General features: G+C 39.2%; 4 protein-coding genes across 7 annotated transcripts; 2 read left to right on the plus strand and 2 right to left on the minus strand.

The window, feature by feature from the left end:
- Nucleotides 1–4,218: 4,218 nt before the first annotated feature.
- Nucleotides 4,219–59,152, minus strand: tbcd (tubulin folding cofactor D). 2 transcript variants are annotated; one of them, XM_079619413.1, is made up of 39 exons: nt 58,623–59,128; nt 57,567–57,617; nt 57,377–57,474; nt 57,185–57,286; nt 54,535–54,681; nt 54,385–54,440; nt 52,738–52,870; nt 50,705–50,750; nt 50,473–50,605; nt 50,220–50,362; nt 50,063–50,123; nt 49,827–49,901; nt 49,646–49,740; nt 44,485–44,641; nt 35,476–35,533; nt 35,187–35,216; nt 34,972–35,057; nt 31,961–32,041; nt 31,809–31,882; nt 28,847–28,964; nt 28,710–28,770; nt 28,595–28,617; nt 28,458–28,489; nt 26,331–26,393; nt 26,109–26,185; nt 25,947–26,028; nt 24,220–24,338; nt 24,041–24,132; nt 23,719–23,859; nt 21,787–21,870; nt 21,534–21,692; nt 18,766–18,904; nt 12,779–12,900; nt 12,434–12,511; nt 12,108–12,197; nt 6,219–6,306; nt 6,017–6,129; nt 5,851–5,935; nt 4,219–5,174 (listed from the first exon to the last, which is right to left on the minus strand). In XM_079619413.1, the coding sequence occupies exons 1-39, from the start codon at nt 58,789–58,791 to the stop codon at nt 5,160–5,162; spliced, it is 3,576 nt and encodes a 1,191-aa protein (XP_079475539.1). In that variant the 5' UTR covers nt 58,792–59,128; the 3' UTR covers nt 4,219–5,159. The 2 variants fall into 2 exon arrangements, with proteins under 2 accessions (XP_079475539.1, XP_079475540.1); XM_079619414.1 differs by lacking the exon at nt 28,595–28,617 and having other exon boundaries at nt 28,690–28,770; nt 58,623–59,152.
- znf750 (zinc finger protein 750) lies at nt 45,620–49,593 on the plus strand. 2 transcript variants are annotated; one of them, XM_079619433.1, is made up of 3 exons: nt 45,620–46,015; nt 47,049–48,322; nt 48,436–49,593. In XM_079619433.1, exons 2-3 carry the CDS (start codon nt 47,097–47,099, stop codon nt 49,052–49,054), a joined length of 1,845 nt encoding a protein of 614 aa, XP_079475559.1. In that variant the 5' UTR covers nt 45,620–46,015; nt 47,049–47,096; the 3' UTR covers nt 49,055–49,593. The 2 variants fall into 2 exon arrangements, with proteins under 2 accessions (XP_079475559.1, XP_079475558.1); XM_079619432.1 differs by having other exon boundaries at nt 45,665–46,015; nt 47,046–48,322.
- A 2,461-nt stretch (nt 59,153–61,613) lies between the features above and the next one.
- Nucleotides 61,614–90,727, minus strand: fn3krp (fructosamine 3 kinase related protein). Of its 2 annotated transcripts, none has more exons than XM_079607478.1 (6): nt 90,688–90,727; nt 65,509–65,660; nt 65,289–65,380; nt 65,116–65,198; nt 64,897–65,019; nt 61,614–62,249 (listed from the first exon to the last, which is right to left on the minus strand). In XM_079607478.1, the coding sequence occupies exons 2-6, from the start codon at nt 65,649–65,651 to the stop codon at nt 61,911–61,913; spliced, it is 780 nt and encodes a 259-aa protein (XP_079463604.1). In that variant the 5' UTR covers nt 65,652–65,660; nt 90,688–90,727; the 3' UTR covers nt 61,614–61,910. The 2 variants fall into 2 exon arrangements, with proteins under 2 accessions (XP_079463604.1, XP_079463603.1); XM_079607477.1 differs by lacking the exon at nt 90,688–90,727 and adding an exon at nt 68,152–68,408.
- Nucleotides 89,689–103,047, plus strand: LOC306995648 (cytochrome P450 2K1-like). Its single transcript, XM_079607435.1, has 9 exons — nt 89,689–89,982; nt 90,065–90,227; nt 90,713–90,862; nt 90,950–91,110; nt 91,261–91,440; nt 91,632–91,773; nt 91,862–92,046; nt 92,126–92,267; nt 102,372–103,047. The coding sequence occupies exons 1-9, from the start codon at nt 89,779–89,781 to the stop codon at nt 102,557–102,559; spliced, it is 1,515 nt and encodes a 504-aa protein (XP_079463561.1). The 5' UTR covers nt 89,689–89,778; the 3' UTR covers nt 102,560–103,047.
- Nucleotides 103,048–113,177: the final 10,130 nt, after the last annotated feature.

Here is a 113,177-nt window from a genome sequence, read left to right on the forward strand (position 1 = left end):
TCATCAGCGTCTTACGTCAGCAGCGTCACTGCGGAGTCCTGAACGCAGATTGACAACAGAGCCGGGAGAGAATACAATGCTGAATAAAGTCTTATTTTGTGTTATTTTTGGACCAAAAAGTATTTTCGATGCTTCAAAAACTTCTAACTAACCCACTGATGTCACATGGACTACTTTGATGATGTTTATATTACCTTTATGGACATGGCCAGTATACTGTATATACAGCTTCAATGGAGGGACAGAAATCTCTCGGACTAAATCTAAAATATCTTAAACTGTGTTCCGAAGATGAACGGAGGTCTTACGGGCTTAGAACGACATGAGGGTGAGTCATTAATGACATTATTTTCATTTTTGGGTGAACTAACCCTTTAAGAATACATGATATGAGCGAGTCGCTCGAATGGTGGGCAGCCATGTTGTGCCTCCACCTTGAAAATACATTAGCCAAAGAGGGACATACCTGGAAATTCAAGCTTCGGCTTTCGCGCTTTTACACTCAGTGACACCGTGACGAATGCGAGGGGGAGATTACTCGCGACTGCCGGCAGATTTGAAAGCCTGTTGAAGATTGAGGATCACGCCTGGACATGTAACAGAGTCACCAAGGAAGCGAAAGAGAGAATTAAAACGACAAAGCGACAGGCAAATCAACAAGACCAAAGTTAAAATTGGAGTGGCTTTTCCAAGATGGAAAGAGCTCATGAGGAGCAAGGATTTTAAAAGGGCCTGCTTTTAAGTTGCCTGCTTTCTTCTCGACTGGTAATTCAGCCTATTTGTGTAAATTCTAAGTATTATAGTTGCTTGGCTAACTATAGCATGGTTGTGCATAATGCTAGAACGACGTCTAGGATACTTTTCCTCGTGTCAATGATACGACCACCGTAGAAGTTAAAACGCTCTCGGAATGGGAGGGGCTAGAAAGTAATATTCAGTTGATAGTCATATACAAGTTCACCGCTAGATGGGATAAAATCTCACACAGTGTAGTTTTAAATGTAGTCTTAACCAGCTTCAGCTGAGTCAGATGTCAGAACATTCACAAATTAGCTGGAGAGCTGTTTTATAGTTGAAATTTATGTCATAATTATTACAAAAAATTCTGATTCCTGAATTTGAAAAACTGCGACAGAGGCAATTTTTCCTGTTTATTATTGTTGTGAAATAATGTTACTAAAGTTTGGCAATAGTAACATTAGGCATAATGGTTGCTATTCATATCAGATAATGGTGGAAACTATATTATAGCAAGGCTAAGCTGGTTGGCTGGTCTTAGCTGAATGTATCTGGTCTCCAAGCTTGGCCAAGCTGGTGTTCAGCTGGTTTTAGCTGGTTGGTCAGTTGGTCTCCCAGCCTGACCATCTAAAAAAGTGGCTAAAACCAGCGCCTATCCCAGACAGCAACAGCCCAGATCCGAAACATGTGGATTCAAAGCGTACAGTACAAGATGTGGGCCGGATCTGGGCCGACATTATGTTGCTGTCTGGGATGTCAACAGTCTATTGTCTTGGCAGGGCGGGGAAAACTGTCACTCACATGATAAAAGTTATTTTCACTACACTGTCTCTCTATCATATAGAATGTAATAGATTTAATTTAAATGGAGACACTCATTAAGGACACGATGTAATTGTGTTCTTGGTCTCCACCCAGACAATTTAAGCTCAATTGTTAAGCCCAATTTTAAGAGGACAGACTGGTTTAGTTACTTCTGTGGAGACTATGACTATGGAGACTCCCTGTGCATAGGGGACACTTAACTGGTTATATTTATAAAGCTATTTCTAAAATGTCTTCATATAGCCTATGACATTAGTGCATGAAAACTCAATCTGCCATTTTTAATCGGAAAATGCCCAGTGGTTTTTAGCACACTTTGGGCCACTTAGTACTCTTTGGGCCCCTGAGTAATGTTGCTGACCATGTCCATCCCTTTATGATGGCTACATCCAGCAGGATAATGATCCAAGTCACAAAATCTCAAACTGGCTTTACTATACTCAATGGCGACCTCAGTCACCAGATCTCAGTCCAATAGAGCACTTTAGGGATGAGGTGGAATGGGAGATTCACATCAAGGATGTGCAGCCGACAACTGTGTGGTGCGATCATGTCAATATGGACCAAAATCTCTGAGGAATGTTTCCAGCACATTGTTGAATCTATGCCATGAATAATTAAAGCTACACTGTGTAATTTTTTTAAGTCGATTCTTAGCCAAAAATACTTTCTTTCAAAATTATAAGTGCTCATTAATGTACAATTACTTCTACCAACTAATCAAGTATTCTCGTAAGCGTATAATCTGCCATTAAGAATACATACGAGCCAGTACGCTCGAATGGCGGAAGTCATGTTGCGCCTCCATCTTGAAAATACATTAGCCAAAGAGGGACCATAGACAGTATATAAAATGGACACAGCGCCCCCATAGGTTTCAACGGAGAAAAGTGAAGTCAATTAGAAGCACTCATTTCCTGATGGCTGGGCGAACTGCGCAGGCTCAAACTGAGCTTGACGACGTATCGATGTGACGTAAGCAACCTGTCTGACAGCTGTAGGTCTTCTATTAGCTGTGCCGAGAGAAATCTGAATCATTCCCTTCCGAATCTCGCAGAGACGGAGAGCGTGAGTATTAGCTGTCCATGAGCTAGCAGCAGGAGCAACTTTATGACTCTCTGTGGGCTTCTCCCTTGACTTTATCGGACTTTATGCCTCCACGTCCCCCCGATTGCTTGCGAGCTTCTCCGTCTGTCTATACGGTAATTTCTCGACTTGTGCGACAGAGTCGCGTGGTTATGACGCAATCGTTAGCCTATTTTTACAAAAACTGCTTCTAAGGGGGCATAACGTAAGATACAAGGTAATGGATCCTTTTATACATTTTCGTGTTTCTTTAGAAATAAACCATGGACAAATGGAGTCTTTGGACGCCTCAGATGTAAAGTTATTCGCTGTCACAGCAGGTGGGGGTCCGCTAATCAATGGCGGCGCCCGTGGAAGCTTCAGTTTCCGGCGGATGGATTACCCCCTTGAGGGGGGCATATCTGAAAATTCAAGCTTCGCCTTTCGCGTTTTTACACTCAGTGGCACCGTGACAAATGCGAGGGGGAGATTACTCGCGACTGCCGGCAGATTTAAAAATAATACGGCCACCGTAGGAGTTTAAACGCCCTCGGAATGGGAGGGGCTAGAAAGTAATATTCAGTTGGTAGTTATATTTAATTTCACCGCTAGATAAGAGAAAATCCTACACAATGTAGCTTTAAGGCAGTTCTGAAGGCAAAACCCAGTACTAGCAAGGTGTACATAATAAAGTGACCGGTACTTCTTTTGTCTTCTTCAGTATAAATCATCTATTTTCATTGTATGGAAAAGAGCAACTTGGACATTCTTGCCAACATCTAATTTTGTGTAATGTAAAAAAAAAAAAAAAAAAGGAAAAAAGTCAGTTGAGTAAATGATGGCAAAATATTTCTTTTGGAGATCATTATTCCTTCAAGTAAAAAAAAAAAAAAAAACTATTGAAAGTTCAGGGGGAAGGCAAGGCCATAATTAAGCCCAAATCCTGATTACCCAACAGGCAGTAATCGAAATCGAACTACTTCATCTACTGTGCCTCTCTAAAAGAATGAGACCCCTTCCATCTAAGGGCTCCAACTCAACAATCAGACCTTTGTTTTAGCCAGGAGTGCTGTTGTGTATTTTGAGACCATGTGGGTTCTTCTCTAAGCTCCAGTAAAGCCTGTGCCCGTAGCGAGAGGCCGAGTTGGGTTGGGCTGCGTGTGAGAGAGCGCCAGGCTTCCTCGTCCGGCCCACAGTCAGACATCAGCCACACGGATAGGAAGCCAGGACTGGAGTGAGCTTGCCAAGCTGCATCTGTCCACTGCCAGGGCTTCCTCTCCTGTAAATGTTAACACTTTCCCTGGAGTATAATGAGGTGGATTAGATTGAGTTTCATTGCTATAATGCTTGTCTGGAAAGCTGTTGTGTTGGCTGTGACGGAAGAGAATGAAGAGGGGGAACTAATTGTTTGAGGGTGTGAGAGAAGGAAGTAATCTACCTTCAGGTCCCAGTGCACCCATGTTCCCTCAAAACCCAATTATCAATTTGAAAGTTGGTAAAAAAAAGAAAGAAAGAAAGAAGGGCCAAAATGCACCAGCGTTATTATTAGAGAAACAAACACCACAGACTGGGCATAAAGACATAGTTGTGCCAACACATTTTTACTCACCCTCGTGTCATCATTTAAAATCAAGTCACCTTCATTTTTATAGCTCTTTATACAATACAGATTGTTCCAAAGCCGCTTTACAGAGATCAATAGGTAAATAATGATTCAATGAAGCAACATAGTTCAATTCGACTGTAAAGCCGCTCTACAAATATTTATTCAGCTGAAGTCAGTTAAGTGTTGATTCAGTTCCGTTGTAAATATAGTCAATTATTAAATTATTTCATTTCAAACCCACATGACTTCTGTGGAACACAAATATTTCAAATAATCTTGATGCAGCTCTTTCCATACCACAGCTGCTATTAAGTTCCAAATAGGAAAACAATATATACCATTAAAGTATCAGAAAGCTTTCAAACGATCACCTTAAAAGCAGTACAAATGAACCAAGTCAGTAACACTAAATAATTAGAGAATGAATCAGATTTGTGAACAGTTTCAAATGGTTTATTGAAAAGCATAGCCTAAAAAAAACACCTGATCTGTTCACTGATTTGGTTTTGGAATCATGAAAGTGCGTCAATTATGAAATAAGTTTCATTTTTGGGTGAACGGTTTCTTGAATTTGTGTTGGAACAAGTCAAATATGGAAATGGATCCTCCACCTCATATGCCTCTGAATGAAATGCTATGAATAATTTGAATTACAATTTTTTTTTTTTTTAAATACACTAAAAGAGAAAACTGGATTGTGTAGTAAGGTAAGCTTAACTTTGTAAACTGGGAAATCATAAAAAAAAGTAGGCACTGAGGTGAAAGGCATTTTCCTTAAGATTTTAATGATGACAGGTCATACTATTAGATGGACAACTTTATCAGACAGCAGGGAAGACATAAGGACACTGTCCCTGATGTCCAGACAGAACGCAGTGCAGAGAGGCCGACAGGTGAGTTTCTGTCCAGGTGAGACTGAACCGATCTATTGAAGTGAAGTCTGAAAAAAACAAAAAACAGACGAGATGACAAATGCACTAAAACCAATATAAACCAATTTTTTTCAGAGGTACAGTAGTTGATGTGGACATATATTCCCAATAAAATTGGTTATTTTGGTAACACTTTACAATAAAGTTACTTACTGACCTCACACGTTGACGGTTCACACACACATTATATATACACATGCGTACCATTTTATTATTACTAACAGTTATTCCATTGAGTGACAGCTTATCTATTTCATTGTAGCAATGGGCAGTATTGTGCAGACACAAGTCTTCATATTGATGGAGAAAGGCATATTCATCTCAAATTAAATGTGACATATTATGCCCCTTTTCACAATATATAATATAAATCTACAGAGTCCACAGAATGTGTGTGTGAAAATTCAGCTCAAAATACCCCCCAGATAATGGAGTGCAAATAAAGTCAGATTTTCATGATATGTCCCCTTTAATTCCAAATGTTCTTGTAACTGAAACCTAAAGGTCTCTGTGTCCGATTAGGAGAACTGAACACCCACTAGCGCATAAAAACACCTTGTTCTCCCAACAGTCGATGCGTAACACTGAAAACAGCATCTGGATGTCAGATGCCGTATGACGCAACATCCCCCACAATGCAAAATGTTCCCCCATAAAACCTCTTTAGATGCCTAAATGTGTCACCTTGGCTACAAGAGTCGGCCTTTGCACTCCCAACCAATCGCAGAGCTGATTCCTGTGGGTTCGCACAGTAGCGATGTCACTTTCCCTGAGACAGGAAACAAGAAACGAGCATTAAATCTGAAGTTCTTCCTCGTAATCCTCCAATAAGCCCCGTGTCAACACTCACCAATTAGTGTCACTAAGCGAGGCCATGACATCAGCCAGCACTTGATCATCGTCAATGACATCATCGTAGGTCAAGAGCATCTCGTACACCTGGCTGGCAGTCGTCTTCCTGATCTACAGACCCAAGAGAGACAATGGAGTCAGGATTACATCAGAAGTGCCTAGACTAAGTCTGGGCTGAAGTGGTCTGCTAATGGTCTCACCACAGGGAAGGGGTGACAGAGCAACATCAACAGCTGCACTAAGACATTCTTCCTCACATCCCCCTGGAACTGCACCATTCCACAGAACCTGCGGTGAAAGAGTGGAGTCAATCAGAAGCCTATTTTAATACATGATCGACAGATTGGCCGATGCCAATATCTTGGGGAGGAGTGATATAAAGCCGATTGGCTATGAATAATCTGAAGCTTACAATTCAGATTTTTTCTCAGATGAGATTTTTTTTGTACAGCTGTTCACATTTTGTTGCTTTAGGCCCTGTTCACACGGAGACGCATTTAGCTGTATACGTACAAATTCTGTGTCGTATTGGCTTTTCGTCCAGACGGATCCGGCGTTTTGAGAGACTGAAACCGCTATTTTTTGAATCCGGGTCCCAGAGTGGATAAATCTGAAAACGACACGATTGCGTTTTCGTGTGTACAGCCAATCCGTACATTTTGTCAAACGATGATGTCATCACCCCACGTGTCGACTAGTCAGACACTGCTTATAAGCAGTATAAGTCACTGCTATAGTCACGTAACGGCAACTGCCGACTACATGCTTGTATAATAATATGATATAATGCTGCAGAAGCTACTGAGCCTTTTTTATTCCTTTATTTATATTTTTCTTATGCTATGGTGCTGGTCTGTTGTCTGATTAAGACATTTCGTATTTTGTAGGGATGGGCATTTCAAGCAAAAATAATATTCGACGATCGCTTAGAATTATTTGCTTATTAGCCTATTCAAAAAACGCACCCCTGCCCCACATGCTCACCGGCAAAACAACGTTCGCTCAAATTCCACTCCGACCTTACATTTATCAGTAAGCCTGTTGTAGCCATTAAAGAAAATGTATTTAATTTCATATTTATGTTTAAATAATATGTTATTTTTTTTATTTAATCTATGTTGATTTATGAAAGTGAACAGCATGAGTAGTCGTAAGATGCACAATATATCGGGAGACATAATTTTGACCACATTAAGTTTTGTTTTGTATAAAGCCTTTCTTTAAAGTGAATTTCGTTTTGTATAAATTGTATCTTAATTTCATCAACCGATTGCCTGGATTTAATAAATAAGAAGCAAATATAGCTGACAATATAATCAGGACATGGACGCGCCGGCGCAATATAACTTGCATTGCTCGTAAACTAGAACTCGTCTCATAAATGAACCGAAACTCAGAAATATATCTATAGAATGCTTGAAATGTCTACTTTTAAACAATTGAAATGTCTCCTTGCTATATTTGACACATTCATTACTTTTGCCGTTTTTTTGTGGCAAGCTTTATGAGTCCGCTAACTAATAGAATATCGTGACATCCCTATTTTGTACCAGGCCATTTATGGTTGTTCATACACTGTAAAACCCAACAAGTTAAGCTAACTCATTTAATTTGAGGAAACTTATTACCTCAATTTAATTAAGTTAACAAAAAACAATAGTTATGAGTACTCTGAACTTATTTTAATCGAGTCCACTAAACAATGATATTTTTTAATACGCAATTAAACTTTACACTGCATTTAAATACTTTATATAGCTGAAACCTCACTATATTGAGTAAAAAAATTGAAAAGACTAACTTTAAATGAACTCAGAGCACTTGCAGTTCCTGCTAGCTCGCAATATCATATACAAACTCAAATCCAATGAGTTAAGCTAACTCATTACATTTGAGGAAACTTATTACCTCAATTTAATTAAGTTTATAAAAAACAATAGTTATGAGTACTCTGAACTTATCTCAGTTGAGTTAAATAAAAGTATACATTGCAGTCAAGAAATTAAGTGATTAATTAATTGATGAATTAAGCGATTAGTGAGCATTAATTATGAACACCTGCTGTTAACAAGCAGAATCACTGAAGGAAAAAGAAACACAATAACTACAACTGACTTCCAACCACAGCCTTAGATGAAATCAACTTAAGATCAAATATGTTTAAATCTCTCAAGTTCTCAGCAGAAGAGGATTATGACCCATGATTATCCAATTAAATCTGTGGGCAAAGAGACACTTTACGTGGCTTTTCAGTCTGGAAATTCATGTTCAGTCTGTCCAACGTAACGAGGTCACCTGTCAAACCACTACACAAACAACATTAGCAGCTTCACTAATTACTAACCAGTTTTACTTTTGTCATGCATCTACAGAAGTTGTTATTGAGAATGAACAGAGGTTTAGATTATGATGATTTATTGAGTTTCATTTAAAGACACCATGATAGTGGTCAGTGTTTGCTTTAGTTGGGCTCTTGACCCTTGACTTTATAACACCAGATTTTCTTCTGGCTGCTGTAACTGAGTGTTTATATAACACATTTGTTATGGCACATAAGCCAAAAGAAAATAAAAACATGTTATTGCGTTTAGATGATGCAAATCAACATTTAATAACTTGATTTTCTGATCTTTTCCAGAGCCTAATCTCTGTGTAAACAGGTGATATGTTACTTGTATTGTTTGTTATAACAGAACTCTGATTTTACTGTAAGGTCCATTGAAGTGACAATATGATTTTTAAAACCTCTATGGTTTCATACTGACTTACACAGACATCAAGAATGAGCATATGAATCTCAACAACGGTGACCAATAAAAAAATATTCATGCCGCAATGTGTGCTGGGAGCAATGGATACATTTTGTATTATGCTAGTACCCAGCATGCATTGCAACATGAATAGTTTTTAATGGTCACCATTGTTGAGGTTCATATGCTGAATCTTGATGTCTGTGTGAGTCTTTGAAATACAATACATTTTTTGTGAAACTTTTTGTGCACATTCATTTTGTAATATTATTCATATTGTCTGATGAACATAGAATTGCTGGCGCTTATGCTGTTGAAACACAGTTTTGAAAAAAAAAATGATTAATATGTTGCCCTTTTTATCAGGGATTAGACTCTGAATAAGATCAGTGAATCAAGTCACAAAATGATCTATTGTCATCATCAGTCCTCAACCATTTATACACAATCAACAATTTTCCATGACTTTTGTACCATTATAAATGTGTTATATAAACACACAATATAGCAGCCAAAGAAAACCTTATGTGGAAAAAGTCAAGGGTCAAGAGCCCAACTAAAGCAAACGCTGATCTCCATCATGGTGACCTTAAACGAAACAAATCATCAACATCTAAACCTCTGTTAATTATAATAATAACTGTATAATAATAATAATTCAAACTGGTTAATAATAAGTGAAGCTGGTAATGCTGTTTGTGTACTGGTGTAATCCTCCTCTTTTATCTTCAGTTGATTTCATCTAAGGATGTGGCTGGAAGTCAGTTGTAGTTCTTGTGTTTCTCTTTCCTTCAGTGATTCGGCTTGTTAACAGCAGGTGTTTATCACTAATCCTCAATCATCACTTAATTATACAATTATTATTCAATTATCATTCTGGGATATAGAAATGTTCTATAACTCATTCAGTTTGAGTTCAATTTCAGTCATTCAAGTTTCAATAATATTTGAGTGCAGTGAACTCAATTTGATTTAGTACATATTACTGTTAGGTTTTACAGTGTATCGTTTAATAAAGTTCTTGGTAAAAAAGAAAGAAGAATATACTGTGCCTAATATTATTGTATACCGCGCGCAAGGTTTATGCGCATGCTCAAAGTCTTCTTCTCCATTATTATTGTATCTCTATGGCAGAATTACAGCGCCACATACTGGTATGGGATGTATACTACATCGTTTTGAGTCGGTTTCAGTGGTTTCGTGTGTATGCAGATATTTCTTGAGACGACACCGTGTTTACGGAATTCTTTTTTAGAACGAGGCAAAAAAAAAAACACCGGATAGGGAAAGCTCTGGTTTCGTGTGGATGTGGCCTGCCGTGGAAGCTAGGACATTTATGCGCAGGCAATATAAAAATACAAAGACAAGGAAACGAAAATATCATATATAGAGATGTCACTGCAATAATTGTGAGTTCAGACACATTACTGTCCTTCACTGACTGCCTTTCGCAACTGTCTTGATAACGTAGAGTATGTAAAACCATTAAAGTGACTCCAATGAGCGCAGCATTGTGATGAATGTTGATCTAGATTGACGTACAAGTCGCATGGATTCTGATATGACTATTCAGACTGCGGTCGCATTGCAAAACATCTGACCTGTATCGGATTTAGGACCACATATGGAAGTGGCCCAAATCAGAATTGAAAGGAAAAGATTCCATGTGTTGTGAAATTCAAGTGTTGAAAATGCAACTGCACTGTAGTTAGTGCTGTTCACACTGTCATGAGAAAAACAGATCCGAGTCGCATATGAGCAAAACAAATCAGATTTGCGCCACATTTGCCTGCAGTCTGAACGTAGCCTATGTGTGATATTACACAATACATTTTTAAGATGGTAAATAACACATGCATAACAATTACAGCTATAAAGTTTGTTTTACATAATTAAAAAGTTTCAAATAATTAATTGGAAAATATATCAATATGCAAAAAAGTATTTGAACTCCATAAAAATGCATTTGTTAAAACAAACAGTCTACTTTGTTCCAAAGTTCAGATATAAACTTCATCTTACAGTATTTTTTTCACAGGAAATAGTTAAAAACTGGAATAAAAAGGGGAAAACACTGTAACAAACAGTGCACTGGTAAGTCTGTGCTCACTGGGAATTATATTATATATATTAATTATATTTTCTAATATTCTGTCATTTTATTAACTTAATCTAGTGAAGGGGAATGGGAGTTCCTGTACATCCGTGCACTGTTCTCAGTGCTGTCAAAATAAGAGTCTCTGCACTGTCAGAAAAAAAATTATAGGCCGACGTCAATAATTTACATAATAATATCTTTCCAACCTGGCAACCATGTGTATGCGCTTTTTCTGCTCTGAGAGCACACATCTAAAGTTCAAGATTAAAGTTGAAGACCCAAATGAAAATGTAGTTCTTTCACACTGTCAGTTTGCTGCAGCTAAATCTACGAACAAACCTCAGTGATGAACTGTAATAAATCCAAACATGAATCTAGCATTTGTTTGAGATTGTGGTTGATTGTTGCTAAATAAATAAATAAATGCAACTTCTGTGCCACAATACAAATTCAAAGACGAAACTCAATAAGCACGTTATCTTGCTTTCTGAGGCAGATGCCTGCTGTATTTTAGGCATCAGGCATTTTAGAACAACCAAAACAGCTTTTCAGATGCTGTACAAAAAGATCGGCCCACTGGTTAATCCAGTTATTCAGTGACATTGATGGACATCAAGGAATTTATCCGGCAAATGTGTTTCCGTCGTAGATCATGCACATGTTTTCTTATTGGAGAAATTTTTTTACCCAACTCAAAGGAGCGCATATTTTTAGAATTTATGCAGATTTTGGTGTTTCCATCCAGCAGTTTTTTTTAATGTAATATCCCTGGACCAATCAGAGAGAGCGAGCGTGCTCAGCAACAATGACCAATCACAAGAGAGATCACACTAAATCCAGAAGTCACAACTGAAATGGCACAAATTTCATTTTTTAGAGTCATTAAATCAAAATTTTCATTGAAAACAGTATAAACGTTTGTCAAAAGATAACATATCAAGATTTTGGAATATTGGAGCTACATTCCAAGAACTAGATTTCTCAATTTCCACATCCTTAAGGCAAATTCACACTGCACCGACAGACGGCAACAGACACTTTGTCGTGTTTTGTTGGTTCAGTGTTACCACCGTTGGAGTCTGTCAGAGCTTGCTTTTGCTGAATCGCAATTAGAATGTCTGAAAAGTGGCTTGCTGTAATCTGGTGACTATCGGTGTTGATCTGCATCTGTCAGTCCAGTGTGAATTGGCCTTTATTTGCCACATGTATCCACGGAGTGTTGGAAATGCAACAGCACTTACACAGCTATACATGAAAACAACTTCTGGACATCCTTGGACTTCTTGATTTCCTCCTTACAGAGGGACAGCAGCTCTACGCAAAAAGGATGACTGAAAACGAAACAAAAAAGAAAAATGTACAGATTAAAACAAACCAACACACACATTCGCCCTCTGCCTCCAAATGTGTTTCAACATATGACTTGGCCGGGCTCATCTTAAGTTTCCCTGTGTGGGTTCTTTCTGTGTATTTCTGTCATGATATCATTTCTCCTGCCGAGATCTGGATGGTTTGTGTATCTGAGCCAGGGGAGGCAGTAATGTACGCTGGGCTTTCCCACGCTCACCTCTCCTCGCTGGTGAAGAGTTCAAAACAGCCGTTAGCGAGAAGTTGGTCCACCATCTTCAGCAAAGGTACAGAAACCCTGTGGGCAGATCAAAATATATAGAATAAATACAAAATAAAATCTTACCATTTGGTTCACCGCCACCAAGTTCCAAAAAAAAAAAAAAGGTGAAATAAAGCATTTTTGTTGTTGTTGATGAACTTTCAAGCACACCATTACTATGACGTCAAATTACTGATACTAAGATTTAAGATTTTGGCCATACTGCCCACATCTTCCTCACTGCATCTGTATAACATATGCAGCGGTTTTGTGGCTATGTTGTGTTTTGCAGTGCAGTTGTACCTGTCAACGCGCAGGTTATCTCTGAAGATCCGCAACAAAGTGTCTCCAAACTGCTGAAGCGCTGCAACTTCCTGCTGAATGCCCTTCAAGTACTCGAATAAAGACTGAGAGGAAAAACGCACCTGCAAACACGCAAAAAAATTATAATTCACTTGTGAGAGACTGATATATTAATGGTTAAAATGATATTTGGCAGTTATTATTTTGTAATTATTCATATAATATATTAACTATATTTATTTATTTTCCATACAATCATTTTTTTTTTATCACTGGCTGTCTAGTACAGTTAACGTTTTGCTTGCTTTTGGATAATTACAATAATTAGGTCAGAATTTCAATCCACGTCACGATTGTATTCTTCAAAACTATTTTGAGTAAAATAAAAGTGTATTTAATTAAAAAAGCTAAACTAGTTGGTCTTGCATTTATAGAACTTCTAAGGGTCAGTTTCACAAACCGGGCTTAGATTAAGCCAAGGTTCGGCCTTAGTTCAGTTAGGACATTTGAGTAGCTTTTATAAATGTGCCTTAGAAAAAACATTATTTGTGTGGATCTTGAGACAAAACAATGGCACTGACATATTTTTAAGACGTATTGCTTTCAGTTACAACGGCTCAAACATGCATTTTAGTCTGGGAGTAGCTTAAGCCTTGTCTGTGAAACCGGGGGTAAGTGTTTTAAATTACTTAAGGCACCAAATGAGTCAGGACTGCCACTAGTGCCCCCTCAAAAAAACACTTGTTGCTTTTTAACATTTATTATGATCTCATGCACAGTGTTGTGGCATTTAGCACACAAAGGGAAGAACATTGGTTGCTTTCTTTCTTTAAGATATTGTAAAATAACAAGATTTTCAGCCTTTTTGTCCTTGGCTGTTACACTTATCTGAAGGTCTTACTGAAACTGTGTAATTGTGTAAACTCACATTTTGGCAGTGTATATGGGGCTGCATATGTGCTTTCCTCTACGTGCCATTTTTACGGTGTTAACACACCACACAACATTTATATGTATAGGTAAAGTTGATAATACTTTAGTTTAGGGTCTAATTCTCACTATTAACTAGTTGCTTATTAGCATTCATATTATGGATATTGGCTGTTTATTAGTATTTTATCAATGCCTTATTCTGCATGACCATATTCTACATCCCTTAACTAATACCTAAACTTAACAACTATCTTACTAACTATTAATAAGCAGTAATTAGGGGTTTATTGAGGTAAAAGTCATAGTTAATAGTGAGAATTGGACCGTGTGACCCTAAAGTTTTGTCTTGCATATGCTTTGAGAAATACAAGTGTTAATTCATGAGATTAAATAGAATAAGTATTAAATACACATTTGTAATAGCCGAAGAGTGTAATGTTTTGTTTTGTTTTATTTCTATTAATACACACTCATGAAATAGTTTTTCACTTAGTTTATTTTTATTTTTGTGGATTGATCCATACAATTAAGATGAATTGTGATCACATTACAGTTTGAAGCCAAATAATAAATTGTGAAAGAGACATGCAGGGTGGAATTTAAAGTCGTAATGAAACAGAAGTTAAGGCCGATCTTCTCTTCCATATTGTGTTGTACATCCAAATGCATCCTCCGCCTCAAATGTCAAGCCCAAGGACTGCTGGATGACTGTCTGATGCATAAGGCACACAAAATGGGAAAAGAGTTTTAAAGTCGTCAACTCAAATTCTACAGGATTTCGCGTTCTTTAAAGGTCTGCCTGGAAACAAAGCCGTTGTGATGCCAAAACCTCTGATGGAAAAAGAAAGCTGTGGTGTTTACTACTGTGACAATGAGTGCTTATCAGGATTAACTAAACGCTGGATTCAAGTATGTAAAGTTCACGGCGTCATTGCTGCAGTAAACTTGGCACAGCATTCTTGAATGAATAATTTATTAGATGCACGCCGGTCTGTTATTGTAGGGGCATCGACGTTATATTTTCACGCCCCTACACGCAATACAGAACAAAACGAACTGTAGCCGCGTTTCCATTCCCGATTTGCGCAAAACTTTTGCGATTTATTCTAAATATCGATACAAAACTATTGCGAAATGACGCCGTTTCCATTAACCGATGTTATGCGACTAAAACGTCATTTTGTTCCTCTCGCGATAAGTCATTTAAAAAATCATGGCAACGGACTAAGTCAGGTGACTGTAAATGCGCAAAAACTGTTTCCATTGCAGTTTTGCGAAATATTTCTTTTTCGATTGCCTGAAAAACCAACTCATGCGAGCGTAAACAATTTTTTTGCAATAGGTGGGAGTTTTTGCGAAATTTACGTGTTTCCATTGAGCGCATTTTCACTTCGCAATTTCAATTTGCACAATTTGAAGGGTAATTGAAACACGGCTTGTGATTGGTTGCTTTGCATGTCGGTCAGTCTTCATCTTAGCTAATGAAAGCTGCGATGGAGACCAGGCCATTCTGCCAGACTAAAGGTCTGGCTACCCGAGACTAATCCAAGATTAACAGATTAAAAAGAAAAAAACTTGGATTTATGTATCGATTGCTGATTGAATTTTGAGTTGTGGTTACTGCACACAAAAGTGGGCTGGTTTAACCTCCAATCATTTAAATGGGTTTAAATTTAAATTAAAGGCAGAAAAATTTGGAAAATGATTGGAGATTGGAGAAGACCGGCATTCACCACCAGAGAGAAGTCTGTAATTTTCACCGGAAGGCCCTGTTTTTATATTATGATTAAGGTCAAAGCATTCTTAAAAAAACTAAACATGCACAGAATGAATCATTCACAATAAGATCAATAACATGCATTTAGAAAATAGATTTATGAATAGATAGAAAATAGATTTGAATTGCATTTCAACTGTAATCCAGGCAGTCCAATTCAGTGCAAGTCATATGAAGTAATGGTATGAGACAGAATGTTCATATTTATATACAGAAAACATGAAATAATCAGCAAGGAAAGCAGCACTTTCACTCCACATCTTGAACATTTACCCACTACATTCACACTGAATGCAAACTTCTCCCATACAGCAGTGTACTAATGTGTGTGAGGGGTCAGATGGTGCATGATTATGTAAGGTATCAGTACTGACTCAGCTGTCCAGAGGGAGCTTCAGAGAGAAGCTTGATCATTCAGTGTTGAGTCTGTGAGAACCGCTCATTTATCCAGCAGTTTTGGCTTAGAGAGATCACCCAGTTCCAGGCTGAAGGTGAGAGCGTAACCTCTACAGTGACTCTAATCAAAGAAGAGGGGGAGGACAACTTCTAATGGGGGACTCATTTATAGGCCCAGTTGGCAGATGAGTTGACGTTTACTATGCTCAAAGCTCCCGTTAAAGGCCTTTACATTATTTTTTCTTCATCAACAAACACCGGTGGCTATAAATAACAAAAGGGCTAAAAATCAAGCTGATGTCCCAACAGCCACTGGAGCGGAGGCACTGCGCCTAAAACACTAAGAAAGTGGGATGGAGAAAGAATAATGTATCTACCAGACTTTAGAACTAAGAATTTAAGCCTGAACTAACCTTGCCATTTTTTTTTTATTAGATAACTATCTGCATGTTTTGACATGTTAGTCGCACTACATGACTTCATATGTACAGTTGTAATCGAAATTATACAACCCTAATTGCAAATCAGGTTTATTGGCAAAACTTTCAGACGTTCAGCTGTTTGCAATGAACAAATCATGCAAAAGTCATTTAAATGGCTCAACACAATAAATGATTCAAGTGGTTTCCCCAAATTCAACTGACAATGACTTCTGCAGTCTCTATTGGCAAAATCTGTACATTTTGCCAATAAGCCTGATTTGCCATGGGGGTTGACTAATTTCAAATTACAACTATGTTTGAATTGCATTTTCATTGTTCATTTTCAAATGTTAAATCAAATTACTAATGTTCAATCTCTAATCCCAAAATGAACAAGAATAACAGTGATGTTCTTTAGAAAAACATATATACTACCATTCAAAAATCTGCTTTCAATAAGATTTTTTTTTGTTCAGTTTCCACAAAAATATGAAGCGGCAATGTTTAATGTTCGTGATAATAATAAGAAATGTTTCTTAAGCATTAAATCATCATAGAAAGATTTCTGAAGGAACATGTGACGAGTAAAATTTTTAAAATTCAGTCTTTGTATCATAGACAAATACGTATAGAAAGTAAGAATAGGAAGAAAGAAAAGCAGCATTTTAAAGAAAAGGAGAAAGGAAAAGATTAAGTGTATGAGAGCTGATGAGCTGAAGATCCCTCCAGGGGCCCTAAGTCACCACCGAAAGCATGAGTGCAAATGCTAAGGGACGTGGTGCCAATCCCACTTGCTCCGTTCCAGCTAAATTTGTTTTGAACGAATCCTGGCCCAGTGGAGGAGCTGTGGTCTCGCCTCTAAGCCGTTTACACCCGGTGCACTTTGAGGCCAGGACGGGCACAGACTTGCATTTGTGGCAAAATTTCTGTTTATTTAAGCACATGTCAGAAATTGTCTTAAAACGCCGAAGCGTTTCAACACCAGCTTATTTTTGCAAACCCAAAATAACGGACCACTTTTGTGTGGCAATTCTTGCAAATCAGAAATGAAGCAACGCTAAGTAAAACTACATGGTCTAATAGTCTCAATTTCCCTGAAACTATTCACAGTCCTGGCCGTGATCACCATAGACAGACCCTCTGGAGAACAGAGTGTCGACGGCTCCCTCTGTTGGTCGCTTTTGTGTCTTTTCTCACCAAGGAATTTATTCTAACTGAACCGTACCCATAGTGTTTTTCCTCACATGCTTATTCCGATGGCTGTGGTCTGGTTATTTGGTCGATTTATTTTTAATCAAGGTTATCAATCAGGGGTCCATGGGGTCAGAGGAGTAGTTCGAGGGAGATTTTTTATATTTAATATAATTTATTAAAATATTATATTTATTATCATATTCAGTAAGGATGCATTAAATTGATCAAATTTGACAGTAAATACATTCAAACTGTTACAAAGATTATATTTCAAATAAATGCTGATCTTTTACATTTAACAAACAATCCTGAAAAAAAGTAATCATGGTTTCCACAAAAATATTAAGCAGCATAACTGTTTTCAACTTTGATAATGATCAGAAATGTTTCTTGAGCATCAAATCAGCAAATGATAATGATTTCTGAAGGATCATGTGACACTGAAGACTGAAGTAATTATGCTGAAAATTCAGCTTTACATCACAGGATTAAATTAGTTATTTTAGATTGTAATATTTCACAATATTACTGGTTTTACTGTATTACTGATCAAATAAATGCAGCCTTGATAAGCATAAGAGACTTTCAAAAATATTAAAAATCTTACCAACTTACACACAAATCTTACCAACTTCCATTTCCACTTTTTAGACCTAACAAATAGTTATTTATTAACTTATTATTTGTTAAGCATAATGCAATATAGTAATGTTGGTTATCGTTCAAAATACTGGTCAATTGATACATTTTTATTTGAATTAACTAACATAGTTAAGTATTAATGGTAACACTTTACAATAAGGTTCCATTTTTTACTATTAGATAATGCATTAACTAACGTGAACTAACAATGAGCAACACATTTTTACTGCATTTATTAACCTTTGTTACTGTTAGTTAATGAAATGTTCATGTTAGTTTACAGTGCATTAACTATACAACTGTGTTGTGTTAACTATATAACATATACATATTTTGATCTTAAAAATGCGTTAGTACATGTTAAGATTTATATTTAACAAGAATAATAAATGTCTAATGTAGTTAACTAATGTTAACAAATAAAATCTCATTGAAATCTCTTAATCTACAGAACTAAATTGGTGTTTAAAAGTATGACTCAAAAAAAAAATGTACACTGTGTGTTTCCTTTAGAAAGGTTAAAATCCCGTTTTTAACAAATGATACTCAGCCGCCTCTCAAGGGAAAAAGAGGCGGCTGAGGGTGAATTGTGTTTTAATGGTTGTGTTTATGTGGTGACCTACTGTAGATTCGGTCAGGCCACCCACAGACACGGAGAGGCCCAGGAGTGTGTGGTACTGGTACTGAGGCAGACGCAGCAGCTGCGTGATGTGAGGAAAGGCCTGTGCCGCGGCGTTCCAGTTGAGGGAGTTTCCCGCCTCTCTAGGGTGCATGTATAAAGAAAAAAAAAGAAAAAGAAAAAAACAGAGGTCAGAGATAAACATGAATGAAGCATTTGGGATGGGACTTTTTATTGAGCTTCAGATAAAATTGTAAGCACTGAAAATAAAAAGGATGTTCTTTCCAGAAACTTCAATTCAAAAGTGCACCTCCCAAATTTAATGACATAATGTAAGCCGTGTTAATGCCTGACGCATCAGTTGCATGCAAATCAGAGGTACAAAGAGGTGTGGGGAGAAAACTAAGACACCCAAGCCAGTATCGAGGCCAAATTGTTTTTTTTGTTTTTTTTTGCTCAATGCCACGTAAACTAGAACAGCTCTTAATAATTGAACGCATGTCTAGCAATATCTGAAGGCAGACCAGTTTTGGGAGTTTTCTACAATCAGAGAGAACACAATAATGAAAACCGACAGTTTGAGCCAAAGTCATGGAGAACCAAGATTTAAAGGTCTTAATTCTACTTTAAACTAGCATAATTTTTTCCATAGTTCAATGTAGTGTTTGTAATAATAAGACCATAAACACTAAACCCGCAAATTGTTGTATATACAAATCTTAATTGCACATAAGGCAGTTTTAATACCAACTTTTTAAATGATTTGTTGTTGAAACCAACATTTAAACGGTGGTTGTAATAAAAACTTGTTTATAAAACGGATAATTCCAGTGATTGATTCTGCCGCGTTTGAAGCCGTTGTCAATTACTCAACGAACATACACCTGTGACCGCATTGCATTAGTGTTACTGCGCAACTGCTGTTTGTGATTCTTTGTTGCTGCATGTGTTGCTTAGCAACCTATTTGGAACTACATTGCTTGGCGGAGGAATAAATCGTTATAAAGTTTGAATATATTGAATAATAAAATGAATATTTTTAAGAAGGACCCGTTTTATGAAAGCAATAATCCCCTTGAAGCCGTGTTTTACAGTGGATTTAGAAAAGCTAAGGGGGTTTTAGGCACTCCGGCTCCGCGTCGTGACGAACAACGCCCCTTAGCTGTTCTAAATCCACTGTAAAACACGGCTTCAAGGGGATTATTGCTTTATTTCATGACAGATTTATTCAAACATACATTAAATAATGAAGACGAGGTTAAATACAAGTGTTGAATATGTATAGTGCATATGATCAGCAAAAAGCTCCTCTTTAATAAAAAAAAAAATTCTGACTTTTGAATTTATGGAAATCGAATGGCTTTCCTGAGGTAAATGTCACTACAGTACATTGTTCACAAGCTGTTTTATTGACATCTTTCCACAATTGAAACACTGATAGAGTGATCACATGAGACGTGACATTTCAGTAAGTTGTACCAGCATCTTTCAACATACCTTTTGATGTTCATTCATGTTTATTTGGTGCTATAACTAGTAGTAAAGTAGAAGAGATGATCGGTTCACGTGCCGCTTGAACTGAGGCACTACAGCAATCCGGCAAACCAAATTATAGACTGTCAAAATGACATTATTGCTTGAATTTTGTAATAAAATTGACAGAATTTTAAAGTACAAAACTTGTTGCAATTATTGAATGGTAGGAGTGCTACAAATAATGTTTTAACGGAAAAAAGTATAGGCTAAAAGATCTTGGTTCATCATTGAAAAGATTGGTTGATTGAAGAAGATTGATTTAAAAAAAATTACAAATCGATAGTCAACCCAGCCCTAACGTCCACACAGTTGACATTTTTGACTTACCTTATTAAAACTACCTGTGTGCTTATTCACATGATGTGTACACAAAATAGTTAATAGACCATCTCAAAATGCGTCATAGTTTGTAAAATGTCATAGTTTCATAAATTATCTCGGCCTGATTCAGTCTAATCTGAAAATGTTCAACCAAAAAAAATTCCGCTGCCAAAATTTCAGTGCATCACAACTCAGTCAAGTTTTTCCAATGCAACTGATATGCAATAGCAAACAATTTAGGCTAAAAACATTACCTGCGATTGCCTGCCGCAGAAAGTGTTTGGTATTTTCCTCATATCATCCAATTGAAACGCTGGTAATAAAGCGGCCTGTGCAAAACTGCACGGAGCAGTGATTGAGAATTGCAATGTCACTTTTTTTTGTGATTTTGTGCTTTTGTGGATGCATCAAGTGTAAACCATGTTTTGATCAGATCGGTTTAATTTGTTTGCTACATTCCGAAAAGTAGGTTTTGACCAAAATCCAATATGGTGGAAAAAATTTAACGATGGAAATGAAATCGGAGATATTCATTTTGTTTGTCTTGGCCAAGGATTCCAATGACATAAGACACTTGAGATGAACGGTCTAGGAGTTGTGTATTTAGCATTTTTCATCACTGTAGCGCCCCCTATGGGCCGATCAGGGTGACTCTTTGCACCCGAGTAGCGGGCAATAGTACTACCGTTTGGCCAAGTTTCACATCTCTAGACCTTACGGTTTTGTCTGCAAGATCAGCTTAGCGAATACAAATTATATTAATAATAATAAATATAGCTGCAAGCAGCAATTATCAGGGTTCAAGTGCTTTCATACGCATTTTTCGCACAACACAAATATGGCGATTTGTGAGCAAGCAGTAGGTCTGTTTGTAAAACGAGTATATTGACGTTCCCGAGCATGTGTGGCACTCACGGAGGGAAGATGCTCAGTAGCTCCTCCCGGTGGGGAATGTGTGGTACTGCGGGGTCCGTGCTATGGAGCAGCCGCAGGAAAACGGTGCCAGCATGGGCTCGGTAGCGGTCGATCTTCTCTGCTGCCTGCTGGGCCAGGCAACACATCATACGCCGAACACTACAGAAAATGAGAAAAATATCTGTGAGCAGTCTGAAATGTGCACTTGGTTAGCCATGATGACTGAAGTTAAGGGAGACTGATAGTGCCTCACAGGTCAGAGGAGAGGAGCTCTGGAGCAGACGCCACCACCAGCAGGGTCACTTCCATGAGACTGCTCATAGCTGCCGCCCTCACCCTGAAACAGAACGAGAGAAGAATCTGAGCTACACTGTGACTGTCAGAGAACCGCAACCACACACGAGATGCTTCAAATATTTGTTGATGCTTTGTAAATCATGAAGGCATTATGACAATTGCACATGTTGATTGTTGACATTTTGCTATCCCTGGAGGCACATGTGGGGATTTTGAAGAATGTAGGCCGAGGACAGCGGAGCATCATACATATGTTATATTTTTAGACAATATAGTGTAGAATTGCAACAGCTCCCACTTTAAGTTTAACTTCAGGTCAAATTCAGCAAAAATTATAAATTTGCCAAATTAAGTGAAAGCTAAAAATGTTTTATTTAAAAGCTAAATTAATTAAATTAATATACCAGGGCTATGCGCAATTATTTACATTAAAAATAAAGAGTCAAATAAAGCATTTACAAAAAAAAAAAAATTGAATTCAAATGGTCTAATTGCTTAAGTTTCATTGCATTATTTTATTCAAACTAAATGACTACATTAAACTGATTCAACTTATCATTGTTATATAATGAGGATATAAGGAAAAACTCACCCAAGACAATTTTTTTAAACTTGTTTTATATTAATTGTTCTTTTTTGTTGTATCAAATTCTAAAAATAAAACACACAAATAGCGTAGCAATACAATACTGCTGTACTGTAAAATAAAATATTTTAATAAATAATAATACATGTTATTATTATTAGAATATTTTTATTTCACTAAATAATAATTAAACACACCAATACATAAATGTATTACTAGATTAATACTATTGTACTGTAAAATAAAGTTTTTTTAATACTTTGTTTTAATAAGCTAATACGCTTTAACACGCTTTGTTTTAAGACTTAGTCTCCTCAGAAGACTGAACTGCCTGGGTGTCAGTGCTCAGATTATTGAGCTAGTGTCTATCACACACATTGAAAGTGTTTTAACTTTTCATCTCTCTGTTTGGTTTGGCCATTTAAACGGCAAGCTTAAGAAAAAGCTTAACGGGATAGTGTCAACGGCTAGTAAAATAGTAGGAAAACACAAAAACACCTGACCCAAATATACATTGACAGAACGAGGAAGAAAGCTAGGAAAATCACTGTATGTAGTACTCACCCCCTCTCTAGCGAGTTTGAACTTTTGAAGTCTGGGAGGCGCTTCAGAGCGCCTCTGGCTAAAAGTACTTTAAAAAAATATTTTATTCCAAATGCCATTAGCATCCTTAATCAAATCAAGTGACAACAACAAATGAGCTGTTATCTTAATGTATTTAAGTATATTTATTCTCATTATGATATTTTACATTGTATATTTTTTATATTTATCCAGAAATATTTCCTTATTATGTTTGAGACGTTGTTTGTATGTTTATTTGTCTGGTACGTTTGGTGAGCCAAAGAAAAATTTCCACCCAGGTGGACAATAAATAATTATTCTATTCTATTCTATTCTATTCTATTCTATTCTATTCTATTCTATTCTATTCTATAATAATAATACTACAAGTTGTTACTATCATTAAAATATTTGTATTTCACCAAATTATAATAATAATGTAATACTATAGTAATACTATTGTACTGTAAAATCAAAAGTAGAATTTAAATAAATAATACATTTATTTTATAGAGCAACAGTAAAATAACAAGACTAATAGCTTACAATAGCTGTCTAAATGTATTTGCTTATAAACGTTGAACCATATAACTTTTATATTTGGCAGAAAACCGCAGGGAGATGCAGCAGATGTAGTTCATGTGGAGGAGCATTTACTGTGACCCAAGGCAGTACCTTTATTTTGAGGTTTGAGGTTTACATGTATACTGTGAAACACTAGAAGGCATGTGAACTCACCAGGCCCCTACGTCCCCTCTGCTGTCCGTGCTGTAGTCGTTCATACAGCCCAGCAAGGCTTCATACACAGGCCTTATGTTGCCCTCACACAGGACGCGGCCCGGGCTTCCTTGTGCACACACTCCTACAGCTATACACACCCTGAGAAGACAAGAAAGCACAGGACACATGGACATGCAATGCAAGACGGGACAAAGCAGTGAAACTAGACATGAATTTCAGGTCCTGCAGGAAGGAGCAGGCGTTGACCAAGCTGGCTCACGCTAAGCTCTGGCAGACTGGTTCTTCAAGCACAGAGGAGACAGGAGAAGCTGTTACTCACTGAGACATGGCTGTGGCCGCATCCCTCCTGGCTTCAGTTCGACTCTCCTGTTTCTGAGCAACTCTGCAGGCAGCCTGGAGCCCAGGCAAGATCTAGGGAACACGCGAGAGTATGCATACTCAGCCTAATGGCTCAGATTCACACTTGAGCTGAAAACAAGAGGCGTTATGAGGTGCGACCTGCTGTAGTTTGTCATGGATCATGAACGGAGGCAGTGAGCCCAAGGCGAGAGCGAAGCCACAGCGTGTCAGAACCTCGGGACTCTCCAGGGCCGACAGGTATTGACTAACCAACTGATCTGTGTGGCAACAAATGGATGTAAACAAACAATAAATGGACAAAAGTATGTGGACACCAAATAACCTCACCCATAAGTACTCGTTCAACATTAACTCTTTCCCCGCAATTTAATGAGATTTTCCGTCATTTATGACAAAAAATGGCTTTCCCGCCATTCACACGTTTTTCCGGCAATCTGTATTTTCACTGTTATACGATAGGGGTAGTAATGGGCGATATAAACGATATGCGATATAAACGATACAAAATTGGCCTACGACAGAGATTTTAATTCTATTGCACTATCGCGATAATGCATGTTGATGACGCAATCTACCCGCGAAATTTAGAGCCACGAGCTGCAACCGGCTGAAACGCATCATATTCGTCGTCATCTTGAGTAAACATGGCTGAAAGCGAAACGGAGGAGCTGGTGAAAAAGATCGGTGCAACATCCATTAGTTGGACTTGGTTCAGATTTAAGCCGTCCGACGAGCAGCAGCAAACTATACAGAGTGCGTGGGGCAACAGTTCGGTAACACACACGACTAATCTGTTCTACCACCTCAAAACTAAACATGTCACTGAATACCAGCGCGTATTCACAAAATAGTGGTGTAAACACAAAATCTCTGTGTGCCCGATTTCAAGATTCGTTGTTGTGTTGCTTTTTAACTGAGAAGACATCAGTTTTTCTGCTCTTTGCATCTTTTGTGTCCTTTAAAAAAATAGCCAAACTAAAACTACATTTGATTTCGAGTGCCTTCTGCACTGGTTCTGCACGTTTTACTGTCTATGGCATGGGACTACTGTAAATACACTTTTATACTTGAAACATTTTCTTTAGTTGACGTATAACAGGAGAAACTCGAAAAATTAGAATATCATGCAAAAGTGAAACTAATATATTATATAGACTCCTTACATGCAAAGTGAGATATTACAAGCCTTTATTTTTTTTATAATTTTGATGATTATGGCTTACAGCTTTATGAAAACCTTTTGTTTCACAATATTCTAATTTTGAATTTGGGGTTTCATAAGCTTCTAGCCACAATATAAACATTAGGGCTACTTAAAGTCTAGTGTACTTGCATTTTATTTATCTGCAACATTATGTTGTATAATTACAGTTTTGCACAATAAATGTTCTCAAAACTACATACACTGTTTCTTTCTTTCTTAAAAAAAAAAAAAACATTAGCAGTTGTTTGGCTTTCCTTAGGGTCTGTGTAACCTGTTCTGAAATGGTTTTATTATAATTTATATATCGTGATATATATCGTTATCGCAAGAGGCTGCAATGTATGTCGCAATATGGATTTTAGGCCATATCGCCCATCCCTAGATAGGGGGCGCTGTTATAGATCTTCAGAAATAGTAAAGCATCTCCGGATCCAAAAACAAGGGACGAAGATGATCTGCGTACACCAGGAGGAGTGGAGAGAAGCATTGCTTACGCACAAGTAAGCTAACGTGATCACCAAACATTCGACAGGATGTAATTCAAAACTGCCTAACGTTACCGAATGAAATGTCGACCCAGGAAAAGGTATAGGATATTGGTGGGGAAAGAGTTAATATCATAATAATAACCACAACCTGCTATTTTCCTAGTTTCCTGTACCTTGCATTTTCAGGTCGGCTACCCCAGGTTCAACTTGATAACACTGCCGACACAACGCTGCCAATGCTGAGACCGCGGCATCCTACAGAAAACACATATTCTCATAGCGACCATATTCGGTACAGTTGTAAGGCCTTCTGGGTGTTGAGGTGAGGCCTGTACCTGTATATCCCGTCTGGCACCGCCGGAGAACAGGTGAAGGTTCTTCAAGCTGTCGTCTATTAGCCATTGCCAACCAGCTGAAAGAAATCAGAATACACATGAACTTACAATCACAAACAAGTCGACAACATTACAAATCCATCAAACAATCACTCCGCCGTGAGACATTTGTGGTCAAACATATTTAAATAATGCAATTGTAAAGAGGTGTGGTTGACTCACTGATAACTGGGTCATCTTTAAAAGGCATCTCGGAGAGAGAGAGCTTTTCAATGAGGCCACAGACTGAAAGAAAAAAAAGACAAAGGAAAAGTAACTGGGCCATCTGCAATGTCTTAAACGTCTATTTCCTGAACTATTAATCACTGATTCTTAAGATATGGGACAAAACACGTCCCTCAACTTTATGTGCCATACGTTGCTAGCTAGGGATGCACCGATAACCGATATATTGGCCGATAAATCAAAATTTTCTATATTTTTTAGATAGTCTCACCATTAAATCCATGTCCCAAGCACACAATTAGTATAATGCTGTTCTCATTATAATTTGATGTAGCCTATATGACAGACTCAAGGCGAACAGTGTGTATCTGAAGTGTCTCAGCTGAAGGAAAAAATCCATTATTTATTTATCTATATTTTCCGGCCGGTAACGACAACATTAAAAAAGGAAAATTTACATTTACATTTAGTCATTTAGCAGACGCTTTTATCCAAAACGACTTACAATTTATCGGCCAATACCAATATGGTGGCCGACATATCGTGCATCCCTAGTGCTTGCCCATGCAAAAAAAAAAAAAGTACAACTTTCTTGAATCCAAATTGGTAAGATGTTTAATGAATTTATTATCAGGTAGCATAATAAGAACACTAGGTGCATTTAATCCATATTACTAGGGATGTGCATAGGTATACTGAAGTTACACCATTGGTCTCGGTTGTAAAAAAATATGCATTAAGAGACTTTTTTCTGAATTGGAAATTCTGTAATAACTACACTCTATTAAATTAATGTAACAGAACACTCCATCTTGAGACATAATAAAGCAATAAGCCCCAAGAAGCCGTGTTTTACAGTGAATTCAGATTTGTATTCAGTTTACAGTGCCTAAAAGCCCCTTTAGCTGTACTAAATTCACTAAATTATTGCTTTTATAAAACAGTTTTTCCACATACCCGTCAAGATTTCATAAAATAAACACGCAGACACAAAAATGTAATGCTATTGATAAAAAAATATTATTCTCCCGCCAAGCAATGTAGTTCTTCAGAAGCTGAATCATTGCCAAGCAACACACAGACGCTGCAACACATAAGCTGTGTTCGAAACCGTCCTCTATACCCTCATTCACTATTCCCTACATTACTCCACTTTCATAGTCCACTTGAAGGAGTGAATGAAAACGAGCGCAGGAAAGGCTGCCGCTTTTGCATGGTTGGTGCTTCTTGTTTAATAATCATTTGAAACTTAGCAAACTGGCAGCTCCAGTAGTAAGATGAAAAGATAAACTGGCATGTATAAACCTTAATTAAACTGCAATAATCGTCCATACAACGTCCACTATGGTTTTGGACACCACTACAAATGGCTGTCCTCTCAAATAGAGCAATATTTAAGGGTATATGGGGCGATTTTGGACACAGCCCACAGATGCGCAGTAATACTGATGTTATGCGGTCGGTCACAGGTGTATGTTTGTAGAGTCATTTACAACAGCTTCGAAAACAGCTCAACCAATCATAATCAAGGACTGGAACTATCCATTTTATAATAACTATTTAAAACATGCAGCACTTAATAAAAAGAGAATCCAAGTGCTAAACACCTGTCAAGCCTGTCATAATTGAAAATCAGTTTGTGCTTTTTATGATTATTATGATTATCTGTAGGTGGCGCATTAAAGATTAAAGATGATCTTTAAGGTGTTTTTTATTGAGTTGATCAGAGTCTTCGTCAAAACCACCATATAATCGGATAACACGGACATCTGTAATTTTCTTCTTAAGAAAATGTTCTGGTGGTTTGCTAGGGGATTTTTGTACTAGCCCAAGTCAAAAGAGCCCACCCTAATTCTTATTGATATTCTGGCTCCCATTTGGCTTGGGTCCCGCCTTCAAGTGATTTCTGCACCCTGTTCATGGTCTGCCAGAGCAAAATTATAAGTGGTACACACCTCTCCTTAATTTGAGGTATTATTCATGTCTGTATCAGAAAGCTAAAGATTTGTTCCAACCACTAACCATTAGTATGAGCTATAGCGGTAATGAGGCTTGCTTTATGTCACACACACTAAATTTCAACACGTGAAGCACAATCAATTCTGCTAAAAAAGTTTTTCTTACCAGCTGGTCTCATTAGCTCTCCACCAAATCCCCTAGGGTAAAAACAAAACAAAACATCAGTTACAAGCTATAGAAAAATAAGTGCCCCTGAAAAGCTTTGATGTCAATTATTGCCAGGTTATGAAGCAAGTGCTTACCTGTACTGCTTTCTGTCAGAGAGCTAAAGTGAACAAACATATGGAGGATCAGTTGCAATAAACGGCTTTTTGTTTTTTATTTCACAAAATAACACAAGAGACTAATTCTGCAGACCTTTTGATGAATGTCTTTAAGGCCTTCAATGGTGTCAGAGGACAGGAAGTCAGACACTGACCTATAAGGAAACAAATGCGTTAAATTAAATTAAGTTATGGTTAGACGAAGCTTTAATAAAGAAAAGCAGGTGTAACCTATTGTTCTGGGTGGCCAGCTCATAGAGAGCGTGAGTGATCTCAGCGCAGGCCAGGATAGCGCCGTGACGGCGGTGTAAATCCATCCCTGTCGCCATGGGCAGCAGCTGGGGTAAAACTGAAATCAAAAATAAAGGTAAGATCTGTGTAGAGGTAAAAATGATGCGTTGAAGGATTGGGTTTGCTGTATGTGTACAGACGAAAACTAAGGCGAAAAATGTTCATCAAGAAGCTAGGGTTAGGGCTAACCTAACCCTAACCCAAGACGATGGCGGAAGATTTGGTTTCAAAGCTAAAAAAAACAAAAAAACTATTTGGCAATATTTTGGATTAAACCCAATGCTAATAGGGAACCTGCAAAGGGTTAGCTGTGTTTTTCATTGTGTTATGTTGCGGGTCAATTTGACCCGTTTCGATTTTCTAGTTGTTGGAAATACTGGTTAACCTATGTTTTTTTTCTTGATATTTTGTGAATTTTTCTCATTTATCATCATGAACATGCATGCAAAGTTTCAACATGCTGATGTGTTTTGACAAATACAAACAAAATTACTATTACGATCGTGATGTTCGCGGGTCAATTTGACCCACATATTTTAACGCTCTAAGGCAACTGTACCGACCCAAAATAATAACTTTTATTGGTTATATTTTGTTATTGTGGCTTTTTACTACCTTAGGAAGCTAAAAAATGAGCTTTCCATACTTATGGAACCACACCTACGATGACGCATTATTTTTATCTCTCTTTCACGCAGGTCATGTTTTGAAAGACTATATCCTGTAGCTTAGGCTACTAATGTAGCTCTCCAAGCTACTATGCTCTCCACAGAACATAAAATATTAATTTTATTTTATTTTTTGTGTTCGCATTTATGAGGAAAAAACAATGTTATGGACGTGACAGTTCTCGGACTGCTTTAAAACTTTCACAGAGACCTCAAACAGAAAGCACAAAGCCTTTCTTTAAAGTGAATTTCGTTTTGTATTAATTGTATCTTAATTTTAATCAATGTTTCATCAACCAATTGCCTGGATTTAATAAATAATAAGTAAAGCAGATTAGATATCACGACACGGAGCCGCCGGCGCTGGAGCTCGTCTCATAAATGAACCGAAACTCAGCAACAGCATAGCCTACTTGCCTCACAGACCTGAGAAATAAATATATTATCTACAGAACGCTTGAAATCATACTTTTAAACAGAACAATTCAAAACAAAAGAAAACTATGTAATCCGAAATGTGCATTTCTCTGGCGCAAATGGCGCGTTCACTACTGCGAATATCGCGAGTCAGCATCGTCAACTTCATCTTTGCAGTCGACACAGAAAACACTAGTTTATTAATAAACAATTAAAATGTCCCCTTGCTATATTTGACATATTCACAATCATTACTTTTACCGGTTCTTTGACAGCTTTTAGGTGCTTTATTGGCAGCGCCACCCTTACAACATAAACGCGTCACCACTGCATCAGCACCGAAAACATGGAGATTTTTTTTTTTTATCCAAAAAAAAAAAAAATCGTGATACGAACCGAATCGTGGGTCAAAAATCGTGATACGAACCGAATCGTGGGTTTGGTGTATCGTTACAGCCCTAGTACAGACACAAAATAAAAACATTTATTTTATGTATGGCAGGGTACTTGTGATGTGAGGTGTGCCCATCCAAGTGCGAGAGCAAAACCAGCACCGTGTGTGAAGTGCAAGAAATTCATATGCAGAAAACACACACTTGCTGTGTGCTCATCATGTCAGAAGTCACTTCTTGACTTTATGAAATGAGTCTACAAAACAAAAGTTGAGCCCACTTAGGAAAAGTAAACAATATTTTCATTATACAGCTAAATTTAATTGTTCAGTTATGATGTTATAAGCATAAAATGTAAAAAAAAAAAAAACAGTATACTGTTAATCAATAATAATCAAATTTTGTCAAAACAAAACTGTTTTAAAAAATTTTTTTACAACATTTTCATAAATCATATGTTCATATATATATATATATATATTTTTTTTTTGTAATGTTTGACAAATGTTGATATTAAAAGTTGACAATATGTACCAGAATCTTTGTTGTTTTTCATAGTGTGATTTTTGAGGAATTGTATTGAATCCAATTAGGGTCAATTTGACCCGTTCCATAAAGGGTGTACACAGAAATCGAACAGTGCAAAAGGGTTAAGAATAATAATGAACCCGCCAATTAAGCAATTGCCTTGCCACTAATTCGAAAAGTAAAATGATTGACGGCCGCACAGGCATTCATAACGGTGCGTGTCCACTGGTGCGGAGCAGAGTGAGCATTATCACTTCATTACTAAGAAAGCTGAGCTTCACGCTGGCTCAACTTCCATAGGGATTAATTGAAAACGCTCTGTGATGTTTGCTGCGACTAAATCTACGGTCAGACTTTCTCAGGGATGAACTGTAATAAATCCAAACATGGATCTCGCATATGTTGTTTGCGATTGTGGTTGCTGAATTTTCTGTTGTTTCAATATAAAAAACATGAAAGTAATTTGGAATTACTATTAGAAATTTCGCTGTTTTAATTTTTGAGAGACGTTTCGTGTTTTTACCAGTTTTCATAATGTAGAGAGTGTGTTAATTTATATGATGAATAGCCTATAATAAATCAGAAACTAAAATGAGGAAAAATAAACCATGACATTCTCTTGATTTGTGCTTATAGGGGAAATAATTCTGATGACATGTAAAAATACTTTTCACAAATGACAACAATCGTTGTGATTATGATCTTGGGCAAACTAATCGTTATTATCAGTTTAACTATTATGCAGCATGGCGAAAATTTGCACAGTATTCATTGACTAAAAACTTGGCTGAAATCCCTAGACATTTAGTCAACTAAAACTTGACTAAACAAAAACAGGACAATGTTGACTGAAAGTACATAAGACTAAACAGCTGACAAAATGAGCACTATTCTCACCTGTGTTGGCCATGTATTCAGGAGCCTGGGCAGTTAGATTGTGCAGTGCTTTCGTGGCCAGCTCTCTGATCACCCTAATAAATGCGAATACAGCTTTAGTTGGAATAAAAAAAAAAAAATGTTTTAACAAATGAAACAGGACAATTACTTACCCGTCCCAGTGATTGATTTTCATAGCCACCAAGTGGTCAATTAAGGGTTTTGTGTATTCCTCAAAACCAGCGATGTAGACACTGAAAAAAAATCGTACATTAGTTTTACACAGCCATTTCTGACTGTTAGTATTCAAGAGGCGGACTTTGCTACTGTACTTAAGGCCGCATATGTAAATGACAAGGATTATGATTTGTTCATATGCATGCGTGTATGCATGCAGGCGGTCATATGTTAGGGAATTTGGAGGCTCAAATTAGGTTGTGCTGAGAAATCAACCCGACCAAATGGTCTCGACGAAGCCTCGATTCCCTCTCTATCTATTTATCAGTTTGAGGAAGAATCATATCTTATTTGCATTTGTATATGTGTGTGTGCAATGATGGCTACTCCACAAAACAAACTTGTCAATCCATCTTGATGAATGAAGCGATGTAGAACAAACAGGTGTGTTGAGAGGTCAGTTTTACTCGCATGTGAGTTGCATAAACACATTTTGGAATGTTTTAAAAAGGTGCATTGTGAAAGTGAATCGAACCAAGAAAATAAGTCCCCAAAAAAAAAATCTTTACAGTAGGTCTGAAAATACCTTTAGCATGCTTATTGTTAAGATGTCAACAGTTTCTGAAAGGCTTAGTTTTACTGTTTTAAAGCATGTTTACTAAAAAGGTTTGTCCAGACTGCTAGGGGACCACGAAAATCCTGTTTTTCCATATGTCACCTTTAAGGGTTACAGTTCACACTTGTAGTTTGGTTCTCTTGATTCCTTTGGTCCAGACCATAAAAAGAAAATACATTTAGTTCTGGTTCGCTTTGCGTTCATCGGATTTTTACCGATACTGATAACTAGGTTTGACCGTACGTGCCGATAACCGATTAATCAACCGATATTTTTTAAAAACAAACAAAACACTCACAAGTAAAACACTAAGTAAAACAGTGCTGAACTGAAATGTGCTAAATTAAATAAATATATAAATATGAATATATTAAAATGAGAAGTTCTACAGAACGAATTCTACATAAAATAATTTAAACATTTAAATATTACAGGTTTATTTAGCTATAACCTACAAACACACGTACATTTATTAGGTAACACTTTGTAAGTCCCATTTGTTAACAAGGATGTATTAGCTAGCTTTCACGTTATATGCATTATGCAATATACATTTTTTACAGCATGTATTAAAATTTGAGCAATACAAATGTACCTTGATCATTCATGTTAGCTCATAGTACATTAAAAGATCAAATAAAAATGTAAACTCAATTTAAAATGTATTGGTAAATGTTGAAATTAACAAACTAACAATAAACAATACTACAACATGTATTAACCTTAGTTAATGCTAAAAATGTAATCTTATTGTAAAGTGTTACCCCTTCATATAAATCCAAAGAGTCTGCTATAATGCTTAAAGATGGCCATCTTTAAATATCAGCAAAGGCCAGAGCATTAAAATGACATAAAAGTAGGCCTATATTACCCATAGTCTCTCACTTTATTTGCTCCTATATTAGAACACTTGATGATTAGCCTATCTAATCAAAATAACAATGTATAGCAGTGATAAAAAAAAAGAATTGAATCAAATGCGTTTCTGATTTGTTTATGTTTCTGTCGGCTACGTGAACATATCAATGTCGAATGTTGAGAATCACGTCACTAGCTTTAAATATGAAATTCGCCGGCTAATGAATGCGCAAAAGTGACCAGCTGGATATAAACTAATGCAAATAGATAGTAACAATTGCGACATTAAACATTTGGGTCAGGTTTGCGTGTGTTTTTGTCACATTGTTTTAATCACTTGAGGTACTTGAGTCCTCACAGCCTCGACGGCAAACATACTTCTGTACTTTCTCTGCTAATGCAGCATCTAGTCAACAAATTAATTACTTTATAATTATATGGCAATATGTACTTTAGTGTTCTGTATTCATACCGGTTCGCTGTCAGTGTTTTAAATGCGCATCTGAAGTGTCAGCGCTCTCCATCCAGCCTCACGTGTTCAAATAAACAACTCAGCCAGTGACAGTTTGTTATTTGTCCTTTAGAGGCCTCTGTATAATGCCAGCAGTCTCTTCAGAGCTCTCGTACTGTGTAATGACAGCGCACTCTTCTCAGCCGCTCCAGCAAGGGACGCAACCCGGGAAAACTATCGGTATGGATTTTTGCCATAGTTCCACCACTCAACTGTCGGAACCGATATATCGGCAAACCCGATGAACCGGTCGACCTCTAGTTCACACTGTCCTTTTTAACACAGAACCTTAAGATACAAAGCAAAAAAAGGCTTTCATGATGTATATTTTGCGACAGAACTTGTCGAACATTGGAAACAATGCTCATTGTGTGTGCATAGCCTAAATATGATGTTTTTTGATGGAGCTGACAACTCGAGAAGAGCTTATAAAATGTGTAAAGGAGTCAAAACAGCAGCAGGAATCCCTCGGTCACACACAAATGCAGATCTGCTGCGAGGACACGTAGTTCGGATGCCTGTTACCCAACGGTGATGGGAAACATCACGACTATGACGAGAAAAAACAGGTACGCTTGAGAATTCTGTCCTTTTTAAGGTTGTATCTCGTGACATCGTGTCTTGTTTTTGTTGCGTTCATATTTCAGTGGAACTGCACCAGAGTTCGTTGGAAAGCGGACCCATCTTTTCAGCGGTTAGACTCGAATATGGCTCTTTGCTCCCTAAGGCTAGCATTTTTCACATTGCTTGTACACTACATTGAGATGACACAGTCAAATGGTGTCATTTTTCAGAAGGGTGGGACACGAGAAAGGGACAAGACAGACACGACAGCGTAACCACTGCTTCACTCATAGATGCATTCAAAACATACCGTGATTGTGCTTTGATTTGTCTGATTGTTATGAGAAATGGGGTGTATGATTGATCTACCTGAGGCATGTACACTGAGGAACAATGGAGCTCAATTAAGCACACCAAAACAGCTCTTAGTCACACATTGTCACCTCCTTAGTCCTTACCTAATAGTCAAGTAGCAGTTATTCAGGTTACCGACCGTGAAGTAGTCGGCCGCTGTGACAATGTCTATGCCATGGGGGAAAGTGCCCTGTGGAGACAGGATATCTCAGGGGATCAGATTAGACACACAGACTTCACAGTTGCACTACAAATCAGTGCAAGTGTTAATAATGGATCTGAATAGTCTTAATGCAAGTGTATTTTCTTTCCGTCGTACCTGTCTGCCCACATTCTCTTGGAAAGCAGCCTAAAAGAAAAGGAAGCAAACATTATATTTTCTAAAATGTCTTATTGTATGCAAAAGTGTGTATTCCCCCCACCCCGTTGTCAAATACGCTAATGCTTTGAAATACTTCAGAAACATTTCCAGTAACAAAAAAAGGGAATGCATATTATAATTGAATATAACCCTTTATGTTCATCTCTAATCAGTATTATCTTTTTTTTATTATTATTGTGGAATTGTTTTTAAAAAGACTTTAAAAAGACTTTCAGGATAAACTTACAGACGCGGCCTTTCTGCAGGTGATGTTCCTGTCAAACACAGTTGCGATGACCAGCGCACTGTAAAGGTAGAAACAAATGAAAGATCATAGATAGAATGACATCCATCTATCTATCTATATAAACTAGGACAACTGTTATTATATATCATGCATCTTCTTGATTTTGTTAGTTTGGCAGCCTGAGGTAACGCACATTTACCACTTTCACTCAAACATATACAGCTCTAAACCTTCACATCTTTCACACCCAGTGATGAGGCATATTATTAAAAAACAAGTGTGTAGTTCTCATCTCAAAACTCATCTATCATTTCAGTGCCCCCATAAACCTGTTGCACTCTTTTCCCTTTATTCCACCACTCCTCCTCCTCAACCAAGCTGTGTGAACGTGCCCGCGAGGTATTCCCACCGTCACTCACAGCCTGGGAGAATGAAGTACACAAACATACACAGTACACACACACAAGCCTGCAGGCTTAACACAGCCGCGCTGGTTTCGATGATCAACTGATAGTGGCCTGGAGCAGCATAAAACGGACAGGGACTGAACATGCAAGCCGAGCTAGATCAGTCAGTTATTGTTTTATAATAACGCCTTACGGAAACCATTGAAAACTTCTGCTTGTGCAATGTGCAGTGTAGTTGACTTTAGCAGATAGTTCTTCCTTACTTTCTTCCAAAAAACACAAAAGGAAGAAGAATTGTGCTGGTCACACTACAAAAATGCAATTACAGTGAACGGAGACTGATTGCTTTTAAGATTCAAACAGGACTTAAAAGTATCATTAATGTGCTTCATACAACTTTTGAGCTATATTCCAAATCTTTCGAAGTCATACAATATGTTTTTGTGGAGGAAAAAAAACCAGAGCGACCAGTACAACTTCTCCAAATGTCTCCTTTTGTTCCCCTGAAGGAAGTCATATATATTTGGAACAAGATTTAGTTTGAGTAAATAAAGATAGACTTATTTTATCTGAGTGAACTTTTCCTTTAAATTAAGTGTCCCAAAAAAAGAAAATGTGAATGCTGTGAAAAAAGGAGACCATAGATGATTTATTATTCTTAAGAATTGGTTTGTTTTTTACTTTTGTATATACAATACTGTTCAAAAGTTTGCAGTAGGCAATATTTAAAAACGTTTTGTTTTTTCAAAAAAAGGTTTTTGATACATTTTTAAAAAAGTAAAAAAACTAAACAAAAGAAAAACTGTAAAAAACTTAACATTGTGGAATATTATTACAATTGAACAGTTTTCTAATTTAAAATATTTAAAAAATGCAATTTATTCCTGTGATGATAAAGCTGTATTTTCAGCATCATTACTCCAGTCTTCAGTGTCACATGATCCTTCAGAAATCATTCTAATGTGATAATTTGATGCTCAAGAAACTAATTATTATTACTACTATTATCAATGTTGAAAACAGTTCGATCATATTTTTGTGAAAACTGTGATTCAATTTTTTTTTCACGCATCTTTGAAAGTTCAAAAGATCAGCATTTGTAACTTAAACATATTTACTGTCACTTTTGATAAATTGAATGCATCCTTGCTAAATGAAAAAAACAATTTATTTATTTATTTATTTATTTTTTTTATCGGACCGCAAACTTTTGTATGGTAATGTACATATTATATATATATATTTAAAAAAAGGAATTGAGAACAAAATAACAATAGTGTAGTTTCATGCAATGACACGGTTTCTGAAAGCGTCAGACGTCAGTAAGATCATAGAAACAGCCTATGACTGCTGATGAAATTAGTACAGGACTCGACAGGCCTTCAGACTGGGTGCCAAATGGTGACCGAAACCCACGACAACAGACGAAACCTGGCAGCACCGTGGGGGTAGGGAGGAGGGAAGTTGCGGGGAGGGCCAACGAACCGAAGGAGCAATGAAAAAGCACAGTCAGTTACACGCAGGCCCGCACTTGTCCTAAACAGTGAGAGGGGGAGTAAGCGGAGCATCTCTCAGCTGTCGTTCTCGTAATATCATTATGTTTTTATGGTGACTGAAAGGCTTACTGTTGAACCTTGGGAGGGAAAAAGAAAAAAAGCTTTCTGCTGATGAAACCGTTTCGCTGAGCTGATTCACCACTACATCACCACACAAACCGAACATGGCAGAATTGCTAGAAGAATGAAAGAATACAGTTACACGGCAAACCCCTAACCATAAGTCTGAGTAATAATAGCAAGCAGAACAGTTAAAGTAAATACACAACGTCCTTGTGGGACACCGAAGAAAATAAGCTTTACCTTAGCCATCTGAAAAAGATCCATGAAATAATACTCGCTGTTAGGGCTGTCACAATACCTCATTAAAATGAAATACCCAGAAATGGCGCATTTCAAGGATGAGAATCTATAAACCGCATTATTACTGTTTTATACGGCTGCAACAACTAGCCTAATCGATAAAACGATAATAATCAATAATGAAAATCATCGACAGTGAATGTCATTATCGATTAGTTAAAGGGTTAGTTCACCCAAAAATGAAAATAATGTCATTAATGACTCACCCTCATGTCGTTCTAAGCCCGTAAGACCTCCGTTCATCTTCGGAACACAGTTTAAGATATTTTAGATTTAGTCCGAGAGCTTTCTGTCTCTCCATTGAAGCTGTATATACAGTATACGGTCCATGTCCATAAAGGTAATAAAGACATCATCAAAGTAGTCCATGTGACATCAGTGGGTTAGTTAGAAGTTTTTGAAGCATCGAAAATACTTTTTGGTCCAAAAATAACACAAAATAAGACTTTATTCAGCATTGTATTCTCTCCCGGGTCTGTTGTCAATCCTTCACAGTTACGCTGATGGCGTAAGACGCTGATGACGTGTTATCTGGTGCGCCCGAGCTTCATTTATAGACTGAGGGAAACGCACGCTGTAAAAGTCTCATCCGCGACATGCACATTTACGCACCATTAAAAAAATGATATCCACACAAACAATGTAGAATAGCTTGAATACAGCGTGCGTCTCCCTCAGACTGTAAACGAAGCTCGGGCGCACCAGATAACACGTCATCAGCGTCTTACGCCATCAGCGTAACTGTGAAGGATTGACAACAGACCCGGGAGAGAATACAATGCTGAATAAAGTCTTATTTTGTGTTATTTTTGGACCAAAAAGTATTTTCGATGCTTCAAAAACTTCTAACTAACCCACTGATGTCACATGGACTACTTTGATGATGTTTATATTACCTTTATGGACATGGACAGTATACTGTATATACAGCTTCAATGGACGGACAGAAAGCTCTCGGACTAAATCTAAAATATCTTAAACTGTGTTCCGAAGATGAACGGAGGTCTTACGGGCTTAGAACGACATGAGGGTGAGTCATTAATGACATTATTTTCATTTTTGGGTTAGGGTTAACCCTTTAATGCACAATGCAAAAAACTTCCGCCAGCCGTGTACAGCACTGAATAACATTTATGTGGACAAAATGCGGAGTAAAAATAAATAGCGGAGGAAAAGGAGTGAGCTGTTGTGGGATAGGTGCGTGATTCAAGCCGTCCAAAACATGTGAATTCTTAATTTTAAGCATCAAGCGAATGCATAAGCGTGATATTTAACGTTGTTTCCCCTGTCAAGTGCTTTGACAGATTGTGCCGTTTAATGTGTGAGATACGCATTTTACGGTTATATCCTTATCTGTAAATGTTACAAACTGTTACAAATCAGAACGGCTCGTCCTGACAGTCTGCGTTAAACTTCAGACTTTACCGAATGAGCGCCGGGACATTAAAAGAGGAGACAATTAATATACAGCGCAAAAATATGAGTTTTGCTGAAATATGTGTTGTTGGACGTTAAATATAGGTTTAAAAGTCTACATGTAATTCAAGTAGTTTATGAGAGTAGTAACTGTAAAGGAATAACAGCGTGCAATTGGATATGAATGTAAGACGTTTCTTACATTTACAGGATAAAGAAAGGACAGTAACAGTAACTGTGTCCAGAGTAGGGCAGTCACATTTGAGAAAAATCAAATTCGAACGGATATCAAATACCAAGCTATGTATTCGAATATATTCTGACTATAACATACAGCCTGTAACACGCTTTCAAAATAACACGCTTTTTTAAAATAAAAAACAAACGATCTGTAAAAAATGCGCTAGACATGGCACTTTAAAAACCGGATAGTATATTTGTAGTTCGATTACGGATATTTCACGTCATGTTCGAATGCATATTCGAATATTGAATAAAAAGTGACAGCCCTAGTCCAGAGTGAACGCGTGTATTCCTGCAGAACATTACTCTAATCTGTTAACACTGAGTTTGTGTTTATATTTTTTATATTATCTTAATTTTGAATGCAGAGATTTAAACGGTCCCTTTGTTTTATAACTTATATAATGTATAGCATGGATATATAGTGAATATATCTATAAGTTTTCATAGCATTCAGTTCAGGCACATTTGTTTGAAGGCCTGCATTGGGTAGGATGTGGAATAGTGTATTTTGTTAAAAAACTAAACAAAAAACTAAAACAAAAAACAACCTGGACTTTTTATCCGATTATTCGAAGTAATAATCTACCAACTAATCGATTATCAAAATATTTGTGTACACATATGTACATGAATACACACACACACACATATATATATATATATATATATATATATATATATATATATATATATATATACATATACATACGTTTTGTGTTTCATAGCAAAGTGTTGCACTGTTATTTTTTATTGCCACAATTATTATTTTTTTGATTACTCACTTAAAGGTGAACTATGCAGGTTTTTTACCTTAACTGAACAGCTTCGGAGTCATTGGAATGGTTATATAACTTTTTGGGGGTTGAATGGTGGTCGTCTCGCACCCCCCATCGCCTGTGAGCGGAAAAAAAACCAATGCAACTTTGGGTTGACGGGCCGCCGGCCGCAGCGTCAGGAAGTATCGCGTGATATCAGGTCTCGCGATGTAACGAATTGCTTTACGGCAAAAAAAATAAAAAAAGACCTCACGCTGTTCGAACCCGAATGAAGACGACGTTGTAAAGAATGTCCCGTCTGCTTTGATGTCGTTGATCTACTAGCCTCTGGTATCTGAGAGTCGCAACAAGTTTTTCGACAGTGTTGTAAAATATCTATTCCGAAGCTGTAGGGGGAGCTCTATAGAGAAACCTGCGAGCAAAAAGCGAGAATACAGCGAAGAAATTCCCGAAACTGCATAGCCTTGCTTTAATCGTCAAATTTTTTTTTTTTACAGATTATTCGATTACCATAATAGTTGTTAGTGACAGATCTCTTGTTTCTTTCGGTCCAAAACCAAAAATGAAACATTTAGTCCTGGTTGCTTAGATGTCATTTTTAACACCAAACCTAAAGCTACAAAACAAAAAGCATAAACATGAGGTCACAATTGAATTTGTTTTCTAAGAAAGATCTGAACTTGGTCCAAAAACCATGACATTTCACGTCAGCAATAAGCATACATTGATCAATTACATCTAATGCTATAGTGAAATATGAGAGAACACCACAAATACATTTTCTTTCATACGTCAACCACATGGAATCTGTGCAGATTTCCAAAGAATCAACTCGATCTACACAGCCTCCACCCCTTGCTTGTTATTTTATCCAGTATTTAAGCTTTATATAATTTGATAATGCTTTCAGATACCAATAACACTCTCAGCATTGGTTAACACATTTTACCATTATTAAATGAATTCTGCAGATTTTCTCTTAAAATCAGTGTAAAAAAAAATCTCATCAGTCATGTTTATCAAAGCATTACTCATTTTTTTTTTTAAGAATCTTTAAGCAGGTGTTCAACTGTAAGTCCACAAAAACTTGTAGTCCATTAAAGAGCTTTGGCAGAAGTGAAGACTGTCAAGTAATTATTTTGGTTTAATTGTCATACAAAACAACCATATGACTTCCGAAGACGTTTTTGCTGTTGTTGTTATTTTTGGAGCTCAAACTGTAAAAAAAAAAAAAAAAAAAAAAAAAAGAGCCATATAAAGATTCTTAAAATTTTTGGGAACTTTGTGTTCTTTTGGTTTTTACAAATCAAAGGGAGTGGTTCTCATTGATTAATGGTTCTCATTTCAGGGTGAAATATTCCTGTAATTTCCTGTCTAAATGATCAACTTCTTTTGTCAGGTTTATACACATTTTTTCCTAAACATTTTCATCGCTTATCCATGACTTTTGAGGCAAATATTTATGATCTAAATGTTCCATTAAAAGTCTATGTACAATACATATGTCAAATAAGAACACAAATCCATGTTAAAATGTATCATAGCACATCTTAACTAAAATGAATGAATGAAGGAATGTGAGTGTGCCAGACGTTCCGCCATGCGGAGAACATAACGTCACACGACTGAATGCTAAGCATTGTAATTTGTTTAACCAACATTATCAATTAAACTTAAAAAAAAAAAAAAAGATCATATATAGTAATCGTAGCACAAATGAATAGGACAGAATAAAGAAACAAATGAAAGTTGTATTCAGGTACAGAAATACTACATTGAAAAAACTAAATTAAAAAGATGAATCCTTAAAATTAAAATTACAAATGTTATTCAGTCAGTTATTTAGTTTGATTAACATTAATGACACAGACGGCAGCAGAATTATTAGGCTGCTGTCACTTTAAGATCGAATGCATGAATCCAATATACTGTTACACGTTTTCTTTCTCAACTGTTTACGTTCACTTAAGGCGGGCGTACACGGTGCGAGTTCGGACACTCGGGAGGTCGTGAGATATTGCACACATTACGAGTCAGTTAAACTGATAATCGCGTCAAAGCAGCTGGTACACGGCACGACTGTCCTGCACAAATTTTATCCCGAGCCGGCGGCAATCACGTGAGCATTCGCGCTAAACACAGAGACCTAGAGCTTTCAATGTTGCAGGCAATAGCTTCAGATAGAAAAATGACAGAAATGTGCGTGCAAATGATCTGTTGAAAAGCAGATAACAGTAGCCATTCCGTTCAACATAAAAAACAAGAGAGAGAGAGAGTGTGTGTGTGTGTGTGTGTGTGTGTGTGTGTGTGTGTGTGTGTGTGTGACAGTGTGTGCGCACGCTGTGTGATTGCTGCCACTATAGCCCCATCGATCTAGCCAGTGACGTGGTTGTGTATGATTTGGCAATAGGGGATAGCCTATACGCTGATGAAAATCGGGCCGACTCCCCGAATTTTTTAAACATGTTTAAAAATGATCGGGAGGTCGAGAGGTGCTCGTAACGTGCTCGGCTCGGCTCGTAATTCCTCTCACACGCTGCGAGCCGCGACCATGCGAGCATCACCGATTTCCACTCGATTTGTCCCGAGTGAAGAAATCATCTGCGAGCTCGTAAAAACAGCAAAAATCGCACCGTGTACGCCCGCCTTTACCCGACAGTGTTTATGAGGATACTTGCCAAGACGGGCATTCTGACTTAACTTTTGTGTGTATTTGGCCGTTTAAATGCAATGAGCCGCACTTACTATAAGCCTTACAATATACGGGAAACAAACTGTAATAGATCTATATCTAACCTTACATTCCAAGATTACTTTAATTTGACAGTAAAAAAACTGTTGAATAGTTGTTGGAAATAAAAAGGAACAAATCATCTGATAATTTACAGTGAAAAGCCATAAACAGACATTTCCTGTATGACACTTTTGATTACAATTGATGGTTTTTCATTTTAATATTTAAATTTTTTCTTAGTTTTTTTGTTATCAGTTGTTATTCAATTATTGTTGATTGCATTATTTTTGTGTATTTTTGTATGACACTGTGCACACCTTCTATATATTAGTATTTACTTCAGCATGCGAAAAAAGCCAATTATTATGGTGTTTGTCAGTATATTTGAAAGGTACAAAACAGATATAAGTAGCAGAATGGCCTTGCTAAAACATTTTTTATATCATAATTGGAGCTGAAAAAGCTAATTGTACATTTCATTGTTGTTGCTCCTCATACGGAGTACTTTTAATGTTCTAGCAGATGCATAGACCAACCGACTGAACTGTACTTCCTCAGTAGGGAGAGGTTTTGAGCTATAAGAGGTGTATAAACTGGTTTTAAGGCGGTAAATAACTAAAGCCAGGAGAACAGGTATGAGAGGAGGCTCTTATAATCATTGTCCTTAAAATCTCACTAAAACGTTCTCTATATATGTCCATTAAGTGAGAAAAAAAAACTGGATGCCTAAAATAGAATTATATAAATCCGTAATCTTCCTTCAAATATAAGTTGCTGTGACAGAATTTTCTGAAAATAATTACCAGGTAGTGAGCCAAAGTGAGGTGAAAAAAAAAAGCCCATTAATCTTCAACACACTGTAGGGCTTGCTGACTAAAGAACAAATAGCCCTCAGTATGTGTGCTGCAGATCTGCTGCCCAGCCTCACTAATCAAATTCCACAGCCTAACCTCACTTACAAAAAAACTATTTTCATTGGACAGAAAGTGTAACCGTATTGTCAACAGAGCCACCCAAGTTGAGCTGTCATTTTCACCCGTCACTGACATCAGATCAGCTCTCACCACAGTTGGTTGTGGTGCAAAGAGCTTTCATACTGGAGAACATCCAAAAACACCTTCACAGAGATCTAAGAAAGGTCACGTCAAATGCTTGTATAAATAGTGGGCGACCAAGGAGTCAGTTTGCTATCCAGAGTTGAGAAATAATTTATTTTCATTTTCATATTTAAGATGAATTAATCTGATCCATACGCCTGGGAAATCTGTTGAGTTGGATTATTTAAAAGAATAAATAACAGTAAAGTTAGCTCTGTGAATTGAGAGCCTTGAGTATTATATAAAATCTTGTTTGTTTTGTGTGTGTGTGTGTGGGGGGGGGGGGGTTGAGTATGGTATGGGATGAGATATTAACCAAAGTTTGATACCTAAGGTTGGTAACTTAATTAGCAAATTTGCCATAAATAATATGCATAATGTCTCAGTCAGTGGTGGTGTTGGGATCGTACATACCTGGCAATCTGGTTGACATAAGGCTTTAGTTCGCTTGGCTCATAGGCACGGGCGAAAGCCCAGCACACGTAGCAGGCTGCATCACGTACATTTGATCCCAAACTGCATGCTCCCCTTTTTTCGTCATATATCAGAGCTTTGAGAACCAGAGGCACCACTGTAGGATTCAGAGACAAAACATTAGTATGCAAAAATCATTATTTTAAATATTTAAATTCATTTACATATACGTTCATGCATATACAGAAGTCAACATTTGAAGGGGATCAAAACCTTGCATCAAAGTTATACATGAATTTTGAACAATAACCGGTCTTGTCTTAAGACAACTTTGATTAACTTTTTTTATCCACATCAAAATGTTGACTACTGTACATATACATATGTACACACATACAGACACAGACACACAGGGCTACATATACATACATACATATAGATATACATAGGCCTACATATATTTATTATATATGTTTGTGTATGTATATATATAACATAATAAATGTTTTCTGTGAAGCTGAATTTTCAGCATCATTACTCTGTACTTTAAACTTTTTGTGAAAACAAACTTTTTTCAAGTTTTTTTTAGATAAATAGAAAGATTTTGTAACATTACAAATGTCTTTACAGTAACTTTTGATTCGTTTAATGCATCCTTGCTGAACAAAAGTATTACATTCTTAAAAATAATCTTACTGACTATAAACTTTTTTTATATAATTATATAACTAGAATATAACATAATATTATAATGTGTGTGGTGCATAAATATACACAGACACACACCAACAAAGAAGAGAGTATTGATAGTTGACTTATCGAAGGTCCCTTCTTACAAGGAACTCTCTTCCCAAAACTTAGGTGGGGTCATAATTTGAAGTATTAAGAGTTTATAATTCATGCTATATGTGCAAATTAATGATAAATACATTTCAAAATAAAACTTTACCATTAAATGTATACAAACTGAAATCCAGCGTAAATAAAATAACTGCTCAGAACAAAAATTTTCATAATCATGGAGACACATCAGGTGCAGCACACATTTGGCTCCATGCAAATCTCACTGGTTGTCCTTAATATCTCCACACCCCTCTGACAACATCCTCAAACCTGCTTTACACCTAACTCTACCACTCCTGGGCTAATTCAACCATTTAGGCGAACAAAAGCCAAAAACAGTCTTGTCTGGCTTCTAGTCCATGTGGACGCTCACTAACAGTTGAGACAGAAGGCAAACTTGCAATGTATCGTGGCTTGGGGCTTGCCTAATATTAGGCACATTGATGCTGCCTCAGGGCTCTACTGCTTGGGCATAGACTCCACCCCACAGAGTCAACACCTCAGAAAGCAAGAGACTCATCAGACTCATCAGAAACGTGACAGAACACCTAAAGAGCAGACACCTGCGTTCAAGGACAATCATATCAGCCAAACTTTTCTACTGTGGGACTGTCATAAACTTCAGGAGGTCCGCGGTGGACATAATCCATTGACTATACTTCTATCATCACGTGGAATCTGAAAACAGGTAAGGCTGTAAAAGCTAAATCACTAAGATGTTTAATGGCAACTGTTATTATTGCTGTTTGTATGTACTTCTAGCATTTGTTAAGGCTGATGTACTTTGTAGCAGGTGTTTCAGGGGTAGATCTAAATTGCTGACTACAGATGCACCTGTTAGAGCACATCTGGCAGAAAATTGCTCTTTTGTATAAGCCATGTGGTTGTACACATACAGAGTCTAAACAGTCAAAAATGTACAACAATTCTCGTTTTATGCTAATATTACAAGATTTCGGTGTACCCATAGAAGAGTGATTTGAAACAAGAAAACAACGCATAATTCAGCAAAGTGAAATTTCACAATACAGAAACGTTCTTTTAATTTGTGCCTTAAGGAGGGAGCGGCTTGATATGAAACATGGGAGACAAAACCTGAGCCACCACTTCTTGCGACAGCTTGTGACAAACAGGTTCCTTAAGGCGGAGTCATTTTCTGCATAACTTGCCTGACAATCTCTTTCTTCAATATTCCTGCTTCCCAATACAAACCTTCAGGCCTCAAAATCTTTGCACACTTACCAGACCATTATGTATCCTCATTGTAGTGAAGAATTGTAGAAGCCAATTATTTCAATCACGGAAGCAGTCCAATTGATTACTAATGTTATAACAGATTAAATTTCATTCTAATACCTCTGGTAGCTTCTCTACATTTACCCTGTGAGTAAGTTCAACTTTTAAATGTCTGGAGTTTGTATCTTGCAAGTAAGGTCATGCGAAACAGGTGTATGTGGTTTCCCACGCCATCAGGTTTTGATGAAGGGAAGCATGTTTCTACAGGCCTACCCTGGCTTCACTAGAGCATATAGAGCATGCCATGCTAACACGCAGGCCAGCGAACAATACAGAACTGCTACAAATTAGTTGAAAAGCTTAAGGGACTGTGAACACACAAACTCCCTTTATATAAACCTAAAGTAGAGACCCAACAAACAGCAGATGCTCTGGTCCAGTGTGTGGCAGAACTGTTAATTATATTTTTTTTCTTCTGTTAGCAGATAAGGCTGACAAACCGCACAGTGTTGGATTGGAACAACTGCACAAGTATGGACATTCTCCAGGGGAGAAAACCGAAGAAACCCCATTACATTCCACGCCCTCCTGGCAAACCATTCAAATATCAGTGCTTCCAATGTCCCTTCACCTGCAACATCAAGTCTCATCTCTTCAACCACATGAAGTACAACCTTTGCAAGAACTCCATCTCTCTGGTATCTCAGCGCATGGAACAGACAGGAAAAACAACCAGAACTTCCCAGAATAATCTTCCTTTCAACCACAACAGTAAAGAGCCACTCCTGGAAGCTGAAGCCAGCAAACCTATAGAAAGTGTCAGTGACAAGGTTGAACAAGAGGAGATGGTTAAAGAAACAAGACAAAAGCCTGAAAGTCCCATCAAGGAGGTCAGCAAGCAAATCCCAGATGCAGTCCGTGATATTAGGGACAAAAGTGCAGACATAAACATTGCACAGAACAAATTATATTCTGCTTTCTCACCAGTTGCGCGAACAGGTGAAAGTGAAACTCTGTCTCCACGCAGAGACGATCAAACATCTTCATCCATTCCTCAGTTCTACAATCAAATGGCACCTTGGGCCCCACCTGCTTCCACAGCACCTCTTCTTCCTCTAATACAAGACTATCCTTCATACATGGTACCTGAGAGGCCACTGCACTCCCTCTACACGCCTTACCCACACAACCAAGCAAACACCTCTGCCTACCAAGTCACACCCCGGGAGACCCAGAGACCTCTGGTGCCATCACCTTTGGTCCCGCCTAATCCTTCTCTTCTCCACCCTTATCACTATAGATATGCTCATTCTATTATACCCGGTCCACCTCTACCCTACAGCGTCTACCAACACCCTGAACTATCCATGTCCTTACAAAGAACTAGGTATCTTCCTCTGGATGTATACAGCAACAGATTTTATCCTCGAGAGTACGGAGGACACCTGGTCCCTATATCTCATTCGGATTCTTACAGCAGACTTTCTGAGGACAGGGCTGTCCAAAAGCACAGCCCAGGAGACAAAGGTACTCGCCAGAGTCCTTTAGCAGGATGTGCCGCCTCTGGGTCGCCAGACAGGCCCAGTACCGCAGATGTCATCCAGCGTATCCCTGTTACAATTAGGCTCGCTTCCAATGGGGAGTCCCTCCCAGTCAGTCAATCACAGCATGTCTTACAAGGGGCAACTACAGCAACCGACAACTTAACTAAGAAAACACATGGACAACCTCAAGAGAACGTGTTACAAAAGAGCGAGAGGTAGGTAAACTATGCGAGACATAAAGGCCCCAGACACTTTGTAAGACAGTCAAATAAAGCAAGTTAATGGTTTCCCTAATCTTAACATTTGTATCTTGTTTTCTCTTTTTTAGGAATGACCCACAAACCACAGATTCTGCAAAAGGCAGTGAGATTTCATCAGAAAAGGAAGAGGATCAAGAAAATGAGGAGGAGCCAGGCCCTCTTAACCTTTCAAAGAGGGACCAGGCCGTATCCAGTCACATGACACACCAATACTCTGACCGAGAGCTCCATTATGATTCAGAAAGTAGTCAAGAGGCACCGCTCAACCTCTGCCTCAGGGGACAGTCCAACAACCAAGCCTTGCCCAACACCACAGGCTCTGAAACTCCAGAAAGACAAACCATCATAAACGTTGAGGAATCCATAATTGCTTCACCCAGAAAACAAGAGCTAGACCCATGTGACCAGAGGCACTCAGCAGCCTTTGCTCTGTGTCAGCTAGCTAGCTCAAGGAACATTTTCAAGGACTCCTCTATTGATCAACAAGAAATGGCCGAGGGCCAGAACAGCCATCACCTTCCTCCCCCAGACAACTGCCCAATAAAAGACACTCCAGACATACCCAAACGGAACACACGGGTGCTGGGACAAAAACGGGCAAACAACAGACCTCTGAGGCACAATACCAAAAGAGCAAAGGTAAAAGAACCGTCCCGAACTCAAAGAAAGAGGTCACAAAACTGCTGATGCAGAGATTTCAAAGAATGGACCGCTGCAATTCAAATATTTTCTAGAAAGGCGTTCCAGTGAAAAGATCAATACTCAAGAGACTTTACAGGAAGAGATGGTCAACATCTTTCAGCCTTCATGGGATCAATTCAAAGACTATGCATAATTGGTCAAATTTATACATTTAATCCAATGTAAGTTGCTTTGAATAAAAGCTTCTGGCTAATGCATGCAAATGTAGATACTTCCAAAATACAACATTATGCACTACTTTGGAAAAAGAAGGCACCCCAGATTGTATACTGAAAATCTTTTGCTCTTTGACAGACTTACAAAAGTATGTATCAATTCATTAAAAGGAGCTGGGTGGTGGCATTTCTTTTTTTCTTTTTTTTTATAAAGAAGCTTGTCAAACTTGCAGTATTTGAATAAAGTGTTTGCATAAAGTGAAGTATGTTTGCTTATGAATGTTTTGTGCTGAGTACGGTCAAGGGGAGTTACAATGTTTAGATTAAGATTATAGCAATCATTTATGTCAGTGGGTAAACTTAAAACCAATAGTTTTCAAATTTAATACAATGGAGAATAAAAAAGAGAATACAAGCCAACCATCTGAAAGACGCGAAGGCAGCAGGAGTCCTCTCCGGCCTAGCTCTGCAAGAGCCAGGCAGCCCCCGTGCCATGCATTATCTGTTTCCTGGAAACTGCAATATGCACAAAAAATACCTTACTAAGTATTTGATGAGATTCACATCATCACATCTCAGCCTCCTGTTATATCATGCCACACCTGAAACACTCCAAAACAGATTCAACCACTTCATCTGCAAGCTCTTTAGGTAGTCTACCAGTCACCCTTCCAATCCTGCAGGTGGTTAAAAAGAGAAAGACCAGTTAGAAAAGGAATAATTTTAGTACTTTAGAGCTTATTACAGAGAAATGTGGCACTAACAAATGGCACTGTAATACCAAGCCAAGACAGACAATATCAAACAAAGTGTATTTGATAAACTTGACTGTTCTCACCCCTTTGCAGAAGACCATCGCACTATTGTCTCTTTGTCTTTCAGTCCCACCAACAGTTGTTCTGTAACAATGAATAAGAAAATTAGCAGAAACAAGACAGCATTTAAATATTTAGCAAACAAAACAAACAGAAATGGAAATATGCTTGGATACTTACCAATGACATTCTCTACCTCCTGAGGTATGTCATAGTCTTCCTCATGACTGGCAGACTCTAGATCAGGTTTCGCATCCTCAACACTTCCAGTGACAGAAGAGAGGGCCAGGTTCACTGCGAGTGATCGACTTCCTCTCTGGTATCTGGATGCAGTCATACAAAAAGCTTACAAACAAGCTGACACTTTTGAGCATTCCTAGTTTCATTTTTATGTTTTTGTTTTGTTTTGGTCAGTCGGTCACTCTTCCCTTACCTCCATTTGGCCAAACGTGGTTTTAGACAGGTCAAGCCAAGTCTCTGGACAACTTTTACTCCCAGCTTACGCAACGTGGCTTGGTTACTTTCAGCTATTCTCTTCTGGTTCAGGCACTGAAGCACTGTGGGTGCTGTGAATGAAAGGTCAGGTAAAGATTACCGAACATTTATTTATTTGTATGTTTTGGCTTTATAAAGACCAAAGAAAGACCTAGAAGACATATACACACCATATTGCAGGAAGTCATCACGTTTCCCATGCTTGAAGAGCTGGGCCTGGTGAGAAATCATTACTTGAATAGGATGGATCCAGTGTTTGCTAACTTTTTTTGTCATGCATTTAACTTTTTAAACAAAATCATAGTAACTGTGCTTAAAGTCCTGCGGTACACATATGTCTAACCCTGGTTGGGAAACACCGAACTACTCATTAAAAATCTTTGAGCAATACTGTACCTATATATCATTAGGTTGATGTGGAGTCAAATTTATTAAAATCAACTTAACCCATTTGCAATGTGTCTTGTAAAATGCTGAATACAGATACGCTTAATGCCAGCAGCAGTATCTTGTAATTATCAAGTGTGCACCACAAATGTTCCTGCTCCCTGCCTTGTAGCACTTAAAGCCTATATGCAAATCGCTGATGGCAGTTTTAGTACCTCAGGCATTCCCAACACACAGAGCCAGTTTTGAGCACCTCAGGCGATAGGGACATGCTTCACAAAAGAATAACAACTGTAGCATTGTTTTCTCAGCTCTCTGGACTTTAAACCATGAATCAGAATGCAGGATATCCCATTGCAACAAAATAAAAAATTCTGATAACGATCAGTCACTAAAATGAGAAATTATAAGTGTTTTAACACAGCACTGTAAAAATACAGGTAGGAGGGCATGTGACATCTGGCAGGTAACGGCTGCATAGTATGTGCAGCTATTAAACCCGTGCAGGAATTACATAAGCTTAAAGGACCGTTCACACCAATAACTACAACAAAAACTATATTAGTGTCCACACCAACAGATAATATCATTGTTTATTATAAAAATGCGCTGCAGTTGTTATCCGTCTCTTTGTAATGCTCAAGCAGAATGGATTCTGATTGGCTGACAATGTTTTTATTGTTCATCAGCCACAAAAAAAAAAGGGTTCACTTTATTTTGATGGTCCCTTTAACACATTATGTTGACTATAAGTAACATTGCACCTATATGTCTACTTACTCTTATTGACAATGCAGTGCTGAAGTGCCAACTAGCCTCTCCCTGTGGAGGATCCCTTTACCATTCTACAGATAAAGCATTGTGGAAAATTTGCGTATCTACCCCGTAGTGATAAAATCAAATACAATTCTGTATCAAATTTATAGGCAGGACGAGTAGTTTGTTTAGGCTTGGTTTGTAGGGAATTACAAACGTGCGCACATATATTCAAACGCACATAACTATAGAATTAATTCTTGATGCGCACGTGAGCGCCATCAGCGTTTCTCACAGGTTCGCCTTTAAAGTCTGTTTAAAGAGAACGGTGTCGTCTTAGCGGCCCCTGATTTAATAACAAATTATCCTTTCGACGGAAGTGAATCAATCAAAACTAACTTTAGCTGGAAAATAACATTATTCAAGAACCGCTATAAACCCAAAACAATATGTTACCTTAAATTATACGTTTATCTCTGTAAAGCAGCTTTGAAACAATCTACTTTGTTAAAAGCGCTATATAAATGAAGATGACTTGACTTGACTATTAGAGTATTATTAGACTTGGTAGGATTAGAGTTAGAATAAGTTTACATGTAATTGCAAAGTTACTTATATTCAGTAGAATGTCTGTCGGGGAGCATCACAATAAAGAGGAGATGGTTAAAGATAAAAATAGAATTAATAATGCACAGGTGTGTGTGTGTGTGTGTGTGTGTGTGTGTGTGTGTGTGTGTGTGTGTGTGTGTGTGTGTGTGTGTGTGTGTGTGTGTGTGTGTGTGTGTGTGTGTGGACTAACTGTAACTGCAACCATACATTTTATGTTTACCCAACCTTAAAACCACTTATACATACAATTGTCTCATTTTCTATTAATTAATTTAATGAAAGGTAAATATTTTATTGCTTGAAGTCTCAGGAAGTTTTATGTGAATCAACTTGGATTGTTTTTGCCAAGCATTTGCATGTTCAACATCTTAATTCTCATGAAAAGAAAGGGAGGAAGTGGTGGATGTAAACAGCCCTATATGTGGAGATAAACAGAGGATTGGAGGCTTACCAGGGACTGCAAAGCTCCATCAAGGGCCACAGTTCCCTCCATGGTCATTTCACTGGTCTGAGATATGGTGGTCAGACACCAGTCCAGAAAATCACCCAAACGCTTCTGCTTCACATCTGGACGGGTCACAAACCTGTGCAGATAATACAAATCTTTCAAGCAAAGAGATCTTCTATACGTGTTTAAACAGTGCCCTCTACTGCTCAGTGAGTAAAGTTGGCAATATTTTGCAGTAAACACACACTTTTGGATATTAGAGTGGCATTCATCGGAAATCATTTTTATAACATCTTATTTTATTACACTTTTTTTTTTTTATCAACCAAACAGCCATTTACAGGGGGATTCAAAATGTAATTTTCATTTATATGCACCAATTGTACATTATTAGGCCAAAGTACTAAACAGCAACATATGCATGCTTATATAGTGTACTAAATCATTTTAATACATGGAGACTTATAAGTTATGGTGCAAATGAATCACTCAATCAGTGTTTGGAATAAAGTCATTGAAATTAACCGTTTGAAATGAACTTGAACCAGCTCAAAGGCTGAATACTAAAGTGTAAATGAGAGTCACTATTAAATCAGCCTTAAAGGATAACTCTCGCCAAAATTTAACCTAGGCTCTTTTTGTTAATCTACCCGAGTCAAACATTAGTGTAAAAGCATAATTAGAATGGAAACGCCACTTTTAAGTTAGACCGTACATTTTCAATCAAAATGCCTTTTGAATGGGAGTGCTAGGGGCTGGAAACAACATGAAACTGTGCTTGAAGTATCACCAGGGGCTCTACACATGAACTCCAGGATTGAGAACATTGTTTGTGTACACAAAGTTTACTAAAAAGGAAGATTTTGTTCGACTCACTTTATCAGTTAGTGTTTCCGGTGGCTGGAATTTTGTCAGTCAAAAGTAGTCGATCTCCGAATGCAACATAACACGAGGAGAGTAAAGATGTAAAGCTCCTAAAGCTGGTTTCCATGACATATTGCCATGAGCCAAGTATCTAAATGATCATGCTTTTCATTGGAATTACAAGTTCATGACAATTCCTCATATGTAGTCAGTTCATTAAGTTACATTCGTAGATCGACTACTTTTGACTGACATGCCAGCGGACGGAAACACAGTGAGTTGTTCAAAATCTTTCTTTTTAGTAAACTTTGTGTACACAAACAATGTTCTCAATGCTCGAGTACATGTTTAGAGCCGCTGGTGATACTTCAAGCACAGTTTTATGTTGTGTTGAGCCGCATTAGTGTTTTAAAAATAGCGATTTTGATGCTATCATTGTAGTGCCCCTAGCACTCCCATTCAAAAGGCATTTTGACCAAAAACTAAAATACGGTCAAACTTAAAAGTGGCGCTTCCATTCTAATTATGCTTTTACACTAATGTTGGACTCGGGTAGATTAACAAAAAGAGCCTAGGTTAAATTTTGGCGAGAGTTATCCTTTAAGTGTCTCATACACATAGGCATGGTAAATTTTGTATAATTACAATCTTTTCAAAAATAAAGTAAACAAATAAAGGCCAATTAAAAACAAACTGATAGCGATATTTACATCTAAATATTTAAGCCCTGCTCAACCCAGATAATAAACACACATGTAGAGGAATAACAAATAACATGCAACTTACTTTGATACAAGGACTGATGCAGCATCTCGAGATTTGTCACTGACTCTGAGAAAGGACTGCAAAATATATAAATATATATATTTAATAGTACAATTATTAATGAATATGATACAGATGTTGTCTATGGTGGTCTGTGATTGTGGGTGTCACCTTGGCAACAGCCAGAATGCGATCCATTATGGTCTCTCTGTTCAGCCCGGGGTCAGCGGACATGTGGCCGTCCAGACGGGACAAGTCAAAGGGAATGAGACATGTCATGGAGAGCCAGAGGAGGAGTATGTAGCGTGTTTCCCAGGTCTAATACAGAAACATACAGTCAATAACTAGATGATGTACAACTTTTGTGCTTTGGGAAGGATAAATTGTAAAAAAAAACAAAAAAAAAAACACATGGATGCCATTTTTCCAGACATGATGAATGTTGACCTGCTCCACTAGTTACTGCATAACATTATGAAAGATTTATAATGCAGTCAGCTTCATTGATAATGACGGAGCTTTGTGAGATCGCGATGAACTGAGATGTCAGCTTTTTAGGAATTATTATGGGAGTTATTACGATTTCTGTCATGCCAATTAACCATGCACGCAGTAGCCTATGGTTGCGTTCATGTTAAATTAACAGTTTATGTTATAATTAATAACATTAATAAACATAAGCTTGTTCAGGCACCCGCGCACAATGCCTGTCTACAAGAATCTGACGACTTGTGCTGTTCTTTTCTGCAACATTTTCAGGAAAAGCTGGATGCTTTACGTGGGACCTTTAGTGATGAACCGACCACTTCTAGTTGTGAGCAAGCTCAGATACAAACACTTATTAACCTCATGTTGACCAACCCCATCTTGATTAGTGAAATGATACAGAAATCAAATTTTTCTTCTTGCCGGCTGGATCCTGCACCTACAACCTTCTGAAGCACTGCACCTCTGTAATTTCTGCACCTATCTCACATCTTGTAAACATGTCTCTTCTCTCTGCCTCTGTTCCAGTCTCACTAAAGACGGCTGCAGTTACTCCTATTCTTAAAAAAACAAATCTGGACCCATCTGACTACGCTAACTATCGCCCAATCTCCAATCTACCGTATATGTCTCAAAAATTATGGTCAAGGTTGTCGCCACTCAATTGCAGTCATATATGTCTCAACAATAGTTTCGATTTATTTCAGTCTGGTTTTCGCCAAAACCACAGTACTGAAACTGCATTAGCAAGGGTTATCAATGACCTCTTACTCTCTGGTGACTCGGGAAACCTTTCCTTACTTTTACTACTCGACCTCAGCTCAGCTTTCGATACTGTCTGCCATAAAGTCCTACTCATGCACCTCTCAGAGATTGGTATCTCAGGAGCAGCATTATCCTGGTTTCCCTCCTATCTGACAGATAGGAAATACTACATCACTATGCACAATTACAAATCTCCCACTGTCACTCTCAAACAAGGTGTACCACAGGGCTCAGTTCTTGGCCCATTACTATTTATTATTTACATTTTGCCTCTCGGACAAATTATTCGCCGCCATGGTTTTCAATACCACTGCTACGCCGACGATATCCAAAAATATACTGCTTGCCGAGCGCCGACCGGATTCTATTCACCAGACCACATCACTATCATCATGTATTAATGAATTAAAGACCTGGCTCAACTCCAATTTTCTTAGTCTGAATCTGACTAAAACATCTTAATCACTGGCCCTCCATCTCTAACAAAAAACTTAATATCCCCAGACTTGACCTTGAAGCTACATCAATATTTCCATCTGCCACTGTCAAAAATTTGGGTATCATTCTTGACCCTGCACTGACATTAGACACTTACATTAGTCAACTTTGTAAAGCGTCCTTTTTTCATCTGCGCTGTATTGCCATACTCCGTCCCTATGTCAGCCCGAAAGACTACTGTAATGTTCTTTTTTCTGGACTACCAGCACACTCTATCTCACGTTTGCAATATATTCAACACTCTGCCGCAAGACTACTAACTTACACTAAAAAACTGCCCATATCACTCCAATTCTGTTTAAACTGCACTGGCTACCCGTGTTATCCCGTATCACTTACACAATTCTTCTGCTTACCTTTAAGTCAGTCAATGGTCTTGCTCCAGCCTATCTCTCTGACTTACTTTCTCCTTATATTCCCCCTGGAACTCTCCGATCTTCTGGCTGTGAACTCCTATGTGAGCGGAGATTTCGTCTATCGTCTATGGGTGGCAGGTCTTTCTCTGTTATAGCCCCTAAGCTATGGAACTCTCTTCCGTTGGCTCTCAGGACAACAACCACGTTGCATGAATTTAAGTATAAACTCAAACCACATTTATTTAATCAGTATTACCAGTCATGAAAATGTTAACTTGACATAACACAGTCACTATGTTAACTTGGGTACCAGTAATCTATTACATCTTTACTCCGACTGCCCACCATGCTGTCTGTAACTAATGTTTGTTGCCTCTGTTTTTTATGTTTGTATCGCAAATGTAATGCAATTTGCAACTGCAATCGCTCATTACTTGGACTGGGCAAATGTCCATTGTCCATTTATGTGTAAACTGCTTGTAATTTACTGTTATTGTGAAGCGTCCTTGATCTTGGGAAAGGCGCTATATAAATTAAACTTATTATTATTATTATTATTAGGGATGCACTGCCGCGACACCGCGGCATCGTATCTGCAAATAATGTCTTGTTCAATTCCAAGGATCATTGAGAAGGTTTACAATGGACACAGACACAAAGTACATTTATAAAAATAAAATTAAAAAAAGAGCCTATAAACTGTGGGACCAGCTCACCTCAGTGTCTTTTTGGTCTTGTCTGCATAAAAGGTCCAGAACTGGCTGAACGTCCGACACCTCGTGGGGGAACAGCTGCATGAAAATCTTGTAGCCTCTGACCTACGAAAGCACCAGAAATTCAGTCACAAATCTCCCTACCATGATTAGAGAGACGATCAGTCCAACTTAGAGAACCGTTCACCGTCTTACCTTTGAGATGATGTAGAGAAATTTGAAACAGAGATGGACCAGAAGAGGTGGTGACTTCTCATTGCGGATCATCTCTAACAGCATATTCAGCATCCACTCTGAACAACGGCAAATACAGCGTTACTAACAGCGTTCAACTACAGAACACAATCATCATGTCCAACACATCCTCCATGATACTTCCTCTTACCCAGGTGAGGGTCCAGAAGATGTGGCTGCTCCTGGTAGCGATCCATCATAACTGCAACAGCAACCCAAAGCATGACTTGACATTTTCATCATGATCTTTGCAATACAATAGCATAGACAGAAAGACAGACAGAGAGACAGACATATATGTTTAAAGAGACAGATAGATGCAGACAGAGAGGTAAAGAAGAGGAAGATGATAGATAGACAGACAGACAGACAGAAAGATAGATAGACAGATAGATAGATAGATAGATAGATAGATAGATAGATAGATAGATAGATAGATAGATAGATACCAACATGTAGTATCAAGTATCAACATGTAGTTACTTGTATCAACATGTAGTTACTTATAGGGTTACTGTTAGGGTTCTGTTTAGGGTTAGTTGCATTTAATTATGCATAATTTACTGTTATTACTATAGTAAGTACATGTGTAAGGACACTAAAATAAAGTGATACCAAAAAAATAGAGTAAAATAGTTTCTGCTATATGAAGCGCTCTCACTCACACACACTCTCACACATTAGATCAGACAGACAACTAGATAGACAATACAGACAGACAGACAGACAGACAGACAGATAGATAGATAGATAGATAGATAGATAGATAGATAGATAGATAGATAGATAAATAGATAGATAGATAGATAATGCTTAGAGACAGACATACACAGAGACGGGCAGACAGGTAAACAGGCGTATAGACAGCTATATAAGTTACCACAAATGTGACAGAGAGAGAGAGAGAGAGAGAGAGAGAGAGAGAGAGAGAGAGAGAGAGAGAGAGAGAGAGAGAGAGAGAGAGAGATGCTTAGAGACAGACATACACAGAGAGACAGGCAGACAGGTAGACAGGTAAAAGGCAGATAGACAGCTATATTATAAGTTATCACAAATATCAGAGAGAGAGAGAGAGAGAGAGAGAGAGAGAGAGAGAGAGAGAGAGAGAGAGAGAGAGAGAGAGAGAGAGAGAGAGAGAGAGAGAGAGAGAGAGAGAGAGAGAGAGCTATAGCTAGCAAGGCATAATGTATATGAAAGTCACTCTTACCCACAAATTTCTCGATGGTGGTCTCTCTGCCGACCGTGTCGTGGTGGATGTCCGGCAGGCTGCTGATGAGAGCTCGAGCCTCTGCTCCCTCACTGAACTCGGACAGCACACAAGCCTGAGCCGTCACCTCCGGCTCCTCTCCATTACACACTCCCTCCATTGCCGACATTATCTATCACTGCTGTCTCTGACTGACCAGGCTAGAGATGCGCGTTCAGGTTTGTTTAGAGTTTCTCAGACTAGAGGATCTGACTGATCCAAGATGAAGTCGCAACCGCTCCTCACAATGAATGACGCACTCAAGTCTCTTCAAACTCCAGCTCATCACTTCTCAGTTTCTCTAATACGCGGCAAAACTTGCATTAAAAGCAAGTGCTGTTGTCTTCTTCAAACTACTCACAAATCGTCAAATATATGACACAATCAGAAGAGACAGTAAAGACTTATAAACGCACCCCGCGTATTATTATGATGCTCGCGCTGGCTGCATGTTAACGGCAAGTCGCGAGGATCAAAACAAATAAAAACGCGTTAATTTTTTTTACTTCAAGTTTAAAGTCTTTACAACTGGAATGGAATGTTGCAATGAAACGCATTATAAAATTTTAGATGCGATAAATTCGCACCTTTTGATCTATTGCGTATTTTTTAAAAAGCTTAATATTCCCTTTCATAGTTTTTTTCCCCGCCAAAGTATCCGTTCATAACTAGAGAACAAATGGCCTAAATTAGTTTGACAGCCAGCAGTCATATACTGTGCATTTTCCACCCAATATTCCAAATCAAAATGTGAGGTCACAGGATTTTACATTAATTTATAAAACATAATTATCATTTATAATATAATAATTCAACAAAATAAGTATTGTTGTTATTATTCAAATCTATGGTTATTGTGTTCTCTCTTTGAACAGATTGGCAATATTTAAAGCTTATAAACTACGGTCATATTTGTGTAAATGCGTACACAGTTCTGAAACTATTGGCAATCAAAAACACGACACAAAGTTATTTTTAAAGTTGTATTTGAATGTCCATAATGTCCTGTCATCAGCAGTGCAGCAAGATCACTAGCTGTTTAAATAAACTTATTCTGGTGTGTTAAACATCAGCACGTTAATAGTTAGTAACATTGTAGAGCAGTGAAATGTTATCATAGAATACTTCATGCGCACATGTTAAATCAAAGAGTCTTGTAAAATGGGCTCTCTTCAAAAGCATATTTGGGCCATTCTACAGAATTGGTGCAAACTGTGGTCCCACATCCAAAAAACACATTTAAAAAGCATTTAAGTATTCAAATCTTAGATGTTTACAAAGATCATTCTATTATCTATTGAATCCCACAATAATATTTAAAATATCAAAAAGCTTACAATCATCATTCAAAAATCTGTGTGTAACTTTAAGGAACGTCACTAAAAACCTTTTTTATGCAATTAAGCAAACCTTTTTGGGTTTTGTTCCATAAAACTTGTTTTGTGTGTGTGTGTGTGTGTGTGTACAACTGTTCAGAACTGTGCTAGCTAACCATGTGCTGGTTATCATCTTTGAACTAGGCTCAAAAGTATTGTCACTACCGAAACATGTGGTGAAGTTTCGGTTGTGACATCATGTCTTTTTTTAGTGTTATTCGATAAAATGTAGGTTTTTGTGTGTACAACTGTTCAGAACTGTGCTAGTTAACCATGTGCTGATTAACATCTTTGAGTTAGGCTCAAAACTATCCAAAATTGTCACTACCGAAATACTCATGACCGAAACATGTCATCATTGTTTTGGTAGTGACAAAAGGGAACACATATATTTGGGGGAAATAAACCTATTTTAAGTACAGTTATGCAAATCATTAGTATCTTAGTTTTAGTATGTGAGCTAAAATTCTGTAATGTGATGTGTTAGCTAAGCATTACTGTCACTACCGAAAATGTGCAATCACGACCGAAACATGCATGTTTGTCTAAAATAAAGTATATTGAATTATCAACTAAGATGATATTATAGTGTTTGGTTCAATGCATATTCATACTACCGTAATGAATCCTTAACTTTGAAATCAGTATGATTAACTTAATGCCTTTTACAAAGAAAGATTGGATTCAAAATACAACAAATCTTATAAATTTGAAATATCGTTAAAATTGTAATGGTTGTTGACCTGTAAAACTTTTTTGGTAACACTTTACAATAAGGGTGCACTAATAAGCATTAATTCATGCTTAACTAATGCACAGATAATACTGAATTAATGTATTACTAATGATTATCTAAGCTATTCATTGCCTCATTAGCAACTAATGAAGAGTCTGTCTGGTTAATATATTAGTTCATATATGAATTGTTATTAATTAAATGTGTAAGTGTGTATTAATTCCATAATACCTTATTTTATTAACTAATAGTGTTAATTAATTTGTTAATTACCACAATAATACCACAATAATGGTAATTAACAAATTAATTAACACTATATAGTTAATAAAATAAGTGATTATGGAATTAATCCACAATTACATATTTAATTAATAACAATTCATATATGAACTAATATATTAACCAGACAGACTCTTCAATAGTTGCTAATGAGGCAATCATTAATGAATAGCTTAGATAATCATTAGTAATACATTAATTCAGTATTATCTGTGCATTAGTTAAGCATGAATTAATGCATATTAGTGCACCCTTATTGTAAAGAAGGTAGATGTAAACAACATATTAATAGGTCTATATAAACCCTCTTATTAAATTAGTTATTGTTGTGTTTCGGTAGAAATTTGGGGAGAGGAAAAATATTTTACAACTTTCTGAAAACACAATATGATAATTAACTGCACAATTACTAGAGATGTGTATTTTGGATATTAATAATACAATTTGCATGCATACAGAATTTGTGGAAAAAGATGTTTCCAACTCTGACTTTGAACCAATTCTGTAGAATGGCCCATTTATGAAGACAAGTTATTAAAGTGCAATTTGCAAAAAGGGAATGATGCATTTTAAACAATTTATTTTTTGGCCATTGCATGGAAAACACATGTATTTATGGTTTTAACCTAAAAAAAAAATATATATATATATTTTTTTTATAATATTTATAATAATAAATTCATAATTATATATATTATATAAGACATTTTCAATATGTGCAAATTATTTTCATCTTGTCAATACATTTCCATCAGGCAGGTAATGTTCGATTCAAAGTGTGTGACTGACTTCGAGTTAGTCTATCATCCACCTTCATAAATGAAGACTTGAGAAGGATTCTTTAATGAAGAGCATCTACTTTGTTAGATCCTTCATGATCCGTAGAGAAGAGCCCCTGTAACCCCCACCGAAATGATTCCAGTGGTTCAGATAGTGGAACAGCTGGTATAGTTGCTGCCTCTTTGCAAACCCGGCGGTCTTGGGGATCTTCTCATGGTAAGCATTGTAAAACGAGCTCCCGAAACCAGAAAATATGCCGCCAATAGCCAGCTCGTACTCCGAATGGCCATAAAACGATGCCGGGTCAAAGATGAGGGGACCATCAGAGCATTCGGCCACATTTCCTCCCCAGAGGTCTCCATGCAGCAGAGCTGGAACCACCTCTACATCTGTGAACAGCTGAGGGATCTTCAGCTAAACAAAGAAAATGCAGCACTGCATGAAGACTTACAGACTGCACCATTATCTTGTCATTCTTTAAATACATTATAGGGATAGTTCATCCACAAATGAAAATCCTGTCATTATTTACACACCCTCATGCTGATCCAAACATCTGTGCAATACTTTCTTCTAATAAACATCAAAGAAGACAATTTGAAGAATGTTGGTAACCATACAGTTTTGGCATCCATTGACTTCCATTGTCTTTTTGTCCATACAATTCAATTCAATGGGAACCGAAACTCTATGGTTACCAATGTTCTTTAAAATATTTTCTTTTATGTTCCACAGAAGAAAGAAAGTCCTACATGTTTGGATCAACATGAGGGGGAGGAAAGAATTTTCATTTGTGGGTGAACTATCCATTTTGAACTACACTTTTGAGACAAAGAACAAACAGGAAAAAAAGATGTTTGTAAATAAAAGATGCTTTATAATAATTTTCGTTTACACTATATTTTAAGGTGCCGTAGTTACATGATACTTGCTGAAATTAGTCCTGGGGAATATTAATGAACTACATGTACTTACAATAGAGTTACGGTTAGGGTTTGGTTTAGTAAGTATGCATAATTTACTGTTATTACTATAGTAAGTACATGCAGTAACGTGTAACTACATCACCTTAAAATTAAGTTACATTAACAAACATTATTTTGTTTGTCCCTGTCAATGGATAATGTGGACATTCTGTTTTTAAATATATTATGGATACATATCAAATTACAAATTTAAGTTGTGTACTTTTATACTTCATTTTTACTACTGTATCATTTACTAATTTCCCACCCTGACTGTACCATTAAATTGCGTCATATATCAAAAATAAAAAGAACAATATACAATTTAAAATTATAATGATGATTTGGGATACAATCAGTAATTGATTTGATTTGAAAAGTGGTAATTTCATACCAGAATGTAGTTAAAAAACTGGAGACAATGGGTCTCATTCACTAAGCATGTGTATGCACAAATGTGTGTGTAATCTGCGTACGAACATTTTAATGAACAAGTCATGATTCATCAACTTTCATTCTAAAATGTATTCTAAATTACGAACAAATATAGGAAAAACTGAAACCACTTCTACACAAAAATTACATATTCTTGGTGGCCTTATTATCATGTTAGGATTAAATCTTCAACATAGATATATAGATAAAGATAGATATCATATAGGCCTATCAGTAAGAGATTAAGAAAAGGTGCGTTATAGCTCATGCTGCGAGGTAGCTCTGCATAAAGACGCAGATACACGTACGTGCAGCTGGCAAAACAGAGGTCTGTTTTGTCGGTATAAAAGGTGTTTAATCCATTTGAACTTGTTTTGAGGATGGCACTCTTGGCATTGCTCTGGGATCTTGCTGCACGTACTCTTTGGCGAGAACACGTCTGTAGAGTGTCATGTTGGTGTGAGGGGAAAAGGGTGTGTGAAATGACTTATAGGGACATGATTTGGGCGTGTTTTATGATTTACCTCGGGCATGCAGTCGCTCATTTACAATACTCCGAATTCATCAACATTAGAACGAGGTTAAAGGGATACTCCACTTTTTTTGGAAATAGGCTCATTTTACAACTCCCCCAGAGTTAAACAGTTGAGTTTTACCGTTTTCGAATCCATTCAGCCGAACTCCGGGTCTGACGGTACCACTTTTAGCATAGCTTAGCATAGATCATTGATTCTGATGAGTCCAGTAGCATTTCTTTCAAAATGACCAACGAGTTTCAATATTTTCCTATTTAAAACTAGACTCTTCTGTAGTTAAACCGTGTACTAAGATCGACGGAAAATGAAAAGTTGTGATTTTCCAAGCCTATATGGCTAGGAACTACTCTCATTCCGGCGTAAGAATCAAGGAACTGTGCGGCCGTACCATGGGTGCAGCAGGCGTAATGATATGACGAAGCACTTGCCGTCAACAAACCAACGTGACAACCTGCTTGCACAGGGAGCGTGCCTTGTAGCATGGAGACATTTGTGAGAGACGATTTAGTTAACATTTACTTTGGTGCTGATCCCGAACCGTATTTATTTGGAAACCTAATTTGCCGCCTAATAACTACACAAACTTAGTCCCGGTCATGATGGAAGTTACCGAGCTGGGGACTATTTTCAGGTGCTTCGTCATTTCCTTGATTCTTACGCCGGAATGAGAGTAGTTCCTAGCCATATAGGCTTGGAAAATCATAACTTTTCATTTTCCGTCGATCTTAGTACACGGTTTAACTACAGAAGAGTCAAGTTTTAAATAAGAAAAATATTGAAACTCGTTGGTCATTTTGAAAGAAATGCTACTGGACTCATCAGAATCAATGATCTATGCTAAGCTATGCTAAAAGTGGTACCGTCAGACCCGGAGTTCGGCTGAATGGATTCGAAAACGGTAAAACTCAACTGTTTAACTCTGGGGGAGTTGTAAAATGAGCCTATATCCAAAAAAAGTGGAGTATCCCTTTAAGAACTAATTAATGTGCGTAAAAGTTTTTGTGAGAAGTTCAAATGTGCGTATATATATGAATAGTGTACGCAATTATTAGTAAATGAGACCCAATATCTTTTTGTGTTTGCATGATATTTTGCTGGAATAAAAATCTGAGCTGTTTGGTTTACTTGGAGTTTGGCCCACAATTCCTTGGCCTCTCTGTCTCCGTACGACTGCTCCACCAAGCCGAGCTGGTGCTGCAACCTCTGCTGGGAGTAAAAGGACACCCAATCATCCTGCCAGTCATTTACCTGAAAACCAAAAGGGAGAGATTGCAAAGTGTGCTTGAATATAAATCACTCCATTTGTTATTATGATCAGACAGCATACAGAGCAGAGATGCTGACCTGAGGGATATAACCACAGCATGTGTTCACGTGAAACCCAAACCGGTTGGCTGTTTCAACCTCAGACTGTCCTGGTCCTTTCCCTTTTTTAAATACAGAAATTATGATAAATAATAATGGCACTGAAAAGTCTCCATCAATGCAAAATAAAAAAATAAAAAATAAAACATTACCAACAGTCTGCTGCTCCTTGTTTTGTTTCTCTATCTGTCTCTTGTTGTAAAGATGCAGGTCAGCTAGTCGTTCCCCCAGATTTGATGAGTATCTACATAAACATTACGTTTTTTTAAAAGGAGAACTTTCCAACAATGCCTACAATGTTAATGTGACATTGACCCAATTCTCAGTCCTATTACATGATCCTAAACAAGCTCTATGGGTTCACATGATTACTTATTTAAGCTCCTCATATCCACATGTTCCATTACGAGAAGAGCTCCACTTCTCTCGAGGTCCAAAACCTTCACGGGCCTGGGCACTTTCACTGTGTTCGTGGACAGGATCACTTCCAAGCTTGCCATCTCTCCATCAAACATCCTCCTAGCCTAAAGAAAGAGAGATTAGGAAAAAGTGCGATGTAGTTGATGATTTACATTCAAATAGTGACATATAGACAATTAACATTATATATTGATTCTTTATAATGCAATCATATACTATTACATGATATAATGCTAAACAAATAATTAATTTGTGTAATTCCAAATTGCTATAAAGCTAATACTTTACAATAAGGTTTCATAAGTTCACTAACTAACTATGAACAATACATTATTACAGCATTTATTAACCTTTGTTAATGTTAGTTATTTTCATTGTTCATGTTAGTTCACAGTGCATTAAAGGTAGGGTAGGTCAGAATTGTCTAAAAAAAACTTTTATTCAAATTTGTTTAAACTGTCTTTATATACCAATGCATAATTAAAATGTAAGTACTCTGATAAAAAGAGTATAAAAATCGAGTGACTCTAGACCGTTTAATCTTCATTAAACACAGCTCATTAATTCCATTCACTCCCACCTAAAAACGGGTGCGCGACTGCGCGCACGTGGGCAGAGCCAGTAATAACGGCGGTAGTCATGGCGACGGAGAGTGACAGTCGCGCAAGCCAATCCTGTGATTCGTCCCGAATGGAAATAATGAGCTGTGTTTAATGAAGATTAAACGGTCTAGAGTCACTCGATTTTTATACTCTTTTTATCAGAGTACTTACATTTTAATTATGCATTGATATATATAGAAAGTTTAATCAAATTTGGTAAAAAGTTTTTATATAAATCCTACCTACCCTACCTTTAAAGCTGCAGTCCGTCGTTTTTCCTCTTTGTCGCCATCTCTGTTAGAAATCTGCAATTGCAGTTATTCGCGGAATTATTAACTGTGCGTGGGTAGTAAATCGGCATGAAACAGCGCGGATGAACACAATGTATTGAGGCTGCCGCGTCGCTGTGGATACTGTAGCCTACTGTCATCAGCAATCTCAGAGTATACTTTTTGAAAGTGTCAACATTAGAATTTTCATCGGAAAATGTCATCTGAACAAGTAAGTAACATTCACTTTTGTTCTGACCAAATTCGGGGTGTGGGGGGAAGCATTGCAGTAGCTATATCATGCTGATTAAATCTAACGATTGCTTATATCACGTCAAAACGTGAAAAATATATTTTTTCTGTTGCCACTCTGAAGTCCGAAGTCTTTGGGTTTTACAACTGGTGAATCTCCAGTTGTCACTGGTGATTGTCGCTTTAAACTTTCTGGATCCGCCATACCAAATGCTAAGCTAAATCTCCACCATCATCCACACACGCTATATAGCCGACTAGCCGGGACTCATTCTCTATGTGTACAGAAGTGACGTAATGACGCAAAGACATGCTCGAAATTCCCGCGGAAATCCACCAGTACCACTGGAATTAAAATCATTATTACAAGCTTACCGTTTTGAATCGAGGTAAGGCAAGCAGATCGTTTTGAACACTGGCTGGTTACGTTTTTTTTTCAAAAATGTATTTTTTGATATTTTTAAACCCAAAAAAGTGCCGGACTGCAGCTTTAACTAATGTTGACAGATAGAGAATTTTGTTCTTACAAAATTGTTAATAAATGCTGAAAATACCATTGACTAAGATTAATAAATTATGTAAAAAAGTGTTGTTCATTGGCAATTCATGTTAACGAATGTAGTTAACTGATGTTAACTAATTAAACCTGGTTGTAAAGTGTTACCGTTATAAATATTGTATATAAAATGACATTGCATAATGTGCAACAGATCATTAGCTGATAATGTACTTTCAAATATAAAACAGAAATAACATCATAAATGTAAAAAAGAATAACATATGACATATACATATGTTACATATATATATATATATATATATATATATATATATATATATATATATATATATATATATAAAAGCTACATATTAGCCCATACAATGTATATATAATTACAATGTATAAAGATCATTAGTTGATGTACTTCCAAATAAAGACTTTTAGACAGTAAAGGTTACACTTTATTTTAATGTTTCATTGTTACAGTGTAATTATATATTTAAGTACCGAGTAATATTAATTAACAACATAGTAGGATTAGGTTTTGGTTGAGGGTTAAATGTATGTAATAATGCACAATTTACTGTTATTACTATTGTAAGTCTATGTAACGTACACGGACACTGTAAAATAAAGTGTTACCAATTAAAATACTAGAGACAATTAGAAAATATTTACTCAAAACAGTTTGGTCTATCCTACATTTTCATTATTATTTTGGTATCATCTTGAGACAAAACAATGGCCTAAGATATTTTTTAGATATGTCAGAAGGTACTTTCAGTTAAAACAGTTAAAACTAGACTTAAGTTGCCTGTGAAAGCATTTACGTTCGATAAGTAATGTACTTTACTATACCAAATCACATTATTATTCCAAATTCATGATGACACAAACGCATATAAGTAGGATTGCAAGATTGCAATGCAAATCCAAAGCGTCGTGCTCAAGTGTATGTGTGCGCGCGCACCTCAGTCTTGTGGTTGATCTTGACGAATACTCTGCCAGTGTCAGTGTCATAGCTCTGGCCTTCACTGATGCATCCTCCTCCTGAATGACCAGTGCTCTTCAAAACTGATGTGGCCAGCTCTCTCTTCAACAACGCCTCCATCTCACTGCACAACGCTCATACAACCATACAATAAATACAAAACAATGCGTTTTTACAAAACTTACAAGTGCTGACTGAGTAAATATTCTGGATGAGTACATGCGCTCATTGCGTTGCAGTTGCATGCGTGAGCAGGATTACTCACTGTTGAGATGTCAAAATAAAAGTCATGGCCCTGCCCCGTGCAGTAGGTCAAATGCTCCCGTTTTCTTTTCAATAGCATCTGCATTGTCCTCTACAATATAGCGCGTTTCAGATAGAGAAATACACATAGTAATAGTACTATAATATAGTAGTGCAGTTGAATTACTATGTATTACACTAATATATATATATATATATATATATATATATATATATATATATATATATATAGAGAGAGAGAGAGAGAGAGAGAGAGAGAGAGAGAGAGAGAGAGAGAGAGAGAGAGAGAGAGAGAGAGAGAGAGAGAGAGAGATTCAAAATGTATTCAGACACATAATATTTCTCACATTATCATTTTGTTCGCTATAGTTTAGAAAATGGTAATAAAATATTCGACAAGACCTCGACAAGATCAAATCAGATTTCATGGTTTTGACTGTCTCACAAATGAATTAGACATAGCTGTCAGCTGTTAAATTTAAGTACACAATTAGATAATACCAATGTAGGTAAACCAATTACCAAGCAATGCTTAATTTTATTCAATCTGTGGTGTAAAAATGTTGCATCAGCAATTAAAGAAAAAATACAATGGCCAGGTCAAAGTGTCTGAATCATTTTTGGTCCCATATTTGTATGTTATATGTTTTATATGTAATATGTTTATCTTGTATAATATGTCACAGTTTACTTTATTTTGCTATCCTCACTTACATAAATAAACTATAGTGTGCTGCACCCACTAGTGAAAAAAATATAAACAATTATATGGTGTGGTGTCTGAATAATTTTTGGTTTGACTGTGTGTGTGTGTGTGTGTGTGTGTGTGTGTGTGTGTGTGTGTGTGTGTGTGTGTGTTATATTACATATAATCGTAGTATATAATATTTTTTACAAAAATGTATTGTCCCTGTATTTAATTTATTGAAGTGAGATGTCAAAAGTATTTTGATTACTGAACTGAGGAAGAAAGAACGAAAGAAAGAAAGAATTTACGTTTGATTCGTAATATGTACTTTACTATACCAAATCATATTATTATAAACATAAAATAATACACAGAGCTCATTTAAAGGTGCAGTGTGTAATTTTTAGCGGCATCTAGTAGTGAGATTTGCGAATTGCAAACAGCCAGTCACTTACGGCCTATCCCTCCCTTTTCAAACTCGAATGAGAAGCTACGATGGCCAACGTAGGATAAAAGATGTCGTCGTCTGAGTCAGCAGTGAGTAGCAAATCAAGCAATGAGGTTTCTTTATATTATATTTGATATTAAATTATATGTACTTAATTATTCAGTAAAACCACATGTTATTGCAATTGTTATTTTTACTTGTTCATCATTGTGTTAGTCTTCTATTCACTGACTTTACCATAGTATGTTTCCATGCTAGTATAAGATATGAGCTAGATAAGAGCATCAAAGCACCTATAGGTAAGGGGAAATAGCTAACGTTACGATGTCCGAGGCGTCATTCAGACAGGATGTTTTTCTCCTAGTTTGCAGAGTCAGGGTCAACCTGAGTATGTACCGGAATATGAGGGAAATAGACACGCATTCATGCATGACAATTTTTTTTTTTTTTTTACTTTTAGCAGGCAAAATATTTTTTAGTAATTCTGTGAAATTATAATGCCGATATTATTTTATTATTACGATATTATTATAATTTACCTATAAATGATCATTCATAATTTACTTACCCTCATGTTGCTTCAAACCCATGACTTTTCTTTCATCTGTGGAACACAAAATAACATTTTGAAGAACCCAAAAACAGTGGATGCTCTCGACTTCTTTTGTATGAAAAAAAAAAAAAACCTTTTGGAAAGTTTGGAATTGTTTTCTCCTTTAAATGCCTGTCACGTCTCTTTCAATCTTCATCGGATGGCAGAGGAGTTCGGCTCAGTTTTCACAGTCTACCTTGGTCCAAAGAAAGTGGTTGTGTTAGCCGGCTACAAAACAAACACTTGTTAAATATGGAGACGAATTTGGAGACCGATCAATAATTCCACTGTTCCATGATTTCACCAACGGTCATGGTAAGACCAGCCTAGCAGGTTTGGCAGGTCTGCTTATATGAACAAAACTAGCCCAATGGCCAGTCAAACATTGCCCAAATGTAGCCCAATGACCATAACCAAATAAATCAATACTAAAAATAAGCCATTTCCATTCCTAAAATACATATTTTACAGTCACTGTTGTGAAGCACATTGAAGGCTCCCTACCAGTGGCCCTCCTTCACAAAACATCTAGCACAGTTTTATCATGGATATCATTTAATATATTCCAATCCAAGCATGTCAAAACTTTAGCCCACAGGGGAATACAATCATCCCGTTGCAACAGTTTAAAACTGCAGACTTGGCAACCCTGCAGCCCAGTCTCCTGACAATATATTTAAAGGTTTCTTTAAACTTATTATATTACATATGAGTTACATACAGCAGTCCCAAAAGGTTTTGAACACTTTTGGACATTTTGGACAAGTCACACTTATAAAAGAATTTTGTGGTGTCCTGTTATTCAATGCAATACTTACTGAGAGCACTAGGGGGAAGTAGGTATTAGGAGGGAAATATGAATAGGAGAAGAGTGGAAAAATAAGAAGTATGAGCAGGAGTTGTGTGTGTGTTAAGAGTGAGTAATAAAGGAAACATGTAACCCGTTCACCTGCTGTGGTCGGGCTTCGTATTGATAGAACACAACAAATTTCACTGCGTTAGATACAAAATATCAAATCATGTGGCATCTGTGTTAAAATTATGCTAAAGCTTTTCTAAGAACAAACTTCACTTTTCTGAGCCACTTATATACTTTTTAAACGAATTGGTCTCTTTTCATGGATGTATGAAAACGCTTCAAAAAGTGAAAGTGTCCAAGGTTTGTCTATATTTTCAAAAAAGTATTTATATTTTGTATGTTTTTATATTTTGAAACCTGAAATTTTTTTATTTGTGAAATGTTTCTATTATTTTTTTCATTAAATGCCACTTGTTTTGCAATTGTGTTACATAATGCAAACACATTTATACATTTTTAATTGTGGCTTAAGTGTCGAAAGACTTTTTATGGCCACATACTTCAAGCTTGCATAATGATTTACATTTATGCATTTGGCAGACACATCCAAAACGACTTGCATTGCTTTCAAGGTCTTCATTTTTATTAGTTCATGCTTTTTTTGGGAATCAAACTCATGACATTGACATTTATTTATTTTTTGCTGCAAAAAGTCACTCCAAAAACATTCAGCATTTTTTTCAGTCATGTTTTGTTTCGAAAAATCATTATGACATATAATTATAATATAATATATATATTTTTTTTTTGCATTTAATGTTTTATATGAACTATGATACATTTGTGCTGCTTGTACTCCATGCTGCTAAGCTAATTTCTCCAATGCATTGCACATTGTTATGCTCTTGAAGGACGCCAGTGAGTCTCAGTTCAACATGATTACATGACAAAAGTAGACTGTACTGACATCAGTTTAACCTGCTTTGGTACACGCTTCTGTCCAGATTCATTTTAACTGAATGTACTTATTCATCACCAACCTCACACACACTGCTATAGATAAAATAGGGCTTGAAGGTGACTTGACCACAAATCCTTTTTTTTTTTTTTCAAGGGAAAGGTTCCAGTGATATTAAAGATTCTTCATAGAACCATCAATGTCAATAAAGAACCTTTATTTTTTTAAGAGTGAAGTAATGTGTTCAGTGTTTTTTATGAACAATATCAGGAGGTGTAAGACCTGTGTTAGTATTGTTCTGGAAAAAAGGAGGCTAAAGTTCAGACTTTTACGAGTATATGGGTTGAAGATGAAGACATTCCGTATCTTGAACTGAAATTCACCTTTTATGTTCTCAGACCTGCTAGCACAAGTGCGCAGGTATCAAAACACGACTTGTTACAGCCTCCGTGTTCCTGTCTACCCCTGACACAGTTAGCAATAAAAGCTAATCATCCTCAGACAGGTGAAGGTTCAGCCATGGGAAAGGAGGCCGAATGCCAACTGTCTTTCAGTACAGCGGCACAATTTGGGTATTTAAACTCGTCACTTGTAATATAAACATCATTGCATTTGATCAAGTGTCTGTGTGGCTCAAATACAGCAGGATATTTTCTCTTCACTAACTTTACTTTGTGTTATCATTTTTGCTTAATGTCTTTTGAATCAGTTGATGTTATGGTGATTATTAATAAACGCATAAAGTCAGTTCTTCTCAAGTTCACATAGCAGAGGAACCACATGTGAAGTTCTTCACATTAACTATCAACATGATACACTATTGTTTTGATATATTGCAGTACAGAGATGTGGCCCAGGTATACAAGTGTATTGCACAATTTTTTATAATCTTTGGTCTGATCTGATCTGATCTGTTGCAGGCGTGTTAAAACAGCTGTGTAATATGATGCAACTTTACTATTGACACAGTTGGTTCAATATATCAGGTCAAATAAACAGTTAAAAATGAGCAAAGGAAAATGTGTTTTTAAACCCTCAGTTTATTTTGTTTTATTGTCCGGTTTTGGTTATGTTAAGCATGGTGATTTCCTGAGCTAGTATTCCCTGCAGTGGTGTAGTCTACGTGATACGCAGGTATACGCCGTATACCCACTAGGAAATGCCAAGTATTTCCGTATACCCACTAAAAAAAGCTTGAGGATACGTAACAACTTCATTTTGTGAGAGAACTTTCACACTTTCATTCATAAATTCACCGCGTCTGTGTTTGCAATGGACACAAATCAAATCGCGGAATCCACTCACAACTGTATAGCAGAACGTCACGGAATTTGGTCATTTTTTTGAATGAATAAATCAAAAGTAGGGCTGTACAATGAATCAAATCGCGACTAGTGTCTGTGAATATTAAAAACTCAAAGAGACTGCAGTTGTTCAACGCGTCTCTGGGAATGAGCGCTCATGTGTGCTCACTGCTCTACTACACACACACACTGAAGCGCGCCGCGTGACTTCGCGCTCGTGGTGTTTTCAGCGCTTCACTGTAGCTATGAGGACATGATGTAGGCTACACATGTGCACTTCATCACAGAGCTGCTATGAGAGTCACTTCATGAGAATTTCACCATTTAATTTGATAAAACTATCGTCATTCATTCGTAGCCTATCATACACACACAGAAACTGTAATGTCTTTACGACAACCTGTCAAAATAAAAGTTCGGTATAAACTCAAAGAAATTATGAAAGAAATTGCACAGTAAAATGTTCTGTAAAATAATAATAATAATAATTAAATCTATTACAACTTATTTTAAAAAGGAATATCACACAAATTTTCATACATGTTTTAATTTAAACCGTAAACTTGCCAAAACAATAACACCATTTTCTTTCAAAAGCACCATTTCTAAAAGTAAATTTGTATTTGTGCCTATAATGTTTTTTTATTTTTATTATTAGTATTGTCAGCTGATAAAACCTGTGCTTCAGGGACCATATTCATATAACATCTAAGGCTAAATGTAGCTCTTAACTGGCTGAGATAAATGGTGATTAACAATAAACAGTAGAAAATCAGTCCAGTCTCCTCAGCTGTAAATTTCATTGGCTGTTAAAGTCTTGTGTTGCTTATAATAAATTGACATGTTGATAACACTTAGTCTCATAATGCTTTCAAGTACATGTCGTTGCATACTGTATGCATTAGTGAGTGTGGTGGTGCTTATGGGGTGATGAGACAGGTTAGGCGTGGGGGGGGGGGGGGGGGGGGGGGTCACAGTATACTCACTACAAAAAACTAGACTACACCACTGATTCCCTGTTATTCTAATAAGTGTCCCTAGTGAAATTCACTATTAAAGTCACCATGAAATCAAATGTGAAGTTTTTTTTGGCTTTTAGAATGAATATGATAGCCTTACTGTAACCTATAAGATGGGGTGCTGTGCTCCGAAGCAATGACAAAATTCACATTTAGAAGATATAAGCATTCAAAACTTACAGTCTCTCACTTCCACCAATGTGGATCAACGATTTTGATGACATCATAAGCTTCTCATCAGATTTTCTGTCCAATCAAATTTCTAGAATCTAAAGCAACCCCCCCCCCCCCCCCCCCCAAAGCTGAGGCTGAAATCGGTCATTTGTATGTAAATATGCTTTCCATTGGGGTGAATGAAATCTGGTTTCACGTTAGTGTCACACGAACTGCTGCAGCGCACGCACAGTCTGCTCCGGTCCAGAGACACTATAGCACTGAGCGGATCATATGCGTGACTCAGTGCAGACCACAAAATGTATCGGACACATTTGAATTCTACACAGAATGCTATATTTTTATGTGGAAGAGAAACAGTTAGAGATTGAGGCAACTGTGGCTTTGCCAATCTCAATGGCTATGGTTGAGCTGTGATGTAAACGAAACGTTATTAGTTATTTTTTTTAAAAAAGGGGAGGAGCTGATCAATATGCCCTGCCTTCCTGTTTCAGTGGAAATAACATCAGCTAATTGAATAATGTTGCACGTTTCAAGGCACTTCAGTGGGCCTTTAAAGATTCCTTTTGTAATCCTGACAGAATATGGGACCCAGTGGCGTTTTTCTTTTCTTTTTTTCTCCCCCTTCACAAATGGACCTACCCGCTATCCAACCACTCTGCCTGGAGCAGAAGGACCGTTCACTGGAGGACCATACAAAGGACTTTTTAGATCTAGCGTGCCTAACTCACTACCCAGACCGCTCGCGAATCCAGCCTACGATCCACGCCTTCCAGTGAATGGTCTTAGAGAGGATTTAGCCATGTTTGTGGAGTGGGCGCTGGTGAACACCGGATCGGAGTTCACCATCTACCTGGCGGAGGACATCCCCAGCCCCACTCTGGACCCAGAGTCCAGCCAGAAAACACCTACACACTGCACGGAGGGAACAAACTTTGCCTGCACCATGGACTTACGGCCTGCACTTTTCCCCTGTCCCTCTTCCCCTTCGGCTCTGTCAGGCTCCACATTCCCTTTGGTTCCGCCTTGGTCCCCAGTCACACCTGCTCCACCTCGTTCCTCTTGCACCCTGGCTCGACCTCGGACGCTCATCACTGCGGCTCCGTCTTGGTCTTCAGAGCCATCAATGTCGTGTGCGCTGGCTCTCCAATTCCATCGCCTTCGTCTCTGTCAGTTTTCCCCCTGGTGTCGTCAGCCAAGTCTCCACCATGGCTCCTCCCTCCCTCAACTTTGCCATGGGCCAACGTCCAGGCTGACGATTTGAGCAGACAGTGAGCCCAAGCCTGCCGCGATAAACGAGCCAGTGAAGAGGACTGAGCATACCATTGTCTCGGAGCCCGGGCCCCACAGAGAGTCTGACCAGGTGCGTGAGCCCCGTTCATCATTATGAGGTTTTATTAACAAATTTCGGGAGGAGCACGTTCAGATAATTACCACAAGTGGAGAGCACTCAGCAGTAGCGGTTTAAGGCACGGGCGAACCAGGCGGTCGCCCGGGGCGGCATTTTTTCATGTCACATGGGGGGTGGCACGAGCTGTTAAAAAAAAAAATCCTCTGCGCCGCGAAGCGGTTTACTATTATATATAATTTCAATTATTGGCAAATTGGCGCAACTGCTTGCTGAGAAGGTGCCGTCTGCCATACACAGAAGCTATGTCAAGGGGGTCTCCAACACGTCGCTCGCGAGCCACCAGTAGCGTTAGCTGATTGGAGGTAGCTCGCCAATAAAGCTTGCTTTATATGTTCACATATCACGTCTTTTGCGCGCTCGAGTTCGTTATTTCAAATGTTATTTAATTTTTTTCCAGGCGCGCGCTCGAAGGGGGTCTCGCCCAGGGTGTAATTCAATGTAGAACCGCCACTGGCACTCAGCAATCAATGGTAAGAGGTATATAAACACTTAGCAGTCTCACCTCAATCCCTTGACAGTTTTGCAGCATCCCCCACCACCCCTTCTCCACACTTCTAGTCCTAAACACTTACATAGGGGGTGCTCTGGGATCGGGCCGAACTCCGAGCTCGGAGCCCTCCCTCCGGACAGCATGCCAAATACGCATTAAACTTTACCCCCTCAAATTGTATGTAAGTGTGAACTCGTAAATGTGGAATACGAGAGCATGGAGGAAAGCCCAACCACACTCCTGCAGCTGAAAGTGAACTGCACCTGCATCATTCACCATCATTAGCTCCACTCAGTCCGTATAAGCCTGCTTCACACACTCATCAACGTCTGGTCTCGTCGTTCAACACTAAAACATAAATTTGCTTTGTTTTTAAATAATAAAAAAAGAAAAAAGTGGCTTAATGGCCATGGGAAAATGTGGGTCGCATGGCAGTTGAAAACCACTGCTCTATAGAACCTTTGGCGGAATGGAAAGATTATGGATGTTAAAGGTTCTACATGGAACCATTCATGCCAATTGTTACAGAGGAGGCTCCCGTACCGCCTCCTCCGCACCACCGGAGGGATCCGTCTCCTGAATAATAACCATTTCCAACGGACCTCAAATTCCCATCATGTCTCTCACCTGGGACTGATTGCGCAACACACCTGCACCTCATTTACACACACACATAAAAGCCATTTCCACCCACCACTTCTCTGCGAATTCTTGATTTGCCCTGGCCATCATTTCTGAGCGTTATTTCCTGTGTTTGCTGTTGCAGTTGAAGCAAATGTGCCATATTGTGTCAAGGCTTCGAAACAATACATCACCCCTCTCACCCGATGACACCTAGAGGTCATTTGCAGGTGTTGATCTGAAACAACCTTGACAACGAACCATAAAAAAATCTATCTATCTGTCTATATATGTATCTATCTATTAACCTATCTGTCTATATATATTTATATCTATGTGTAACCAGTGGCATCAGGTACTTGAGGGAAATGTATCAAACAATTATATAATTGTCGACTACGCCACCCGGTATATACCGGGAACTCAGCCCCAAGACAGGGGGCGCACAGGTTCGTAACCAAAAGAAATGGGTGAGCAGAGAGACATGGGCCAGGGAGTATCAAATATGAAGCAGCTTTATTCAAATACAAAAGTTAAAAACCATCAAATAAATTGACATCAAGGGCTCAATATTCACATGTCAAAGAAAAACAAAAGAAAACAAACAATATTTTACAAAACTTCAGATTAATAAAAGAAAAACAACTACACAAGAAAGCCTACTTGGAAGGGAGATGGCCTGCTGTGACCCTCAATTCACACAACACACTTAAGATCTACACACACCCACTCTGGTGAAGTCAGGTCACTCAATACACAGCACTCAATGTGAACCCTGTTAAACAGCGGCTAAACCCCTCCTCTATAAAAACTTTCTTCGTCACGCTGTTTATGAAGGAAAAAGAAACAAAGAAAAGTCTCAAACAGTAAACATTAATTACCTGGCAAAACCAGCGCCCAAAAATAAGTTTTCAGTTAACAAACAAAATAAAAATAAGTCAAGTCAAGTCAAGTCACCTTTATTTATATAACGCTTTTTACAATACAGATTGTATCAAAGCAGCTTCACAGTGATAACATGAAAATAATACAAAAAACAATTTCATCATCATCCACCTTTAAGGCAGATCTATAATATTGTTGAATATTAAATGTCCCTAACTAAGCAAGCCAGAAGGTAAGGCAACAGTGGCAAGGAACCAAAACTCCATCAGTTGACAGAAGGGAGAAAAAAACCTTGGGAGAACCCAGGCTCAGTCGGGGGCCAGTTCTCCTCTGGCCAACGAGCGAACAGTGTATGATTATGATTCAGGAGCATTACAGGTCAGAAGTTCAGAATGAATCAAAGTATTTGTCCAGTTCCTGTTTGTTGAAGTCGGAGTGGAGAGGAGGAGAGACTGGTTGACACTTCAGGTCAGCGGCGTCGTCGTATCCTGGCGCTGGTCCTTCATCAGATCTGGATACGGCCTGGTTCTGGTGGACAGCGGTAAACCTCGGGATAGACAGAGAGACTAATATTAGCGTAGACGCCATCCTTCTTATGATGTACCAAGTACATCAGGATTACGGGAAGTGTTCCCGGTCCCGGCTGTTCTAAACTATGCAGCCTAACATTGAATTATAGAAGTCTATAATGTGTTATGTGTATGCTAGGCCGAAGAGATGTGTTTTTAGTCTAGATTTGAACTGACAGAGTGTGTCTGCTTCCCGGACAATGTTAGGAAGACTGTTCCAAAGTTTTGGTGCTAAATAGGAAAAGGATCTACCGCCAGCAGTCGATTTTGATATTCTAGGTATTATTAACTGGCCGGAATTTTGAGATCGCAGTAGACGTAAAGGACTATAATGCGTTAAGAGCTCGCTCAAGTACTGCGGAGCTAAACCATTTAGTGCTTTGTAAGTGATCAGCAATATTTTAAAATTTATACGATGTTTAATAGGCAGCCAATGCAGTGTTGACAAAACGGGGCTAATATGGTCATACTTCCTGGTTCTAGTAAGAACTCGAGCTGCTGCGTTTTGACCAGCTGTAGTTTGTTTATTAAGCGTGCAGGGCAACCACCCAGTAGAGCATTACAATAATCTAGCCTTGAGGTCATAAACGCATGAACTAATTGTTCTGCAATATTCATTGAGTGCATATGACGTAATTTAGATATATTTTTAAGATGGAAGAAAGCGGTTTTACAGATACTAGACACATGACTTTCAAATGAAAGATTGGTATCAAAGAGCACACCCAGGTTCCTAACCGACGACGAAGACTTAACAGAGCAGCCATCAAGTGTTAGACAGTACTCTAGGTTATTACGTGTGGAAGTTTTTTGTCCAATAATTAGAATCTCTGTTTTTTCTGAATTTAGTAGTAGGAAATTACTAGTCATCCAATTTTTTATATCAGCTATGCATTCCGTTAATTTTGTGAATTGGTAGGTTTCGTTAGGTTTTGAAGAAATATACAGCTGAGTATCGTCAGCATAACAGTGAAAACTAATTCCATGTTTCCTAATGATATCTCCTAATGGTAGCATATACAGAGTGAACAGCAGCGGTCCTAGTACTGAGCCTTGTGGTACGCCATACTGAACTTGTGATTGATAAGACATCTCTTAATTTACTGCTACAAACTGATAACGGTCAGATAAGTATGATTTAAACCATGCTAGTGCAATTCCACTAATGCCAACATAATGTTTGAGTCTATTTAAAAGGATGTTGTGGTCAATGGTGTCAAATGCAGCACTCAGATCAAGTAATACTAATAGAGAGATACAACCACGATCGGATGATAAGAGCAAATCATTTGTGACTCTAACGAGAGCTGTCTCGGTACTATGGTACGGTCTAAATCCGGACTGAAAATCCTCGCAGATATCATTTCTTTCTAGAAAGGAACACAGTTGTGAGGATACTGCTTTTTCTAATATCTTTGACAGAAATGGCAGATTAGAGATCGGCCTGCAATTGACTAGTTTTGTAGGATCAAGTTGCTGTTTTTTAACAAGCGGTTTAATCATAGCTAGCTTAAAGGTTTTTGGTACGTATCCTAGAGACAAAGATGAATTAATGATATTAAGAAGAGGATCTATGACATCTGGAAGCATCTCTTTCAGCAGCTTAGTCGGTATAGGGTCTAACATACACGTTGTCGATTTAGATGATTTGACGAGTTTGCAAAATTCTTCCTCTCCTATAGCAATGAATTAATCAAATTTTCCCTCAGGGAGACTACAATGCACTTCCTGATGCGATACTGTATTAGACGGTTGCATAGTTATAATTTTGTCCCTGATATTATCGATCTTATAAGTGAAGAAGTTCATAAAGTCATTACTGCTGTGTTTCTTAGAAACTTCTGGGCTTGAAGCTTTCTTTTTCGTTAGTTTAGCCACTGTTTCAAATATGAAACAGTTGTTTTCATGAAAATCCGAAACACCTCTAGTTTTGTTTTCTTCCAGTTGCGCTCCATTTTTCTGGCTGCTCTCTTAAGGGCCTGAGTGTGCTCGTTGTGCCACGGCGTTGGACTATGTTCTTTAATCTTCTTTAAGCGCAGCGGAGCAACTGTGTCTAAAGTGCTGGAAAAGAGAGAGTTAAAAGTTTCTGTTGCAATATCAAGTTCTTCTAAGCTATCCGGGATGCTGAGATGATGAAACTGATTAGGAAGATTATTGATAAAGCAATCTTTAGTGGCAGAAGTGATTGGTCTAACATATTTATAACACGGAGTCGGCTTTGCAGCCTTGGCTAAATGTAATTTACACGAGACTAGATAATGATCTGAGATGTCATCGCTCTGCTGCAGTATTTCAACGGCATCAACATCTATTCCATAGCCTGGGAAAACCCAGACCACTCTCAGTTGTAACTGAGTAAGGGTCTGGCAAAGCTCCATAGACAATTCATTTCCACAGGGGCGTCACCAACGAACGTCGGATAGATCTAAAACCAATAAGAGCGATGAATGACATGACGTATGCAGAGCGACGGAGAAACATCTCGAGACTCTCAGCAATTCTCTGTTTGTGTTAACGAAAATGACAATTTTAAATCGCTTGAAACAGACGCGATAGCTGATTCGAACGAGTGATGTTGTGATGTTCCACGGCGGCATCCATCTCTGTAATGTGCAAAATCTGCGTCAGTCACCGTCTCTGCTCTGTCGTCATCGTGTAAAGCCCGCCCCAACGTTTCTGATTGGTGCCGCGATTTCGACGGATTGGAAATGGGTTTCAATGGGCTCTTTGCCAGACCCACTTGCAGAGCAAATCTAAATTTGCCGGAAGTGGTCTGGGTTTTCCCAGGCTATCTATTCCATGTGATAGTTTTAGATCTAGAGTATGATTACGGCAATGAGTAGGTCCTGACACGTGTTGTCTAACTCCAATTGAGTTTACAATGTCTTTAAATGCCAATCCCAATGCATCTTTTTCATTATCAATGTGTATATTAAAATCACCAACAATTAGTACTTTATCTGCAGCCAATATTAATTCAGATAGAAAGTCAGCAAATTCTTTGATAAAGTCTGTATGGTGCCCTGGTGGCCTGTATACAGTAGCCAGCAGCATTTTCAAACGTGATTTATCGTTTACACTATATATTTTTACGATTTAATGTAATCGTTTGGTTTTAGCCAGGTTTCTGTCAAACACAGCACATCTAGGTTATAATCTGTAATCATATCATTAACTATTAGCGCTTTTGAAGTAAGAGATCGAATATTCAGCAACCCAAGCTTTATCATTTGCTCATTTGTATTATATCTGTTTTTTATTTGTTGAACATCAATTAAATTTTTAACCTTAGATGGGTTTGAACGTTTTTTGGATTTCCAAGTTCGGGGAACAGACACAGTCTCTATATGATGATATCTAGGTGAAAGAGGCTCTATGTGATGGGATTTATCTGACCTTGGTGACGTGAGGCTGCTAGCAGACGGTCGGTTAAGCCAGTCTGTCTGCTTCCTGACCTGAGGCCCAGATTGTCATGTTTTATGTCTAAGACTATGAGCCAAATTACTAGAGAGAAGAGCAGCACCATCCCAGGAGGGATGAATACCATCTCTTTTCAACAGGTCAGGTTTGCCCCAAAAACTTTTCCAATTGTCTATGAATTCTATATTATTTCGTGGACACCACCCAGACAGCCAGCCATTGAGTGAACACAATCTACTAACTATCTCATCACTCCGGCGAACAGGAAGGGGGCCAGAGCAAATTACAGTGCTTGACATCGTACTTGCAAGTTCACACACCTCTTTAATATTAATTTTGGTGATCTCCGACTGGCGGAGTCGAACATCATTAGTGCCGACGTGAATAATAATCTTAGAGAATTGAACGTTTAGCATTAGCCAGCACTTTCAAATTTGCTTTGATGTCAGGCGCTCTGGCTCCCGGCAAACATGTGACTATGGTGGCTGGTGTCTCTATTTTCACGTTCCGTGTGATCGAATCACCAATAACTAGGGCACAATCAGAATAATTCTCAGTGGGTGTTTCACTGAGCGGGGCAAATCGATTTGTTATCGGAACGGAAAAGTGGTTTTTTGATCCGCGACTAGAGCGATCTCTCACTGTCACCCATCTGCCCTGCTGCACGGGCTCTACTTCAGCTGGAACCGACTCATGTAAAGAATTAACTAGGCTAGGCGCATCCAAAATAGTATCTAAAGCTCTAGCACTCTTCTTACTATTCTCGATTAAAGTTTGGATGCGTGTCTCTAGTTCTGAAATCTTCTCCGTCAGCCTGACTGTCTCCTTGCATTTATCACATATAAATCCTATATTGCCGACAGAGAAGGCTATGGTAAACATGTGACATGAAGTGCAGGTGACAATAACAGGAGAAGACATTACTCACCGTGTTTGTTGACTGATTCTTACTCACCTGGGCTTTTATGAACTCAAAGGCGCGGGCGCGCGAGAGAAAATAAATAACTGAGCGCACGGGTGGTGCGTTAAAAGGCTAGCGAGTTAGTACACTCAAAAAAATAAATTGTTGAATGAACATGATTTAATCGTATCACCCATTATGCATCTAAGCAAGATTTGAATATTTTATTTGAACACAATATTGGTTTGTAAATTGAACATGATTGTAATATGTCAATGCAACTTCTTTGCAACTAATTGAATCAACATGTTTGTATTGTGTTAGACTAATCAAATGTATTCTCATTCACTCAAAGCACAGGAAAGCAGAATCACCAAAGGAGAAAATTTAATTTTTAAGTCACCATTATGGAGATCAGTGTGTGTTTTAGTTGGGCTCTTCACCCTTAAATTATTAACTTTAAGTTTAGTTTGGCTGCTGTACATAAGTTATAACAGCCAGATGAACAAATAGGAACGGTGATCTGATGGTGTTGGTTGTGTATTAACATAACCATTATTTCACAATCATTTAACCTGAATCACTGAACTCATATAGAGTCCAATTTATGATTTAGGTTTATTTTATTAATTAAAGCTGCATAATATGTTTAGTCTTATCAATGAAATTAAACGATCAAATCAATAAAAAATAAATATACACATTTCTTTTTAGGCACACACAGACATCACGATTTAACGTATGAATCTCAGCAATGGTGAGAAACAGATCACCTCTGATCATAATAAGCTCATTATTTATTCATGCAGCAATGCATGATGGGAGCTATGAATGAGTTTTGATTGGTGCAACACAGAATGCACTGCAACATGCTTTATAAATGTCACCATGGTTGAGATTCATACACTGATTCTTGATGTCTGTGTGTGCCCAAAAAAGAAATGTGTATATATATATTTTTATTTGTATTGATTTGATCGTTTTAATTTCATTGAAAAGGCTAAACCTATTATGCAGCTAAAATTAATAAATTATACTTAACTCATAAATTGGACTCTATATGAGTTCAGTGATTCAGGTTAAATGATTGTGAAATAATGGTTATATTAATACACAACCAACACCATCAGATCACCGTTCCTATTTGTTCATCTGGCTGTTATAACTTATGTACAGCAGCCAAACAAAACTTAGTTAATAATTTAAGGGTGAAGAGCCCAACTAAAACACACACTGATCTTCATAATGGTAACTTAAAAATTTGATTTTCTCCTTTGGTGATTCTGCTTTCCTGTGCTTTGAGTGAATGAGAATACATTTGATTAGTCTAACACACTACAAACATGTTGATTCAATTAGTTGCAAAGAAGTTGCATTGACATATTACAATCATGTTCAATTTACAAACCAATATTGTGTTCAAATAAAATATTCAAATCTTGCTTAGATGCATAATGGGTGATACGATTAAATCATGTTCATTCAACAATTTATTTTTTTGAGTGTATGTTGTGCTGACAATAACGGAAGCTAGCAATGTCAGGTTAATCTGAGATGTTGAGTAAGCTGTATTTAGTAGTATAAACAACTAGAATTTCTAATAAATGATGGTTCAAAACAGAAAGAAACACGAAGCTAATACGAGGCTTAGACGCAGCAAACAAACTCACAGCAGCAGCAGTCACAGCGAGGCAGACAGGAGCAATCGATCCAGGAATTGAAGTGTGGTACTGCCTAATAAGAAACAAAACAATATATTAATTTCAGTCTCGTTTTGTAACTCAACCAAACTTAAACCTAAACAAAAGAAAAATAAATGATTTTACAAAATACGCAAAAATGAGCACAAGACCATAACAAAAGGAAAACTATAAATTACAATTCGGAGCAAAACAAGAAACAAATCAAAATGAAACAAACAGGCCACGATCGGCCGTACACTCAGAGCAGAGCAAGCCAGCGAGGGAACAAGCTACCACATTAATGCTCACACCTCAGCGAGCAATCGTCCTGGCTCGCTGTTATGAGAGTTCAAGTTCGCTCCAACAAAAAGACGCAAATAAGCCCAGGCAAGACAGCAGTGCGTTAGATCAAGAGACGTGCATCTCGTCCCATAATCGAGTTGAAACCCTTGATCCTGCCACTCAATCTGTCAAACATGAAACAGAAAAATTACTAACAAAACAATAAAAAGTCAAACCACGCGAATGGCTCTCATACATACCAGATGATGTTCCTAACGCGGTACTATGCATGGTCGCGGACCATAACATGCAGTGGGTTTTCGTTGACGAGCTACACAAAAACTTATAGTAAACAAACATTCCATTTAACAAATAAAACAATCAATTGCCTTAAAACGAACCTCCATGCCAGGGGCAGCCCATGCACAGCAACAGAACGGAGAGACGGCACTCCAGACACTCTCCCATTCATAAATTGTAACTTCCGTAAAGGGGCGGTACGGATGACAACGCATTCCAGGTGAAAGAAACGTCCTCATTTTATACCCCGACAGCAAACTGCTGATAGGTTCAGCGTTTTTACATGACACTGGCCAATCAACACGAGTAAACTTCACCCTGCTACATTCGCATCTATCAATGTTTCACTATACTCTGTCTGTCTCTAGCCTATCAGTCAATGTGTACATTTAAATGTAAGCCTAAATATAACTAAACAAATTGCACTATAAAAGTCACTATATCACCATAAATCCGCTATCTCAAAATCAAACTCCTCTCACAAAAACCCACGAGGTCAAGATGCGTTGACTTTATACAGATGTGCGATTGTGTGGTCTGTTCCCGACCCTGTCAATCAAACGCTGATTCGGCGGACCATGCCACCTGTCGAAACACTTGTGAAACACTCCGAAGCTTCATTTAGCCGTAGTCATGTGACATGGGTGTTTTGAATCACGCTTCGGATCAGTTTTCCGAAACATCTGCGCTTCGGGATCTCGAAAAGCTTTGGAACGTCAGTTTCGTGACCTTGGACTGTTTACCTCGTTTTCTGATTGTTCTCTGCCTGCCCCGACCCAGACTGTTTACTGGACTTTGCTTATTGCTGCCTGCCTTGACCTCTGCCTGTGACTCTGATCTTCTCTGCGTTCCCTCCATTGCCCTGTCTGCTGTTGATTACCCAACCTGTCCGACTATTCTAATAAAAGTAACAAATGGAGTCCGGTGCTTCATTACACCAATAAAGCTGTATTTTTGAGAGTGTATGATTGGTTGCATTTAGCACCCCCAGAGACCTTCAGATTCAGAACAGATCTGTGACCCATTTTCAGAGCTGATATGATTCACAGTGTCAGTTAGTGTACATGACACATGGTGTTACATCCTAAACCCTCTGACGAAACGTTGCATTGCTTAATCAGGTCTGTGAAAGTAGGTCTGAAGTCACTCCAGGTTGAAGTGTGACAGAGGTCAGAGATGCATTGCTCTGTGTTCATTTGTGTGTCTGAATGAGTTATTGTACAGCTTCTATCATAAAAGATAAACAAAGAGCATATGTTACCATTTTAAAACAAAACGAATAAATGTGAAGTGTTGAAATATTTGTTTTATTTGGGTGTCAAGATTAAATAAGCATAAAAGAGAATTTTCACTTCACTTCATTATGAAAAAAAAGTGTAATCATTTGATTTGATTGTTTAGTAAAGGTTGTTTGATAACATTAATACATGGACGAGCGCTTCCTGCAGCACAGAGCCCAGTCAGATCAGTCAAATCAGATCCGAGGATCGGTTTGTCCTGATAGATCTAAAAGACGCATACTCCATCTCACAGGAAGTTCCTAAGGATAGCTTTCGGGGCTGATGCGTTCCAATATTGGGTTCTTCCGTTCGGCCTGGCTCTCTACCCTCAACCATTCATCAAATGCATGGATGCAGCTCTGGCACCGCTGAGGCTCCAGGGCATCTGGGTGCTGAATTACATCGACGACTGGCTCATTTTAGCGCAGTCTCGAGAGTTGGCGGTTCGACACGAAGATGTCGTCCTTGGGCACATTCAAAGTTTGGGGTTGAGACTTGAGTGTGTTGTCGCCTTCCCAGCAAACTACGTTCCTTGGGGTAGTTTGGGACTCGACTACGATGCGGGCACAAAAGTCTCCTGCGTGTATCAAGTCCATCCAGGCCATGGTAACCAGCATATAAATGAACAGTTTCAGAGGTTGTTAGGGCTCATGGCAGCTGCATCCAATGTGATACCTTTTGGCCTGCTGCACATGAGGGCCCTGCAGTGGTGGTTAGAAGCCAAGGGATTTTCCCAGAGGGGGAACCCATTATGTGTGATCAGAGTTACACGCAGATGCCTTCGTTCCCTATCCATATGGAAGAAACCTTGGTTCCAGTCCCAAGGCCCAGTGTTGGGAGCGCCATGTCGCCAAAAATCGTTTCGACAGACACATCCCTCATGGGCTGAGGCATGGTCGTACGACAGGGGGGTCTGAGATCGCTCCCTCTATGTAGACTGGCGCATCAGATCCTCCTGTGGTCCCAGGGGAAACTGTTGTCTCTCAGAGCAATGTACGTCCCATGGGTCCAGAATTGGGGAGCAGAACTCCTGTTGAGGCAGGGGCTGAGGCCCGGGGAATGGAGACCTCACCCCGAAGTGGTGAAGTCAATATGCGAGATGTTCTCTCTATCCCATCCCCACTGGGTCTGGATGCGATGGTGCAGGCGTGGCCGAGGCAGCACCTGTATGCATTTCCCCCGATTGCTCTGCTCCAATAGTCTTAGCGAGAGTCCTGCGAGACGGGTTCAGTCTACTCCTAGTAGCCCCGTTGTGGCCGGCCTTAGTATGGTCTGTTGGCAGCAGTGGTCGAGACCATACTCGGCTCCAGAGCTCCTTGCACAAGGAAATTGTACAGCCTTTAGTTAACTGCCTGGTGGCTTCAGTGCTGGAGTTCCTCCAGAATCGCTCCTTTGCTGGTCTTACCCTGTCCACACTTAAGGTGTATGTGGCTGCAATTATGGCTTTCCATACTCCTTTAAGTGACGGACCCTTGGGGAGGCACCAGCTGGTCGCATGGTTCCTTCCTTCCTGGAGGATGAGGCCTGCAGCTCGGACCAGAGTCCCAACATGAGATCTGGCAGTGGTTCTCGAAGGGCTGGCTGCGGCCCCCTTCGAACCTCTGGAGTCAGCTGCGGCCAAGAACCTCACACTCAATGTACTTTTTCTCCTAGCCATCAATTCTCTTAAAAGAGTCGGAGATCTCCAGGCCCTCTCTATATCTCTTGAGTGCCTGGAGTTTGCCCCTGGTAGAGGTAAGGCTATCTTGCATCCCAGACAGGGCTATGTGCCTAAGGTGCCTTCTAATATGGCATAGTCTATGGTTCTGCAGGCTTTTCATCCTCCATCTTCCCGCCTTTAAGCACACCATCAGCCATTGGATGGGTCAAGCTATTTCCCTGGCCAGGTGTGCAGTCTGCCTTCACCTTTGGCCTTGAGGGCTCACTCAACTAGAGGCATGGCGTCCTCTAGAGCCCTCCTTTCAGGGGCCCCTATTCAAGAGGTATGTGATGCGGCTGGCTGGGCCACTCCGCACACATTCACAAGATTTTACAGTCTGGAGCTCCCTTCTACGCCGGGTGCATGAGTGCTCTTGTCCTAAGTTGTGTCTGTGCATAGTGGGTATTCGTAAGCGTCGGTACCTTCGAAAGGGAACGTCTCAGGTTCCGACTGTATCCCTTGTTCTCTGAGAAGGAATGAGACACTGCGTCCCTTTGCCATGCCTGCCTGGGAGCAATTTGCTTCATCGCAGAAGCTAACTCTTTTGTGTGCCGGCATCCCTTTATAGCTTCTGTGCATGCCGTCACACGTTACGTCATGAAGCAATGCCACTCAGGATTGGATTAGTTTAATTTATACTTCAGACGCGTTATGCTGGGGGCATTCCCCAAAGTGTCGTTAGCGACGCAGTATCTCGTTCCCTTCTCAGGGAACAAGGGTTACAGTCATAACCCAAGACATTTTTTTTATGTTCTTAGTGCTATAGCCCTGATCTGCTCTAAGTATAATGTATAGTTTAATTGTGAAGGTGACGTGTGAGATAATCTGCCTGAAGTGAACTACTTGAATATCATAGCCTATTTATGTTTAATTCTAAAAGTTATAATCTTAATAGAAAATGTGTAATAAAAATGTATAAAGCATATTGCAATTTGAGATCTTATTCTTGTGCTGTGAAGCAATTAGTTTCAGTTTGTGATTCATCACTCTGTTCCTGCTGTACAACGACCATCGATCCACAACCCTCTAGTCCACTTTTAATAAAGTTCAAGTATGTGCAAATATTTTTCAATTAAACATTTACACAATTACACTCATATTCTGAAAGCAAAGCAAAGCATCTTAAAGCTGTGACTGATATTTTGTCAAATTTAGGAGAAAAGGCTAACTTTGGCATGATTAACTGTGTGTTAATACTCATCTAAACACAGATGATTTTCATTTGCGTCTGATTGAGTTATTGTAAAGCTTGCAATATATAAAATAAATATTTGAGCTCATAATAGTGTTTTAAAGTCGATCATTTACATGTAAACTGTTGAAATATATAATTTTTTTAATTCTAGATTTGAGTCAATATTACTGTTCATATCTGAACACAGATCAAATATAAAGTTGTGATAGGCAAGAGGTTACACTAGTTTGAAGTTTGATAAAGGTCACAGTATCTCTGTGTATCACAGTTCAGACCTGATTTGCTGTGCATTGTTGGTAATGTAGACACTATAACAATATTTTGTACATATATAAACCAAAAGGCATGTTTTAATTATGTAAATTAAATAATATTGGAGTAAAGACTGTGTTAAACCCGATTTTTTGCTTTTAAGGCTTTATTGTTTGAATAATGTTCCTGTCTCGTTTTAACCAGCTAAAGAAAGTTAATGATTCACCATAGTGTGTCACATACATGCTGATGTAACGATACCAACCCTCTATTCTCATGGATTTTTACAGTTTGTTTAGGATCACACAAGGTCCCTCCCTTACATATCGGCTATAAATCTGCGAGTGCTTCAGTTCAGAAGCTTATAGAGAAAATGGCTGTAATCGAGTCACTTATGCAGTTTCTCAGCACAGGTACCTTACTGGGTGCTTTGCTGTTGATTCTGGTTTTGTATTTGCTTTCCTCTGGATCCAGATCTCAGAAAGAGGGGAAAGAGCCACCGGGACCCAAACCTCTGCCGCTGCTGGGGAACCTGCTGACCCTTGACCTCAAGAGACCCTTTGACACCTTTTTTGAGGTGAGAACTTGATACATTTAAAATGAATAGTGGTCTAACATTTTAAGATTTGTTTGTAAATGTCTTTCTCTGTGTCCTCCAGCTGTCCAAAACCTATGGAAACATATTCCAAGTGTTTTTGGGTCCCAAAAAAACTGTGGTCTTAGTTGGGTACAAAACTGTCAAAGAAGCTCTTGTGAACAATGCAGAAGAGTTCGGCGACAGAAAAATCGGACCTGGTTTCAGGATAATGAATGACGAACATGGTAGGAATCTTCTTATTTTGTGCCTAAAATGAATGTACAAACAGTAAATGCTAGACATTTTGCAAATCAAACACCTTTCCAGATCAATGAAATGTATTCAAATTGGTAAACCTAATAAAGGAATCAAGATTTTCATTCAGTTTGGCACAAATGTGAGCTCATTATAAAAATTTCTAACACATCTGGTGGTGAATCGGCCACTTTAACAATGAAAAACCTAAAAATGTCTTTGATCAAGGAGTATTCATGGGTTCCCAGCAATATTTGGTGACAAAATTGTTTTTTAACATTTGTAAAGTAACATAAATTCATGAATAGTTATTTGTGAAATGACTAGTCGCTTATTAACCTAAAATGCATATAAGCAAGCTGACACTGTATAAGTCCCAAAGGTCTAAGGTTAATGTATGTTTAACTCACAAAGTAATAATTTTCTACTTGTGTTGTTGCTGAGACTCACGGTCGGTTGGTTCTGTGTTGATCAGGAATAATTTTTTCCAATGGAGAGAACTGGAGAGAGATGCGACGCTTCGCTCTCAGCAACCTGCGGGACTTCGGGATGGGCAAGAGAGGAAGTGAAGAGAAAATCATAGAGGAAATTCAGTATCTGAAAGGAGAGTTTGATAAGTTTGAAGGTACAAGCTGAAACACATTTATGGACATCTGCAATCATGCTCTTAGTTTAAAGGATCCGTTGAGAGACATTTGTTTTCTCTTCACAGGGAAACCCTTCGACACAACACAGCCTGTGAACTACGCTGTGTCAAACATCATCTCAGCTATTGTGTACGGCAGCAGATTTGAATACACAGACCCTCAATTCAGAAGAATGGTCGACAGGGCAAACGAAAATGTTCGAGTTGGTGGATCGACTTCTATGTTGGTAAGTACAAATGATATGTTAACCAGAACTTTTGATGAAATTGCCTGTAGTTTGTCCACAGACATTAGAAAGACCCAAAATCAACACATACCTTTGAAAGTGTCTCTGGAGAACATCTGTCGATCAGTTTCTTTGAACATGTATTTCTAGATGTATGATGTATTTCCTTGGTTGGGCCCGTTCCTGAAAAACAAAAGGATTATTGTAGAAAATATTGTCAAAAGTCGAGTGGAGATGAAGAGGTTGATAACCGGACTGCTGGAGACTCTGAATCCACACGACCACAGAGGGTTTGTGGACTCCTTTCTCTTCCGCAAACAGACTGAAGAGGTACAAAATGTATTTATTTATTTCCCCCCACAACAGTTTCATGATCACACCCTTTACTGCAATGATCAGACAATCAGGTGGAAGATGCAAATCAGAAGTTTGCACTAGATCTGAATATATATTTTTTCCAGTTTATGTTGTTGGTGAAGTGAACAAATAGTACTATGCACTTTGTGTATTGCATTTGACAGAAATCCGGCAAGAAGGACTCATACTTTCACGATGAGAATCTAATGATGACTGTGACAAATCTGTTTGTCGCTGGTACTGACACGACAGGAACGACTCTGCGCTGGGGTTTGATGCTCATGGCCAAATACCCTCATATACAGGGTAAAAAACACAGTAATGCCAAGAGTTTTTCTCAATGCTAAATCCATTGTTTTCCATAGGAACAAACGTGGGTTGCATTTGTGTGCAGATCGAGTTCACGAGGAGATTGACCGAGTGATTGGTGGACGTCAGCCAGCGGTGGAAGATAGAAAGAAATTACCGTATACAGATGCAGTGATTCATGAAACCCAGAGACTGGCAAATATTGTTCCCTTGAGTCTGCCGCATATAACCAGCTGTGATGTTCACTTCAATGGATACTTCATCAAGAAGGTCAGTCAGAAGAATAAATATTTAGGCCTATAAAAGATACCATGTGCATCTTGAACAACGTTTTTTCTCCATTTTCTAGGGTACCACTGTAGTTCCTCTGCTGACGTCTGTTTTGAAGGATCCAAGCGAATGGGAGAAACCGAACAGCTTTTACCCAGAACACTTCCTAGATGAGAAAAGCCAGTTTGTCAAGAGAGATGCTTTCATGCCCTTTTCTGCAGGTACAGTGAAACTTTAGCTCAATGCCGTAACCATGTCTTGAACATTGAGGGTACCAAACCCTCAATAATGGTGAGATAATGGTCTTTTTTTTAAAGTAATTAAATTATTAAATAATTTAAAGGGATTTAAAGAAATAAACAATGCATAAAATTAAAACGGAAAATGTACTGGTCACAACATTATCCAGTAATTTTCCAGAAATGTCCTTTCTTGATATATAACCACTGATAAATATATTCGGTTTTGATGTCAGATGATAGAAAAAAATATATATACAGATTGTGCGGATTAGAACCCAGAACCTCTGACACAGAGGCAAAAAGATCTACCAAAAGACCATTAAAGTGCACAAGAACTTGAAGTGAAGTGAACTATAGCCTAGATTTATTCACGTGAAAATTCTCGGCATTAACAATATAGATCTCATTAAACCCAATGTATGCTACTAATTAAAATATATTTCTGGATTATGTTATTTTGTCCGAAAATTTGTATTGTACACATTTTGTAGCCTACATATAGGCTATCTAATTTAGCAACTCCCCTTCCACACACACACACACACACACACACACACAATGTGTTCTAAAACCTGCTTTAAAATATCTATATATTTTTTATATCTTCACTATGAAACCATATCTGTGCAAACGTCGTGTGTATTCCAGTATTAATCGTACTCTAGGCCTATAGAGAGCCTAAGTCCCTCCCCTTCCGGTCGACCACCATGGGACCTTATTTCGGAAAAATATTGTATGGTAGTCAATGGCGAGAGACAACAAATATTTTGATCTCGTTTGAATTGTGCCCTGAATTCCACATATGATGTTTGTCAATTTAAAAGATACATTTTAAAGTCAAGAAAGTCGCAGTTTGATGTAAAACTGTTGAGGTATAAGACTGTGAAAATACGTAATTACAAAGACTACAAACCCAGAAGGCGCACATGCGACGTCATACCTTTTCTCTCTATGAATGAAGCTAACTTGACTGAAGCTAACGTCTGTCATTTTTTCTATAGTCTTACATTATAATCGTAACGTTACGCCGTCATGCCTGACTCGTATTTTGAGCCAGAATACACACATACGAGCAACGGATCTTGTGACGTAGGCTACATAGTGCGAGACGAGAGATGTAGTTCATCGAGCGATTTTCACATACAACTAAACGTTACTCTTCTGTTTTATGACAAACTGCGACTTTCTTGACTTTCATATTTACCTTTTAAATTGACAAACATCATATGTGTAGTTCAGGGGACAGTTCAGACGGAATAAAAAGATAAGTTATCTCTCGCCATTGACTTCCATACATATTTTTTCCGAAATAAGGTCCCATGAGCCGGAAGCGGAGGGGCGGGACTTAGGCTCTCTATAGCCTAAAACTAGATTTGTCGAAAATGTCTCGTCTCATCACATTAACGTTAAATGAATTAGGCCTGCATATAATTCAAAACTGCTAAATTGGACCAACACAAAACTAGAGCAGTTTTCATCACTGGACCCACAAAAAACTAGAGTAGTTTTCATCACTATACTGTGGTCGCTATTATTCCATCGTGAAACAACTTTGTCGAATGTTTACATCTACTTACATCTCCGTTTCACTGATCGCTTCGCCCCCCTCAGCTTATTCATTCTGTCAGTCAACAGCAAAGCCCGCCTTCTTTGTCTGATTGGTTACCTCAATCATTTTGAGATTGACGAGCGTTGTTAGACCAATAACTTTTTTCTTTCTAAGAAATTCATGTACTATACTTTAGTTAAATTTTTTTCTTTAAAATGTTGTAGTTAAGGGTATTGCATGGTACTAAAGTATTCACCAATTATGCATTTATTTCTATATAAAATTATACAAATATTAAGATTTTTTTTATTTATTTTTTACTCTTTGGTAACTGTGATAACTTGTCACTCGAACAACAAATAGGCTAGAGACGTTATGGCTGATTCAACACAACGCAGCAAGCTTTATTTTCTCTCTCTCTCTGTTTTACCATTGGTGCATACGGGTATATCACACAGGACCTATTTTTTTTAAGTCACCCCTGAGCATAGGACAATTAACTAGGCCTACTTAAACATTTCGTTTAGTTATTCTTGAATTAAAACAAAAATAATAATTTCTTTGGAATATCACATTTCCAAATTACTACAGTAACACTTTATTTTGATGGTCCATTTTTTATATTCTGTTGACAATAAGTAACATTGCGCCAATGTGTCAACTTGATGGTCCTTCAACGACTAAGTAACTTTGCAACTACATGTCAACTTATTCTAACCCTGTCTACTATCACTCTAATGTGAGTTAGTAGACATGTTGGTGCAGTGTTACTTATAGTCAGCACAGCAGAATGTGTTAAAGGGACCATCAAAATAAAGTGAAACCAACTATTTGAATAAAAAAAAATGGAGCAAAACTATTTAAAATCCAAAGAATGGAGGAAAATTGGTGCCATCTAGTGGAAAGAAAAACATTTACATTTATATTTATGCACTTGGCAGACACTTCTATCCAAAGCGACTTACATTGCATTTCAAAATACACATTTACATTATTATCAGTTCTTGCTTTCTCTGGGAGAAAGAAAATAGAGAAATAAAGATTTTTTTTCTTCCAATGTCTAATTTATATATATATTTAGTTAATTAAACAGAATTCAAGTACAAACAATAATGGCAATATGTTTTCGTGTTGATAAAGCACTTAGAAAAAAGAACAAAATAAATTAAAATCAAGTAAAAGAAAAGAAAAGAAAAGAAAAGAAAAGAAAAGAAAAGAAAAGAAAAGAAAAATAGGAGGGGTGAGGGTCTTAGTCTAATAAACAAGTCCAAAGTAAAGAAGATTTACGCCATTTCTGTCCGACATCCATTAAATAGATTTTACAAATAGCTTAAAATCATTCTTCCATCCATAAAGAAAACTTCTGTAATACCACCGTATAGCACTACAGTAACAGGTTTGTCTATATTCTGTTCTCTTACGTAGAGTTCTCTCGTACTGCGTCGAAAGAACGCTACGGGAAAGATATTTCTTTGTCGAGATTGAAGCCTAAAATTAATCCTTAATTTTGTAATATTGTAAAACGCTTTTCTGAAGCATACAACCTAGGCGGAGCAATACAGCTCACCCATTGGCTGCTCTGCCAGAAAAGCACAGCCTATGCGAGGCCAGAGACGCTGACCAATGAGGACGCTTCGCGCCCTTCTGCGTCACCTCCCGCCCAAACAGGCGTGGCCTAGGCCTATAAATACGAGCATAGCTGTCTAACACACTGATTTTCTTAAATTCAACGAAGCTGCACGCATCGCTGGATTGATTCGAGCCGCCACAGCCGTTTGGAACAAGCACTTCAGCAGGACGAGCCCTTTTCTGAAGCCGCCGCCTTCGCCGCCTTCAGCCGCCGTTCCCTGCTGCGCTTCTCCGGCGTGGAATATCCTTTTCAGTTTTGTGTGTGTTTTGTGTGTGTGTTCGCATACCGCGTCACACATTTTTCCTCACAAAAGAGCAACGAGTGTCTTTTTAAAGATGTCTCGCTTTTCCTGCGGCTCCTGCCGAGCCGCGCTCATCGACGGGGACCACCACGAACTGTGTGTTTCCTGCTTGGGCGAGGAACATGCAGCTATCGCTCTCGGTGATGGCGGCTGCCATCACTGCGACATGATGCCAATCGCGACTCTGCGGACTCGCCTTGCATCTTTCGCCGAAGCTGCTCAACCGCCCCCTGTAGCGCCGCGCCGTAAGAAGCGCCGCGCTCAGCGGGTCCCGGAACCTCCCTCCACGAGGAGCTCGCCGCCGCCACCGCCGCTAGCTCCTCTCAACGTTTCGTTTGAGTCGCTCACCGACGGACAACAGCCGCAGCCCGCCGCTTTGTCCGTTATGGAGGACGACCAGCAAGCTGTATCAGAGGGGGATGATGACTGCTGTTCGCTTCTCGCTTCGGAGAGCGAGGGTTGGGCGAGCTCCGTGGACCTCCCCTCCCCCGCTGTTCCGGAACGCAGAGGAGGGAAGATCAGCATCGAGGCAGAACTGATGCGTCTGCTCACACAGGCCGTGTCGAGCCTCGGCCTCGATTGGTCGACGCCCGAGCAACCTGCACTCAACCGGCTGGATGGCCGCTTCCTCTCTGGAGACCGCGCTGCGCCCCCCTCCAGACACGCACCGTTTCTTCCTGAGCTTCATGAAGAGGTAGCGAAATCGTGGAAGGCGCCTTTTTCAGCCAGAGTGCGTACTTCTGCCTCGCCAGCATTCTCCGTAGTGGACGGTGCTCGAGACAGAGGCTACCACGCTCTCCCTCCGGTCGAGGAGGCTGTAGCGACTCACCTTTGCCCACCCTCTGCTGGACGGCGGGCTAAGGGAGTCCTACCATCCAAAGCTTGCCGCACATCGTCAGCTCTGAACGGCCGCGTGTATTCCGCCGCCGGACAAGCTGCATCGGCGCTGCACACCATGGCGGTGCTTCAAATCCACCAGGCCAACCTCCTCTGCAAGCTAGACGAGGAAGGCCCGGGCGCGATCAGTGTTCCGGACTTACGTAGCGCCACAGACCTAGCTCTTCGCGCTACAAAGTCCGCCGCACACGCCATCGGCAGGATTATGGCCTCAGCTACTGTTTCCGAGAGACATTTATGGCTGACTCTCTCTGAAATGGCGGAGTCGGAGCGCTCTGCGTTCCTCGACGCCCCCGTTTCACCGGCTGGCCTCTTCGGGTCCTCCGTGAAGGACTTCGCGGACCGATTCGCCGAGGTACAGAAGACTTCGCAGGCCATGAGACATTTCCTGCCAAAGCGCTCCAGTTCCGCAACAGGCCGCCCTAAACAGCCGCCTGCCCGAACTCAGCAGCGCCCCGCGCCCGCCGCACCGGCCCAGCAGCAACAGGCCCGAGAGAGACCACGGTCTCGCTCCGCCGGACGCCGCCCGCCACCGCGTGGTCCTCGGCCCAAGATTTCACTCAAGCCCGAGGCCTCGGCGCCATCCTAGCCCTGCTAGGAAAAAGACGGTGTTCGGGTCCCGCTGCGGCCGGACTTCCACCCAAGATTTTCGCTTGTACAGCCCTAAGTTCCGTGTTTGTACCAGTGTATTTAGCAGCCAACAAACCGGCCGTAAAGCCCGTTTGCCTGCACACAAACGCCGTTTTCACGGCGACCCAGATAAATCTAAAAAAGAGTTTAATTTCTGGTGTTCCGGCCAAGGCCGATGGTGTAATGTGTGTAACTGCAATGCCCACCCAGTGCCCATTCATTCACACAAGCACAGCCCCGTTCAACACAGGGTTTGCACACATAAAATCGGCTCATGCCGATTGTGCTTTACATGTAGTGAGCGTGCCCACTGTCCAGTGCCCACAACCACTACACACTGGACGTTCCGCGGTTTCTGTAAAAACTAAACTAACGAACGGTCAGTCAGTTCACAAACACAGTGTCCCCGGTGTTATAAATGTGCCCGCTACCAAGCGCCCACGTTTATTCACAAACATAACGAGCCCCGTAGGGCTCGCCCCGCGTGCTCTCTCTCAACTCAGAGAGTCGAGCGCGCGCGGGACGCATACTGTGTTAAACATGTCCCCCGCCTCAGACGCCACGGCGTCCATGTTACAGCACACGGTTGCTCTCGTGTCGCCGCCATTTCGCGACCAGGGCCCAGATTACATTCAACCCCTAGTCACACGTGCAGATGCATGGGAAAGACTTCCCGGGGTCTCAGAATGGGTGCTAGAGACTATAAAAAGAGGCTATTCGCTACAGTTTCATCGACGCCCTCCCCGTTTCACGGGAAAAGTCGAAACCACGGTAAAAACAGAAGTAGCACATCTACTTCGAGCCGAAATAGCGAAGCTATTGAGCAAAGGGGCCATAGAGCCTTTATCTCAAGCTCAGAGCGAAGGGGGTCTGTACAGCAGATATTTCCTGGTACCGAAGAAAGACGGGGGTCTCAGACCCATTTTAGATCTAAGGCGTCTGAACAAAACGCTAACAAAGCGGAAGTTCAGAATGCTCACGACCAGAAGAATCCTCGCGCAAATTCGCCGAGGAGACTGGTTTATGGCGATAGATCTGAAAGACGCGTATTTTCACATACAAATTGCGTCACGTCACAGGCGATTTTTGAGATTCGCCTTCGAGGGCCGGGCATATCAGTACACAGTCCTGCCATTCGGCCTGTCTCTAGCACCTCGTACATTTACAGTGTGCATGGACGCGGCGCTGGCACCCCTGAGACTCCGAGGCGTTCGAATTCTGAACTATTTGGACGATTGGCTAATTCTGGCTCAATCGCCGTCAGAACTCGCTCACCACAAGACACTAATACTCGATCACCTCGAGTGCTTAGGTCTGAGAGTCAATTGGGAGAAAAGTTCACTGTTTCCCAGTCAAAGGATCTCCTTTTTAGGACTGGATCTGAACTCACTGTCTATGACAGCACAGCTGTCATCACAGCGCAGGCGAAATACCCTGCAAATGGCGAAATCCTTCCGCAGCGGCCACATAGTGCCACTCAGGAGATTTCAGAAAATGCTGGGCCTCATGGCCTCAGCCTCAACAGTGCTGCAGTTGGGCCTGCTGCGCATGCGCCCACTACAGTTCTGGTTGAGAGCGCGCGTACCGCGCCGAGCATGGTTACACGGTCGTTATCGCCTCAAGGTCACTCAGGAATGCATTTCAGCCCTGACACCATGGAGAGCGTCAGACTGGTACCGGTCAGGTGTAAGCCTGGGGACTTCCTCGAGCCTGAAGGTGGTGTCCACGGACGCGTCCACCTCAGGCTGGGGAGCACTGCTCGACGGCAGACCGCTCTTTGGCCAGTGGGCAGAGCGGGCCAAACTACCGCACATAAACTGCCTGGAAATGATGGCGGTGGACTTTGCGCTGAGGCGCTTCTGTCCCCGGATAAAAGGACACCACGTCCTGGTCCGCTCGGACAACATGTCGGTAGTAGCCTACATAAACCGCCAGGGTGGCGTGAGATCCCGGAACCTATTCAGGTTAGCGGAACGCATACTGGTGTGGGCCCAGCACAACCTGCGCTCGTTAAGAGCAATGCACGTGCCAGGCCACTTGAACGTAGGCCCGGACAGACTCTCACGGAACAACGTTCCTACGGGAGAGTGGTCCCTACACACACAGACAGTGCGTCTGCTGTGGAAAACGTTCGGCAGAGCGGAAATAGACCTGTTTGCAAACCAGGAAAACGCTCACTGCCCAGAATTCTTTTCGAAGAGCACGAACGCGCTGGCCAGAGTCTGGCCCCGCCGTCCGCTCTATGCTTTTCCTCCTGTCTCACTCCTGCCTCAAGTGCTGGAGCGTATCAAGGAGAGCGGATGCTCAGTACTACTGGTTGCTCCATACTGGACGAATCAGACCTGGTTCCCAGCTTTGATGCGACTGAAAAGTACTGCCCCGTGGCCGATTCCAGTGAGGAGAGACCTCCTCTCACAGGCCAAGGGCTCGATTCTGCATCCTCACCCCGAGCTTTGGTCCCTACACGTATGGGCCATAAACGGGTACCCGCTAACCTCCCAAGAGGAGTGTTAGACACGATCGAACAAGCTAGGGCTCCGTCTACTAGACGACTCTACGCTTCCAAATGGTCGGTGTTCTCTGGATGGTGTTCAGATCAAGGTCTGTCACCACTTCAGTGTGGAGAACCGGAGATTCTCTCCTTCTTGCAAGAGCTATTGGATAAGGGAAGAACCCCATCCACGCTCAAAGTCTATGTGGCTGCCATATCAGCGTTCGTTAATCCAACGCTTGGCCATTCACTAGGCAGGAACGACCTGGTGGTCCGCTTCCTTAGAGGCGCCAGGAGGTTAAACCCTCCAAGGCCTCCTTCAGTCCCCGTTTGGGACCTTTCTACAGTGTTGAACGCTATGAAAGGGGCCCCTTTCGAGCCTATTCACTCAGTTGACATGAAACACCTGTCTTTCAAGACCGTGTTTCTTTTGGCTCTCGCTTCAGTGAAGCGTGTGGGAGACTTGCAAGCGCTCTCAGTGAGAGCTTCTTGTATGGAGTTCGGGCCAAACGACTCTGTAGTCGTATTGAAACCGAAGCATGGGTACGTGCCTAAGTCCCTCAACACACCGTTCAGGGCTCAGGTCATCTCCCTGTCGGCCCTGCCGGCCTCAGAGGACGGAAATAGCTCCCTTTGCCCGGTCAGGGCATTAAGAGCTTACGTGTCCCGCTCCGCTGTTTTTCGACAGACGGAGCAGCTCTTTGTTTCGTTCAGCGGGCGCTCCAAAGGGCGAGCCGCAACGAAACAGAGTCTGTCTCGATGGGTAGTGGACGCCATTGCGCTAGCCTACTAGAGGTTTGGAATGCCCTTTGGGCATCAGAGCACATTCCACGAGAGGCATGGCCTCTTCATGGGCTTGGTATAGCGGAATCTCGTTACAAGATATCTGTATGGCGGCAGGCTGGGCCTCCCCGTCTACATTTATTAGGTTCTATAACCTAGAGGTTCCTGCGTTGCAGGCTAAACTGCTCTCGGTCTAGAAGACTATGTATAAGTGTTCCTGCCCCGCGCTGCGGCCCAGGTCACTTCAATGTTTAATATGTATAAGTGTTCCTGCCCCGCGCTGCAGCCCAGGTCACTTCAATGTTTAATATGTATAAGTGTTCCTGCCCCGCGCTGCGGCCCAGGTCACTTCAATGTTTAAGCATCACTCACTGACAATGTGTCCCATGAGCATGCTATTACCCCTCATATATATCTATATTTACATATATATGCTATTGTGCCTTAAGAGGCACTACTATAAAGGGATGATGCTATTTTAGCCGCTCTCCCTATACTTCTTGGGGTAGGCACTTGTATACCAGGGCGCGCGCGCCCTTAGGTGTCTGTGTCGGTCCAAGAGCACGCACGGCGGTTTACATAGGGTTCCCGTAGCGTTCTTTCGACGCAGTACGAGAGAACTCTACGTAAGAGAACGTACTCGGTTACTAACGTAACCTCGGTTCTCTCTAGGAGAGGGAACGAGTACTGCGTCTCATGGCCGTGCGTGCCCACGCTGCGTCGCTTCATTGACGAAAATCAGTGTGTTAGACAGCTATGCTCGTATTTATAGGCCTAGGCCACGCCTGTTTGGGCGGGAGGTGACGCAGAAGGGCGCGAAGCGTCCTCATTGGTCAGCGTCTCTGGCCTCGCATAGGCTGTGCTTTTCTGGCAGAGCAGCCAATGGGTGAGCTGTATTGCTCCGCCTAGGTTGTATGCTTCAGAAAAGCGTTTTACAATATTACAAAATTAAGGATTAATTTTAGGCTTCAATCTCGACAAAGAAATATCTTTCCCGTAGCGTTCTTTCGACGCAGTACTCGTTCCCTCTCCTAGAGAGAACCGAGGTTACGTTAGTAACCGAGTACGTTTCCCTTCATTTTACTGAGTATGATGTTTTCAGATTTTATTTATTTTATAGATTTTGGCTCATTTTTGCCATATTGTTACAGCCATGTGTGTGTGTGTGTGTGTGTGTGTGTGTGTGTGTGTGTGTGTGTGTACATACTTTTTGTCTGCATCGTGGCTGATTTGTGGATTGTACACCCAAAAATATTCTGTGTATTTTCATATTTTTCATATTTCCCCTTCATTTTCTACATAGTCATATTACATTTTTGAAAGGAATGAACATGAGGTTTTGAGGGTTAGAATTAGAGTGCGTACAATAGGCTACTGTTGTTTGACAACAACCCGATTGTTCAGCAAATGAAACGGCTTTTAAAAAGAAAAAACTTGTAGCCAAAAACTCCATAAAACATTGTGCCATTCGATTGTAAAGACTGCCATCCCTGACAGCCTCATTTTAATTCTCATTAAATTCATTTTGGTGTCTATGAGGTCTGTAACGGGTCAAGTTTTGTACCATTCCCGGTGAGGACAGAGGAATAATCTTGCCCCCCTCAATGTTTACAGCCCTGCTTTAGGTCCCATTAGCTCTGGTTCAATATGTGCTGCCTAGATAGCATTTTAAACAGGCATTCAATTCCTCCATTCAACTCAACTCAACTCTCTCTCTCTCTCTCTCTCTCTCTCTCTCTCTCTCTCTCTCTCTCTCTCTCTCTCTCTCTCGCTCTCTCTCTCTCTCTCTCTCGCTCTCTCAGGCCGAAGGGTTTGTTTGGGAGAGAGTTTGGCCAGGATGGAGCTCTTCCTGTTCTTCACTTCCCTCCTTCAGAGCTACCGCTTCACAACTCCACCTGGAGTGTCTGGAGATTATCTGGATCTCAAAGGAATAGTCGGAATCACGTTGAATCCGTCCCCACACAAGCTATGTGTGATCAGACGCTCCTGATCCAAGAAAATACCATCAGTCATAACACATAAATTTGACCCTCTTTATGAGTTGGACGATTTCTGAACATATTTCTTCTCACTGATTTGTATATATGTAAATAATGAACAATGTGTCAAACCACTTTTGACTTTTTGGATTATAAAACTTCTCAGATAAGTAAAAAACTTTAATAGGAATGATACATTTAGTTTCTAGATTAAAAATATAGAATATGGTTACTGATTGTTTGGAGAAATAAAACGCATTTTCAATTTCTACTTTTTATGTCATAAATATATTTGTAATGTCATCATTGACATTTTATCACATAATTACATCTTTGAATGTCATAATTATGACTTTTATACAATCTGTGAGCAATCTTTTTAGAATAAATAAAAACATATTTTGTGAAGGACTATTGTTTCGCAGACTTCTCTGTTAATAATTGCAAGATGTTTGCCTTATTGGATGTCTGTACATAAATTAATTCACTATTGTTGTGTAAATTGTGGTTTGCTTTTATCCTGCACATTATGGCATTTTCTGAAAACTCCCACAAATTTCACCTCACAAGTAAAATATGTTTTAAGGCAAACATAGCAAATAACAAACACTTAAGGTAAGAACTGGTGGCTATGAATCAGTTAAGGTCTAATACGAATGTTGGCCAACAGAACTGGGCACCTTATTTTTTCGTAGTTTTATGCTTATTGTAAAAAAAATTGTGACATTTTTTTCACACTGATTCCGGAGGGGGTAACACTTTATAATAACTGCACACTATTATTAATCATTAACCATTAGTAAACAGTTAATTCATCATTTATAAAGCTAAGCAGTTTTTAAATACAGCCATAAATGCTTTATTCTTAATTTATAACTATAATGTGTTTAATAATTGTAGTCATACTTTATTAATGATCAATTTATTCAAAAGTATAGCATTATTTACAAACCAGTTATTTGGGAGTTGTCAGTGTAGTAAATTCAGGTAAAGCATTTAGTTGTGGTCAGTTAACTCTTTTTGTGAGCTCAACTAGAGTGAGGACTATTTATGCATTGTAAATCATTTACAAAGGAGATTTAAAGGCTCATTTGTCTTCTAAACTGAAAAAATAAACAAACACAACACAGTGATACAGACCATATAATTATTAACAGCCTTTAAATCTCCTTTGTAAAAGCTTTACAAGGCATAAATAGTCTTCACTTTAGATGAGCTCACAAAATAGTTAACTGACCACTACTAAATGCTTTATAACCACCTGAATTAACCCTGAATAGCAGTAGAAATACATGCTAATAAAGCATTTACTAACACGGAATAATAAGATGTATGAATGTACATTTAAATACATTTACATTTATGCATTTGGCAGACAAATAGTTTGTTAATCATTTACTTAGACTTTCTAAGTTATCTTATGAACCACTGACAACTCCTAAATAACTGGTGTGTAAATAATGCAATACTTAATTTAGAAATTATAAATTGATACATGAATAAAGTATGAATAGTAAACACATTATAGATATGCTTAAAAATCAAGAATAAAGCATTTATAGCTGTATTTATGAACTGCTTTTTAATGTCTACTAATGCTTTATAAATGATTAATTAACGGTTTACTAATGTTTAACTAATGATTAATAGCGTGTTTATTATAAAGTGTTACCCACACCCTCTACCCTCATTCACTATTCCCCATTAGTTCACTAATATAGTCCACTTGACTGAGTGAACAATTCCGTTAATTCAGTTATTTTTCTAAGTTAATTCAGACACTGATGAACACCTGCTGTTAACAAGCAGAATCACTGAAGGGAAGAGGAACAAGACGAACAGAGAAAATATTAAATCAGCTGCACTGTTAGACCTTGCCAGGTTTTTTTTTTACAGTAAAATACTGGCAACACTGTCTAGCCCTCCCATCTTGTTACCTGATTATTGATTACCCTTCAGCGTCACTTCCGCCGAAATGGGCATGGCTTAGGGCTATAAATGTCGCTCGCGGGGGCTCATATCTCTGATTTTTAATCCTTCAGCGCAGCAACTCTCATCGCTAGATCCGAGAAGAATAGCGTCACGTCACAGGCGATTTTTGAGATTCGCCTTCAAGGGTCAGGCATATCAGTACATTTACGATGTGCATGGACGCAGCGCTCGTGCCCCTCAAACTCCGGGGCATTCGAGTGCTGAACTATTTGGACGACTGGCTCATTCTAGCCCAATCTCACTCAGAGATCACGGAGCACAGAGCTATGTTACTGGATCACCTCGAGAATCTCGGTCTCACAGTAAACTGGGAAAAGAGTTCGCTATTCCCCAGACAGATTATATTGTTTCTGGGAATAGAACTGAACTCGCTGTCGATGACAGCACGACTGTCACCCCACTGGATATTAGGGATGGCGAAAACTAAAAAAAATCTTGACCGTCCACCGAGCCTCATTAGCCGGTTGAAACCGGTTAACCGATTAGTTTAAAATATGCTACGCTATTTGAAATAACAGCCATTTCGAGCCGCGCCTGCAATTTCACAACTCTGTCGCATCTCTCCGCCGCTCTGCCTCCCGCTCACACACACACGGCGCCGGCGCCGCCCTTCCACTCACGTCACTTTTTAAAAATCCCCAACAGCGTGAAACATGAGTCCCGCAAACGCGGCGCCGAGGAGCTTGTATGTAATCGGCGGACAAATGGCTCCTTAGTTTCGAAATGGTTTGGGTACAAGGTGATCGCGTTGAAAATAAAGGCGTTTGTCTAGCGTTAGAAGCTCATTTGAAACATTGCTGCGGCTCATTTCAGAAAATGACAGCTCCGAACCGAAGAGACGCCGCTTTAGTTTGAGGTAGTGCTAACAATAATAAAGAAAGATGATGATCATCATCACCTTATCTGTTACCACTGAAATGTATTTGTAATGTATTTTCATATTTAAGCACTGTATCACACAAGTTGCAACTTACGTTACATCTGTGTCATTCTGTTTGGTGAAATGGTCCCACACACTACTATTTTCTGCACGCTTCCCCCTGTCGTCTGCGCTGGCTCTAACCTCGAGTGTTTTAGCCTGTAGCCTTTACTTTCTGCAAACCTTGTGAGCGCGCGAACCCAAACGCTGTGACCTCGCGCCGAATGTTTTTATTGGTTTATTAAGTACAAACGGGCGAGTTATGAAAGATTGAGGGAGAGGGATTTGTTCACTTCACACAAAAAGATATTGGAATGAGGTGCTAACTGTAGTAGCGTTTTGTCCACTGTCTATAATAGACTAATTTAGAGATCACTTTTTTTTCTTTTTTTTAACCGACTGCCGAAAACTTTGATCGGTTAACGTTGATACGGTCAACCATCGGTCAAACGGTCATCGGTTAACATCCCTACTGGATATTCAGCGCGCAGTCGGCTCTTTTCGCTGCGGCGCTGTAGTCCCTCTCAAGAAATTCCAAAGGATGCTAGGTCTGATGGCCTCAGCATCATCAGTTCTCCAGCTGGGCCTGCTGCGCATGCGCCCGCTGCAGTTCTGGCTCAAAGAGAGAGTGCCTCACAGAGCGTGGGCCGCCGGTCGGCTTCGCCTCAAGGTCTATCAAGCGTGCATCGCAGCTTTGAACCCTTGGGGGTCTAGAGACTGGTACCATTCAGGTGTAAGCCTGGGGACTTCCTCGAGACTGAGGGTGGTGTCTACGGACGCATCCAACTCAGGATGGGGAGCGCTGCTCGAGGGCAGACCGCTTTTTGGCCAATGGTCAGAATGGGAGAAGCTCCGTCATATAAACTGCCTCGAGATGTTAGCAGTGAGCAAAGCGCTCACGCGCTTTCGTCCCCTGATAACGGGGTGCCACGTCCGGGTACGTTCAGACAACGTATCGGTGGTATCCTACATAAATCGCCAGGGCGGCCTCAGGTCCCTGACCCTGTACAGGCTAACCAGACGCCTCCTGATATGGGCACGCAGCAACCTGCTCTCGCTGAAAGCAGCGCACGTGCCAGGGCTCCTGCATGTAGGACCAGACAGACTGTCCAGGAACCACGTTCCGACAGGAGAATGGTCTTTGCACCCACAGACAGTACGGCTGCTGTTGAAGAAATTTGGCAGAGCGGATGTAGACCTGTTTGCGTCTCAGGAAAACGCTCACTGTCCAGAATTTTTCTCGAAAAGCAAGGACGCGCTGACCCACTCGTGGCCTCGCCGTCCTCTCTACGCTTTCCCCCCTGTCTCCCTCCTGACCCAGGTGGTGGAACGGATCAGGGAGGAAGGATGTTCAGTGCTGCTTGTAGCACCACTCTGGACGAGCCAGCCTTGGTTCCCAGTTGTGATGTAGTTAGCAAGCACCGCCCCGTGGCCAGTGCCTCTGAGGAGGGATCTCCTTTCTCAAGCCAATGGCTCAATCTGGCATCCTCACCCAGAGCTGTGGTCCCTTCATGTGTGGGCCATCAACGGATACCCGCTGACCTCCCACAGGGAGTGTTAAGCATGATCACGCAGGCCAGAGCTCCGTCTACGCGACGTCTGTACGCCTCTAAATGGTCTGTGTTTTCTGGTTGGTGCACAACTCGTGGTGTGTCACCCCCGGATTGCGGAGTGGCAGAGGTTCTCTCCTTCCTACAGGAGCTGCTGGATAAGGGGAGGTCCCCTTCCACACTCAAAGTGTATGTGGCAGCCATAGCAGAGTTCTCTGAGACAGCGCTTGGCCGATCCATAGGAAGGAACGATTTAGTCATTCGGCTCCTTAGAGGAGCTAAGAGACTGAATCCTCCCAGACCTCCCACAGTCCCTATATGGGACCTTTCTACGGTACTGGAAGCCATGCAAGGTCATCCCTTTGAGCCTTTGCAGGAGACTGATCTTAAACACCTGTCGTTCAAGACGGTGTTTCTTCTGGCTCTCGCTTCAGTGAAGCGCATAGGGGACTTGCAGGGATGTGCATGAAGTTTGGGCCTAATGACTCTAGGGTTATACTCAAACCTAAGCACGGTTATGTTCCAAAATCCCTAAATACACCGTTTAGGACACAGGTCATTTCCCTGTCTGCCCTACCGGTCACTGGAGGAAATGAGGACGAAAGCTCCCTCTGCCCAGTCAGAGCATTAAGAGCTTATGTGTCTTGCTCGTCTGCTTTCAGGCAGACGGAGCAGCTCTTTGTTTCATTCAGCGGGCGTTCTAAGGGACTAGCCGCTTCAAAACAGAGCCTATCCAGATGGATTGTGGACGCAATAGCGCTAGCTTACACAACCAAGGGCATGCAATGTCCATTGGGTGTCAGGGCGCACTCCACGAGAAGCATGGCTTCATCGTGGGCCTGGTCAAGTGGGATTGCCTTGCAAGATATCTATATGGCGGCAGGCTGGGCCTCCCCGTCTGGATTTATAAGGTTTTACAATCTAGAGGTTCCCGCACTACAAGCCAGGTTACTGGCGGTCTAGTACGGCCAAATCGTTAAACTGACACTGTCAGTCTTGAGTTATATGGCTATTATGAATAGCAGTGCGGCTCTAAGCTGCCATATACGGAAGATAGTGGCTAAAACCCTCTTCTTCCAGGATTCCCTGTGAATCCCCTGGGTGATTGTGCACTGTATGAACCCTTGGGTCTATGGTGTCGGATCCCAGCAGGCACGGCGTTTTACATTAGGTTCCCCTAGCGTAGTACTACGTGGCTGAAGTCAGTTGTAGTTCTTGTGTTTCTGCTCATCTCTTTTTCTGTTATCTTCTTTCCTTCAGTGATTCTACTTGGTAACAGGCTTATTAATGCTAATATGACTCTATATTTAATATACACAGATTTTGTGGCTCAGATAAGGTCCAGATGCGGTTTATTTATTTTGCTCTTGGCTGACATGTGGCCAGAGGTGTAAAGTCCAGGTTCAGAAAGTAAAACTCCTCCTCATTATTTTGTTCCAATCACCTGGATTTGCTAATTCAGACAGGAGATATAACTAATTAGTGAAATCAGCTGGCTGAGTTCATGGTGGAATAAACTATGGCAAGACTTCTACTTTCTGACCCCTGGACTATACACCTCTGGGCTCAGATAAGGTCCAGTTCTGGTTTATTTATTTTGCTCTTGGCTGACATGTGGCCAGAGGTGTAAAGTCCAGGTTCAGAAAGTAAAAATCCTCCTCAGTATTTTGTTCCAATCACCTGGATTTGCTAATTCAGACAGGAGATATAACTAATTAGTGAAATCAGCTGACTGAGTTCATGGGTGGAATAAACTATGGCAGGTCTTCTACTTTCTGACCCCTGGACTATACACCTCTGTCGAACAGTATGTAAAGCACTGGTCTTCAATCCTACTCCTGGAGGGCCACTGTCCTGCAGAGTTTAGTTCCAACCCTAATCAAACACACCTGAATCAGATCATCAATCTCTTCAGGATTGCTTGAAAATACAAAGGCAGGTGTCCTGAAGCAGGTTGGAACTAAACTCTGCAGGACAGTGGCCCTCCAGAAGCAGGATTGAAGACCAGTGATGTAAAGACTCAAACAAGAAACAACAATATTCTTGATAAGTGCTTTGTGAATGTCAGGGATGCCTATGTGTCCAAAAGTATGCCACCAATTTTAAATTCTGACCACAATGTTGTACATAGGCTATGACTCCCGTGTACAGGACTAAACTTAAAGGAGCATTTCACCCGTGGGAACATTAATCTTTATTGAAAGTGGGTCATATGTAGTCGAAATGTAAAATAATTTTCAAATTTGGTGCCTTCTTGACCGAGAAAAGACAGAAAGTAACTTTAGGACGCATTTGTATGAAAGACAACCACTCCAACAATGCACCATATTGCAAAGCTCCGCAAGCCACTCCCACTAATCCAGAACGGTGTGTATGAGGTATCCGTCTATCAGAGAAATAACTCTTCCGTCTACAAAGCTAACCACCAGAGCTTGAAATTAATTTCACACAAACATTAAAGCTAGTTGGCGAACTCATTAGTGAATTACTCCTCGTTTGTATATCTTTCAAAATGGTGAATTATTGCATGGTACCGGGATGTTCAGTCAGAACATGTGCGGTGCGGAACTAGGATGGTTCACAACACAAATGTCCGTGTCCTCGTCTGATTCAGAGATTTCGTCCAGGAGAAATTGGCATGGTTGAAATTCTCCGCAGCAGACGGACTCTATCTCTGTGTCCGTATGTGCACAGGCACCACCAGTCTGCCCCAGCTCGAGGCAGTCCGGGCTTCTCGTCCGCGACCGGCAGGTCTTCTGCCTCGGCTGCACTCTGCCGAAGCCGCCGGCGTCTCCTGTTCCTCCATCAGCCTCAGCTGCTCTTCGCTATATTGCGGCTCATACAGATAGCCACGAACATCGAGCCTCTTCTTCCATATCATGTGTAGTTCCTTCAGCCATTCTCGTAAATTCCCATCTGACTCCATAAGCACTTGTTAGCTTAGCTTGATAGCTTCCAAACAAGATGGCGGATATTTATTTTAGTCTCTGTACGTTTAGTCCCACCCCCTGGAATAATGAGGAACTAGTGTTTGTAGTCTCATACACTATTCAATGAAATGTGACTTCCTGCTTATAATGACGCAAAATTACTATCTTCTACTAAATTACTAAATTATATCTAAATTACTATCTATCTATTACTAAAGATGTGTCTGGAGAAAGCCTTTAAAACTAATACTAAAAAAGGTTTGGGACATTATGAAAACTATGTCTGGACTGTCGTCCTCAAAAAAATTCATTGTAACTGATGATGAAATTAGGTTTGGGAATGAATTAAACACCTTTTTTACACGGTTTGAATAGGCAAACAAGACAAGATCAAAGAAACAACAGATATAGTTCCAGCATCATCGGATAGAATTGTCATTGAGATAGAAGATGTTAGGAAAATGTTTCAATCTATCAATACAAAAAGAGGCTGTGGGTCCTGATGGATGTAGTGCAGGCCTTTAAAAAAAATTCGCTCATGAATTAGCACCTGTGTGGCAACAGTATTTCAAGCTTCAGTTGACACACATGCTGTTCCTGTGATATGGAAAACCGCATACATAAAACCACAACCGAAAATATAATGTCCAAAAAAATATAAAGACTTTAGACCAATAGAAACATTGTGTTGTCACTAAACTTAATAAAATTCTGTTTAGTCACCAACTGTTTTGACAATCACAATACACTTATAATTGTGATGCAAGTTTTTTTTTTTTTTTACATCCCCCCAATCCCAATCCACCCGATTTATGTTATGCTACGTTATATGTTATGTTAGATTTTCACTGTTTACAAAGGCAGGGCCTGCCATCTTGTCTTTTTGGCTTGTTGTTCCTGATTGCACTTTAACCCCAAGGGGGACTAAGTGTGATTACAATACAAAGCTTTGTTTTAGAAATGTTTATTTTTTAAATTTCAAAGCATTCAACTTCTGTATTGATATTGCACACGTTTTCATTCTCTAAAACCACTTTAAATTAGACATTCAAAGCCAACAACTCTCAAAGCCACCCTGTAAGTGTTCAGCAAATGGTACAGGAATCGATATGGGAATCGATAAGGAATCGCATCGATAAGCAGACTTGACAATGGCATCGATATTGATAATTTCTTAACGATGCCCATCCCTACACATTATATACATTTAGTCAATTTTGAACAGAAAAAAGTTATGGACTTCTATTTAATGCTCATTTCTCAAAACTTTTCAAAATATGATGCGACCCCCCACAGAGCTCGCTGAGGCCCCCTTGTGGGCCGCGACCCCCCTGTTGGGAACCGATGGTGTAGTAGACGTCTGACAGAAATGAAGTCAGTAGTAATAAGTGAAGCTGGTAATGCTGTATCGCCTCAGTATCGCCTCAGCTCGCTCAGAACCTCGCCGAAGGTGATGTGAAAAAAAGTATCTGGAAGCAGGTACTGGTACAACTTTTACACAGTGGAAAACCAAACAAAGGCGAGTCGAGTCGAGGCAAGGCGAGCCGAGGCGAGCTGGTACTGTGTAGTGGAAAAGTGCCATGAGTGAAATCAGCTGACTGAGTTCATGGATGGAATAAACTATGGCAGGACTTCTACTTTCTGACCCCTGGACTATACACCTCTGGAATTAACAGAGGTTTAACTCCAATCTGTTTATTTTGAAGTCACCATAACAGTGATTAGTGTGTCCATTAGTTTTGACTCTTAACTCTTATTATAATTGTTGTCATTTTTAGCCGTTGTGACAGTGTGTTTGTCAAATACAGTTACAGCAGCGAAGAAAGCTAAAGTATAATGAGATGAGAGTCCCCAGGGCTCCCTTGTAAAAGAGATTTGAATATCTCAATGGGACATCACCTGGTAAAAGGCTAAATAAAAAATTGTTATATTGATTTTACTACATTAAGTTAATTCAATTAACTTATCCAAATATTCATAATCAATTATTACAAAATTGTATTGACTATTAATATTTCATAGAGCTAATTTGCTACATATGTAAACTTGCACAACGTCCTTGAATGAACAATTAATTAGATGCACCCCTCTGCCACAACGCCAGAGCCCACACCCTCCTCCATCTCCAAACAACTGATAACAGCACTCAGTGATATGTCGGGTCTCTGCTATGATAACAGTAACTTTCTCAAATGTTTACAGAACAAGCGGGAACTCAGTGTTCCTGTATCTTTCTCTATTTCTGTTATATTACACGATAGAAAGTCTAAGGTCTTCTTACGCCGTACAGCAAACAATTTACCCAGCTGGCACGCAACGTTCCCAGAACTTTGGCTAACATCGCCTACAAGTTTGGTTTATGTTTTAAAGAAAACATTTGAATGTAATGTTCAAAGAATGTTTTAAGGATGTTTTATCATTTCAAAAATGTTCCTATAAGGTTAAATGTAAACTAAGATATAACGTTTTAACTGTAACATTTTGAGGATGTTTTGGGAATGTTGTTGAGATAACAGATTATGCAATGTTCTCAGTAAAACAATGGCACAATGTTCCATAATAACAGAGTAGGAAGATTATCAAATCAACATTTTTTAAAATGTTTGGAGGATATTATTTATATTTTGATTTGAAATATTATGATATTATGTTAATTAGCTAATTAAGAGATTAATTGAGTGATGATTGACCATTGTTGAAGACACCTGATGTTAACAAGCAGAATCACTGAAGGAGAAAATATAATTTTGTATGGCACCATTATGGAATAAAAATCACCATACAAATCTGTATTTACTTTATTTGGGCTCTTGATCCTTTAAATATTAACATTGTATTTTGTTTGGCTGCTATTATTTAGTTATAACCGCCAGATAAAAAAAGAGAAAAGATGATCAGCTGGTGTTATGTTTAAACATAATCATTGTTTGACCTGAATCACTGACCTCAATCAGAGGCTTATTTCAGAATTATATTTAGATTGTTGATTACAGCATTGATTACTGTGATTCAAAAGCATAAGATCCAGAAATGTCAAAATATTCCAAAGGATTTTTTTAAAAATTGTTCTGATTAAAAAATAAATAAGAAAAACCTTAAGCAAGTCTTTCCAAAAAAAAAAAAAAAAAAAACATACCAGGAATCAGTGTATGAATCTCAACAATGGTAACAAAAAGGATATTTAATTAGGAAAAATAAATTACTAAGTAAATTCAGATAATAATGTATTCATACCGCA

The sequence above is a fragment of the Phoxinus phoxinus genome (assembly GCF_949152265.1).
Source record: "Phoxinus phoxinus genome assembly, chromosome: 1".
Classification (NCBI taxonomy): Eukaryota; Metazoa; Chordata; class Actinopteri; order Cypriniformes; family Leuciscidae; genus Phoxinus; species Phoxinus phoxinus.

Excerpts from the sequence above, each read along its gene's own strand:
- LOC306995648 (XM_079607435.1), top strand. The coding sequence starts at position 89,779 with ATGGCTGTAATCGAGTCACTTATGCAGTTTCTCAGCACAGGTACCTTA. Across the intron at positions 89,983-90,064 it reads CCTTTGACACCTTTTTTGAG|CTGTCCAAAACCTATGGAAA; the intron begins GTGAGAACTTGA and ends TGTGTCCTCCAG. Across the intron at positions 90,863-90,949 it reads AGAGTTTGATAAGTTTGAAG|GGAAACCCTTCGACACAACA; the intron begins GTACAAGCTGAA and ends TTCTCTTCACAG.
- fn3krp (XM_079607477.1), bottom strand. The coding sequence starts at position 68,292 with ATGGAGGCGTTGTTGAAGAGAGAGCTGGCCACATCAGTTTTGAAGAGC. Across the intron at positions 65,381-65,508 it reads GATATGAGGAGCTTAAATAA|ATACTCATCAAATCTGGGGG; the intron begins GTAATCATGTGA and ends ATGTTTATGTAG. Across the intron at positions 65,020-65,115 it reads GCTGTGGTTATATCCCTCAG|GTAAATGACTGGCAGGATGA; the intron begins GTCAGCATCTCT and ends TTTGGTTTTCAG.
- tbcd (XM_079619413.1), bottom strand. The coding sequence starts at position 58,791 with ATGTCGGCAATGGAGGGAGTGTGTAATGGAGAGGAGCCGGAGGTGACG. Across the intron at positions 50,606-50,704 it reads TGATGACTTCCTGCAATATG|CACCCACAGTGCTTCAGTGC; the intron begins GTGTGTATATGT and ends TTTCATTCACAG. Across the intron at positions 49,902-50,062 it reads CGATGGTCTTCTGCAAAGGG|GATTGGAAGGGTGACTGGTA; the intron begins GTGAGAACAGTC and ends AACCACCTGCAG.
- znf750 (XM_079619433.1), top strand. The coding sequence starts at position 47,097 with ATGGACATTCTCCAGGGGAGAAAACCGAAGAAACCCCATTACATTCCA. Across the intron at positions 48,323-48,435 it reads GTGTTACAAAAGAGCGAGAG|GAATGACCCACAAACCACAG; the intron begins GTAGGTAAACTA and ends TCTCTTTTTTAG.